This window comes from Podarcis liolepis (assembly GCF_965112155.1).
Source record: "Podarcis liolepis genome assembly, chromosome: 1".
Taxonomy (NCBI): domain Eukaryota; kingdom Metazoa; phylum Chordata; class Lepidosauria; order Squamata; family Lacertidae; genus Podarcis; species Podarcis liolepis.
In genome coordinates this window covers 81,196,567-81,305,899 of record NC_139554.1, presented here as the reverse complement: position 1 = coordinate 81,305,899, position 109,333 = coordinate 81,196,567, and the positions used below count along the sequence as shown (strand labels likewise).

The following is a 109,333-nucleotide window of genomic DNA, read 5'->3' as shown; positions in this document are numbered from 1 at the left end:
GATTTTGCATTGCCATGGAGAAGATCCAAGAATCTTTTCCTTTGGTGCAGGAGGGTCTTCTGACCAATTCCTTGGTACCTCATGTTCCCAGTTTTCCATCTCTGTTTTTGCAGCAAACTCCTGTCACAGGGATTTTCATCAGTGTCGCCTCTCCAGACTAAGCATGTATTTCCCCTGGAATTTGGTAGTATCATGCAAAACACCCACCCACCCACCCCTGGTATTGCCTTTGTGCTTGCTGAGGAAGCAGTTCTGGCAGAAGCAGGATTTACCTATGAGGAGCAGCAGCAGCAGCAGCAGCAGCAGCAGCAGCAGGAAGAGGGAATGAATCCCCCACCACCACCCCATTCTGCCTTTTCTGCAGCATATCCGACTGTGTGTGACATCACCACTGACAGAAGCCAATAAGACCACTCTTTCTCCTTTCCCTCGAAGAGAGAGAGAGTGCTGGAGCTGAGCGCAGCCAGGCCAAGTGAGCTGCCATCCATGCTCAGCCTGCGTGGGGCTGATGCAGCTGAGTGTTCAGTTGCTAGGGACCGAGTAGTCTTGGGAGCAAACGCGCCAGCTAGTTCCCATGCAGGGAATGGGGACCTTCCGGCTGGGGAGAAGGACTGTGATGTACACAGTGGAAAGCATTCCCAAAGGGAAGAATCGAGTGCTGGGGGTGAGTGACAGAACGGTGGGGGAGGCACTTTGGGGAGGGAGGTGAGCTGGGATATTGAGGGAGGAGGATGGAGAGGACTGGGGTGGATTCCCCTGAAATGGTAGCCGATCTCCTAACTTAGGGGGCAGTGGTATTCTAGATCTCTCCTGTTTCTGAATTAAGCATGTGTGAGAGAAAGAGAGAGAAGCAGGACGGGGGATGGTGGAGAAACATCAGGACGGCTAATCATTATGGTCCCTTAAATTAACCTGGGAATTTATTATGCCTCTCAGATGAAAGGGAATAGCTTCTTGAGAGCAGCTCGTCAGGACGTGGTTTTGTGTATGTGTGTGTATTCATATGCTAAATAATCCCAAGGAGCTGTAACTAAATCTGAAGCCAGAAAGGAGAGTGGGAAAAGATCCCGCTGGTCGCTACCTCTAAAATGCCCGGTGCCCTGGTGTGTGCTACGGGGTTGCAGACTTCAGCATCAATGTTAGGCGAGGGGACAGATGAGCATTCGTGCTTCGGTACATGAAGGAAGTGAGCAGCATCGCTCTAGCAACACAGCACAAAAGGCAGAATTAGGCAGTGGAACATGATCAAATCCTAGCACCACTATTTGCGAGAGAGAATTGCTGTGTCCATCACTGTTAGCTACAACAACTAAATGGAGCCTTCATGTTCAAAGGCAGTATACCCCGTAATGCCTGGTGTTGGGGACGGACAAGGGAGGGCCATTGCTTTTATGCCCTGCTTCTGAGTTTTCAAGACACAATGGGCTGACTGCAATTGGAAACAGAATACTGGACTAGATCGACCATGGGTGGGGAACCTGTGGTCCTACAGATCTTGCTAGACAACAGCTCCTTTCATCCCTGACCATTGGCAGCTGGAGTCCATCAACATCGAGGAAGTGGAGGCACAGGTGTCTATCCTTGCATCAGTCTGATGGGGGAAATTGGACTGTTTACAAACCTGACCTGGGGCCCTGAACACTAATTCCAGATATGGTGTGTGTGTGTAGGTGTGAATACTTTGCACATGCCCAGAGGCCTTCTCCTCACTATTAATCCACATACTCCTGCCAGAGCTCAGAACTAGCTTTTAAAATGGGTTCCATGGCTGAGTCTTGGTGAGTGGTGACTCAAAACAAGCCTTGGCACTGATCCTAGAGGCAGAGTGAGTTTTTCAGCCTTGCCTTGTTCTGAATGTTAAGGGCAGAGTCAGAACACTCTTGCAATGGTTTGCAGATAATAAGGAGCAGCAGTACACCCGCCCCCCAGCAGCCTTCTCCCCTCTTTCCTTTCCTGCCTCTTTACAGACTGATGGAAGATAGCAAAACATAGGGCAACGCTTTGGGGAAAGAGAAGGCTTTAGGGCCACATTACTGAGTGGACCTGCTCAGTACAATGACTTTATAAAGCCCAGATTCCATGCCACTCTCTTTATGCATGTGAAAAGGTTTCTTATTCTGCAGTTGTAAGAAGACAAAATGCATGGGGCTGCCTTTAAGACAATAGCTTAAGCACACGGCCATATCCGTTGGAATCTGCATAGAAAGTAACTGCTGTGTCTACTACACACTCACGTGTATTGGTCCTGCACAGGTTCAGAATAAATGAGAGTCCAGCACATTTACAAAGGGAATCTCATGGCTGATTCGATACATTAGTGCTACAGTGAATTATGAAAGCATGGAAACAGACTTTTCCCTACCTTCTAAAAATAGGTATGCCGCTGTGCTGGGATTTCCCAGACCAGCAACACCGACTCCCTTTATGAACACAGCCCAGCTCCCAACCAGAGCGTGTGGGCTTGTGAGGCAACAGATATGCTAGAAGAGTGCTTTGGGTCACCACAAAAATAGCCTCTTGTCAGAGGAACTGATGTCAGCACACTGCTGTGCTAGGCTGCACCATGCTGAAAAGAACCACATTTACAGTGCAATCCTACACATGCCTACTAAGAAGTAAGTCCCACTGCATTCAATGGGGCTTATTCCTAGGAAAGTGGGCACGCGATTACAGCCCTACTCTTCCTGCCCATCTGTTGGCACAAATGCAATTCATACGGTGTGCCTTGTTCTCTCTTACCGAGCCGCACAATCTGCACAATTGCATGGAAGCACAAATGCACTGAGATGAAGATTATGTTCAGATAAAAATGAGAGGCACACAATTCCCCCCCAGCTGACAGACGGACAGACAGACATTAAAAAAGGAAGAAAGGTGGCTAGTAAATATCAGGTTATTTGTAAAGCAAATTCAGAAACCTTGGTCAGGGGTTGTCCCAGTCAATTCTACTGTGTGTGGAGCAGATGCAAGTGGTAATCTCCTGTGGATGGCAAATTCTACTTGGTTTTGAGCCAGTGAAACTGATGCTCTACCAGGTGGGACCTGATTCACCAGCAGTGAAGATGTGGCCCAGCCTGTGATTTCACAGACACCTGCCATTTTCACCAGATGAATCAGTATAGTTCAACAGTGTCCTTTAACTTTGAAAAAGTGATTTAGCGACCCTGAAGGTGTCAGACTTGTCACCTAGTGGCGCCTTTGCTTATGCTCACAGAGTTGTTGTTTCTTACTTGTTACTGTGAGGATATCTAGCAGAAGAAATATTGTCTCTCCACCCCTACAAACACTATTCTCATGTGCACCATTCCCAAAGGTAGCCAAAGTAGTTCTCTCCATATGTTGTGGACTATGATTCCTATCATCCCTGATCATTGGCCACAGCTGGCTAGGGCTGATGGCAATTGTAATCCATCGACATCTAGAGGGAACCACTTTGACTAACTCAGCCCCAACGTGTAATGTTGTCAATTACCTTCTGACGGCTGCTACCTTCTTTTCCTCCTTGCACCTGTCTAAGTTTCCCTGGCCCTCTTCCTCCAGCTGCTTGTCAGCCAATGCCAGGACAGAAGAATGGCCCTAAAACAGACTAGATCTCAGAAGGCAGGCAGACACAAGCTTGGTGGTCCTTAAGAATCATTTTTGCTTCTTCTGCCTTTAAACGGGCTCCAAATTGAAGCATCTTCCACATATTATGAGCCCTGATCAGTGTCTACCCAGCTGACCAAAATGCAAGAGGCTTATGTTACAATATTGCTGCGGTTTCTTTGGCTGTAACATGGTGGCAGTTTATTCTTGCCCAAATTGTTAATATTTGTACAACCAACAGCAATTTGAGTTGAAAACTGGATTTAACCGAGTCCTTTTACACATGCCTCACAAAATCCAGAGCAGTGGCAAACCAGATAAACATGGTCCCCTGTGTACAGGCCAGGGCAGAAGAACACATTTCAGTTGATATTCTCCACTGCCTTGTTTACATTAGCCTTGTGTAATTTATGACCCAGCTAAACACAGCCCATCAGTCATAAATTTCAGCCACCTCCCATTTTTGCTGTGCCAGGCAGGTAGTAAAACCAGGATGTTTGCAGATAGATAGATAGATGTGGCCCTCTCATAAATGGCTGGTGACCTGAATCCAGCTTATTTGAATACATTCTGCATACATCCTCTGTTATCTCCCATAATCTGGCTGATTCTGAGTTAACCAAAAGACCAGGATTCATTGCCTGCTGGGAGTCCAAGGAACAATCCAAACAATCATCCAACAGGATTTGCTGTGGTCACGAACCCCCTCCTCCAAATCTCACTTTCTCTTACTTGCTCATAGGTGCACCTGGATCAGCTCAGCCTGGCTTGGAGTAGATTTTAGTGGGATGTCCTCCTCCTCTGCCAACATCTGAACAATACGGAAGTGTTAATTAGAGCAGATTTTGTAAATGTCAGCTTCCATTTAGTTACCAGATGACATTAACTATACTGTTGAAGAGTCGGGAAGTGCTTAGAACATAAAGATCTCCTGATACACAAAGTCAAGTGAAATAGATGAAAATTGTGAAGCACTTTCTCAGCAGAATGATGCCCTAGAACGTAAGGAAGAGTGATCTTACCATTAAAAAGATCAACTCAGAAGATTCTCTGGCGTCAGTCCTTCGAAGTTGGTGTAATCATTAAGGGGTGTGTGTGTGTGAATGTTAATTTAGTCCATCAAGTGCCGAGTATTATTCCCCTGATTGTTCCCACAGACCATCCAGATCATGACTGGCTTCATACACATTAGCTTTGGGATCATTCTCAGCACCTTGACCAGTGTATATACCTCATACTTTGTGTCTGGAGAGATCCCCTTCTTGGGAGGAGCATCCGTGAGTATCACACATGGGACTGGACAAGCCCCCCTGGGAAGATGGGGAGTGAGGTGGAAGAGCGAGGAAGGAAAGAGTGGAAAGAGAGTTGGCATGCCAAGTGTGAGAAACAGATAGTAGCATCCTGGAAGGGGCATCAGCTGTTGAAGGAAAAGTTTGCAGAGCCATCAGAAAACTCCCGGACTAGAGTGATTTGCAGCGCAATCCTAGTCTTGTCTACTCGGAAGTAAATTCCATTGAGTTCAGTGGAGCTTACTCCCAGGTAAGTGGGTGTAGGATTACAGCCCTAATGGAGATTTCAGGCAATGCTGCGGAGTGAAGCCATCAGATACTCTCTTGGTTTATAATGACAACAGAGGTGATGTTTTTCATCTTTCAAAAGTGTGTAATCCATTTTGAAACTCATTAAGTGTTTTGCCTAAAAATGTCCTTTATGTTCAAAAGATATGTTATAAATTTGGACTTCCTTGCCTCCCTCCCTCTCACCCACCCTCTTCAGTTTTGTTTTGAAGTGTTCAGAATTCTTTTCTTTTCGTTATAATGTATTGTTAGCATAGTGCAACTAAAAATGAAAACATTTTTATTTTGAGGAGATGCCAATTTACATTTTAAAAATCAAAAATGAAAATCAAACCATTTCAGATGCTCTCTTTCTCATTCTAGAGAGCAAAGCCATAAATGATTGTATATGTAAAGTTTGTGTTGTGCTGAAATCCTTGGACTAAATTCCTGGGGATAAATTTAGTATTTTACTTCTGGGAAATTTTATGTTAGAGAAATCTGACACTGTCTAGAATGTGTGTGGTCCCCCCCCCCACAAAATCTGTGCAAAACTTAAGCAAACATGTCAAAAACTCCAAAGACACAATGCCCTTTATGCTGAAAAGTCTGTTTTACATCTTGTCACCCAAAGATGTCTTATTTGGGTCTCTCCATGCAGAATTACAGAGAAATGCATGAACCCTCAGGTGCAAACTACCCGCTATATGAACATGGGTTTAATTAATTTCTGACTAAAATGAAATGAAAAGCACTCTTGGAAGGCTTAAATTTCAAGTTGGGAAGTGGCAGGGGGAAACGGATGCTAAGCAGTGTGTGTGTGTACAAAATCACCTGCCCTCACAGGTTTCCAGCAAGGCTATTATTAGGCAAAGAGAAGAAGCTGCTTCAGGTGGTGGAAGGGTTCAAGGTAGTGCCTTCTGCACCTGCCCTGCTGCCTCCACTACAGGTGAAGAAGTGGTGCTGGACTCAGCGCTGATTTCCAGCAAGATCTTGCGAGATTTTGGCAAGATCTTGAGAGGTCTTGCTGGAACCTACTGTTGCCGCTGCTGCTTCACACTGCCACTGCACAACCTAGGTAAGAGATGCTTGGGCAGGGGCAGTGGGGCACAGGCAGGGTGGCCTTCCCCATTTCTTCTCAAACAGCGAAACAGGATGTGCTACCCTTGGTTTCCAGACATCAAAATGGGATTTTTCTTCCCTAGGGGAATAGGGAGAAAGCAGCTTTGGAAGGAGCAATGTTGCATTGCAACAGAAAATTAGCCAGCAAGGGAAGAGTGAAGCATAACACCACCTTTGCTACTCCCCTCAAAATCACAGCCTCCTGAGGCAACTTTTCATACAAACAAACAAACAAACAAACAAACAAACAAACAAACAAACAAACACTGAGCAGGGCTTCTTTACACACTGTTGTATAATGTGTGGAGTTTTCCTGAGTCATACAGTGGTACCTCAGGTTACAAACGCTTCGGGTTACAGATGCTTCAGGTTACAGACTCTGCTAACCCGGAAGTAGTACCTCAGGTTAAGAACTTTACCTCATGATGAGAACAGAAATCGCGCGGCAGCGGCAGTGGGAGGCCCCATTAGCTAAAGTGGTGCTTCAGGTTAAGAACAGTTTCAGGTTAAGAAGGGACCTCCGGAACAAATTAAGTTCTTAACCAGAGGTACCACTGTAATTTGAAATTATGAACATTGAACTACTCAAAAGAAGATATGCAGCAGTTCTATCAAATGTTATACAGTATAAGCTACTGTGAGTGGCAGCCTTCGAGAGATGGACACCCTGCCCTCGTTCCTTATGTCCCAGTCCGAAAGATTGGAAATTACAAGCACCTTCTGTAAAAGGTTCAGGGGTTCAGGTCTGAGAGCCACATTGGTCTTATTTGGGGTTTGGCCTTATCTGAGGGTATTTTTTTTAGGATATTGTTACATGCCACCTCAATCTCCAAGTGGTGTGAGATTTCAGGGGTTGGGGCCTGGAACATAGAATCAATCACCAGATGACAGGCAGGTATAATTTCCACTGCAGCTGTCTAAATTACCATTTAACAGCCCTGATTGTTGTACCAAAGGGTGGCTACATTATCTTCAATAATGTAGCGACTGTCCACACTAAGTGACGTCAACGTCAACTCATAGTCCTCTGTTCCAACAACATGGAACATGTAAAAGGGCTTTGGGAATGTAAGACTGCAGAACGGTATAGCCTATTAAACTCAGTTGTTGCAGTTCATGCTGAAAAAACAACAGTAATTTCAGATTTTCAGTAACTGAAATAAAGTGAAAACACACAGTCATATAAAACGTTTCCAAGTCTCACAACTAGTTCTTTTTTTTACAGAAAGGATAGAATGTGCCTTCAACCCTAAGTTTTTTTTATATAAAAAAATCTCTTTCTGTCTATGGCAGAATCAAGCATCTGGTTATCTTATGACAAAATGTCACCTCCAGAGCTTTGTAAAAGATTAGCAAGTATTTCACATACATAAACCTTGAAAAACCAAACCAAAGTGAGATGGTTGTTGTGGTATGGTTGGAATTGTGATAACATAAAAAATCCCAGTGAATGTCTGTACATTTGCCACCTATTTTCCAACCAAAATAACTTCAGTATTAGATAGTGAATTCATTCTTTTTGAAGGAGTGACCCTAAGACTTGGGAGGCATTAAAAAGTACGGTAATCTTTGTCTCTGGATAATGGAAGTATTTTTAAAAAGTCAATTGACAGGCTAAAAGTTCATTAGACCTGTGCAGGCCTTCCAGCTAGCATTAAGGAGCCCATCCACAGCTATGGTAAGCCTACAGCAAGAGGTTCTCACCTTTTCTGCTCTCAGGGCTCATATTACTGAGCCCCAACAGTCACAAAATGGTGGCAAATGGAGGAAGAGTTTGGCACAATCAGCTGGCAATTACTGACATCATTTCCTACTAATATCTAATCCATCTTTGGAGATTCCTAAATTCTTTGCTCCAGCATTTTCCTAATGGCAAGGGTTCCGTACCTAAGCTTTCCTCAAGTACAGACCTTTGCTCTGGAGCTATTTGTGACAGCCTCTCTGATCCATTAAGAAGGCCTTTTCTTTTATATTTTTCTCTCCCCATCCCCACATACCTCTCAGTGGTTTTGTTTTTTTAAAAAAAACCCAAAACATCTTCTGTAATTTCTTCTCCCATTCTCCTTTCGCACTAGTACCATATCCCCCAGTTTCCAGTTTCTGTCACCCATTCTCCCTGGTCCTTTTACAGCCACTTCTCATTCCCAGAACAGTTTCTCTCACCTATGTATTCCCTTTTTATTCCCGGTTTCTCTCCTCTGACCCTTTCACCTTGGTGGAGGGAGACCTTCTCCCCCCACCGCCTTCTCTGACTCCTGGCCACCTTTACTCAGCATGCAAGCAGTTGCTAATGGGTCCAACTAAAAGGCTATTGCTAGGAGGGATGGAGCAGGCAAGTGAGGAGGCTGTTTACGAATCACTGGCTTAGAGGAGACAGAGTCCAGTGAGCTAGACAAGAGCTTTCCTGTCTCTCTCCAACAAGACCAGAGCAGCAACTGCAGACTTCATCCAGCCACAACTAAATCCAATGCCACCTAGTGCCAAAACTGTCCAGATGGGATCTTACTGGATTCTCTGTTTACCTAATCTTGTTGGGTTGAAGGGCGCCGTTCACTGGCTGGGCAGAGCTGCCATCTTCAGAGTGGCATGGCAGAACATCAGCAGTTAGATTGGAACACCCTTCTGCTTAAAAATAAACAACAAGAAAAAAACGCTTCGCGGGTATAAAGACTTTGATGCTGTGGAAGGCAGAGCCAGCCCCAAACTTTTCCCTTTCTGAGACAGAACACAAGATGGCGTCTCCACCCATTCTATGTACTGATGCTGATTAGATTGGCAATTGAACCTTACTTCAATGCTGTCGATGCAATAGCATCCTGCAGTGCACCTGAGGGCAGCAGGCTACTTCAGGGGGTATATTGACAGGCCTGTGGCAAATTTAGCTCTGATCACCAACAGTGAACAATGGCTGAGGGGCTCAGGGGTTCTACTGCCTGAGGCGATGACTCCACCCTGCCTGATAGTAGAGCCGGCCCCTCAGGAAGGTGTTTGCAGTAGTGCTCTATCAATAACGTGAATGAATCCTAGCCAGGACTTGGAAAGTTCATTTTAAAAAGGATTGCACCCCTCCCAAAAGGAATCAAGTACATACAGTTCAAGTTGAGATTCCTGCATTTCAGGGGGTTGGAATAGATGACCCTTGAGGTCTCTTGCAACTCCATAGTGCTATGATTTTATGATCCCTTCCATTCATATTTTGTTCACGTCATCCTTGGCATTTCCCCCCAGCCTTCAGAGTTTTACAAGCTGCTCTGCTAAAATGTAAAACATACTCAGAAAGTCTAAGAAAGCACGCACTGTGTAATGTCAGCAATTGCTTTACTTATTACCCCTAACAATTGTGTTTTTTAAGCTTAAATAGCAGCATCGCTTTTCAAATAGGTGAAAATGGTCAATGCATTGGCCATGAACAAACAGAGTTAGGGGTGATGAAACCCTATAAGAATTGAAATTTCATCAAATTAGAAATTGCCCAGAGTTCCACAGCAAAAGGAACTTAATTCGTGTTCACAGCTTCTTTCAGATGTAATTCAGAGATTTTTTAAAATTCAGTGAATTACTTATTCTGAATTAGTTCATTCCTTCCAAGCACTGATTCTAGCCTGCTTTCTGGCCCTGTCTATTCCCACTTAAACATCATAATAGGTGTTTTAAAAGACAAGAGTTCTCTGTGGCTTTTCAACACCTTCTCTTGCTGCATGAGAGAAGGAGCGTTGAAGAAGGACAGCGCAGGATTAGCTAGTGCCAGTTTTAACCTGCATGCAGACAGCAAGCACATACTTTAATCAGGATCCACGTTGGGTTACCATCTGTACAAGCTGATATGCAGTATGGCTTCTCTGTGGTGGTTGTTACGATGTCACCATGCAGCCGCCCCAGAAAAGTGCCACCATGTGGCCCTGCCTCTTTGTGGATCTTCCTCCTCTCTGCCAGCTTGCCACCCTCTAATGGAAGAGGAATGACAGCAAGAATTCTTACTTAACCATTTGCTTATTGTGCAGCCTTAAGCATACTTGTTAAGAAGTCCCATTGGACTTAATTCATTTAAAAAAATGGTTTAGGATCAGGGATAGCAAATGCATTTTGAGACTCTCCTGCTGTTTCCTTAACATGCATAAATTCTATGCTTCAAATCATTTGACAAAGTTTGGGGAAATTCAATCAATATTTTGAATATTCAGTATTCAAATATAGAGAGAATTTTGCTCTTCTGATATATTTACCACTTTCAGGGCCTAATCAGATGTTAATAGGACACAAAGCTGCCGCCAGCTTACATGACTCGCCCTGCCCTGCCATATGCATGTCACCAGTAATGTCAAATAAACATGTCAGATAAACATGTGAAATGACATCATGCTGTCAAGCATTTATTTCCCCATCCTCTGTAACTGCCAGTTAACTGGAGTGGGAAAATACTAATCACAGTGACATCATCAAGGAGATGAAGGGGGCAGATATTGGTCTGCCACAATGCATTCCCTGTGATGTTTAGTTAAGCTCTTATTATCCCAGTCAAAAAGCAACTCCTTTTTATTTCCAGGGGTGTGGCAGCAGCATTTTATCCCCCCCCCCCCCCAGTTCATTTCTGGTTCATTTTTATCTTGTATTGCTTCAGTACAAATTTCCCATATAGGGATGGAAGGATCTGTCAATTTTGGTTCTCTCAGTTTCTCATTTTTCTAATTTTGAACTCATTTGTCTGCTTTTTGCAGTAATAATTTTTAAAATCCTCTTGAAAATTTACCAGTGTTTTAGTGCCAATTTCTCCCATTAAACACATTTTTATATGCAGTTTTGAATAATGTACACATTTTTGTCAAGCAATTCCCCCCCCCCACTCCGATATAATGCATTTTTGTATGTTCTTTTTCAAGAATACCTCCATTCTTATCCCTAATGTATGTGTTCTTGGAAGCATTTTTGGGGTGGAGAACTGCATTGTAAAATTCTGATGTGTGGATTTTGAAGGATAGCGTATGAATTTGATACGTTCAGCTTTAAATGCCTACTGAATCAAATTTCTCCCTCCCTCCCTATGCTCCTGTACACATGTGCCTCCTCCTCCTCCTCCTGGATTTGTGAGCCTAAGCTGTTGTTCCTTATTAATGGCAGACTGCACAAGATTGCACTCCTGCAATTTCAAGGAAGAATTGGGAAGGAACCAGTTTGAGGAGCAGATGGGTTGCTAAGGTGTCTCTGGCGGAAGTTGCATGGATGCAGTGGACACAAACTTTGCAGTACAGTGGTACCTCGGGTTACATACACTTCAGGTTACATATGCTTCAGGTTACATACACTTCAGGTTACAGACTCTGCTAACCCAGAAATAGTACCTCAGGTTAAGAACTTTGCTTCAGGATGAGAACAGAAATCGTGCTCCAGTGGCACAGCAGCAGCGGGAGGCCCCATTAGCTAAAGTGGTGCTTCAGGTTAAGAACAGTTTCAGGTTAAGAACGGACCTCCAGAACAAATTAAGTACTTAACCAGAGGTACCACTGTACAAGGAAACTAAAAATACACCAGCAACTAGGATCAGGGTAGGGGTGGGCAGAGGGCTATGGAAAGGGATGAAATTGCATGAGAATTCTGGCCAGATGATAAGTCTTTGCTTCTGTATTGAAACCCACATGTTTACACTTTTTTGTGTTAAAAAAATAAAAAAGTGTGGAGTGCTAAACAAATGCAGTTCATGAAATGTGATCTGAAAATGCCGCATCAAGTTACCTTCTATAGCAGATCATATAGAAAATAGTGGGTGCATCCTGACCTTACTTTAGGGCAAGTGCATGGGGAAATGAGGTTAGGGTGGGGTGCACTGCCAACGTTCACTCCTACTGTTAACCTGTGACTGTCTTTTCTGAGAAGTTTCATCAACATCTCGTTTTTCACGTTGCAATCTGTTCACACACATCTTCCATTCTCCATCCACTTCATACAACTTACTTGCCCTGGGTGGTCTTATTCTATCGCTCAATTTTCCTTTGCTGTTTATTGGTGTCCTTCTGTGTTGTCTTTTACCTTTTTGTGTGTGAGGCTTAAAGTGATCCTTGCTTTAAATTGTGATGGGATGCGAATAGGAAACCTAAGGCAGAATGCACACTTATATTGTAAAAGCCTCGATTCTGCTTTCTAACAGAGCCATCTCCAAATCTGAAGGGGTCCTTGGCAGAGGGCTTTTTGGTGCCCCTCCTCCTCTTACAGGGTGCCCCTGGCTTCTGGCTTACCTGCTGGTGGCAATGGGCAGCTTCAAGCCCCCACGATAAATTGCCTGCCATTCCCCTGATATCATGTTACTCTGGGGCATTGTGGAGAATTAAAATGCTAGGCTTTTGCATTGCCGGCCTATGCACTGGCACCCTAGGAGCAGTCTGAAAGTGCTGGCATAGCCTGATTAAAATTGGCCATGGTTGAGCAATGGAGAGGTTCAAAGATTATTTAAGCCTCACGTACGAAATCACCCTTAAGTTGTTTCTGCAAAACCACTTCCCCAAGATGCATTTGTTCCTCACGCCTGCCCTGATTAGGGCTCCGACAAACATTCACCTTGAAATTAACACAGCCAGACAAAGGACTGCTAAGGATACTTGTCTCACTAAGTAATCAGATTGTTTTGATACTTTCTGCCCTCACAGTCCTCAGCCGCTGCCACTTTGTCTGAGGTGATCAATGGGTTCTCTTGCTTTCAAGCTTCCTTGACATCATCGCATAAGAGTCGCACCCCTTCTCTGTGTAACCATTGACAAAATAAAATGGTTCACCATTGGAATAAGCGGCAGTGTGGGGGAAAGAGGCTAAAGAAGACTGTGAGGGCAACGGATGAAAAGGGAAATGGCTCAGAGAAGTTCAGCATTGAGACAATAGCCCTCTTCGAATATTCTGTATGTGAGTTAGGTAAACTCACGATGGGTGTGCATAGGGCACTAATTCCACACCCCTGATGCTGTTCGCATCACCTTCCATGAGTTGTAAGCTGAATGTACAAAGTGAGGGGCCTCCTGTGCTCATGGAGTCTTCCTGTGTGTGAAATAGAATCCTAACAGAGCCAAAAAGCAGGCTCTTCAGTTCAGACGTTTACCACCACCACCATCCGACTTGCAGAAGGCTAGGCAACAGGGGTGGGGGTAGTATGCTTGTACCCTCAGCTCCCCCTTTTTGTGGTCACTTAACTCAAATATAAGCCACTTGAAGAGGGCTAATGTCAGATATGTTCACAAGTGTTGAAAACTGCAAAAATAGGAGGCTTCTTTTTTCTCTTTCTTTTTATTTGACTTGACTTTGTTTTATTTTTGACACTCACAAAACCAAACGTTTCATCTCAGCTCTAAAATCAACAGCATCAAATGCACTACACTCTTTCCGTGGCTCTGAAGCAGAGAATCCATAGCATGGCTCCGCATCACCCCAGTCACTTGAGCTATCACTTGATCAACCATCACTCTGGGGGGTGGCTCTGCCTAGGCTCAGAGGTGTCAGGCCTCATTCATCTTGCGCCTCCAACTTCCTTTTGGAGGTATGAGGTGCCTGCCAAGAGTACAGAAATAGTCTTAGTTTTGAGGCCCAGAATGGAACATTGAAGTAGACGATGGGGATGTTAAGTGAGTTGTAAGAAGATCAGCTGTCCCAGACAGTAGAGATCGTTTACTTGTGGGAAATCTGACCTGGCCAGATGATGGGGCAGCCTTGCTACATGTGGTTAAGAGGCTATAATAGGCTTTCTCCCTTGAACAAACCATCCTTAAAAATAAAGAAAAAGCCAGCAAGGATGGTACCAATCTTCCTCTTCATTTCTATCACAGCCTTCTAAGGTGGGTCCAGTGAGTGTGGGAAGGGTAACTGCCTTTAACATGACTATCAATTACACACTTGTTTCCTTCCTCCCAAACAGTTCATTGTCTCCGGATGCCTCACAATTGGTGCTGAGAAGAGCCCTACAGAGTGTGCAGTGAGTTGAAGTCAGCCGTTCTTTTAACTGTAGTCTAACTCTGCTCACCTCAGATGAACAGCTAAGGTTTGGCAGGTTTCTGGGATCAACTGAGCAACAGTGTGTTGTGGCGTAGCGGTTAAGAGCATTGGACTAGAACTGAGGAGACTCTGGTTCAAATCCTTACTCAGCCATGAAGCTCAGGAGGAGAATTTGTGCCAATCACTATTTCTCAGCCTCACTTACTTCATAGGGTTGCTGTGAGGACAGGTTGTGGGAGGGGCGGGGGAGAGAACCATATGTGCTACTTGAGCTTCCTGGAGGAAAGATGGAATATAAATGCAATGAAAAAATAGTGGAGACTTTGTAACAATAATCTGAAGTGAAAGTAGATTCTGAGGTTAAAGAAAGTCCCATTCAGAGCCTAATTTCAGCCCTGATCAGATTGCATCAGGGAAGTGGAACTTGTTGCCCTCCAGATACTGTTGAACTACAACTCCCATCGTGCCTGGCTATTAGCAAGGTTGGCTGGTGCTGATGGGATATAGAGTCCAAAAGCATATTGGGGGCCATAGGTTTGCTACACCTGGCTTTCATGAAATATATGTGGTCCTATTGCAGGGGAATTCTCCGCTTTATATATAGGGTTTTTGCACAGCATTGAAAGGCTCAGTACAATACAGAGGGACATTTACCCAAGTCTGAGGGTAGATGATGCAGCCGCCTTGCTGAAGCTTGGTTTTATAATGGGGAGTAGGGCTAGCAAGAGCTATGCAATATGTGCAAAGGATACTGTGGTAGATATTTATGAAACGGCAGGACAGGGCAGGAATGGGGCTATTTCTTGTGGCATTATTGCGCTCCTTTTTGGGTTGCCATATATTCCATATGGACTAGCCACAAATTGGACAGAGTGAGAGGCTTGTACCACTTAGAGGAGGAGGGTGTGGAGGATAATCTGCCCTCCTGTGGCCCAGTATTTAGTCATCTTCCTTACAGCTTCTCCATATCATGTTTCCTACAAGAGTAAGAAGCACTGTTCTGCTTTCTGGCATGTCCTTCCAAGGCCCTTTCAGTCTATCCCTGTGAATTATTGTAAATACAAAGCTTTAGGTAAGGAGTGGAAAATTGGAAATGGCCCGCCAGCTGCTGTTGGACTACAGCTCCCATTATCCATCACCACTGGCCATGTTGGCTGGGTCTGATGGGAACTGGAGTCCAGTAACAGCTGGAGGGCTGCTGGTTCCCTTAGATCTACTAGATTAGGGCTGCAGTCCTATATCCACTTATATAAGAGTAAGTCCCATTCTTTACCTCCAAGTAAATATGCATAGGATTGCACTTTAAATTCAATATCACAGGACTCACCCTCACTGAATTCAACTGAGCTTATATCTGAGTAAGCATGCAGAGGGTGATGGGGCTGCATCTGAAGTTGTTCTTAGTCTTATGGGAAGAACTTTGAAGAATGCCTTTGTAGTGAAGTTTTGAATCTCCGGGAACCCAGATGAAGCTGCTGCGGAGAGGGTGAGAGTTTCAAGCAGAGGAAAGTTGATATATTCTTCTTGGGTGATCCAGAGCTGGAGGCAGACAATAGCACACAACAGAGGCATTGCTGCTGACGGCGTTCATATACCCCTATTGTCTCTCTTCAGGGATGCACGGAGGGTGAGGAGTGTTTCAGAAAACCTATTTGAGTAGAGATCACAGCAAGACAATAAAGAGTGTACATCACAGGCAGTGATGTCTCTATCATGCCGCCTTCAGCTCCCTCCAAAGCTGCCATTTGTGTCTTTCAGCCTAAGCAGCTTCCGTGGCTGCCAGATCCACTCTCTGGGTGCTTCACATCATGAGTCTCACTTGACATCATGAGACTCACTTGACACTGGAATTGAGAGACTGGAGTTCCTAAGCAAAGACTATAGAAGAGGATGGCAGCTCCTGCACTTTGCTACCACTTTAAATAGCAGAATACCTCCTCGCAAATAGCCTGCATTCAGTGTTTTATGTTTTTCAGGTAAAAGGCTCCCAAGCCATGAATATCATCAGTGCCATCTTTGCATTACTTGGAATATTGACTTTTATAGTAGACCTGAGCAAAAATGGGCCATTTCATTATGATGATAACCATCACTATTCTCTGGTTATGGTAAGTTTCCCTACCTCAGCAACAACATAACTTTTTGAGATTAAAGAGGGGAGGGGAGTTAGAGGGGTTAGTACATGCATATTTTAATATAAATGGACTAGCATTTACAATGTGCTTAAGGTGCCTCCAAATACTGTCAAGAATACAGAGTCAGCATGCCAGCTGCATGGGGACTGTCAGGATCCCAAATGGTAGGTGAGGGTCAAGATGTGGGTAGCGCAGTCTCAAAGAGCAACCATTGCACAGCCCACGCATCCATACTCTCAGGAGCCACATTATTGTCGTGGTGCTTGCCCCACTTCTGTGCTGGCATTGCAATGTGAAATTCACTATGGGAAAAGCTTCCCACATGTTCCCTCACCCAGCTCTCTCTAACATAAATCTCATTCCGCCGCCTTCCCCCTGCTAGCCTTTACCGCTGTTAGGTAGTGCATCAGCACAATGAACCATGGTAAATGCTAGCAACCAGGATTCCATCTGAGCTGGCCCTGCCATTAGTCAAAGTGAGGCAGCCGCCTCAGGCAGCAGATACTGATGGGTTTGGAATGGTGGTGAGCTGCTTGAGATGTTTGTGCAACACAACCTTCTCTTCACCCCTTGAATTTGCTTGCTAGTCACAGGTGTGATGAAGGGCATTGTCCCATTGCCAGTGCTGAAGTAAGATTCGACTGCCAGGTGAGTGGGCTTAAGGGATGTGGGAGGGCACCATCTTGTCCTTCACCTCAGGCAACAAAATGTCTTGGTCTGGCAACCTAAAATCCGATCTTAAAACCTGATCTGATATTCGACTGCCAGGTGAGTGGGCTTAAGGGATGTGGGAGGGCACCATCTTGTCCTTCACCTCAGGCAGCAAAATGTCTTGGTCTGGCAACCTAAAATCTGATCTTAAAACCTGATCTTAAGTAGCATTTGCTACCCAGCTTCAGATCTTGATTCCAGGTCCTGGTTAAGAGGGTGACGGTTATTGTGGTGCTATTTATTAGTCATGAATCTTGAAAGTCTCCAGCTGAGACTGGAGTCAGACTGTGCAGGGAACATCTCTCTCTCCCCATCCCCCTTCCATCTCACATTCTCTCTCTGTCTCTCTCTGTCCGTCTCCCTTACACAGAGAGAGAGAGCCAAAAAGCTTTAAAGAGCTGGCATGAAAGTACAGCGGTGGGTGTTTTCTCAAGCTAAATCATTCAGACCAAGGACACAGGCAACCTGATAATAATCCTATGCATGTTTACTCAGAAGTAAGTCCTACTGTGTTCAATAAGGGTTACTCCTAGGCAAGTATGCAGAGGATTACAGCCAGAGTCTCATTTCCTATTAGCAGCTAGACGCCCATGCCACAGCCAGATCAAAGCAGATTTATACCCTAACTTGAATTCCTTCCTTTACATTTTATTACCTGCAAAAAAACAAGCGTTCACTGACATTTGGTCGACAGCTTCAAATACCGTAATTTCTTCCTGCATTCACACAGAATAGAGGGGGGAAAGGTACAAATCTAGGCAGGTTCACGGGAGAAGATAAATGGATAAAGTTCAGTTTGGTGATCAGCTTTGTAACATTGTGTTTGTTTCCTATTTGGAGAAGACAGGCAACAGGATTGCCATTGTATTGCTGACATTCACCATTGTGGAATTTTGCATCGCATCTGCCACTGCATATTTTTGGTGCCGGGCAACCCGTTCTGATTCCAATGAGGTAAGTGCATAATTCTCACCAGAACTGCAATTGCATCTCTGTTTGGGGACCAGAGTGTCTCAGTTGCACTTCAGTCAGCTGCATAGGTAAATGCTTACGCCAGACATTAGGGTGAGGAAGATGACCCAATTAGGTTGGGCAGATAGTGGGGGAATTGGTTCACGTTTTAATGCAAAGCTCCTTAATTTGCACTTTCTGAAATAATATCCTTCAAAATCCACATCTCCAAATTTTGTGATGCAGTTCTCAAACCAAGTAATGAGCACTAAAACTGCATGTATTAGGGGAAAGCATGCTTACAAATGCATATGTTCTACAAAAAGTGTCTACAAACTGATGCAGAAATGTGGGAAACTGAATTTAAGAATGGAAAAAATGAGAAACTGATGAAAATTGAAATTAATAGTTTCATCTGTCCCTGGGGTATATATTTTAGCTGATAGGAATATAGCTTTGGTTGGATAGGGATAAGAAATGTGATAATACCAGCTAATGAAATCAAGTTTAAATTTCTTCTGTTTTCTAGGCCATATTGATTGAACCGAACACCATCAGGACAGATACTGAGGCCGCATCTGTAGAATCATCAGTAACCCATCCGCCAAATTCCAATGATGTAAGTTACGATTTAAAAGTAGAGACTGTGTAGAAGACTCAAGAGGAGGAATCTGTATGGAGAAATCACACCAGCTGCACCTATTTTGAGGCGTCAACGCTGGCCCTTTCCTGCATGACAGAGTTCCGTCAATTACTGCCAGTATTCCAGCTGCCAGGCCAGTGAGGCCAAAGGGACCATCTCTCTTCTTTCTCCAGTACAGTCTCAGCTTTAGACTGTGGCTAAGAAGCATGTGGCTTGATATGCTCTGCCTTGGACTAGGAGGTAACATTTGGACTCCTCTTTTTTGCATAGGCCGTTTATGGAGCTCACCATGAGTTTGGCACATGGATTATTAACATGTTAAAGTGTGTTTGAAGACGGTGTAGTATTGGGGGGTGGTCACAGGACAGCTGGAGACCCAGAGAAGAACGCGGAAGGGAAGCATGTAGGAGCACGGGCAAGTCATTAATGCGTTTTTTCTGCCTCTGGCTGGCTACATTGGTGACCCTGGTGCAAAATGTAAGAGAAAACAGTATGTGGTGTTGATTTGGATGGCTCACTGCTCAGGGCTGCAGCTGGTTCTTAAAGACTCTCTTCCAAAGTTGAGCCTCCTGAGAAGTAGCCAGCATATGGGACTGACTTGGCCCCAATCTCTACATTTGTCCCCCTCTGCACCTCCAAAGCATGGGTGCATTGTAGAAAGCAGCTCATGGAAATCAATTTGGAAAGCTGATTGGTCATAGGAAGTTTCATCAACAATGCTGAGTTTTATTGAGTGCTGCATACTACTGCATTTATTTCGGTTAAGTGTACATACATATCCATTAAGAATATCCATAGAACAACTCCTGGGAAATTTTCCCCTAGTTTGTTCCCTAAGGGGATACTTCACACTCTCTTTGTATAGCTTGCAGGTATGATGAGCTTAAAGCAGACATTCCGGATTATTGGCTCCTCCCCTAGCATTAGTCATTCTGGAGCTGGAAACTGCCATCTAATACCTGGAGGTAAGATATGATGTCTGTTGTTAGCGGACATCAGAAAACTTTTGGCAACATTCCGCACAGATTGATTTTCAAGGTAGACCTCTAGCATTTCCTCACACTCTTCAAGGTCAGCCATGGCACTTGAGGCAGGCCCAGGAACAAGAGGCGCAAGTGGGACTAATCTCTGCTCCTACATTGGTAACTTGGAGGGGGGTGAGCCCTGTTGGTTTAAAATAAATTAACTTTTTGACCCAAGAGGATCTGCAGCAAGTAGGGAGGCATTTAGGTGGCAGCCCTGAACCTTGTTAGATGTGCTTAGAGTCCCACTGAACTGACTGCAGCATCAGTGTGCCTAATGGAATGAAGGACTGCAACACAGTCAAACATGAAATCCTCCGGCTTGGGCGCTATTGAAATGAATGGGAGCTGCACGAGAAGATGTGCAGTGCTCTTGAGCGGCATCCATTCATTTCAAGAAAGCTTGAGAAAGAGAGATTCCCGGTCGATCGTGCTCTTGGTTTCCAAGAGTGCTGGGCTGGGTGGTTGCTGGTTTTGTTCAGGGTGGGGCGGGTTATTGACTGCATACTGTGTAAGTAGCAAGTAGTGTTTTTTGATATTTTGTATTGTTGTTATAAGGAACTGGGAATGGCTAGGTCGGAATCCATTCCGCTGGCTTCTGAGCATCTTGGTTAATGTTTCTTCAGAGCATGTTTTCATGGGGAATTTCTACTATTTAATGCCTGTCTGTGAAACAGGGATACCTAATACTGAGTGGCCTCACCGAGGTCTGAATCTTGTAGCTGTTTATATGGTCCTAGACAATTTTAGGTTTTAGAGTCTGCAGCTGATTCACTCTTTCTAGGTCTGATCTTGCTTTTCATGGGTATGATTTTTTAAAATGAAAATAAATTATGTACCTGAAACAACATGCACCTGTCTTTTGACTTTTTGTTGTTGTCCCTAACAGGAGATTCATCCTCCTACAGATGCTTGCTCTTATTCCACCCAGAGCAAAATGGTGAACTAACTCACCATCCTGTTGCTCTCTTCATTGCAGCCTGATAGCTGTCTCACAGAAGGAGTTCCAATGAATTGGGGGACAGGGGGCGGGCACGAGATAGTCATCATCTATTTCTGTGAATGCTCAAAGTGGATTAATATTCAAAGATGAAGAGCACCATACTTACAAGACACCTATTAGAATGTAATATAACAAAACACTCAGGGTAATAGTAATAAAACACTCAAATATGCCTCCAGCGTCTAACTTCTTGTCTATGCCCCCCCAAACCCAGGTCTCAGTATCTGAACATTGCATTTTAAAATTCCATGTTCAGACTTAACCCATGCATTTATTCTGCACCTGCCCACAGTGATGCTGAGCGCTTATCCTACTTTTCCACTGTGTAGATAATATCAATGACTGGTTTTAAAGTGGACGAGTATGAACTGTGGTGTAAAGTAGATGAATCCTGAAAGTATTGATTTGACGTAAAACCTTGCCTGAAGCAGCTAGTCAGAGGAGAGTAAAAGGTTGTAAAAAATGCATTGAAAGAGCTTAATCTGAGGTAATAGTAGGTTAGCTGCTTAATACGGCAACAGAGTTTTAGCTGGTCTTACTGTGCACTGCATCGACTTTGTCTCCTGTCTATAACGAAACAAGGCTGATTTTTTAAAAAAAACATCTCACAGCAAGTGTGTGTGTGTGTATGAGAGAGAGTGAAAGAGAGAGAGAGAGAGATCTACTGAACCAATAAGCTAAAGCAATAGGAAACTGCCATTGTACAATTCAGCAGAATAAGCCCACACAGAACTTGCATGAGGCAAGCAGCAAGGCAGTTTCTGAGGCAACATTACATAACAACCTGATGTAGGGCAACACAGCATATGAAATGCAGCATGGATGAGATTCTCTTCGTAATTCCCCTCCCAGTTTTACAGTTTTCTGGACCCTGAGAGAGCACAATGCTTTAGCAATCTGTCTGTGACATGGAATGGAGTGGTATATTTTGCAAACCAGGTGAGGATGGCCGAATATAATATCTAACCTGACCAAAAGGTTTGAGAGGAAATGAAGTACCTTCAGCCTGAGTGAACCACTTTTCAGGAAAAGGGTAACCAGAACTTGTTGGAGATGGACCTTAATATTGTTACATGCACTCTGATCTCCAAGTGGTGAGAGATTTCACAGATGCCAGGGCACACTTTGGTTTTGGTTTGCTTGGAATGAGGGTGACTGGAGATGGTGGCATCTCTGGGATACTGTTAACTTGCAACTTACGCAGTTTTAACTAGCACAATTTCAGCCTTCCTACTGAGTTCTAGGAACTCTCTCTCAAGCTTTGGAGGCCTCCTCAAGATCTCACAAAGGCCACTGGAGCCTGCACAAGAGTTTCCCAGAGCCCAGTAAGCAAGGCAGAGAGCTTAAAGTGCTTTTATGTACCAGGAAAACGCTTTCGTTCTCCTCCCCACCTTTTTGTCCTGCATTTTGTCCCCCTTGCTTCAGTGCAGCATTGACCCTCCCCATTTCATGGTGTTACTGTCCCTTCTTTTCCATACATCTGTCAAATCACTTTGCCACAGAGTCCCACTCATGTTCCAAGCTGCATGTGCAGCTGCCTCCGGACAGGCAGGCTCCTAGCTTTGCAAGACAGCAGCTTCAGTATCCAGCTAGTAAGGCATGGTGCAAAGGCGAGAGAGAGGTTGGTCGGTGGAACAGAAAGAGGAGGCATGGAAAGAGTGGAAAGAGAAAGGATAGAAAGGGATTTGTAAGTGTGAAGAAACTGTCCCGGGTAGAAGATTATGCAGACAGGCAGGAGACAGGGGGGTGGGGTGGGCGCAGAACCCAGACCCAAACGTGCCACTCCTCCCAGAGTGCTGCTTGAGGTGACTGCCTCAAATCAGAAAGGCTCATCGTAGTGCCAGCCCTGGGCTGTGGGCCACCTGTGGCCTTTGGGCTGCAGGTTTTCCACGTCTGCTTTAAGGGAAAAGGAAACTGGACTCAGCACATAGCAGATTTCTGGAAATCAAAGTCTATTATTGTCCTGATGTCAATTGTCCAGATGGTACGAATAAATTTTAACAGGCCCGTTGCCTAGTGATTGAAACATTCTGTTCAGCCTTCTAGTCAAATACAGTGTTTGACTGGAATTTCTGTGCATGCAAAATGTGAAAAGGCAGTATTTAAATAGAGATTAACTGACCTTCTGTCACCCAGGAAAGCACACTTGGGCACCCGAACCAGTCTCAGCAAAGCAAAGGTCCTGTGAGGAGGCATGCTATATGATTTGTGTTTAGTTTATTATTTGTGTTTGGACATATGGTTTGTAGGAGGGAGGTGTTTTGTTGTTGTTATGGAAATTTTTCAACCCATAATTAGATGTGGTCTTCCTAGCAATGCTGTAGAATCAGGCCTGAAAGAAGAAGGGACACAGGTTTGTAGTGTGCTCCTATCGGTTGTTCTTTGCTTTAAAATGCTGGAGGGGAAAACAAACCCTAACTGAATTGTTTGCTGTGTATCGATTTCAGCTTGTATTTTGCTGGAGGCTCCAGCCATATGTTGACAGGTTTTAAAAGAAGATCAGGATATAATGCTATCATTGCTAAAACTATTTAACATCATTTAGTGCTGAGGCTGTGCTGCATCCTATTATAGTAATTGAAAATACATCTTCCAGCTTAGCTGAATGCCAAGATGAGCAAGAAGATCTTGTGTTCCATCTGGCTTGAGATTTTGATGAATGCCCTAGAAAAGGGAATTGCCACACTTTGAACCAGACATTGACGATGCATTTCTACACAGCCTTACGGTTTGAACTTGGTGCAAATATGGTGCTGGAGTTGCACAGGTGGTGCTAAAGTTTCCTAAGGTGGGTGCCTACCATTCTGGGGATAAAAGGAGAAATATGGGGCTGTCAGAGATTCCTCATGGGGGGTCACATTGTCTCTGCCCTGGCCCCTTTCATGTACCTCATTTACTACTTAAGAGCAAAAGTATACATCCTGCTCCATTGTACCTATAAGACTATTTCTCCTTCAGTCCTTGTGATCTCAAATAATTTGCTCTTCCTTCACCTGAACTGAAAAACAGCAGCAACACTAGTTGCTGACTTCGGTTTAAAAATGGCTTAGGTTTTAGGCTCGGGTATTGTTTATTGCTGCTTGTGTTCATACCTTGGCTGCCCTTGTCTCTGGTTATTACAATCAGTAGCAAGAGCCTGTTGTAAATTTACTATTATTGCTTTGTTAATTGCCTTCTAAACCACTGTCTGGAGGCAATGTGCACATAAGATAATTAAAAACAGTTAAGAACACAAAAACCACATTTAAAGCAAGACTAAAATCCTAACTAGTGGACACTTATGCTGAATGCTCATTTATCCAGCTAGAAAAGCCTGTCAGAACAATAACTATCTTCAATTGTTTCTGGAAAGTGCAGCTAGTGGTTGCCTGCTGTATCTTGACAGAAATGCTGCTCCACAGAACAGGGGCAGCCACACAAAAAGCCCTGCTCTGAGTTACAGTGCAGAGGGCTTCTGAGGCCTGTGGCACTCACAGGAGAAACTCTCCTGCAAAACACAGCAATCTGCTGGGTGTATAAGGCACTTCTCAAGCAACCTTGTCCGGAGCTGCATAGGGACTTGGTATCAACACCCTGAACTTGGCCTGGTAGCAAACTTGGCTGCTGGTGCAAATCCTGCAAGTGAAGTGTTGTTGTGATGGTAGTATTTTGCCCACACAAACAACCTAGCTGCTCTGCACCAGTTGCAACCACAGGAGCAATCACAGTGGTGGCCACACATAGAGCACATTGCAGTAATCCAGCCATGAGGTTACCAATGCCTGGACAACTGTGGTCTCAAACAATCCTGGCCATGAATGTATTTACCAGCCATAGCTGCTAAAAGTCTCTCCTAGCCACATCTGACGCTCCAGGGACTCTCCAGCTGAGATTTGACAGGCACCCTCTCTTTTGATGTTCAGCCATCTCTTTTAATGTAGATCTTTTAATGCTGACAGGCCAATGTGGTCGTTTCAGTGATTATTTTTTACCATTTTTCATGGTGTTTTGTGTTTTATTGTATACCTGTTGCTGCACACTGCCCTGATATTTTATGATATGGCCAGATGTAAATATTTTTTTGAATAAATAAACTCAGGTCATCCAGTTGGAGGAAGCCTCGTGGACCATCTGGAGCTCCAACACCCTGCCTGATACAGGAAATCCTTCCTCTGGCCTCAGAACTTGCCCTGGGTTCTTTGCAGGGATCTCTCTTCACCTGAGATCTCATCAGAGCCCAGCTGGTGTTCCATGTGCATGGTCATATTTCTTTCTCAATGGCTGACTTTGCCACCAACACTGGTGAAAGAAGGGAAGCAGATGGAAGCTTAGCTGTGCGGCAGCAGGCCATTGCGGCGCAATCTAATCTTTTTGCAGAGCCGGCAGTCTAGAAGGGGTTGAAATGCGACCTGCAGGGATGACAAGGTGTGAATGGAAGGAAAGACAAACCATGGGATGTGTGGGTTCTAATTTGGGATATGCAGAGAAGTGGCTTCAGACAATAATTTAAACTGAAGGTGGGGGGGGGAGGCCCACCTGTTTCATTATGTTGCACATGTATGCAAACACCTGAGTTCTAGTGGTGTGTTGCACAGTGCTTTCTGTGGATTGTGGTGCTAAACACATGAAACAAACAGAGTGTTTAGCCCAAGTGTCTTGGTCTTCATTCCCCAGTCAGTGCTGTGATACCCTAATGCATAATGCAGAACCCTCTGCTTGTCCCATTCTGCCTTGAAATTGCATCTGGTTTCCAGTGACAAAAACATGGTAAGGCAATACCTTTCATTATGCTAACTTCAGCTGGTAAATATATAGAAGGTTTTCAGACAAGGGAGTGTTCATTATTGGGCTTCTGGGCATTGATGTTTTTACAGATCTTCAAGATTCATTATTGGGCTTTTAGGCATGCAAGTTCTTAATGAAATGTTAAGCTACAGTTGTTTGTATTGTATTTTCACCCACCGTTTAACACAAAATATAGAACATGTCATTGATGTAGTTGAAGACTAAATCCAAATACAGAGTGATAGCAAAATCAAAACAACAAGAGGGTCATGTGGCATCTTAAAGACTAACCAATTTGTTATGACAGAAGCTTTTGTGAATGACAGTCCACTTCATCAGATGCATGAAGTGTTATCCTGAGTTGCAGGTACACACACACACACACACACACACACACACACGGTTTAGGTGTGGGACTGTAAATGGGAGAGTCAGAAAGAAATGAAATGCAGAAAAAAAACTGGGGAGTGATAGCCATGTACAGCCAGCTCTCAAGTTTCACACTTAAAGCCAAAATTGCATATAGTCAAAACACATTGGGTGCAATGGTTGGTGGGATTGCCAAAGTCTACTCCTGGATACTTGCCTCCTTTCTGCCCCAGTTGTTGTTGTTGTTGTTGTTGTCAGGCACATAAAGATGAAAATTTTCGTACTTAAATTTAAAATTTTGTAACTTAACTTTAAAATTTAAAGTAAGTCCATGGCATTCTGAAGAGATTGGCATTTTTAGTTTTGAAATATCTCAATTATGGGCTGAGCTTTTAAGGTGTTTGTGTAGTCCGGCAAGGCCAAAATTGTCATTTTTTTGAAATTTCAAACCCCCATAATTCAAAAATGGGATGAGATTTTAAAAAATCAAAAACTGAGATTTGGGACCTTCTCTTATACTACTTTTAGGAAACTGAAAGCAATATAAAACAGTAAGGTAAAAGTCATTGGATCACATGACATGGAATGACCCCCACACCTTTTCCCCTGATAAGACCCAAGGCAGCTTACAAATGAGAACAAGAACCGCTAAAAACATAGACAAAACAATCATTAAAAACAATTTAATATTGGTAGAATAAAATGATATAAAATATAAAATTTATTAAAACCATATAAATAATTACAGTAGAAACAGATTAACAGATTGTTCAATTCAATTGTGTGATTCATTAAGCTTTTCCCCTCCTCTCATATGGGGATGGCCCTACTCTGTGCCCATCCAGATAGTTCTTTGTCAATGAAACATTGAAATGGATATCCAGTGCCATCTGAAGGATGATTCTCTAACTTGTGACTCTGATGTGTGTAGACTTGCACTGAATGTTAATGCAGAGTGCCCCTGCTGTTAGCCAAAACTGTAACATCTAATCCAAAAGCTCAGTAATTATTCTTCACATTCATGTGATTTCAGATAGGCATGGCTGCTGGGAGGGAACTGCAAACAGTGAGGTCTGAAGGAAATGAAAGGCGGAAAATGCAAAGAGTGAATTCCATTGCTATTTATTGACATTGTTACAAATTAACAAAGCAGTTTTGGAGAAAGCATGAATCCTGGCACTGGTAATCCAGTTAAAGATGCAATGTGATTTTTGAAAACCGCAAAGATTGCCCTATCAGTCCCATTAGCAGGAGGAAAAGAATTATGAAATAAAGTTGGGAGACAGTAAAAGAACTTTTGTATCACAATAAGTAAGGCATTATAAAAACCATAGCCTCCCCCCCCCCTTATTTCTCACGTTCTGTGAATGAGAACCTCTGAGACAAAGAGGTTATTAAAACTTTAGCTTTTAAGCTCTCTATCAAATCTTATCATAAATTATGTTCAAAAGGACAATAATATCTGATCCATCTACTTATTACAGAATTTCTAAAGCCCAAGCCTCTAATTGCCTTCTCCTGAAGAGGCCATTTTCGTTTTCAATCAGACAGTGGGACTTCTTTTTTCAAGTAAACATGCATAAAATGGGTCTGTGTCTGCGCTGCCATGGGCTCTGCAAATACTATGGTCTCTCTCCATGGTCTGTGACCTTTATACAGTAGAAATTCTTCTACATTGGTTGATAAAAGTCTACACTGGTTGATAAAAAGGGTACTTGTTGGCAAACGTGTTTATTAACATCGCACTTCTTATGCAGATACGTAAATAAAGAAAGCGATATTCTGCCCTCTGCTGTTCCAGAGACAGAACTGTGAAACGTTGCATTAAAACCCCAATGAGGTGTTCCTTCCAAGTTTCTGTTTCTGGCACCCATCTCTTATCACTCAGACAAGCTTCGCCATGTAAATGGTGGTAACTCAGCCTCTCCTACTAATGGTGGGAAATTGCTTCATCAGTGAAAGTGGCCTTAGGATACAAGCCAGCTGCAGGAAAGCTGGAGCAAGCAGTGTAAAGAAATAATTTTCTATCATTCTTCAGATATTGAAAAAGCTGCCCCAAAGAATTATAACATGTGACAACGGTAACCTAAGTCTGGAGCAGACAAAAGTTAAGGTGAAGCAGCCTGCAGGTTTTACTATGTGAAGAGCGTTTGGGTGACACACCTACATACTGCAGCCGACACACTAATGTGTGTCACGACACACAGTTTGGAAAGTCCTGCCCTAGAGCATTATTTTTATATTTTTATTTCATTTAAAACATTTCTATACTGCTTTTTTATTCGCTGGATGTTTTCCAGCACCTCCTCAAAACACTGTTGTTCAGGCAAGCTTATCTAGACTTCTCCTTTCGGTTTGTCTTTCTGTCTACTCTTGATGTTTATCACGTCAATGTTTTAAAATGGCCACTCACCCACTCCAGCGGTGGGTGTCGGTTGCAAGCCAGCATGGGGCTTCCTCATCCTCCCACAGCCATGCCATGCGCCCCTGAGCATTGCTCCCACCCCCTGGCCATTGCGGTGCCTGATGGGTTCCTGCTAAACCCAGAATCAAATTCTGGCCTATCTGCGGCAGCCTGGGGGTGGGGCAACAGGAGCATCTGGTGAGGTTTCTCTCTGGTCCACTCCCAGAGCTTCAAGGGAGGGTCTGAAGCAGCCACATTTATTAAGAATTTAAATATTTGAGGTGGGGTGTAAAGCTGCCTAGAGGTTTTGTTACAATCAGAGCTCTCACTCACACACACATACACTAACCGTGCCTTAAGTAGTTTACAGCAGTTCAGAATAGCTGGAATAGGGACAAGGGTGCCAGCTTGAATAAAATATTGGGGGGGGGGAGCCCTGCCCTGCATGACACAGTGCACACGCCCCATTTGAATGGCAATGCCAATCAATTGGGAGGGGGTAAGCCCCTCAAATATTTTATTGGAGAAGCTGAAGGGACCTTGGCTCCTAGGAGTTGGCTCCTATGTGTGGTCACAAGCCCTTGTAGGAAACCTGAGCGTGGCAGTGGCTTGTGGGTCAAGAGGCAGAAGTAAATGCCTCTTGGCTCTCATTTTTATACAGCAGGCTGGCTAGGTTTTTTGCCCTGGGTGAAGAAGAAGAGTTTGGATTTGATATCCCGCTTTATCACTAACCTAAGGCGTCTCAGAGCGGCTCCTTTTCCATTCCTCCCCCACAACAAACACTCTGTGAGGTGAGTGAGGCTGAGAGACTTCAGAGAAGTGTGACTGGCCCGAGGTCACCCAGCAGCTGCATGTGGAGGAGCAGGGACGCCAACCCGGTTCACCAGATTACAAGTCCACCAGATTAAGCACTACACCACACTGGCGAAGCCTCTAGAGGTGTGCCATTGAAACTCCCTTGTGTGTGTATGCAAATGCACGCGGGTGGGTGGGTGCCAAACTAGGTCTTTGACCCAGGTGAAATAAAAGCTAATTTTGCCCCCTGCAGTAAGCCACAAGTCCCATCATGCGGAGGTCAGGTTTCTATACACAAACAACCATGTATTTCTCTCAATTTTCCATCCAAACAAGCAAAGGGCATGGTCACCGCTCAAGGACACATTTCAGCCTGGTAAAACCACTCAAGGAGCAAGGCCAGTGAGGGGTCCTGGTCTGGGGCAGAAGGGTGATCCTAGGAAGAGTCCCAGGGCCTAGACAGAGACACCTAGAGAACATATTCACCGTTCAAGGCTGAGGAGTCCCACCCTTCAAACATATCAATAAAGCCCTACAAATCATAGCGATTACTACTACACTCTTTAGAACACTGTACTGTATATCCCTAGAAATGGGTGGGCCCCAGCTGCAATTTAGAATGGAACTGACACAAATGAGTTAATTTGGGCCAATTATAATTGCCTCACTAATTAACTTACAATTGGGCCTCCTCAATGGGACCCTCTACTACCCCTTCCTTTCCCTAACATACTCAGCGATGAGGGTAGTGAGGTTTGCAGGAAAGCTTTTGCCAGGCCCACATACCACTGGAAGTGTCGTTCCTATGGCTCTTTCTTAACAACTCTGGACACTTGTGGCAGCATTTGGGATCCTCCTGCGAGGGCTTGATGCCACCACGTAAGCTCTGAGTAGGCAGTGGAGCAGTGGTGAGGGCATGACCAGCTGGGTGGACCCAGGCCTCCAATGAGTCTCGGCGGCCTGGCTCAGCAGGGGCTTACAGGAGCCAGAATGCAAAGGTTGGAATTCAATGTCATGCTAAGGTGACAATTCCGTCAGCGCAAGCATTTCTGCTGGCCAAACCGAACAATCTCCCTGCTCTCATGTGCTGTTCCGGGGGTTCTCCTGACCCTCCTGAGCAGATCTGGGGAGGGCATGAGGATCACATGGGGTTTGGGTTCCACAAGGGGCTCCTTGAGTTGGGTTTGGTCTGCCCATTAAGGCCTCCTCGGCACAGGGTCATCATCAGTAAGGAAAATGACCCAAAGAGTCACACTGCTGCCGGGGCTGGAAAGGGGTTAGTTAACCTCTGGTTTGCTAGTAAAACTGGATTACTGTGTTGCAAAATGATGCATGTCTAAAAAATGTGTCGCCAATATGAAAAGTTTGGACAACTCTGCTCTAGGGTATAGAGAAGCTCTTTAATAGAAGGGACCATGGCAACCATAACCCTGATGAAGGTAGAACTGGGACGTACCTGCAGGAGAAGGGCGGGGTGGAGGGATATGACCAAGCAAATAAGATCAAAGGTCCAACAGCAACGAATGACACTCTTTAAAATTCTGAGCAAGCTTCCTGGTTGACTGAGTAGAACTTGAACACCCGAGAGGGAAAGCAGTATCTGCAGGGTCGGGAAATACAGTGAGTCCTATCACCTTTCAGTAGCTTGGGTCATTATTAGGAGGATCATTGGTCACTGATGGTGGCCGAGGCCTCTCGCAGGAAGGAGAGAGGGGTACGGAGAAAGACAGGGAGGGAGAGTCTCCAGGGTAAAGAATTAGATCTTTTTCATGCTGCTAGAAATAGGGCAAATGGGGAAGATGGGTGGGGTGGAGGTGGCAGTGGATGCAAACCCATTTGCCCTTGAAACAGGCAATAGAATACCTAGGGTGAGATTCAATGTAGCACTAAGTGGGGTATAGGGAACAAGCTCAACTCACACAATGAGACTTCCTCCCCCCCTTTCCCTCCCTTGCATCCCCTGAACCAGTTCTGGAGGTTCCTTTAACCCTCCAACGATGATTTAAGGGCAGTGGCGTAGCGTGGGGGGTGCAGGGGGGGCCGGTCGCACCGGGCGCAACATCTGGGGGGGGCGCTCGCACTCGCAGCTCTCTGCCGCTACCTGGCTCACTCAAACTCTCTCACTGCAGTGCTGGCTGTGTGAATCCGATCCGATCCGCTGGGTTGCCGCCCACTGTGGAGGGGGTGGGTACCAGGGTGCGGAGAGAGAGTGAGGGACTATCTGGGGGAGGGACAGTGCAGCGGCCACCCAGCGCTGAGCGCTGAGCGCGGGAGAGAACCACACCAGACCGGACCAGGCAGCAGCAAGAAGAAGCTGGCAGTGGCGGCAGGTTAGGGGTTAGGGGGCGCAAATTACTTGCCTTGCCCCGGGTGCTGACAACCCACGCTACGCCGCTGTTTAAGGGGCATAAGGGTGGATGGGCCAGGGGAAAGGAGGGAACTGCACAAATATACCTCATCTCACCCATACAACAACATAGTTAAATCCCACCCCTATTTCTTACTCTCTTTTAGGGATGGGGGAGAATTTCAATTGTTTGTATTTAAAGGTGAATCTACCTAATCTGCGGGACGCGGGTGGCGCTTTGGGTTAAAACACAGAGCCTAGGACTTGCTGATCAGAAGGTCGGCGGTTCGAATCCCCGCGACGGGGTGAGCTCCCGTTCTCGGTCCCTGCTCCTGCCAACCTAGCAGTTCAAAAGCATGTCAAAGTGCAAGTACATAAATAGGTACCACTTCGGCGGAAAGGTAAACGGCATTTCCGTGCACTGCTCTGGTTCGCTAGAAGCGGCTTAGTCATGCTGGCCACATGACCCGGAAGCTGTATGCCAGCTTCCTCGGCCAATAAAGCGAGATGAGTGCCGCAACCCCAGAGTCGGTCACGACTGGGAGAAGAGACAGTGGAAGAGGACTGGAAAAAGTTCAAGGACTATTTGCAAAAGCATTGTAAATTGTATGAATGTTAAGGTGATGCAGGATAGAAAATAACCTGGCACTAGTAAATTAGTGGAAAGATGCATGAAAATAAGTGAACTATAAGAACAAGGTTGAAATTTTGATTAATAGCAGGTCAAATTTAAATATCCAAATATCTGAAAATAAAGTTCAAAATTGGAGACATAATTTCCGAAAACTACAAAATAAGATTTGAAAGAAGGTGAAGTACTGCTGAATATAATTTTATAAATTGGAACGCAGGAAAGGGAGATGTGAGGAAGTCCGAAAAGAAGGTTTATGGAAGTTTGGTTTAGTGAAAATTAATTATGCTGTACGTTATATGTTTTGTGTTTATTTTTTCTGTTTTTTCCCCCCATGTTGGTGATGGTGTTTTATGTGTTGGGTGATGTACTGTTTAAAACCTTTAATAAATATTTTATATAAAAAAAAAAGAGTCGGTCACGACTGGACCTAATGGTCAGGGGTCCCTTTACCTTTACCTACCTAATCTGCACTTTCGAAAACAATACGCATTATGCAATCAGCCTTCCAAATTCACACTTCTCCAAATTTTGCAGTGTAGTTTTCCAGCCAGGTAACATATATTCGTGAAAATAACGTACAATAATGCATAATATAAGGCGAAAGTGCTTTCCATAACTGTGTGCATTCGGCATAACTGAACCCAAAATGTGCTTACTAGAAGCAATTTTGTAGTACAATGCTGATGAATTTTCATGAGGACTTTTTAAAAAATATGGCAAACTAATGTGGATAACTGAATTTGAAATTTGAAAACGAGAAACTGAGAGAATGAAATTGAGAGAAGCGTCCATCCCTAATCTACTGTATATATGTAATTCTGGCACGAAGTGTATCTGTAAAAATCACTGGAGCTACTACTACTGCACTGGAGAGTGTGGAATTCTGATGTATTTAGAGAACAGTCTATAACCAGTCTGTGTCAGTTGTACATTCGTTCATTCATTTGTTCATAAATCTGTTCTGTCCCAGAACAGCCAGCTTGTTTTTACCAGCAACATAGAACTGTCTCCTGTCATTGCATATGCCCGAGGGAGCCCATATCAAACTCAGAGCAAGGATAAACAATGTGCACTTTTCATGAACGAATTCATGGGTTCTTTTCTCTTTCCCCTCTGTTACAGTAGCTGCATTGCTCAGCATGGACAACCAAGCATTCGTGGTTATTCCTCACCATGGTGTGATGGCCAGCCACCCAAACCAGATTTTGTACCCAACTGGTGCCATGCATTTGGGTGCCCAGCCGCTCGGAACAGGCTATCCAGGGAGCCATCTCTATGGAGGAACTGAGCCAGCTGGTAACTTACGTACAGAACGCAAAGGAGAACCCAGGGTGCTAGGGGTAAGTGACCCATCTCATACTATGGTCTCTGGGGATTATTGTGATCACCAATAAAGAGTTATATAGCAAAAATAATTATGTAAAGAACAGAAGCATTGCCTCTCTGTCACAATTCATCCACCCCAGCTCTGATATTCTGATTCACATCAAGGGATGTGGGGAAATAATTCAGCATTGAAAGGTGAACTAATTCACACTCTTTGGCACACTATGCACACCAAAATGTAGCCATCTTTCAAAATGTACACTTCTCTGAAATATGCTTCACCGTAAAATGTTTTCTATTTGGGTACAATTGCTGTGCTAAATGTGTATGTTTGGCAATGCATGCTGAAATGTGTGTGGTAAGATAAATTCACCCTGAAGGGAAACTTTCTGGGGAGGGAGGGAAATTGTGATTTGTAGGGAAATGTGGAGAACTGAAATTAAGACTGGAAAAGTGAGAAACGGAGAGAAATTTAAAATGGTCCTATCTAAGCTGAACACCTGAAATATCTGCTTTCATGCAGATGCGGGATGCGGGTGGCGCTGTGGGTTAAACCACAGAGCCTAGGACTTGCCAATCAGAAGGTCGGCGGTTCAAATCCCTGCGACGAGGTGAGCTCCCGTTGCTCGGTCCCAGCTCCTGCCAACCTAGCAGTTTGAAAGCACGTCAAAGTGCAAGTAGATAAATAGGTACCGCTCCGGCGGGAAGGTAAACGGTGTTTCCGTGTGCTGCTCTAGTTCGCCCGAAGCGGCTTAGTCATGCTGGCCACATGACCCAGAAGCTGTACGCTGGCTCCCTCAGTCAATAAAGCAAGATGAGTGCCGCAACCCCAAGGTCGGCCACGACTGGACCTAATGGTCAGGGGTCCCTTTACCTTTACCAAGCTTAACACCTGAAACATCTGCTTTGGGGGAAAATCCAGGTTTCCCTCTTCCCCTCACCCCCGCCAGTTTTCAGCAGTACTTAAAAAAACTGAGTTGCAGTGGAATTCCCCCACCCCACAGACACACAAAACAATGTTTTCTGAATGCCACTTCTTCCCAAAGTGTGTTAAAGTTATCTATATCTATATCTACATCTATATAAACACACACCCTTTCGCCGCACTTCCGCAATCCTTATTCTGGCTGCTGTTAGGAAGGGAGGAACTTTATATGAGGCATTGTGTGAGAGTTGCTGCTGCACTAGGTGGGGTGGATGTACCCCAAACCAGGAGCTGGTAGCACCTCTTTGGCCCAGGTCGGGTGAGCTTAGCTTCCCCCTCAAACAACACTTGTAGCTGTTTCAATAGCAAAGCCTAAATGGTGGAAAGGCAGGATATGACACTGTAAAATAAACAAACCAAGCCGTGGCAATTTTCTCACTCCTCTTTGGGCTGCGTACCTTTTCGTTTGTTTTAAATGTCGTTTTTACAACCATACATTTGCATGATATATAGGGCGTGTCTAAAAAATTGATTTTTGAAACTCTGAAATGCTGCTCTTTGGGAATGGGGAGGGTGTTTTATGAAGACACAAAAGTTGGTCAGCGCTCTGGACAGTTCCTTCAGTTTCAAATTGACAGAATTTGTCTCCCCAAACAAGGACTGTCAAGGATACTGGGACTCATCTCACCTATTCTATTCAATTGTATTATTACAGGCTATCCAGATTCTGATTGGCTTGGTTCACATTAGTTTTGGGAGCCTCTTGACCCTTCTCTTGGACAGAAGCCGATCATCCACTGTGCTCTCTGGATACGTGTACTGGGGCGGACTCATTGTAAGTAGCACCAGTTCAATTCAAACAAATTCACACTATGCCAGCCACTTCCCCGTTTGACAAGTGATTGCTGCAGGCAACCTTTCCTCTAAGGGAAAGAGAACCTCACCATTCAAGAAACCCTAAGAATAGGGAATTAAATAGCAGTTAGATGTTTCATGAATTCAATAGCACTTGAATGTGACATTTCGATGACTAATTGCCTAGTCTTTTTACATCCAACAGTTGACCAGCGGGGAGGTACCAACTAGGTGGGAAATTGGCCTTGTCCACATGGTTTCTGGGATCAAATGCTTTCTGTGCATTTTGGAACGGACATGGAAGCAGCTCTTAAGCTGAGCCTACATTTAGCGGTCATTTGTATAAGAAACCCAAATTGCTGGTTTCTCTTAGGAATACCAAACTGAATTCAGATAATTTGCCAGGTTGAGTTCAGACAATTTAATGCAGGTAGGGATACCAACATATAACATGTGTGTGTGTGTGTGTGTGTGTGTGTGTGTGTGTGTTCAATTTATTTGGATGCTCAGACACTACATTGAGGAATCGCAGCTTATTAGCTGAAGGCTGAACTCCAATTTCCTATGCTTTCCAGGAGATGGTGGGTTATGCATCAAAGACAGGAATGGTAACTACAACAGAAAAAAATCACATTCAGGAAATGCACGTGGTGCATTTTTTCCTGTCCTAATTATCTTGCCCCTGGCCCCTTACTTTTGCCTCATAACTCCTGTAGACAGCCTGCCCCATTTGTCAGCATCCCACCTGAATTTGGAGTGAAGTTTTACTCTAATCCTGATTTGTTTTTCTTGTGTGACCCAGTTCATCATTTCCGGATTTGCATTGGCGATAACTGAGCATAACAGATCATCCCTACAGGTGAGTCTGGTTCCTCACATCCTGCCCTGCCTCTCAACCCACCATTTACTGCACATATATTGCACACTTTCTTTGGGAGCTCAGTACAGCTTACACAAGACTTCTAAAAATCCTCCTGTCAGGACTTCAGGGCTACAGAATCTGTAGCATCCTCCTTGTTCTGAATTTCCCCCCAGATAAGAGTAGCCAACTCTTATTGGAGTCCCAAACCTTGTGACTCCTCAGAGAGGTCTTGGAATAGCATGGAAAAGCTGAGACTCTTTTAATCATTGAGCCTTCTCTGCAGTTGCTGTGCAAATATCCTAATAAAATAAAATGGCGTTTTCTTAGAGAGATTCCTGGAAATAATCTGACTTCTATTGGCAGTTGTTTCTAAGGTCTGACCTTGGACTGAAGCAGTATTTCATCCCTGCATAATTGATCTAGGAAGTAGGCTTGTCCAAAATTTATCAGAAAACAATTTTTTGATACTTTTAAAAAAACCACGTTTTCTTTTTCCAAGCTCTTCCTGAAGACTTGGAGAATTTCAGTCCACCCACGGATAATACCTGCAAAACTCCCACTTCTTTTAATGCTCACAAATAACATGGAGAAATTTTGGGGCGCCATTTTCAGACAGCCCTAGTTTTCACATAGTCAAAAGGAGGTTAAAAAAAAGAAAAGAAAGGCCAAACTCTTGCAATTCCATTAATAGAGATGGTGCCAAAAGTTCTAGTCATGCATTTTAAAGCTGCATCTGTGGAAGGGTAGTGGGAAGTGTACAGGAAGATCTGAAGTGGGATATAACCATGTTTGGCTTGCATGCTTGCAGTTCTCTCCACCACAAGGAACCCTAGGTTCTTGCTCACACAGAGGACAGTCACTGCATCCGGTCAAAGCACTTCCTCCTTTAAACCTTCCCACTCAACTCAGGAAGATGCGGGGCAGGTGGTGGGGCTGGGAGCAGTGTGCACAGCCCACCTCCCCCACCATGTTTAAGAATATCTGAATAGGGCTGTGGTAGCCAGCATGGTGCCCTTGAGATGTTGTTGGACTACAACTCCCATCAGCCCCAGCCAGCAGGGCCATCGCTCAGGGATGCTGGGATGGCCAGCAACACTTGGAAGGCACGGTATTGGCTATCCCTAGAATAAGGCTTTTGTCAGGTTGCTATGCAGCATGACCAGAATAGCTTGTGCCCTAAGGGTGTATTTGTTTCTTACAGATGAAAGTCAGCGCATGCCTGAACATTGTGAGCACTCTTGCTGCAACTGTTGGGATAATTGTTCTCCTCATAGATGAAAATATTTTTCCTGTTTATTATACGCCCTCTGACTTAATACACCTGGTAAGCCTGTTTTGGGGAATGTTGAGTTCTGAACTTATTTTAGCAGCAGTTGAATGGGCTGCATCTGAAAGCTCCCTTAACCTGGATGTAGCAAATGGGGTTGGCTGCCAAACTCCTGAATTATTATTTTTTGTTTTCCACTGTAATCCTCATCCTTTATTTGCTCTGCCCTCATTATATCCCTTGCCATTTACCAAGTGGTGTGAAGCGAAACTGCTACTGGGTAGGAGGATCTGGCAGGAGGGTAGGTTAAGCCAGGGAGATAAAATAGACCTTTTTTAGTCACCTGAGCCATAAAGGAATCAGGCGGAGCTTGATTTAATATAACGGCAACCTCACAACTTTTTAAGGCTGTGTCTCCTTCCACTGCCAGCTTGTAGATGTGGCAGGAAAGGAGTTCACAAGATGAACTAGGTCCCAGCACCAACACTGCCGCACAGACCATGCAGAGGTAGAGTTATATCATTGACTGCACTAATAATACTAATAAGGCTAATGCTAATGCTAATAAGTCGTCTAGCAACAATTGAATTTAACATTTCAGCCACATAGGGACTAGTTTGGCTCTTCAATGGCAAATATATTGCAACCAGGGACAGTGAATTAACCGTGTACCCTGCTCTCAGGTACAGCCAAGCCCCTCAGACATCACTTGGACTGCAGAGAAACCCTGCTACAGGCTGGTGTGTTAAAAACACAAGCTCTGCAAATAAACCTGACTTGCTAATACCTGTGTGGAGCCTGAATCAGCCGCGGACGTTTAATAGATGACAGAGGGCTCGTCTGTGCTTCTGCTTGGCCTGTGCTTTCTAGGCATGGGTCCGAGTGGTTTTGTGTTTGCCCCACCCCTTTCCCCCTGGAAAACCCACTCTTTAGTGGTAAATCGGAACAAATGGCAATCCACAGAAAACCTGATTGCCGTGTGCTCTGATTCAGCACTGAACCATGGGGCAAGCTGCAGGGCAAACAGAAGTGTGTATAAGCCCACAGTGGTGATTTCTTAAGATCGGAGCTAATTTTAACTTGTTTCCATTATATATATATATATATATATATATATATATATATATATGCAGGTTTTGGTGTCTTTGGGTGTCTTCCCGTGTAAGAGTTGGGGTGTCTAGGCGACGTTTCGACGAGGTCTCACTCGTCATCTTCAGGCTGGTGCTTTCGGCTTCTTGTTACTGGAACAGAGTTACTGGAACTCTGTTCCAGTAACAAGAAGCCGAAAGCACCAGCCTGAAGATGACGAGTGAGACCTCGTCGAAACGTCGCCTAGACACCCCAACTCTTACACGGGAAGACACCCGAAGACACCAAAACCTGCATTCCTGTACCCGTGAAAATCTACGAAAGCATATATATATATATATATATATATGCTTTCGTAGATTTTCACGGGTACAGGAATGCAGGTTTTGGTGGCTCTGTTCCAGTAACAAGAAGCCGAAAGCACCAGCCTGAAGATGACGAGTGAGACCTCGTCAAAACGTCGCCTAGACACCCCAACTCTTACACGGGAAGACACCCGAAGACACCAAAACCTGCATATATATATATATATATATATATATATATATATATATATACACACACACACACACACACACACACACAGGCAATGATTGTTTAGTGTGGGGGTTATGTTCCTGACTCCCACGCATGTTGGGGGAGCACACATAAGCCCACCGCACCCCGCCTCCTTTCTGGCCACTTCCGGGTTGCTGTGATGCATGTGCTCGCGGTTGCACATCAATTGGACGCATGTAAATTGGCCATTGCCTGTATAAAAAGGCATTCAAGTAAACGAGGAAATTACTTTTCTCCCTTTGGGTGCCGGATTCATCACACATTAGTAAATGCCAAATCTAAACATTGGTGATCCAGATGTTGGTGTTGTCAGAACCTCTTTATGAGCGTGTTTCAGAACCATAGGGCCTGGGAAGCTGAATTACAAGTCGCAACAATGTTTAAGGCAAAATACTGATCAATCTTAAATTAAAATGTTTAAAATATTATTTACTGTTACAATTGAACAGTATTGCTATCTGAAGACAAACACTGGGTCTTTTATTTTATCATCTATTACTTTAGTAGTTTTCTGTGGTGATTCAGTTATCCTTAATTGTGTAACCTTAATATGATCTGACGGCATGGCTTCATGTTTGGCAGAGAGTAGCCCTAGGACTTTTAAATGTCATCTTGATCTTTGCCGTCCTGGAGTTCTTCATTGGAATGGTCTCTCTAAGTTTCGGGTATGAAGCAATATTCCGTCGAGGTGAAGAGGTAAGCATCTCCATGGGACTTCTTCTGGGGTAGGGGGGGTGAAACTTGTAAGATGTTTGCTTTGGGAAAATGGGAACCAGGTGGCTTCTAGAGAATCAAAAGGAGGAGGAGATGCTACTGGGAGAAAATTAAGTCAGTGGTGGCATCTGGAAGGATGTAAAGCGTAATAATAGCACCCGAGACCTTCTAATTGTTCATTGTAATCTACTTTCCAGGCAATATATGATGTGCCAGATGCAGTCATACCACACCAAGGAAATCTTCTGCCAATAGGTCCTCCTCCATCTTATGAAACATATGCCAACCCGTGCTATGAACCCTCAAGCCAGGGAGAATAGAAAAGCCAGGATGAGATTCCTAAGAACAATTACACCCAATTCAGCTCTTCTGGAATGCCAAGTCAATCACAAACTTCAGATGTGTCTCTGCTGTGTTATGTACATAGTCTTGGGAGAAAGGCCTGGGAATAAGAAGGCATGTCTCTTTGAAACTCCACTGTTGCTGGCACAATGTCCTAGCTTCCCCATTGTAAAGCAACCTACCTGTCGCGATTCAAGCATTCTTCAGCCAGAGATAGACTGATCAATCTGATTCTGTCCTCTCTCAGTTTCGCTGGCTTGAAATCATAGGTCTGTTCCATGTGGTTGTTGTATAGATCTTTTTGTTGCTCAAAGGATGGACAAAAAGTTTCTATTTAAATTGTGCACATTTTGTATGCACCTCTTATGTCAAACTGACACTCTTTTCATCAAATATGCATTTCCCAATACTTTTCAATGCATTTGCCTGTAAAATGTGAATTTTGTAAAAAAATTAAATTTTAAACATGCGTGCCCTTTACACGCACCAATAATGTACTGCAGAATCCTTATAAAGCTGTGAGCTGACTGGGAGTTGTATTCTGATCTGCAAGCAAGTCCAGCCTTGTCTAGGGTTGCCATGTTTCAAAAAGTGAAAATCCAGACAGAAAAGTTGTAGAACTATTTTTGGCAAAGTTTTGAGCTATTCCTGAGGGAAATCAGCAAAAATGACCTTGCTGACATGGATTTTCCAGGATATTTAGCCAATTTCCGCACGGACACTGCTTGTGACTGCAGTATTCTGGATATGTCTGGGAAATTATGGACTTATGGCAACCCTAGCCTTGTCAGATTGGTTGAGTTCACTGCAAAACAAATTCTTCCTCTGTTCTTACCATACATGCACTGGAATTTCTTCCTTGTTATTCTCATCTATGAGGACGGGGGGAGAAAATCTCTTCCAGTTCTCATATTTTAGTGAACAAAAACCCCAGGGGGGAAAAAATCAACTATCACAGAAAATAGCTCTAAACTTGCACTGTATTCCCGGAAGTGGCTTTTAGGAAAGTTCAAATATAATGCAGAAGGGAACAGTTATGGAAACAGAATAAACTAGCATATGAATGCAGCCTAATTCAGTATAAGGTAGCATCCTGTGTCCCTTTGAGAAATATAATGAAGTTCAATGCTATTAATAAAAAAAGCTAAAACATAATGAATAAGCCTCTTTAATGCCTTATATGTCAATGAGCAGAGTGGGGCTGCATTTAGTGTGCCTTTGGCTCACCACCAACTTCCATGCATTGAGTGTAGTTGATTGAATAAGAGAAGCCTACACATATATAGTGCTACCTGATCCGGACCCCTGATTCTGCCAAGGTTCCAGATTGCAGGAAAGCCTATGCATGGAAAAATATTCGGATGTAGGTTTCACTTTTTCATATGCTATGGCTAGAACAAGGGAGGCTGCCAGGGGCAGAGCCAGCCACTTGAGCACCTGGAACGGTGCACATGCCATGCACTTGGGGGCGGGGCAATCTGCCCAAAGGGTGAGGCAATCCTCCCAGGGGGCCAATCATGGCGTGGCTATCCTCCTGGGGGGCGGCCAATCGTGGTATGGCAGTGTGATCCTCCCGGTGGGAGTCCGATCGTGGCGCGGTGGCGTGATCGGCCCAGGGGGGATTTTGTCACCCCCCTCTGGGATGACACCCAGGGCAGACTGCCCCCACTGCACCCCCCTTCCTACACCCCTGGGTGCTGCTCCACTTCCCCTTCTAAATGGGGAGTTCTCTTAGCCAGTGTGGTGTAGTGGTTAAGAGTGGTGGACTCGTCATCTGGGGAACCAGGTTCGCGTCTCCGCTCCTCCGCATGCAGCTGCTGGGTGACCTTGGGCCAGTCACACTTCTCTGAAGTCTCTCAGCCTCATTCACCTCACAGAGTGTTTGTTGTGGGGGAGGAAGGGAAAGGAGAATGTTAGCCGCTTTGAGACTCCTTCGGGTAGTGATAAAGCGGGATATCAAATCCAAACTCTTCTGTCAAAATGTCTTGCGGAACCTTCCAGCGTTATGGGAAATTCCAACCGTCACTCTTCATTTGCCTCTTTTCTCTCAATCTCTGTCCTAATTTCTAGGTAGCCTTATGCCAAGTTTCTCATGGACTGTGATACTCTGAACAAAATAATCCTGACAGATTTACCAGTGCATTGACTGGTTTTGCCGTTAAGCAAGAGAAAGGAGTCTTGGTTTCCAAGCTTTTTACTGCCTCAGGAGGGTCACATTTTTTCACCATGACAGCATAGCCGCAAGTCATGCAAAACATCCTTCTTCCCATGTCCATCCATGAGACATGAGCTACTGTGACGATGTCAGCTCAGTTTCTCTTTGAAATTTATACCAAAGAACTGATTTGTAGCCATGATCCTGACCACATCAACTTTTTAACCATGGCTGAACTATTTTGTTTGCTTTCCTGCAAAACCATCACATCACATTTTAATGTAAATATTGTCATGAACTGATTAAAATGAGACTTGTAACTTTTACACATTTTTTAATCTACTGGTTTTATAACTTTAATTTCATAAATGCTTGTAGTTAAGAGATGGGATTTCACTTATATGGATAAATATATGGATAAACCTAAAGTTACAACCAGAATATATGAACCCTACATTACTGCATTAGTTATGAAGTGCACAATGGGTTTCCAAAAGAAAAAACGGATGTGAATAAATGTTAGAAGCAGAAACGATGACTGTTCTCCCTCTCTCTCTCTTTTAATTCGTTAGTAGAAGCTCTTTAAAACATCCACTTTTGTTGCCTTTTTCAGCTATTCTCTCTGAAGCTAGGTCACTGTGTGTTCAGCATGCCCATTTTGTCCTGGGTAGAGTTGTGTACAGCCCTAGAATATTGCACCTCAGGAGAGGAAAAGAACAGTCAGATGACAATATATGAGGTTGCCATATCTCAGGTTACACATTCCACTCCTTTGTAATATGACTGCCATGATCTCTAAGGAAGCTTCATGATTCTAGCCAAGAAAATCATTTGAAAACAAACCTGGTGTGTTCATAACTTTGCCATTAGATGTCCTGTTCATGTAAACTTCTGATCACATAAAAGGAGTGCAAACCTTCCATCATTTCCTGGTTGAAAGTAAGGGCACTCATAAAAATCTTGTGTTCCTGCTCGGGTTCTGCCACGGTTTCCAGACCATTTTAAAGGAAATGTCATGCAACACGCTATAATAGTTTAAGCAGGAAGTGAGAAGTGCATTGGTAATTGTGGCTAAGCTACTGCCACCCAGTTTGAAGCTGATATATCAGCCAAAGCAGATAAAAGGTGCTTCAAGTCACATAACAATTCAAAGTCTTGGTGCTGACCTTTAAAGCCCTAAACGGCCTCAGTCCTATATACCTGAAGGAGCATCTCCACCCCCATTGTTCAGCCCAGACACTGAGATCCAGTGCCAAGGGCCTTCTGGTGGTTCCCTCATTGCGAGAAGTGACGTTACAGGGAACCAGACAGAGGGCCTTCTTGGTAGTGGCGCTCGCCCTGTAGAATGCCCTCCCACCAGATGTGAAGGAAATAAGCAGCTATCTTATCTTTAAAAGACATCTAAAGGCAGCCCTGTTTAGGGAAGTTTTTAATATTTAATGCTGTATTGTTTTTAACACTCAATTGGAAGTCGCCCAGAGTGGCTGGGGAAACTCAGCCAGATGGGCGGGGCATAAATATTATTATTATTATTATTATTAATCATGTGTCAGTGCTGGATCAGTGCTGGACTGCAGATCTGATCCTTTAGGTGTGTGGAGATGGAGTTCAGCAACCTGTTAGATAAAGGTGTAGCAAAAGCAAAGAGTCTCAGATATGCCACAAGTAGGAGAAACAGGAACTCAAAGTGCATGCAGGCATTTGGCTGCTGGAGATGAGGGAAGCAAACCAAAAACCGCACAGCAAGTCAAATACATAAAGCACACAATTAAACACTGCAGGAAGTGATCATGGCTGAGATTTGCATCTGCTTGGCACGATAGCTCGATTGATATAAGTAAACCATAGGCCGATTGATATAAGTAAACCATAGGCCAGGTCAAAAGCAACAGAGTGCAGTTGTGGCCAGCAGCACAATGTTACCCCAATCCCAGAAAAGATATTTAAACCGCAGAGGTAATAGTAAGCCTGAGGAGGGCAGAATGGAGGAGAGGAGCAGCAACAGGGTCAGGAAAGGGGATGAACTTGCCTCATTGTGCTGGGCTGGATGGTGAGCTGGAAAGTTACCCACCTTCACCTCCCTTTGGGGGTTGTTTCTGGACAGGAGAAGGAAATACTGTAAGCTGGTCATTGGAAGATTGCAATAGGCACATCGGAACACTAGAGGGAACTCCAGTGTAACAGACAGTGAGAAAAGGGTCTGGTGATGCAAGCAGAATGGAAAAACAGAAAGCCAAAAAGGTGTTCGTGGTCTCCATGATAAGATAGGTGTCTGCATCCTATCCCTATAGAATGGGATATATTGCAGCCTTACTCCCATTTCTCAATGGCAGAAGAGTCACAAGTTGTGCTTCGAGGGTTTCAGAAAAGTAAACTCTCACATGCACACTATTGCAGTTCTACTTTTTAAAAAAGAGATTGGTTCCATTTTACAGCTGAGGAACAGTGAGACAAAATAATAATAAGTGCATTCATCGAATTCTTCAGCAGAAATAATAGTTAACTAATTGAGTGTTTCTGAGAATCTGCAAAGCAGATTCTCTTTAGCAATGAACAGTTGAGCTTAAGAATAAACTAAAAGTTCCAGCACTACTCTCGTGACAAGTTAAATACTGACTTCACCTCCATTGCTAGCAAATTACAAAGAAGTTATTTGAATCTTCTTAAGCTCTTTCTTGCTATAGGTGAGGGACTGATGTCAGCATCTGTCACTGTTGAGCAGGTGCCAGGTCCTCAACATCTTACGGGGTCTCACTGATTAAGGTACATTGTCTTGGCTCCCCTTCAACACTGCCACCATCCCCAGCCTCTTGTGACTCTTAAGGCATTGTGGGACATCATATGGCTGTCTTCACAAAATGATTTTCCGCACCAAAATACAGGCCTGCACCACAGTGGAGGCTGTAGTGGTTTTGTAGCGATGGCTATATACCACCCCACTCCTTCTGTTAGTGAAATATTAGAGCCATGTGTACTATACATTTAATGCAGTATTATAGCACTGTAACAGTCTTGGCTTACCCCCAAGGGTACAGTGGTACCTCGGTTTCCGAACGCAATCCTTTCCATAAGACAGTTTGACTTCCGAAACGTTCGAAAACCGAGGAGCAAATGGCCGCCTGCAATTTCCATTCAGAAAATTGAAAAAAACTCAGCGGAAGCCGTTTGACTTCCGAGGCATGTTCGAAAATGGAAGCAATTACTTCTGGGTTTTCGGCGTTCAAAAACTGAAACGTTCGGCTTCTGAGACACTCAAAAACCGAGGTACCACTGGAACAGGAAGTTTTGTTTGTTAAAGGTGCTGAGAGTTGTTAGGAGATCCCTATTTCTACAATTTCCCTGGCTACAATTTCCAGAGTGGTTTAACAGTCCATCACTTTTTGCAGGGAACTCTGGAATCTCATACCCTCCAACATTTCTCTGATGAAAATAGGGACATCCTAAGGAAAAGCGGGACATTCCAGGACATCCTATTTCATAATAATTTTACAATTTCTACACTACCCATCTGACTGGGTTACCCCAGTCACTCTGGGCAACTTCAAACATACTGTATTTAAAAACATAATAAAACATTAAACATTAAAAAAAAACTTCCCTATACAGAACTGCCTTCAGATGGCTTAGGGGTCTGATAACTCCATACCCTCCAACATTTCTCCAATGAAAATAGGGACATCCTAAGGAAAAGTGGGGCATTTTGGGATCAAATCAGAAACTGTGACAGCTTCTGTAAATCTGGGACTGTCCCTGGAAAATAGGGACACTTGGAGGGTCTGGAATCTAGCTCTGTGGGGGGAAATGAGGGTACTGAGAGTTGTTCGGAGACCCCTATTTCCCACACAGAGCTACTATAAGGGAAGTAGGGGTCTCCGCATAACTCTCAGCAAACTACAGTCCTCGGGATTCTTTAGAAGCCATGACTGCTAAGTGGTACAGTAATCCTTTAAGCGCATGGTGTGGAAGTGTCCTAGGACTAAAAGACAGGATTTAAGAGATTCACTTAGATCCACGGTAGTCCAAAATGAGCATTTTGTACAAGTTTGGAAGATCTCTATGGTGGGAGGTGAAAAGGAACATCTGAGATTAAACAAATCACACACACAGTCTCAATGCAGAATACAAGGCAAGACGGAAGACAGAAAGTTATTTTGGAGTTCCTTGGCAGGAGCGAGGAGAATATCTGAAATGGAAAAAGTCCAGAGTACCGTAATCAACAGTGAAATGAGACAAAAGGAAGGAAAGGGGACGAGTCAGAGTCTGGTGCTGTGTAAACACCCCTTTTACACACGATTGCTTTCACTTCTCACTGCTTCCTGGTGATACCTGAGACACACACTGTGAGGCTGAGGACGATCAGATCAAGGAGTGTAACGTAAGTACTTTTGGACAAAATTAATTAAATTGATTTGGGGACAGTATTTTATTTGATCCAAGCCTCAACTGGGAAAGGCCTGAAAGAATAAAATGGTTCTGCTGAACATGAGTAGAGAGTTTCCCCCTCATGAACCCCAACAAGGAACAGAAGGCAATTTTTTTATCGCTGCCACAGTGTGTGGAAGTCTTTTCTTTGGAAAATTAAGGCCTGGGAACTGTAATTTCTTCAGGGTGCTGGGAATTCTAGCTTTGTGAGGGGTTTCCTAACAAGTCTCAGCATCCTTAACAGCTCCAAATTTAGGGTGGTATGGGTGGTTCCCCTGCACAGGGTGCCCAGCTAAGGAGAAATAATAATAATAATAATAATAATAATAATAATAATAATAATAATAATAATAATATCTTTATTTATATGGATACCAGCTGAGAATATCCATAAAAAACAACTGTACCAAAACTGATAATTGTGAAAATAAGATATATTGGGGGGGGGGGGCAATTTTTGTCCTCATTCAGGGCTCCATATTACCAAAGTCCACCCCTGCCTTCAACAAATTATACTTTCCAGGACTCTTTGGAGGAAACCATGATTATTAAAGTGATACAAGCAGTGTTTTTTTTCAAGAAAAATAGGTGCCAGGACTCATCATGAAGTTCTTACAATAAGTCACCGCAGAAGTACCAGAACTGTGCTCTAGGGTGCCCTGGCTGAAAAAAGCACTGGATAGAAGAGTGCTTTAAATATATGAAGTGGATGTTGCATCAGAAAAAGCCTTGAGCTAGATTGTTCGAGACCATTTCTGATGTCACTTGTTCATTCCATAATCTAACTAAGAGATACTTACTAAGAGAAAGGTTCTTTCTGAGGGTTAGCTAGGGGTTAAAAGCATTCCCTTTCGAAAGGAATACAAAACTGTAGGGCTGAATCTCAGGGCTAAGATCCAACTCCCCTAAGGCCCAAAGGCCCCTCAAATGATCACCTGGAGAGTAGCAGATTATGGAGGCAGAGGCACAGAGACCCAGCACCATGACTGTCATGGGCATGCCAGCAGATACTGCGTTTACTCTTTCTTCATTTTAAAACAACATTTATTATCCGGGCATGTCTATGGTTACAGAAGTTCATTTTACTATTTTTACTTTTAAAACAAACAATCCTTTCCTACAAAGCGTCTTCTACCTCATAAATATTTATTAAATTTTCACAAATTTTAAAAACACATACAATACACACAATACAAAGATATACATACAATAACAAACAAACACGTATAATTTCCACTCCTTTTTTTCTTAAACTTACTTCGTCGACTTCCCCATACCTCCCCTTTCTGCATTCCAATTCCCAAAATTATTTCAGCAAATCCTTCCCCTTAATTTTATCCAATTTTTCCTTTCCTTTTCTTTTCTTTTCTTTTACTTAATCTTTAACAGCTGTAATCCCTTACTTTATATAACCACAACATTTTAACACTCATTAATTTTACAATTCTTTTTAAGGTAAATTTTAAATTTTTTCCAATCTTCTTCCGCCGTCTCTCTTCCCTGGTCTCGGATTCTGCCAGTCATTTCGGCCAGTCCCATATAGTCTATCACCTTCATCTGCCATTCTTCCAAGGTGGGTAGATCCTGTGTCTTCCAATACTTTGCGATTAGTATTCTTGCTGCTGTTGTAGCATACATAAAGAATGTTCTATCCTTCTTTGGCACCAATTGGCCGACAATGCCCAAGAAGCGTCTTCTCCCTCATGGAGAGCACGTGCTGCGGTCGGGTCTGCCGAGCCACCCCTCTGTTGCCAGGCAGGGTCTCTAAAGATGGCCTGGAGCAACGATTGGTTCGCTGGGTTGCTGGGGTAAAAGTTATGTTGCAATTTTGGTGGGAGGGGTAAGATGTTTAAATACTCTGCACGCAGCCTGGAGCTTTCTCTTTGCTGCGTGCAATGGATCACCCGCCCTAAAGTAAGGGGTTGTTGCATTGACCTTGCTATGCCTGTCATGGGGTCGTCTGACATTGGGGCAGGGGCCTGGTAGGAATTTTGTCCATCTGGCTGATTGCCTGGGCCATTTGGTTTTTGCCTACTGCGTAGCAAATCGTCACAACTTGTAAGGCTGCAGTTAGGCATTGGTTATAAATTGGTGGAGGAGGGGTTAGGATAGGCTATGCCTGCCCCTCCATGGTTGCTGCGGAAAGGGAATTCTATTAAAGGAATCCTGGGGCTTGCCATCTTTTCATCCAATCCCTGGAATGGGACTAGGGCCGGCAAGCCTTGGGGAGCACGCAGGTGAGAATTGAGGGCCTGTGACTCAGCTCCATTTCTCCCTGACTTGTTTTCCCTTATTGGCTTTCAGTGGTGCCCGGATGTCAGTTCTGTCCCCAGGCGGGGGGACAGATAGTCTTAACCAGTGCCTAAACAACCACTCACGGTTTTGTATTTAAATAAAGTTGTGGCCAAAATTATGCCAAAAACCTTAAACAAAAATTAAGTGTGCGTTGTGAGTTATTTGGGGCGTGGCTTGGGGACCTCGACACGCAACAACATGGTTTGCATATTCCCAAATAAGCATATGCAGCAGCAGGGCAGCAGAATCAAATGCCATTTTACTTGTGTTGCCTTTCTGGTACTATGTGGTTTTTAAAAAATTATACAGCTGCACATGTTCAGAGAATTTCTTCTTTAACAGGGTTGGTTAAATGTATTTGTGTGGAGGGGGGTTGGGTTAACTTTTCAGGCATGTGGAAGCAGTTGTAAAGCATGGGATGGATGTTGGGGAGGGGGACATGTTAATTGTGTCATTCCCCTCCCAAAATATTCTGAATTTACAAGGGAAACAAGTGGCAGAGCCTGGTTTTTCATTCCCCCCCCCACTAGTTCCACCTCTCAAAGTACAACTGGGTAAGTATCCTTAGGCCATGTGGTTTACATGTTACAATTATTCTATTTAGAATTATTGTTCTACAATTTAGAATGCTTCTATCCCGGTTTATAGCACAGAGGCTTTCAGAGCAGCTTATGGATGAATCTCAGAAGAAAACCACACTCAAATCTACTACAGGAACAGAAATCACATAGTGTACCCGCCTTTTTCCTTGGTGCCATACCAGGCAGCAGCTCCCACCAAAATATTCTGAGATAAAGGCGTAGGATTGAGCAGCTGGAACTTGCTCACCCCCTGATGAGGGCTCTTCCCTTCCTTTCCTAACAATTCATAAGAGCTGCATTATAAACTAAATAATCCAGTTAACAAACAAATTCAGTCTCTTCCTGTTCAAACTCGTCCTGTTAGAAACTTTCAGGATGTCAATTCTGCCATCAACCTCAACACAGTCATCAAGACTAAGATCAAAGTTCACAGTGGCAATGCAAATTCTGGTATGAACCATGTTTTAAAAGCATTATTTCCTTCCCTGCCCATGCCACCGGAAGGAGCAAGAAACACTTTACTGATAAGATACATAAAGCTATTGCATGCCCCTGTCTCATGCTTAGAGGTCTGTGTGGGCACCAGCATGCCTAATAAAAGTTTAAATGAGTCAAGAGGGAGCTAGATTAGGTCAAGAATAATGCTGATCTCTCCTTCCCTTCCGTGTCTCTGAAGCCCCAAATAGAATCTAGTATAGTTGGTGCACAGCACTATTTTTCTAGAAAAAGAGGTGCCGGAACTCACGATGAACGCCCCCTCCCCCTGTTCTCTTATAATGGCAATGGCACCCACCTGAGAGGTGACAGAACTGTTGAGTTCTGGCTGGAAAAAAAAGCCGTGTTGATACACAACCCAAAAGGAACCTAGCAGAAACTGTTCTCTGCTCTTTATGTTTGTCTGGCAGAGTCTGTGGTCCCAAAATTATCTAGAGTACTGCAAATTACAGGTTTAGTGTATGTCCTGTGTTACCATATCCTGAATCAAGCTCTGCCCCCTGCAATTCACCCTGATCCTTCACTTGGATTCACATCACCTGTTGGGCAAGGCAGGTGTTCCCAGGCAACCTGCCATTGGGCTGAGCAGCAGGATCAGGGCCCCTCCTCTACCTGCTCCACCAGATAGTACACCAATGGTAATGGCCGGCTTGGGTACCTCTGGGTCCCTCAACCAAGCAGAGGCATGAGATAGAATAGTCCAGGAGGAGGACATCTGGTCCAGTGGTAGGTGCCCCCTGGTATTCCTGCCTGCTCTGATTTGTGAGGAAAAGTGAAGAGTTTAAGCTGCTCTTAATCCCACAGTGATTAGGGAGCTGGGGCTCCAAGGGCCCAGATCACAATCCTAACCCGAGGTTCCACTGTATTTGCCCAAATCTGAGCGGTTCTTTTTTAAAAATTGTATCTTTGGTTTGTTTGTTTGTTTGTCTTTTTGCAGATAATGGCTAATAGAACTGTGGTGCTGATTCCCCAAACTAATGCCAGTGTTATCCAAGCAGGCCAGGGAATCCTTGGTACGGTTACCCTACCACCAGGGACGGTACAATACATACAATATGCAGGCCAGCAGGTTGGAATCCCCAACAACCAACCTCAAACAGGGTGGATGGATAAACTTGTCAAAGTGGAGGCCAAGACTCTGGGGGTAAGTGTATTTGAGATCTGCCAACATGGAGATCCAATGAATTAAATAAATATTGCATATGTTTGCACTGTTGCTCCCTGGCAGGGGGTGGGGTCAGGAAGAAAACCAGTTTGGCTTGCGTTTTCCCTGGAAACCAACCAAATTTGCACTTCCCAGAACAATAGGCAGACTAAAATGCAGTTCTCTGAATTTTGTGATACAGTTCTCCAACCAAAGAAATGTACATGTTAGGGGAACAGGTTCTACAGATGCATATATTAATTAAAATGTCATACAGAAATGTGTTATAGTAAAGGAAATGGCTTGTAAAATGTGGAGGGGGGTATGCTATGCCTACTACTTGCATGGAGAGGGAGCAAGGTCCAATTTACTAGCAGGCTCAAGGGGGGCGGGGTGCCCTAGGTGAGCATCATGAGGTGGGGAGAATGTGTTTCAGTTCTGAATTTACCAAAGGGAAATTGATGTGCTGTTTTGTGCATTTTGTTCCTACAGGCCATCCAGATCTTAATTGGTTTGATACACATTGGCTTTGGGAGTGTCTCAGCTGTTCTTTGTACCTGGCTGTTGACTCTTGCTACTCTTGGAGGTTACCCATTCTGGGGTGGACTATTTGTAAGAAGAATATTATTTGCCTTTTGAGTGACAGTGTGTATCAGTGCCTATGATTTTGAATTTAGACTTTGCAGATCTGCATCCAAATCCCTGTTCAGATGGTGACTCCTTGTGTGTGGAGAATAGGCGACTGGTAACAGAATAGTTGTGTCATTAAGAAGGCTTTCCCTGAAGTACACTCTATTCATTTTAAGGATTTGTAATTGTAGAAAAGGGCTTCATTTCTTGAGTATATAGTTTTTGGTTATCAGGTTTAAATGCATCTTTTCTAAATAGCATTTGGATTAAGTAAGTCAGTGTCCATGTTCTCTCCAGTTGTTCCTGGACTACAACTCCCATCATCCCTGGCTATTGGCTATGCTGGCTAGGGCTACTGGGAGTTGTAGAGCTCTTGCCAGCTATGCCCTCTTCCAGCACTCTCCATTCCATCCCTCTCCTCCGTGGGAATTCCACTTCAGCCGGCACTCTGCAGTTGCCAACCAGACTCAGTCCTCACTAGGCTGTTCTGAGTTTTTTCCTTCCTCTTTTCAGTTCCTACCACCCCACCCCAAATATTTTTTGCATTTTTGAAACTGGGTTTTCCCAAGCTTGCTGATACCGTCCCCTCATTCGCCTTTTGTGTGGATGATGTTACTCTGGCTACACAAGGGACAGCACTTAGAGAATTGAGGCCGCTATTTGAATACAGTGGTACCTTGGGTTACATACGCTTCAGGTTACAGACGCTTCAGGTTACAGACTCTGCTAACCCAGAAAAAGTGCTTCAGGTTAAGTACTCTGCTTCAGGATGAGAACAGAAATCGTGCTCCGGCGGCGCGGCAGCAGCAGGAGGCCCTATTAGCTAAAGTGGTGCTTCAGGTTAAGAACAGTTACAAGTTAAGAACGGACCTCTGGAACGAATTAAGTACTTAACCCAAGGTACCACTGTATTTGTAATTATGCATGTATGTGATTCTAATATGATAAAAATAATGCTCCTCTTCCTAGAAGGATAAACTAGTGAACTTCAAGAAGGAAAAAGGTTCTGTTATCTGATATAACCCAGTTTTTTACAGTAGAGAGCATGTTTTTGAAATTTCTAAATGAACTTCAGTCAAATGTGTCTTTTTCCTTGTTTTGTGCAGTTCATTATTTCTGGAACCATGTCGGTGTTAGCTGAGAAATATGCAACTCCCTGTCAGGTGAGAGAGAAAGAAATGTGAGTTTTAATCTCTTCTGTGATCCAGGAAATGCCAGTTAATATGTTTCCTTCTTATTACAAATCCAAGGCCATATTGGCAGCTTCCTCTGTAGATCTTCATTTATTATAAGCCCAAATTCTGGAACAAGGAGCCTCCATCAAGTCCCACCCTCTGTTCCCATAAACATCCATCTTGACCAGACCAGCCTTTGTCTGAAATGAGGACCCTCTTTGACCAATGGAGAATGCAGAGGCAGCCTTGAGTCTGCCAGCTGGACCTGTTGCCCTTCTTTCAGGACTCTAGCAAGGAACTGTGCATTCACTGTGCCCCTTCTGATATTCCTCACTGGCATATGCAAATTCTATCCATTTATGTGAAAAGCAAAAGAAATTACAACCATTTTTAGAGTCCTCACTATAGGCCATAGGGGCAAAACAGGTTTGGATTTCACTAATCGGATGCTAACCCAAATAATAAATCAAATCGGAATGACCCGCAGCAGACCTGAAACAGTTACTTCCAAACACAACAGAACTTGCCATAGTTGCTGAGGCTGATGGGAATTGGAGTCTGAAAACATTAGGAGGGTGCCAGGTTTGTGAAGGTTGATTGCTCAACAAACGAAAAATTATTTTTCTGTAAGGGAAATACTGCCCCCCCCCCGATTCAACACAGGAATTGTGTTGACATTTAATTTACATTAAGAACTCAATAGATGAACATTCCTGAACAACTACTTTCCTTTCCTTTAAACATCAAAACAGGTAGAACAATACATAGTACAATGACACAATTTGAAGGAGCTCAGTAACTAACATGGAATTGTTTTATGGAGGTTACCTTAATTCAAAATATTGCCAAAACTGCTAGAAACTCTCCCACAGAAGAGTCAAGACAGGTAGACAGGCCAGTAACAAAGCGGAAATTCTGTACCAGCAGGCAAATAGGGAAAGCCCCTCCCCGAGCTGGGTGAGTAAAAAGACAAAGCCTTGGGAGAGCAGTTTTTGGGAGGATTGCATTTTTCCTGTTGTAAGCGGGAGGAAAAATAGTTGTATTTTGCAAACACAGCAAGCTGAAGAGACAGGGAGTCAGAGCACTATGTCAGTGTAAATCCAAGGTGGTAGTCATGGGAGAAATGGGACTGATTTGGAGTGTAATCCTAGAAGCTTCTCCATTGCAAGCTCAGGTTGTATATATGTACATGTAATTAAACTATATATCATAAAGACATCACAATCTCCGATGTGCCTCATTTCTAAATGAAACACGAAACCAGGTGTTTCAGGTAAGTGCCTGGACGCCTGGAATCTCACACTGCTTGGAGACTGGGGTGGCGTGTAACACTATACTTGCTTTGTATTTTTTGAAGCCTGAAAATGACATTCTTTGTTTCTTTCAGGTGCGAGGCAGCGTAGGAATGAATATCACAAGTGCTGTAATGGCATTAGTTGGCATCATTCTGTATTTGGTAGAGCTGTCTGTAGGTCCTTTTGGTTATCATCCACATGATTATGAGACTGGGCAAATATATTATTGGGCAAAGGTAAGTGAAAAGAACGCTATGCAGAACTTTGGCCTTTGGACTAATCAGTGTATGTGAGAAACAACTTCTGTGAACCCGATGGAACTTCCCCTTCCTCTCCTCTCCCCGTGTGCCCCCCTCCAAATCTGCAGGTGAGGAGTGTGAGGAAGAAGAAGAAGGAGGTGTTCTGTTGTACTCACAGAAGTCCTCCCATGACTGCAATGGTTCAATTTAATGTCTTTATGGGCAGCATCCAGAAAGAGGGAGAAATCCCAATCACCATCAGTTTTGCTTTCTGTTTTCAACACATCACTTCTCACTGCTAAAGAGACTAGCCACTGTTTAGTTTAAAAGGTAGCTTGCCTCTTCAGCAGTGAAAATAGCAAGCATAGCTGAAGCTCTCCACATGGTTCTCCTACCCACCCAGGTCCCTTCTTTGCATTTTGGTTTGTAGCTTTGGAAACCCAGCATTCTGGCAGGCTCTGAAGCCTGGACAGAAATGCCTGACCATTTGGTCTTAAGCTGTTCTTTCTCCATAGCTTACTACAGTTTGTTCTCTTTCAAAAACAGATGAATACCCACTAGGCATCAGTTCTGCCACTTTAAAGCCTCCTGCATCATGTAGATGGAGCTACACGACTCAGCCTGTGGATAATGTGGCCCTTGGTCACAGGTTCTGATTTTGCCTGCCATTTGGAATGATACGCCATATTTAAAGTTTTTATTGGTGCTGTTTTACTGGACTTTTAAAAACATTTTTTACCTTCAAAGTTTTGGGATGGCAGATTTTCTAGAATTCTTGTTCAAGGCAGCTTTTGGAACTGGTAGTCAGTGTGGCCTTTTACAGCAGTTGTTAGTGCTGTGTTGAAAACTATCCTCCAACTGCTGGAAGAAATTCTGCCCACACAACAGAGGCTTCTTTCATTCTACCTCATTCGCACAGCACTTTAGAATTATTGTGGTTCTGGGGAGGCAGGCTACCAGACTCTTGAGATCAGCACACTCAGTGATTTTGCTTTTAAATTAAGTTCTTCATTTTAGCCTCGGAATCACAGAGTTGGAAGGGATCCTGAGAATCATCTAGTCCAACCCCCTGCAATGTGGGAATCTCAACTAAAGCATCCATCACCTCTGCTTAAAAACCTCCTGTGAAGGTTTATTAGTGCTACTGTTATTACTGCTCCATGCTTGCTACTTAGCTGTGCAAACATCTTTCCACTAAGCAGTCATTCTGTTACTGGAAAGATTACATACCCCCAATACTAGCACTGTAATATTTTGTCCCTGAGAAAATGCTATTTATCCTTATAGCTGGTGCATCCATTCTGTCATGCTCCTTCTGGGGTAGTTTGTCCACCTTTGGTCTCCACCCTGCACTCAGCTCTCACCTGTGGCTCCTAGAAGCTTTCAGCATGCGACAGCAGCCACATGCCAGAAAATGGCTTCGGTTGGCCAGTTAAACCAGGTGATGCCAGCCGATGGGTCTTAAACCCTTGGTGAGTTAAGGACTTCCCCTGCAAGCGAAGACAGGCTCTGGTGAATTGAGCGGATGAGACCAGTAGCAGATCCAACAGTCAAGAAGGTGGTTTCTGCACATGCTGTAGAGGGAAGTGAGCTCATCAGCCTGGGAAGGTAGCCCATCTAGGAGAAGAGAAACTCTGATCCTAAACCTCTGCTGCCTTGCAGGATATATTCGGGAGAAGACAATGCTAAGGAGCAAATGCTACATAAATCCAGAGTGGAGTCTAAGGTGGCTGGGTGGTGCTTTATATGCTTCTTCCCAGCAACTCCTGCAGCCCAACTGGGGCCAAACGTATTGCTCTGCTTTCCTTTGGACCACATCAGCGAGGCCAACAGGGGGCGGGGTCATGTCATCTGGGCAGCCCAGGACCTCAATACACACTGCCCAGGCTTGCACCTTGGGGAGGTCACTTTGGTGCTGATAACGCAGTGGTCTGACTTCACCCCCAGAGGCACACTCCATTGTCTCTTGATGCCAACAACAACTTGCAGTTGGGAAATGCCATTTGGAATATGGCTATGCAGTTGCCATGGGCTCCCATTAGATAATGTGGCATCGTTGTACATGAAAGGCAGAATGTCTCACTCTGCCTCTTCCTTGAGCTGGGGAGTGAAGAGAAGGTGTCTTGTTTCAAAAAGGGAAGGGATGCAGCAACAACAAAACCAGACATGGGATTTTTCCAGCTCCAGTTTCTTGCATGTTCTGAATGTTCACCCTGGGTGCTGAGTTCTGATGTTGTTTGAAATCAGAAACACCAGCATAATGACTTGAGTCACTACATTATAAACAAAAGAAATTCCCTTTTGAGGAGGCAAGATTAATTTGTCATGAAAGCTGACAAAGCAAATAAGACCAAGGGGTGGTGTTCATTTCAGGGCAGACTTTGGAGTGCCAAAATACCTTAAATTCATGCATAAATGCACTGACATTTCTGCTCCTTAGGATTCTTCCCAGCTGCTGCTTTTCCTTCGCAAGGATGTGTTGCGAATGACATAGGAGGGTTAACAAAGAGGGTATTTTTGGATGTGAGACTCAAATTGGCTCTTCCTTTGTCTGGTCTCATACAAATGTAAACCCAACTAACGAGAATGTGCACAGGGTTGTTCTTTTGCAGATATCCCATAATAGAGCCTTTAAATGAGGCTCAAATGACCATGTTTAGAGTTGTGTGAGGGCATTCCAGGTTCCACTGCCTACCAAACAGTGTCGGTCCTGGGTTGGTAGCCCTGCTTTGGGATGCTGCAAAACACAAACATGCTATGAGGGTCTCTGCCCAGGTTCAAATTCACCAAGGGTGAAACTAGGTTTTATTTCACCCAGGTCAAAGACCCAGCACATTTGCATAAACACACACAGAGGCTGGGAGCCTCAATGGTGCCCTTTTGGAGGCTTCATCCCAAGGGGGGGGGGAGGCAGACAACTAACCCCCCCCCAACCCCAGTAGCTACGGCACTGTACTCTCTATCCTTGGTTTTACAATTGTACGTTTCAAGAGGTATTTGTATGTGAAGCAAACGCTTTAATCAAATTATTCAAAATCATCACCATTACCAGCAGATTTTCCTAGGCTGATTCCCAGAAGGTTACATAGAAGATGGAGACTAGGACACTTTTTAATGTTGCAACTAAACTTAATTGGCAGTACTTTGAACTGTATATGATAAATGACCTTCTACCCGCTTCTGTGCTCCACAGGCTGTAAGTACTGGGCTTGCAGTTATTCTCCTCTTGTTCAGCTTTCTGGAGTTCTTCATCGCTGTCTCATTAGCACATTTTGGGTGCCAGTTAGCCTGCTGTTCCAATGACCCGGTAAGCAATTGATACCTTGCTTAAAGTTTAAGCAGATCTTGTTGAGAGGTTTGGAGAGGATTATTCCTTTAAAGATTATGTTTCCACCCCACCCTGTGTCCAAAGGGCCACCCACCACTTCCACATATATCCTCACAACAACCCTGGAAGGTAGTTCAAGGTGAAAGTGAGTGACAGGCGAGCTTCATAACCAAGGAAGCTTCATAACCAACAACTTTACCAGCCATTTTTTGCCCAGAGAACCTACAGGTCTTTGCCACTACTTTATCACTGTTATAAAAAGTGTTAAAGTGTGTGGAATATTTTCCCTGAACACATGAAACAATACAACGAAGAAAAATCACACCCCATTACCGAGGACTTCTCTCATGAGTAAACTTGCACAGATAGATGTTCATACCTGGAGTCTAGTGCTGTGAATCCAGTGTTGATCATAAACACTCCTTTAAGAGGAAAGACGAACCCCAAACAAATAACCCAGTTTATCTCTAAACTCGACTGAGAGGGCAGGAATCTTTTTAAAGAAGGAAGTCCCAGACATTTTTGTGTTCATTTACCCCCTTGCCCCTGCCACCCCACCAGCACCATCCCCCTCTTGCCTGCATGGCATGGGGGTGGCCACAAAGCACCAGCTGTGGCACCTGCAGAACGCTTGTGTCAGCGCTGACTTCTGGTAAGATCTTGCCGAAGTCTGGCACCCTTATCTCAGAACATCCAGACGTGGGGGATGTGCTCCTCAAGACATGAGCCCAAGCACTGTGTGATTAAACCCATTGTTCACATTACACCAACATGTAGCGGTACACTATGCAGTAGTAGAATATGGGGACAAAGGCTTTATTCCTTGTCCCAGTTTGCCTAGGCAGGATTTACCTGTCATGCAACTTTTAGAGCAAAACAGAAGGATTTGGAGAAGTGCAGAGCAGGAAGTGCAGTTGCAAATTGATAATCTGCCAGCTCCAGCCCTTTTCCGATATTTTAACACTGATCCTCACACAATCAGAATTGCTCGCTGGCCCTGCCCCTTCTGTGATGTTCTCGCCCTCATTCATGATGATGACCAGAGTGGTGGCAGCCCCTGAATGCTGCCAGGATGGCGATTATGACAATGGTGATGACATGGCATGTGTCTTCTTCTGATGAATTACTCTTCTGTTATACAGGCAATGGTTTATATTCCCTACACTGTTGATACGGCTCCCACTGAAGGCAATTGTGTTCCTCCTCCTCCAGCTTCTGCTCCTCCTCCAGCTTACAGTACTGTGGATTCTTTCCCCAAGAATGAGTGAAGAATCTAAAGGAGAAGTTATATACGGGAGATGCTGCTAAAGGAGTGAAATTAATACTCATTTGCTTTTCTGTCTTTTTTGGCACATATATCCATTTTTAATAAAATGTTATTAGAATTTAGAAAGAGGAATGCAAAGATTATTATCAAATATCTTTTTAAAATAAATCAAAACTAAAATGTTAATCTTGATGAAAACACAAACCCAAAGAAAAAGAAGAGGAAAGGGGGGGGGGGAGAGAAGAGACGGGTGGAAAAAGAATTGAAAGAGAAAAAATAGAGTTAAAAAAATAAAGAACTTCTGATTCTTCGTCTATCAGCTCTATATGAACTTTATTCAACTCATCCACTCCAATATAACACCTGTCAAAACTACTTTCTATAAACCAACGTTATCTTCAGTTCTCAAACCCAAATGTCATTTATTCATTTTCTTTTTCACGCAAAAATTCTATAAGAGTTTTCCAGTCTTTAGTATATGTTAACAATGACTTTTCTCTGATTAAACATGTCAATTTTGCGCTCCCAGCTAAGTTCAATAATTTTAATAACTATTCCTCTGTTGTTGGTAATTATGAGTTTTTCCATCTTTGTTCTTATAAAAGTCTTGCCACCGCAATCATATATTGAAATAAAGGTTCTAGGGGTCTTAGTAGATCAAAACTTTGTCAACAGTGTGATACAGCAACAAAAAAAGGCTAATGCAATTATAGGCTGCATCAACAGAAGTATAGTGTCCACATCAAGGGGATTAATAGTACCACTCCAATCTGGACTTTTTTAAACAATTGCAAACTAATGTGGGGAACTGAATTTTAAGATTGGAGAAATTAACAACTGAGAGGACCCAAAATTGATATTCTCCCATCCCTAGTAGCAAGGACAAACCCCCTTTTAGCCACTAGTCACAGGTATATGCAGCCTTCATATCTGGGTCTCAACCACAGGCTAGCATTTTTGCCAAGAGTTCTGCTATGTATATCTGTCATCTTAGAGCTTTTGCAATCCTTATCAGATTCTGTGCATCCTAATTCTATCAGGTAGCTGCTTAAAAATATCCTTCTAAAATGGCAAATTTAGGGACTGAGGTCTCTAGACCTGCTTTTACAAAAGGCATTGCTAAAAGCATCCTGAATATTAAAAAATAATAATGGGAAAGCAGCATATTCCTCGCATGAGCCTCCCAAGAACAGCTATTGAATTGAAGGCCAGACTTATTTAGGAGGAAGAACAGTTACATAAGAGAAAGAGCTGCTGAGCTGCTGCTCCCCACCCCACACTGAACAATCACAGCCTCCCTCCTCTGACACAGTTAACACGCAGAAGCAGGGCTTAATATTATTATTTATTTCATTTATTAACTGCTTTCTATTAAGTGAAATTTTGAAGTGGTTTCACAACAGGATGTATAAAAAACAGCCAAAATGATTCCCTGCATAAAAACAAGCGTAGCACAAGGACTTTGGGTGAGAGTTACATTAATTAATTGCATATACAAAAATAATGCCTAATCCAATCAAGATACCAACTGATACTTCCACATAGATCAAGGGCCCAGCCCCTCTCTGGTTAGTGGAGTTAAGTGCTGCCTCTAACTCAGTTGACTGCAAATTGTAAAGAACACAAGCATGCTTTTGTGCAGTGTCGGATTTATGTATATGTTAAACAAGCTATAGCTTAGGGCCCCACTCTCTTGGGGCCCCCAAAAAGCATTTAAAGGAAACAAACTGGATGTACATCTTTAAAATACAAGATAAAAAACAAATAAAATAAAACCTGCATACAGCAACAGTATTTTGTGTTGTGTAGGCTCCTATGATGTAAGTAATAGGCCCCGCCTACTAGCCTGCTCCCTAAAATATCACTGCTTTGCTCATTACTATATATAAGGTGCCTACATTCTACATGTGCAAATGGCTTTAGATACCTATTAGGTCCATGCATTACCATATAGCATATATTCAACACAAAAAACAGCGACAATTTGTTGTTGACAAAGGACAGCTGGACATATAAAGGACCCCGTTACCTTCAGTAGCTTAGGGCCTCATCAAACCTTGTGGTGCAGGACATCTCCCCACCCTTGTCCCCCAACCACCCCATTTTCAGTGGGACATCTGAGCAATAAAACTGCTGGCACATTTGCAAAGCTATGTGGGGCCTGACAAGTTAAACAAGAGGCCCCTGTGCAGCTTCACAGCTCCTCAAGGCTGTCTCTGGTCCGGATTCAGAATCTCCCTGGCAGGAATGGAATGGAAAGACTCTCCGGGGTGGGGAAAGAGGCTGCAGCCAGATGCGCGTCACAACAAAAGGAGCGAATTTCCCCGAAAGGGGAATGGGGAGGACGAGACGAGGCTGGCCAAATTCTTCGTGTTGTGCCTTTCACTCCCTGCTGAAGGAACACGGGGCCGCCGGTGTAACGTGAGTACATCTGTAGAGCGTTATCTTAATTTGGGGAACAGTGCTTCCTTTTGATCCGCAGCTCTCCTCCTCTGAAAGGCATGAAGGAGCTCCTGAACATGAGCTAAGAGCTTCTGCCTTCACTCCTGAATAAGCAGAAGGGCAGAAACAGGTACTGTAAAAATATTTAGGTGTGTGTTGCAGCTATGGGTGTTACTAAGGGAGAGGCAAGGGCAGTGGCGTAGCGTGGGTTGTCAGCACCTGGGGCAAGGCAAGTAATTTGCGCCCCCTAACCCGTGGATTTGTGCCCCCTAACCCTAACCCCCAGATGCTGCGCCCGGTGCGGCCGGCCCCCTCTGCACCCCCCATGCTACGCCACTGCGCAAGGGAGGGATAATTTGCTGGGGAGGAACTGTGGGCAGAGAGGGGTGCTTCACCCTTTCTAAAATGCCTACCAATTCTTTCCTGAAATGCAGGTAGGGGGCATTTAGAGGTGAGAGGCAGTGAGCTGGGACAGGTTTAAGTGCCCTTTCCTGCCAGTTCTTACCAGCAATTGTACGGCACACAAGATGCATTGTTAGTTTTGCTTTGTTAGTGGCAGAGAGAGCTGGCCAAACTCTTCCGATAAGAATCTTTACAGTCAGGATTTAAAGCTATACAGTGACTGATTGAACCACTGAAGTTCCTTCTCCCCCATGGGAAATCCTCGTAAAGATAACGGCTAAAGCTGTGATCTGTGGCCACCTCGGGCATGGAGGCCTGTGTGGCGAAAAGTTTCAACGGATCGGAAGAAAAGAAAGCCAACATGGATGCAGAATAATGTGGACGCCTCCCCAATGGGTCCCTGCGACAGAGTAACTGATTTTTAAAATGACACCTGTGCCCTTACCGACATCTGCTGAAATCGCTAGGAGCTTTCCACAACATGGGGCATAGGCACATGGTGCCCTTGCATGGGCAGGATCCCCTCCTAATCACTTTAGGTGAAGCTGCCATGAAAGGCACAAGAGCACAGTCACAGTAAAATGTTGGCAACCCTCTGCTGAAATCAGGAACTCTGTTTAGGGAGTGTTTGAGGGTAGCTGCATTCATCACAGCGTACCAAATATATACAGATAATTTCCTCAGGAATGCCAATTACACACCCAGAAAGAGAGAGAAGTACAGTATTACAAAATAACCTCAAACACCTCTTAAAATACACCCCTTTTTTTGCAGGTGGATCTTGAATATAGCCAAGAATTTGCCTTTGATTCCTTGCTGTGAATCTCCCCTAACCGCAAAATGCATTTTACTGCTACACTCGCTCTCCCACTGTTCTGAAACTTAAACTTACTATGCAGCATTATGGTTGTGAAATGCAATCCTGACTAAAGAGGAGACAATACCTCATATGGTATGGTATGAAAACTGAAACTCCCACTGTAGGGAGGGCTGAATAACAAGGAAGTTCTGCGTTAGTAGTTTGGGCTACTCTGTTTTAGACAAAGAAGAAATTACTAGTAATTGATTGCAATTCCTGGCATTAATTAAACAGTTTTTGGGACTGGTGTTTATTTCCTTCTGTCCCTTATCTGCCCTTGACCAAGAATTTTCCTGTGTGTGCTGCCTTAGGCAAAAAGCAGGATAGCAATTGCTCACAAATAATGCACCATTGACTCATGAGTCAACCCACTGCTAGGAAGCACAATTTCATGGGTTCAGTTTTAGTATATATCACATCATGTATGAATATGTGGCTGTGCATGTTGGGGGTACGTTAGTAACTTGTCCCCAAATTTGAGAGTCCCCCCCTTTTCTTTTGTTTATATCTTTGGTTTATTAGTTTGCTTGAAGATATCTAAACAATGGCAACGCATCAAGGGAGAATGGCTAGCGGAACGGTGGTGTACATTCCTGCAATTGCTGCGAATGTAATCCAGGCAGGCGAGGGGATCCCTGGTGCTGTTATCCAACCAGCAGGGGCAGCACAATACATGCCATATGTTGGCCAGCAGGTTGGAAGCCCCAGCAACCAACCTCAGCATGTGAAGACATGGGAAAAACTCCTCAAAATGGAGACCAAGACTCTGGGGGTAAGTGTGTCAGATCTGCTCACATTTAGGTGCATCGTGAGCAGTCTGTTTTTCTAGAAAAAGAGGTGCTGGAACTTACCATGAACACCTCCCTTTTTCTCTTATACAGTTGTACCTTGGAAGTCAAACGGAATCCGTTCCGGAAATCCTTTCGACTACCAAAACATTCAGAAACCAAAGCATGGTCCTGCAGCCAATCGGAAGCCACACCAGACATTTGGCTTCCAAAAATTGTTCGAAAACCGGAACACTCACATCCAGGTTTCAATTGTCCTAGAGCCGATTTGTTCGGGAGCCAAGGCGTTTGAGATCCAAGGTATGACGGTAATGGCAATGGCACTCACCTGAGAGGTGCCGGAACTGAGTTCTGGTGAGTTCCAGCTGAAAAAAATTACAATAGTGCCTTTCCTTCAAGAGTGAGGTCAGTGCAGGAAGGACCAAACACCAAATATTATTACACTGATCAACAGGGATTAATGTAAAAGGGGGGTGGTGCCAAAAAATATAATAGGAAGGATAATCAGACTTTTTTACACTGAACAACAGAAGTTGGTTGAGAAAGGTGGTGCCAAAAGAGATAATCCAGATCAGCCTTCCCAGACAGCCCCGGACAGCATGGTCAGTGATCAGGGGTGATGTGAGTTCTAACCCAAAATATCCAGAGGGCAAGAATTTGAGGGCAATCCAGAGGGCAAGACTCATACAGATTATTCTCAGATTTTCTATGAATTCAAGATGCTTGCCCCTATTGGCTGACTCAGTGACTGATCGACTGGGGCATGGGGACATTGAAATGGACATTACAGGAGTTCTTAACAAGCCAGCTAGTAGTCTAAGGGAGAAGATTTCTTCTTCACCCCCAAACAGAGGGAAAATAGTGTATCCCCAAAAGTGATTGAATTACTCCCACATTAATTCAAAATAGGAATTCTGAGACACTTATTTTTAAACGATTGCTAGAAAACCCTTCTGAAGGGGGGCTCCTTCAAAATATGAGTCCCTCTATCAGTTGAGGTAATGTCAAGTCATCCATAAAGTTTAGCACACATTTACATAGGTTTATGGCACTGATTATTATAGAAGTCTGGAACTGAGATAGTTGAAAATATATTCCTGGATATGGGCAGCAAAAACTGTAGACAAAATGTTTAAGGTTCATAGAAGTCAATGGGTGACTAAGGTAGCATTTTCAGGGAACTTTTCTGGGACCAGGATAAATTTTTAAAAGTTCTGGTTTTGCACTAAAGGAAACTTCAGGTTTGCAAATGAGCATCACTCAGTTTTAAAGATCTAATCAGTTCATTTCAAACATAGCCAATCTGTAGCAATGCCAATCCTATGCATGCTTATACTGATTTCCTCCCTTCTCTTTCTGGCTTGTGTTTGTTACCTCACGATGAGGCAGATACTAGTCCCAATATCAGTCTGTCTGGCTATAATCTAATGTCTTTCTCTGAATTTCTCTCACCCCACCTTTATGCAGCCTATATATCTATATGCGCATGGTGTTCTCTCTAGCCTCTTGAGAAGTTATCCTGTTTTAAAATTTTTATTTACCCAAAGGAATAGACAGACCAATCTTTCTGGGTGTTTTTCAGATTGTGTTAATGAGTAAAAATTCATGTTTTTTGAAGAACGAGCAGAATTTTTTTACCTTGTTTGCACATTTTCTTCCAATAGACTGTCCAGATCTTAATTGGATTAATGCAAATCGGCTTTGGAGCGCTCCTACTTTTTCTTATTGGTCACTCCTATATATCTTTTGCTGCTGTTGGAGGTTATCCATTTTGGGGTGGAGCATTTGTAAGTAGTATTTCATTTACCTTTGAGAGCCATTGTTTTTCTGTGTTTCTGGTTATGAATCCGGAGTTTTGAAAGGGTATCTATTTTCTAACTCTTATCAAGCTGTTGACCTTTCGTATGTAGAGAATGAGTAATTGGTGTGACCAATCTACACAATAAAATAAAGAGAGAAGAGGTACTATTGTCTCAATATAACTCAGTTTTTTTCCTCAATAGAGAGTATGTTTTTTATTTTTTGAAGTGAGCTGCAGTTAAACACATATTTCCCCCCTTTTTTTGTACAGTTCATTGTTTCAGGAAGCATGTCAATGTCAGCAGAGAAACATCAAACACGCTGTCTGGTGAGAGAGAAAGTTCTATAACAGTCAATCTTAATGGCTGGGAAGCGCTATTGTTCATGCTACTGATATAGTAAAGGAGAAATATTAATTTGTTTAGCAGTAATGATAAATGCAGCTTCATTTATGTGTGACCCTAAAATTCTGCATCCCCCCAAACCAATGCCAAAGTTTTGTGCTAGCTTTGTGCTGTTTTCTGCTGTGAACCCCACATTTTGTTCTGCCCCCCAAACCAAGTAACTGACAAAGCAAACTGGGCTCACAAGTTAATGCCAAAAAGTACAACCTTGTTGCATTGACTCCAAACAGGTGCCAACATTTTGTGCTATTTTTGTGCCATTTTGTGCTGCAAGCCCACGTTTTGTGCCACCCCCTAAACTGAGTAATAGACACTCAAACTGGGGTCACAAGTAAAGAGCTAACAAACCCAACCTCGTCCTATTTGACTCCAAAGTGCCAAACCAGTGCCAAAGTGTTGTGCTGGTTTTGTGCCACAAACCCAAATGGCCTGGCCAAATTTGCCTCACTTTTTTGTCTTGCATGTTGATTGCTGCACCTGGGCTTGACCCTCAACTTCTCCTCAAGCTAGCAAGCCCCACCTGGGCTGTGGGTCCTGGCCTGCCTTAGCCTCCTGGGGCATACCTCCCACTGCCCCCTATGCCTCAGACCCCACCTTGTTCTGGCCTGAGACCTGTGGCTGTGAGTCTCGCCTGATCTGTCCCCTGCCTGGCAGGCAGACCATGTCCATCTGGCCTAGGAGGGCAGCTGAGACCCAGACTGACTGATGAAATACAACTGGGGTTGGGGTATGCTTCCATGGCTCCAACTATCTGAAACATTTAAACTGTTTTTAATTGTTTTGATAGTTTTAAGTTAGTGTTTAACGGGGGTGGGTGTCTTTTTAATTGGGGTAGGGTGGGGTTGTCTTAAATTGCTTTTAAATTGTGATATGCTTTTATGTTAATTTGTATTTGTGTTTTTAGTTCACTGCCACCACAGTGCCCTCAGCCACTTCAGTTTTTCTCTGGGTTTAAATGACCGTTGAGGAAAACTCCAATACAGCTTGAAATTCAGGCTACTTGCAGAACAGGTGCTTTGCTTCTCATGGACTGAGCATGACTCTATTTGTTGGATAAATTGATTTATGTTGCTTTGCGTTGCCCTAGGCAACATAAAGCAACTAAGAAAGTCAGTCAGTAAGTAATAAATGATTTGTCTTTCAGGAGACCTGCATTCTGTCTCTGTAATTTTTAGTAGACTGGCTCTTTGACTGTCTGTTTCAGGCGAAATGCAGTGTGGGAATGCACATCACAAGCTCTGTGATGTCAGCAGCTGGCACCATTCTATATATAAGTGATTTGGCTTTCAATCGAGGCAATCCTTATTACTGGTCACAGGTAAGTGAATGCAGCATTCCATGCAGAACTTCTTTTCTGGGTAACATCCAAGAAGGGCTCAACTCAAAGTGGTTGTTTCGACCTTATGCAGCTCAGGTCCCCAGTTCCTCAAGGACCACACCTTCCCATACGAATCCAGACCCTGTGATCATCATCTGAGGTCCTGCTCAGTGCACCCCCTCCCTGCCAGAGTAGTCTTTTATTTGTATAGATGTGTTTGTTTTTTAGGTTTTCATTTATTCTGTTTGTTGTAATTGATTTTCACATATCAATTGTGTTTGTAGGTTGTTCTGAGTCACTTTTATGAGTAAAACAATGAATATATAATAGAATAAGAACAAGAACGCTAACAGTAATATGCAGTGCTTTTTCGGGGGGGATGCAGGGGTACACATACCCCTAAACATTTTGTGAATCTAGCTTTGGCATCATTGAGGGGCAGTATTTCAATATGGGTATGAAAATGAGAGTACCCCTAAACATTTTTTTAGAAAAAAAGCACTGGTAATACGTATAAAGAGATGGAAAATCCCATACACAGAGTTATGCTTGCAGTTCCCACTGCCAAAGAGACCAGCTACTATTTAATCTGAAAGCCAACTAATCTCTTCAGCAGTGGTAACCAAATCACTTAAATAATGCAGATGGAATCCAGAAAGAAAAGAAAGCCTGGTTACACATTACTGAGGAAACTCAGCAGCAACAATAATTTGAGGAGAAATAAACAGGGTTTTCCTCTTTGTTACTTCAGGCCTCATTCATAGCAGAGACATTCAAACAAACATGCAGAGGAAAAGCTCCCTCAGAACTACACAGCCAATCAGGGCATATACTACCTCAGCAAATATCATACCACTCTGCCTGGTTGCTAAGCAACATCTCTACCGCCCCTTCTTGTCTAGTTGAGTTTAACACTAACTGAATTAATCCTTGAGTTGCACATGGAATGATTTCTGCCGTTGTCCTTCCAACAAGTTCTAAGTGAAAATAGCAAGCAAAGTTCAAGCTGCACTTTTGAGTCTTCTATCCATGCACCCCCCCCCTTTTTTTTTTGCATTTTAGGCTGCAGCTTTAGAAACTAGGCATTCTGGCAAGCTGGACAGAACCATCTTGCTCCCAGAGTGGCTTATAGGTCAGTGAAGGCAACACCTCCTCTGCCGTCAGGCTTAGAATATCAAAAGACATAATACAAATTTTAAAAGGCTAGGGAGGGGAGAGGGATACACCAACTGAGGCGCCAAATCCTTAATGTTAACAAGGTTATTATAATAATCAACTAGAATGGAAATACACTGCCTGCTGTTTCAGGCAGGCACCTATTTTCTCATGGCTGCACATCTAAGGAATCCAACAACAGGTCTACTGGCAGTTTTGTTGTGCAAGAGCTTGTGCTAGTTAGCACAGTGTTAGATGCAGCCAGGGCTTCTTTCAGCAGGAACTCACTGGAACTGAGTTCTGGCACCTCTCTGGAGGACGCCATTGGCATTCTAAGAGAACAAGGGAGAAGTTCATGGCGAGTTCCAGCACCTCTTTTTCTAGAAAAATAGCACTGTGTGCAGCATTATAATTCTCCACCCCAATACAGTAGGTTTTTCCATCTATGTCAGGCATAACTCATGACCAGACAATTGTCATCGGTGCCCAAGCCCTTTCCAAGGCAAATTTTTCACTTACATCTTCAGCGCAGTAGGGTCCAGAAGATGGTTACTTGCACACTTTCTAATGTTGTGGCTGAATTAGTTAGAAGGGCTGAGAGAGAGAGATTAAAGGTACTTCTTTTATTTTGCAGAACATAGGCTTTGGTCTCTCTTTCTTGCTGCTCTTGTTCAGCTTGCTGGAGTTCTGCATCACCGTTCTGATGTCACACATTGGGTGCCAGGAGAACTTCTATAATCTTGAGACGGTAAGCGCTTGATAACTTGCTTGGAGTTTAAGCAGATCTTACTGAGGATCCCAAGGAAAAGTTGACTTTTCATTTCCCATGTTTATATATTCTAGCCTTTAAGGAGTGGCATGGGTCTCTCTCTCTCTCTCTCTCTCTCTCTCTCTCTCTCTCTCACACACACACACACACACACACACACACACACACTTGGAGGCTTCATTATATATATTTAGGCACCAGGCAAAAACATTTCTCTATGACCAGGCGTCTGGCTGATTAACATTCTATGGCCTTTTAAATGTGTTTGTGGGTTATTGGTTTGTTTTTGTGCCATTTGTATTCTCATTTTGTTTTTAATAAAAATATAATAAAAATAAATCAAGTAAATAAATATTAACATGGCGGTGTAGACATTAACGGAAAATGCAGTGAGGTCATTCCCCCCCCCCAATTGCATTATGCACTAGAAATGGGGTGAGGATATATTCATTCAATGCATATTACCTGCTCGGTTCCCCCACACCTGCAACCCCCCCGCCGCAATTCCTATTCACTAAAAGCTGTCACCTGCACATGTACTGTCATCTGTGCATGCACATTGGCTATTACAAATGTATACACCTTAACTTAATTGTGACTTACATTTTCCAGTCAGATGGATTTGAGGGGAAACATGCTAAACACCAGCATTTCTCAAGAAACTACACAGGGTAGATATGGATTGTGGTTAATGTCATGTGACCGTGGCTTCAAACACCAGCAGTGTGAGCACTCTGGAGCCATAGTAAATGGTAATACATACACAGCTGATAGGTATGCCACTACACCTAAATTACTTTGTACAGAACTGTGATAGAGCGAACTTACAGGCAAACTCACACAAAACAGAAACCAAAATGTATTGAGGTAATCCATCATGATGACAACGCTAAGTAAATGATGACAAGAAAAGTACAGTGGTACCCCTGGTTGCGCACGGGATCTGTTCCGGAGCCCCGTTCGCAACCTGAGCAGAACGCAATCTGCGCGTGTGTGGGTCGTGATTCACCGCTTCTGCGCATGCATGTGATGTCATTTTGAGCGTCTGCGCATGCACGAGTGGCATTCCATTACTTCTGGGTCGCCATGGGACACAACCTGAAAACGCTCAACCTGGAGCGTCTTTAACCTGAGGTATGACTGTTTTTCTTATACTGAATTTCTGAATTTCAATGTTGCAGGCAATGGTTTTTGTGCCAAACTCTGTCAGCAGTGATGCCTTGATTCCCACAGAAAACAATCTTGCTCCTCCACGCTATGATCCTATGGATTTTTCTCCATAGACAGAATAAAGAACCCAAGTGTGAAGTTTTGGGAAGTGCAACTGCAGCAAAGCAACAGCAGCAAATCAACAATAATCAATATTATCAATTGCTTTTTCTTTCTGGTGCATATATTCATCTAGTCTGGATATGTGCTAGGACTGCGATTGTTAGTGATTACCACAGGGGTGAAGCAGGTGCCTCTAGTTTCAGATTCTCCTAAACCCTCCTCACCACTTTTCCTTTTCCCAAATTTATTGACGGCAAGGAGTGGCACCACAGAGGTCAACCACCACTAGGCCCTATGATCCTCGGATGAAGGGTGGTATAGAAATTTAATTGATTGATTGATTGATTGATTGATTGGTTAATAATCAGGCACCCAGCATGGTTCGGCAGATGGCAGGACTGACACCAGTTCCTGACATCCTTTTGTTTGTTTCCAGAAATATTTTTTACTATTCAGCAGTCTGATAAACTAGCAGCTGTCAGATTTCAGATAAGGAGACAACTGTCCCTTCCCTGTAAACTAGGGCAGCCATATGTCCGGATCTTACCAGGTTTCAAAGGCGGAATTGATGTCCCCGGGGGAATTTCCAAAAGGCTGCGCTTTGTCCTGGATCTTAGGCAAGTCAATCCAAAAATTGGGTGTCCTGGTTTGTACTTGAGAAGTTCATCTCACAGTGTTTGTTGTGGGGGAGGAAGGGAAAGGAGAATGTTAGCCGCTTTGAGACTCCTTCGGGTAGTGATAAAGCAGGATATCAAATCCAAACTCTTCTTGTGCGCAGGATGCTGAGGTCCAGCGCCGAGGGCCTTCTGGCGGTTCCCTCATTGTGAGAAGCAAAGCTACAGGGAACCAGGCAGAGGGCCTTCTCGGTAGTGGCGCCCGCCCTGTGGAACGCCCTCCCACGAGATGTCAAAGCGATAAACAACTACCTGACATTCAGAAGACATCTTAAGGCAGCCCTGTTCAGGGAAGTTTTTAACATGTGATATTTTAGTGTATTTTTGGTTTCTATGGAAGCCGCCCAGAGTGGCTGGGGAGGCCCAGCCAGATGGGCGGGGTATAAATAATAAATTATTATTATTATTATTATTATTATTATTATTATTATTATTAATAATAATGAATGAATCTTTACTCCTTACCATGCACTGGGCCATAGCTGTCAACTGTCCCTTATCTGGCGGGAAACTCCATTATCCCAGCTCCGTGTCCCACTGCTGTCCCTTATTAATGATGTCCCTTAAATTTCCTGGGTTTCATGCTCGCCTGGCTCGGGAGGGAAGCAGCGGCTCGGGGTCCTCCGCCTTGAGAGAGCGTGTGCACGAGCTGCCGCGTCTCTGTCTCTCCCTTTTCCCCCTCAGGGGCGCATCGTGAGGAGACGGGTGGTTGTGGGTGGGCAGGCAGCCCCTCTCTTGCAAGACTTCCACCGCGCTGCCAGGGGAGCCAGAGGCGGCAGTGGTGGCGGAGCCGAGGAGGCAGCCTGAGGGAGGAGGAAGAGGAGGGGATGGGGAGGGACGCAGAAGGGCGGAGCTTCAGCGGCTGTGGCCCCGCCACAACCACCTCATGCCGGGCTCGCGGGTGGCGTGGGCAAGAGTCTCTCTCCCTCCCTCTCTCTCGGGCAGGGAAGGGCCGATGGAACTCCTCGCGCCAGGACGACAGCAGCCCCGACGTGCTGCTTAGCATACCCTCCAACCAGTGCAGCATCTTAATGTAGTGATTTCCCCGTCTGCATCCCTTTCATAACTCTGTTTTTATAAATCATTTGTCCATCCATAGTTCAAATTTTTACTACAAGTTTTCTGTCAATCCTACCAATGTATGTAACTCTTTACAATAGCTTTTCAAATAAATGATAAACTTTCCCCATTCTTTATTAAAGAGGTCCTCTTCCTGGTTTCTAATTCTGCCTGTAAGCTTTGCCATCTCGACGTCGTTCATCAGTTTTGTCTGCCACTTCTTTGGTCGGAGTTGTAGACCCTTAGGATCATCTAGTCCAACCCCCTGCAAAACACAGTCAGTTGCAGCCAAAGCAGCATGGCTGCATGAGTGCCGGATTTCTGTATAAGTTAAGCAAAATCCCTTATTTTGGCTGCTGATCCCTTATTTTTGAGGCTGCTGGTCCCTTATTTTCAAGTCTGTAAGTTGACAGTTATGCACTGGGCCCCCACAAAGTCAATGGGCAAAACTGAAGCCCTTCGTTGTGGGCACCCACAATCTTCAGTGCAAGATGGCACCTATGTTACCATGCAGATCTCTATAAACTGTAACCAGTAAATGTGTGGCAATTTTAAACCCCACCTTGTGTCTGTGTGTAGTTATTTGCTCCCACATACCACACTGTGTTTGGTGCTGAACATAGACATTAAAGAAGTTAATGACAGTGATCACATGGATAAATCAAGTATCTGTATAGAGTTAACCATATATTTTTATTTTAAAAATAATAATTATATTTATTACATTTAGAAATACAACATGCAACAGTTACATAAATTGAGAATTAAAATAAAACAACAGTATATGTGCAAATAAACATGTCTGAATTTCTTGACAGTGTTTTGTTAAATATATATAGCATAATTATTACAGATATGAAATGATGTATAATAATGTGTGTGCTTAGATTGTTAACAGTAAAAGGTATTTTGTATCAATAACAATTTTAATTTACAGTGGTACCTTGGTTTTCAAACGTAATCCTTTCCGGAAGACCGTTCGAGTTCTGAAACTTTCGAAAACTGAGGCACTAAGGGCAGTCCGCAGAAAATTAAGAAAAATAACATGTACACGCAACAGAAGGTGTGTTTGAAAAAGGAAGCATTTACTTCTGGGTTTTCAGTATTCAAAACCCAAAATGTTCAACTTCCAAGACGTTCAAAAACCAAGGTACCACTGTACAGGGATTTATAGGAATTCATAGGGAGTAATTAAAATATATGCTTCATGCATTCCAAACTGTGCTGTTAACTATGGGTACTGTTCTTCCATATGTCTCATTATTCATATAATCAATAGCATCACACCAAATTGCATAAAAATTGCCATGTTTCTTTGGGCCTTTTGCTCCTTTTAATTTTTGTGTCAGTTTTTCCAATACTGCTGTTTACCAAATTGCATTGATCCAAAGTCAATAGTTGTAATTATTTCCATGACCTGGCAATGGTTGTTCTTGCAGTACTTAATAGCTGTATTGTGCGTTCTTTATTTCTAATTTACAAGATATCCTGGAGTCATGGTATCTGTTTGCATTGTAATTAAATATATCTACAAATACATTTCCCCAAAACCTTTCAAAACTGTGTATGATCTATCAAGACCGCAGGTTCTTCATAAGCATGTTTATGAGAATAGTTATTTGCATTTCTCAAATCAAAGGAAATGACACAGGCAGACAGTAAAAAACACACCCAGTTTTTCATAATAATCCCATTAATCATTGACAAGCTGAGGCAGCCATTTTGGAGGTTAACGTGGAGGGGATCTCACCAGAGTGGCAGTGAAAGAGATGGTTTCTTTTACTCTATTTCCTTTCTCATTCTCCCCTTCGCATGTTTATAATTAGAGCTGTGGAGACTCCTGCCGCCACAGCTTTAATTTTAAATGCTGAAGCGGAAACGATGACCCTCCACTGTCCTCACATGTAGCAGCTGTTTTTTAAAAATATTTTAAAAGGAAAAAACACAACTTGCTGCCTCACTCTACCCAAGGCATGGCTCCCCTATTTGAGGAGTGAGGGAATCAAGCCCATTTTTAATGGCTGTTGCCAGTCAGGGATGCTGTTCTTAACAGAATGCCACAAAATGTTATGAAGAGGTGTCGTTTTGAAGGGATGTTGAAATGGTAGCCAGCTACATGATGAGTCACCACCACCACCAAATATTGCCCTTCTCATCAGAAAAAGTCATATATGGGGTGGGGATGTAATGGCCATAGCATTAGTTGGTAGGTTTCTAGGATGGGTTTCCCGTATTGTTCAACAAAAGCACATAACACACAATCGGGGGAATGTATAGTGAACTAGTGCATTGCAAGAAGATTTTTGATACAACACATTTAAGTACAAAAAAAAACAAAACCAAAGCAGGCCTGAACGTTGTCTAAAGCATTAAACATCGGTAGATAAATCAGTACAAGACTTTGGAGAGTATGTGGTAAGTGTTGACTGACAATTAACCGAAGAGCCTTCAAATGCTTAATACACTTCTAATATTTTGAGCATATCAGTGGTAGAATATGAGCATGCATTCATGTCTCATATGAGGAACTTGGTATTCCTATAATCATCTAGTGTGAGTTTTCGTTGGCCCTCCACTACAGGTTGAGCAAGAAGATTTTGTCAGATGGGTGATTGAGGAACGGACAGTGCCATGCTGACAACACTTCCCGTTTCTGCCTGTGGTGATGATTTACACACATCCACTGAGGAATTGCACACAATAAGACCCTCCCTTTTCCTGTGACAGTCAATTTATTTTCACTGTTTTTAATACTGATTTTTAAATTGTTGGAACCTACCCTGGACCTGCTGCTGAACAGCAGATGAAAAGCTTAATAAGAACATAAACAAAACAAGGAGAATAGTTTTAAAAAGCATTTTTGAAGATATGTCATGTGTAATATTAAATCTGAATGTTCTTTGACTATCGTAACTCTTAACTGTACGTACAAATGTAATTGAGAACTACAGTGATTTCAACACGTTTATGAGGAAAGGACATTGCCATGCTGACAGCACTTCCTGTTTCTTCCTGTACCTGAGGAATTATACACAATAACCCTCCCTTTTCTTGTGACAGTGAATTATTTTATCTGTTTTTAATACTGATTTGAAAAGCTGCTGAAAAGTCAGTAAACACTCCAAATAAACATCTGCACTTGAGTTTTACATATTTATGTACCAGATGGGAAAGTACAAAGCAGTGAGCAGTAGTTGAGTGACTACAATATAACCCCTCCTCTTCTTCTGCTATCATCTCACTAGACTCAAGCCAATAATGTGATTTATTTAACAAGTATTTGTTATATATTTTCAATGAGATGTGCAACAAACTAATAGGGCAATAATTGGCTGATTTGCTAGGATCATCTTTCTTAAATATAGAAATGACTATATGAATATTCCATTGAGGGGGAAAGTGACTGCTAATATTAATTTCTGTAAATAGAGCTGCTGGGATAGAGGTCTATCAATAGACAGCTGCTTTATACAGTGGTGGACCTACATTTTGGGGGCCCTGAAGCTTGAACTGTTATGGGGACCCCTTTGCAACTAGCAACAAGGTCTGGGTAACCCCTGTTATCTTCTTCAATGGGGCTGTTGCATGACAGATCACCACACCTTTACAACATATGTGCTACTGACTCTCAAATTTTAGGATAGTTGAAATATATACAACAACAAAAAAATAATAAATTTGAGTCGTGCAACTCAAATTGGGTCAACTAGACCTCAAACTTTTAAGCAATGTGGACTAAAGTCGCTTCTGGTGCCCCTCTGGAATTAGGGGCTCTGAAACTAAGATTCATTAGTTTTATAGAAGATCTGCCCCTGGCTTTATACACTTCTCCAATTATTCCCTCTTCCCCAGGTGCCTTCCCATTTTTTAGAGTATAAATTATTACACAGATTTCACTCTCTATCAAGGTTTTATTGGAGCAAAGGAGGTAGACACATTCCCCCAGCCCTCAAAATTTTTGAAGCCAAAGACTTCTCACAAATCTGTTATGGTGCACAAATATGGGAAACTCTTCAAAAAACAAATCTGGAAATTCTCCAGAATAAATATCTTCCTGCTATTTTTGAGCTCTCCAAGGGAACTGAGTCTTCCATGCTTTGTTTGGAAGGTGGTCTTTGTTCCGTGAAGGCTGGAGTATGTATCCTTGCCCTTCGGTATTGCATAGTCTCCAACTGCCCTGAAAATGCTGGAGCTCTAACAAAAACCCTTAAGCCATTATTGTTTCTCATTTTGTCACACAGAGGTCTGAATTCCCAAGGGGTCTTCACTTCAGTACAGCATTTCAACGTGTTACTGGAAGTTTTGATCTGTGCTTTACTCTAACACATTCTACCCCATTCAATATGGTAGCACTTCCTGTTGTTATGAAAACAAGATCTGGGTCACTTGAATGCCCCTAAGAAAGTCTTCCACCATTCCCCCATACCTCATTTGGTGGGTCCCCTATAAATAAAGCAGTGGGTGAGAGAGTGAAGGGGGCGGGGCCTTTCACAAGACTGCTGTCTGGCTGCGAGGGGCGCTGAGGGGCTGTGCGTACTGACTAGCAGTCATTATGGTTGCTTGGTTCTGGCTTGCTTTGTTCAGCCACTGCATCTGCAGTAAAAGCTGAAGGATGTCCGAAGTTCCATCGTTGAGTGCCGAGGTGGTGACCCTGTGGGAGAAAGTGGCTGTGCTGGAGGCAGAGCTAGGCACCTGCCAAAGCCATCTGAACTGGGAGAAGAAGCTATGCCTCAAAGGTCATGGGGATAAGGCCCATTTTAGTAATTTCTGCTCTCAAGGAGATGCTGAATCTTAACATTAGAGCGGTCCCATCTTGGAATCAAGAAATGCTACAAGTTATTGAGCAAATACGGCCACTCTTTGGACATTCTGAATTCGTTAGGCTTTGAGATGGCATCTCACCACATGAAATCTCACATTTCAAAGCATGGTTTTTGTGCTGATCACACTTCTGCCTGGCTGTCTAAATGTGCCACTTTGTATGCCAAGCTTCCCATTTAGACTCCGTGCCCGCACTATGTAACCAGCATCACAAATATCAAATGAAGAAAAGACTTTGCAGCTCTGCGGCTTCAGTCAATCCACTCTGCCATAGTTGAAGGACACTGTTGCTATGAAGAGAGAGTTTGCTCATATGGAGGGAATGTGCCTGAAGACTTACCCAAAGACTTAGTGGTTTGCCTTAATCTACATAAATTTAAGAGCAGTCTTGTTTAAAGATTTAAATCTCCAAATAGAGAGATCAATTGGATACTTAATTAACTTTTTATTCGGGGATGAGTCCCCTATACCTCTAAAAAAAGTGACCTGTTTTGCTTTTAGAGCAGCAATTTTAAGGAGAAACATTTGTGGAGATGATAAGTTCTTCAGAGGAGCAAACTCTTTTCTGAGCAAATGTTTGGTTTAAATAATTATTTTAACTGTGTAATGTATTCTTTTCTATGTTCATTCTGTTTTATGTATTTTTCTTTTTTTATAATGGCTTCAGCTAGACAAAATAAAGTAATAATAATAGTGATGATGATTTTTAAATTGTTGCAACTCATCCTGGACCTTGCTGCTGAAGGGCAGGTAAAAAATATAATAAGAATCATAGAATCATAGAGTTGGAATAGACCACAAGGGCCATCGAGTCCAACCCCCTGCCAAGCAGGAAACACCATCAGAGCACTCCTGACATATGGTTGTCAAGCCTCTGCTTAAAGACCTCCAAAGTAGGAGACTCCACCACACTCCTTGGCAGCAAATTCCACTGTCAAACAGCTCTTACTGTCAGGAAGTTCTTCCTAATGTTTAGGTGGAATCTTCTTTCTTGTAGTTTGGATCCATTGCTCCGTGTCCGCTTCTCTGGAGCAGCAGAAAACAACCTTTCTCCCTCCTCTATATGACATCCTTTTATATATTTGAACATGGCTATCATATCACCCCTTAACCTCCTCTTCTCCAGGCTAAACATGCCCAGCTCCCTTAGCCGTTCCTCATAAGGCATCGTTTCCAGGCCTTTGACCATTTTGGTTGCCCTCCTCTGGACACGTTCCAGTTTGTCAGTGTCCTTCTTGAACTGTGGTGCCCAGAACTGGACACAGTACTCCAGGTGAGGTCTGACCAGAGCAGAATACAGTGGCACTATTACTTCCCTTGATCTACATGCTATACTCCTATTGATGCAGCCCAGAATTGCATTGGCTTTTTTAGCTGCCGCGTCACACTGTTGGCTCATGTCAAGTTTGTGGTCAACCAAGACTCCTAGATCCTTTTCACACGTACTGCTCTCAAGCCAGGTGTCACCCATCTTGTATTTGTGCCTCTCGTTTTTTTTGCCCAAGTGCAATACTTTACATTTCTCCCTGTTAAAGTTCATCTTGTTTGTTTTGACCCAGTTCTCTAATCTGTCAAGGTCGTTTTGAAGTGTGATCCTGTCCTCTGGGGTGTTAGCCACCCCTCCCAGTTTGGTGTCATCTGCAAATTTGATGAGGATGCCCTTGAGTCCATCATCCAAGTCGTTGATAAAGATGTTGAATAAGACCGGGCCCAAGACAGAACCCTGTGGCACCCCACTAGTCACTCTTCTCCAGGATGAAGAGGAACCATTGATGAGCACACTTTGGGTTCGGTCAGTCAGCCAGTTACAAATCCACTGAGTGGTAGCATAGTCAAGACCGCATTTTATCAGCTTCTTTACAAGAATATCATGGGGCACCTTGTTGAATGCCTTGCTGAAATCAAGGTAGGCTACATCCACTGCGTTCCCTTCATCTACCAGGCTTGTAATTCTGTCAAAAAACGAGATCAGGTTAGTCTGACATGACTTATTTTTCAGAAATCCATGCTGACTATTGGTGATCACAGTATTCCTTTCTAGGTGTTCACAGACTGTTTGCTTAATGATCTGCTCCAGAATCTTCCCTGGTTTTGATGTCAGACTGACTGGGCGATAATTATTTGGGTCCTCTCTTTCCCCCTTTTTGAAAATAGGGACAACATTTGCCCTCCTCCAGTCTGCCGGGACTTCGCCTGTTCTCCAGGAATTCTCAAAGATGACTGCCAGTGGTTCTGAGATCACATCTGTCAGTTCTTTTAATACTCTTGGATGCAGTTCATCTGGCCCTGGAGACTTGAATACATCTAAACTAGCCAATTATTCTTGTACTATCTCCTTAGTTATTCTGGGCTGTGTTTCCTCTGCTGAATCATTTGCTCCAAATTCTTCAGGTCGGGCATTGTTTTCTTTATCGGAGAAGACTGGGGCAAAGAAGGCATTGAGGAGAACATCAGCAAAATGAGGGAAATATATTTAAAAAGCATTTTTGAAGGTATGTCATGTGTAACATTAGATCTGAATAATAGCTGACTTCGTTTATTATAACTATCTGTAGTTACAAATTGAAGATTACAGCAATATCAGGCTTATTGCGATATTAGGCTTATTGCACTAATGCAAGTTTGCAAATACTTGGTTGGTTGGATAAACCACATCCTAAAAAGAATAACTTGAAACAATGCCATCCTACTTCCTATTTTCCAACAATAAGCACTGTTTTCATTATCGCTTTGTAGAGAGATTATCAGGCTGAGAACAAGCACATCAGGGAGTGTGATGTGCTTAGATGTGAGTTAAGGTATTTGGGGAGAGTAGTTAATCTGATCCAAGGCTCAGCTCTGAAAGACTTGAAGGAATAACCAAGTGCTTCTGAGCACGTGCAGAGGGATTTCCCTTCACTGCTGAATAACCAGAACCTTTTCAAAGAACTGAAGGTACATCTGACCTTACTGGAGTTTGTGGAAGGTTTGAATTTTACACTACTTTTGTGTGTTTACTAGAGTTGGTCCTAACAGTGCTGGATAAGTAATTAATGGTCTGCTTCCAGCAGCAAAACCTTTTGGGCTGACCCTGATTCTCATATTATGGAAAGGTGTTGGGCCAGCTTTGTTAACAGTCAAGAGTTTTGCTGTGGGTTTCAGATTTCAAGAGCAGACTCTCTCACTGAAGTCAGAACTGTGTACTGCACTAGAGATTATGGTGAAAACACCTCTCATCTTGACTCCAGCTCTACACAGCTAGAAGACTAGAAGCTAAGGTTGGTGTCTTAACAGACTCCATGATCAGTAATGATGTGCAATGTCACAAATTGTGCTTTCTTATGACTCCGTGTACCCACAAATTTCCTTGGTCCATCTGCCTAAATCCAGATGTGGAGGGTGAAATGTCTGTGACCGGTATAGATACCCTATGGTTTTTTTGATCCTGCATTGACTTATGACATGTTGATGGTCCTAATGAAAGATTATCTCTATCCAAAAAATTTAAGTCATTGGCTCTCCAGGCATCACTTTTATAAGCTATAGGATTGTGAGGCTTATCATGGCAAGGGTGTTATTTTTGTTTGCCAATTGCCTTAACTAAAGGGTACTGCCGTGTCCCTTTAATATTTTAGGAAATTGAGGCTGAAATTTTCATCCCCCACCCCAAATGGGTTGCATTTTGCAGACATCTCAGCTATGGCAACAGATCCAGTGATCAAGTCTAATGGAACAGTAGTGTTGATTCCCTCTGATGGTGCTATCCAAGCAGGTCAGGATTTCCCTGGACTTCAACCAGCAGGGACAGTGCAATGCATAGAAAATGTAGGCCAACAGCCTGGAGGGTCCAACAACGAACAGCTTCAAGAAGATTTGTTGAAGAAACTCCATAAAATAGAGATCAAGACTCTGGGGGTAAGTTTCTTTGATATGTTCAGGTCCATGGAATGGTGGTACTTTCCTGCCAAGAGTGTAGAAAGGACTAAATTGATTCACGAGGGTATCTTACCAGGGTACGACCAAACAAAGATTCAACCAGATTATCCTCTGGTCCAATGTGACTTTGTTAGTGATATTTCAACACTTTCGGCCCTCACTGACTGACTGGCCAACTGACTCACACATGCAGAGGAACAGTGAAATTTTCAGGGTAATTCCTGATGAGATTGGGTTCTGAAAACTGATAGTTCAAGGCACCCATTATATTCACCATGTGAAAGTTGTATCTGTCGAGTTTTCTAGGCCAAGAGAGAGCTGGAGTTGATAGAAAGAACATCTGGAGGTTTCTCGTATCTCTCTTGTTATCTGTCTTTATTCCTCTTCTTAGCAGGAGTGGGGAGGGAGAAGAGCAGAGCAAATCTTCAATCCCATGGTAGAGTTGCCATATGTCAAAAAGTGAAAATCCAAAGCTTTTTTTGGCAAAGTTGTTGAGCTTTTTGAGGGCCGAATCTGGACGTATGGCAGCCCTGACCCATGGACACTTACTTACTCAGCAGTAGGGATTTCCAGTGGTGGCCCCAGGCTTTAGAAACTTCTTACATGTTGGCATCCAGAAGACCACCACAATCACACCTTTTTGGAAAGCTGTTTTAAGCAGTTTTTGGAGGGGATTTCTTACTTCTCCTTTTTATTATTAATAAAACTTGCTTCAGAGCAAGTGTGGTTAAATTGTGGTTCTTGAGAGGCTGTTGGACCCCAATTCCTACCATACTTGACCATTGACCATGGGGGCTGATGGGCGATGAGGACCAGCAAGAGTTTCAAGGATGTTGTTTTGTTCTCTCACAGTTGATGTACTCTTGTTTTAATATGTAAGCCACCTTGGAGGGGAATGTTTGATATTGTCTGTACTTTTTTCTCACAGGCCATCCAGGTCATGCTGGGACTGATCTACATTAGCTTGGGGACAATTGTAATTGTTCATTTTCGTCGATACTACAAACTTTTCACTTCTATTACAGGGTATCCATTCTGGAGTGGAATATTTGTAAGTATTACGCACCTTTGAGAATGAAGTTTGTTTCAGTGCCCATGGTTCTGTGACTTTAAACCTTGAGGAAGAGATCTACATCAGAATGGCTATTCAGCATTTGGCTTTTTGGGTGCAGATGCCTAACAGCAGGGAAAATAAGCCACTGTCACCCTTTGCTTTATTTCTGCAAAATGGAATTGTCATAGAATTATTATGAAGCGAAAGGAAAGGAAATAATGTGTCATGCCCTGAGTTCTAAAAAAAATATGACAGAAATGCATGTATATGTTATATACAAGTTCTCATCTGTCTTCAGAGGTGATTCAGTTAACGATTTGCCCATAAGGGAAAAGAATGACCGCTCCCCACATCAAATGGGAAGCACATTTTGTGTGGTCGTGTGCAGACCTCCCCACCCCATCCCATGCGGCTCCCGGCAGTACAGCCTCGATTCACACCCCCCCAGCTGGACACCTGGAGGTAGCCACCTACCTCTGCCAGTTAACCAGTCCCAGCTGGGGAGGCGTTGCCAGGAGAGAGTTGGCCAGGTAAGGGGAGAGACCGCCCTGCCCACACCCACTATTGTGGGTAGAACTTACCTGGGAGTTTTCAGTCGGCTCCAGAGCTTCTCCCACCCTGCCCTCCCTCAGTTAAGGCTTCTTTTGCAGGTTAACCTCTTCTTCACAGGTACACAGGCACTGCTAAGTTATGGTCGGTGTTGAAGGGCCGGAAAGGAATTTTCCTGCATTGGCAGGTTTTGCCTTCCCCATATCAAAATGTCACAACTTTGGCGGTTTCAGGACTTGGGCGGAATCCTTTAGTCTATCTTCCCTAAATGAGGGGGGGCATGAAATGGTGACCCACGCCCCCCCTGTGGTGGCGATCCCAGGGTTCCCCATTAAAGGGGTTGTTTTGAGGGGAGGCATAGGCCATACGCCAATAGGTTGTCATTGCTCTCCCCTGCTATGGCGGTGAAATGGAGGTCAGGCTCTCTGCTTGAACAGACGTTCTCCAGAGCCAGCCCAATCCCCACACATTCTGGATAATGCTGATGTTCCCCAGATCCCTGGCCAGGGGAGGGGTAAACACCCAATGCCTAAGCCAAGGTCTCCCTACATTTGAAGCTTTAAGAAAGTTGTGGCCAAATTTACCGGTAAATCCCATAGCATGTTGTCTTGAGTCATTATTCCACTTGGGTGTCGCCTGGGGTTGGGGGGGTCTCCGCCTGTCCGCACAATATGCTATCACTTGACATCACTCCCATTATGCCATAGTACTATGTAGTTGGAAGTAGATTGGTTTTCCTGGAATTTTTTTTTAAATTTCTTTTTATTGAATTTCACTTAGATAACCAAAAGAAAAAATAAAACAACAGTTACAGAAAAAATAAAAATAAAAAATAAAAAATATCCATACACAACATAAAAATAGCATCAATTTCCTTTACAGTTCCTTGTCTTATTCCTTGAATCTTTATATCTTTACCTATTTAGATCTTTTCTCTACACACCTATTGACCTCCTTCCCTCCTGATTTCGGGCTTCTTGATCAAAAATTCTTTCTTTTTTCTGCAGCTAAGAGCTGTTATGGTTTGCGCGTCATAAGATTTATATCAAACTGGCAGTAGTTTTTAAGTTTCTATAGTTTCCTTCAATATATGCCATAAATGTATTCCAATCGCTAATAAACTTTGTATTTTTTTGGTTTCTAATTTTTTGAGTCATTTTTGCTAATTCAAGATATTCAAATAATTTTGTTTGCCAATCTCTGACCGTTGGGGTATTTGGACTTTTCCAGTTCTGTGCAATTAATATTCTGGCCGCTACTGTCGAGTATTGGAATAGTATTGGAATAGAATTTTCCTGGAATTTTAAGTGAACTGCAGCAAAATGCATTTTCTTCTTTTTCTTTTGAATAGTTCATTTTTTCTGGATCACTGTCTGTGGCAGCTGAGAAATACCCAAACAAAGCCTTGGTGAGATGTAGAATGTTTTCTCTTTCTTCTTCCCTTCTTCTCCATCCTAACTCTTGATTCCATGAACCTTTATCCCAAGGGGGTGGGGGTGGGGTAGGGTATTGGGAATCTGGCAACATGGGACAGACACTTTATTCCCTGGACACCAGGTTACTTATGAGACAGAAGGGTCTATTGGCTTGGCCTTTGCTGCTCTGCAGTGTGAACTAGATAATGTCCACAGAGGAATAGTACAGCTCACCAGCAAATCAGATTAGGAATCAAGGGTAGAGGGGGTGGTAAATTTAAGGCAGTTAAGTTTTTTGTTGGTAAACTCATTCTCTCTCTCTCTCTCTCTCTCTCTCTCTCTCTCTCTCAGGTTATGTCCAGTGTGAGAATGAACATCACAAGTGCTATAATGGCCACAATTGGCATCATTCTATATGCATTGGAGATAGATATAAATAATAAAAGAGATTATAGTGATTCTGAAGGCTTTTTTCTGCAGGTAAGTTAACAAGCAAATACATGTATGAAAAACATTGACTTTACAGGCAACATCCAGTAATGAGAGCATGTGTCAATGGGAAAGACTCATGCACCTACCTTGAGCTTCACTTCCTGTTTTCAAAGCACAGGTTCCTACAGCAAAGGAGACTAGCCACTGCTTAGTTTGAAAGACAGCTTGTCTCTGAGGCAGTGGGGAGTACTGTGGAGAAAACAGCAAGTAAAGTTGAAACTGCCTGTGTGGTTCTTTTGACCATGCATGTCCTTTCTTTGCATTTTGGGTTGTGCCTTTAGAAATGTGGAATTCTGGCAAACTTGTGAGTCTGGGAGAAATTTCTGCACTTTCAGCACATCTGAAATTTGTTCTATTTCAGCTAAGAGTCAATGGATTAACCTATAGGTAAAGGTACCCCTGACGGTTAGGTTCAGTCATGACCGACTCTGGGGTTGCGGCGCTCATCTCACTTTATTGGCCGAGGGTGCTGGCGTACAGCTTCCGGGTCATGTGGCCAGCATGACTAAGCTGCTTCTGGTGAACCAGAGCAGCGCACGGAAACGCCGTTTACCTTCCTGCTGGAGCCATACCTATTTATCTTATTGTACTTTGACGTACTTTTGAACTGCTAGGTTGGCAGGAGCAGGGACCGAGCAACGGGAGCTTACCCTGTCATGGGGATTCAAACCGCCGACCTTCTGATCGGCAAACCCTAGGCTCTGTGGTTCAACCCACAGCGCTAGCCACATTATTTGGCACTTCAATGCCTCCTTCATTGAGTGCAACTCCAGTTCTCAGAACCATCCTAACATCACATGGTTGAATGCCATTGTTGGGTGCCTTGGTATATTAAAGCCATGTTTTCTTGCATTTATTAGTCTATAACACCTGATACTTTTCAGCGTAACCCCAACTGTGTTTGGTGGAGCATAGATCTCCAAACCAACTATTGTAATGGGATTCAAAGGCACCTCTTGAATGGGCCATTGCTCAGGCATTTGTCACCTTTGTGCAAGGGATGTGGGACAGGTTTGGCCAAGGTGTGGCCTTCCAGATGTCCTTGGACTCCAATTCCCATCAGCCCCACTCTGCATGCCCAACAGTAAAGCTGCGAGGGGAGGTGTCATCCAGCAACATCCAGTAGACCAAAGGTTAGCCAACCCAATACAACTGTAGGATGGCAAAGATGTACGCAATGAAGAGTACTACTGACATTGTTAGTAGGGGGTGAAGGAAAGAATCGTGTACACTGGTGTTCACATGCCATTTCAACAGAGAATGCAATTGTGCTTGTCCTTCAAAGCTATGATGGACTCCATTTAATCTGGTTCTGAAATAATGGTGTGACGTGTGTAGTTCGCTACACTGTTCTGCAGGATGCTAGTCATCAGCAGGTCCTTGGGTTTTAAAAGCATTTGAGGCAAATGCTAAGGAAGGGTTGCTATGTGAGGGTACTCTCACATGGGCTCCTTAGATTGCTCTTGCCTTTAGTGGATCCATAATACAGTCAAACCTCAGTTGTCAAATCTGAGGTTTGACTGTACAGCTGATTTAGCAATGTAGTACAATGTAATACAACGCTATGCGGTGTAAAATGAATTAACAAGAATGTGTCATATTCCAGATTAAGAGCCTTCACATGTTTTCAGCTTCATGTGTGTGTTCCAAGTAGAGCAGACTATCAAATCTTGTCAGGTGTGCGTTTGCCGCTTTAATCAAACAGATCACAGTGGTCACCACCTCACTGTCCCCAACCGTTCCCAAACTGCTTTTTAAGAGTAGGTTGTAGGGCAGGACGTAATTCAATGCTACAGCTGGACAAATTTGTAGGAGGGACAAGTGCATAATGCAATTCATGGTTCTCTGCTGCGTAGTCTGCAGGTACTGCTCTCGCTGTCCTTCTCCTCCTGCTCACCATGCTGGAGTTAGCCATCACTGTTTCCTTAGCACATCTTGGGATGAAGGCAGCCAGCAGCGACATGGTAAGCATTTCAATATCTTTTTTCAAGTTTTAAGAGGAACATTCTTAAAGGTCCAAGGAGAAGATGGTACGGAGAATTTATTTATTTGTGGATATGAATAGCCTCCTTCAATCTATAGGGGTATTCCGTCATAGATGCTGGGTCTGGATCCTGAGTCTATTGCAGCCTAGAACAGCTTTCTTCAACATTGGGCCCCCAGATGTTGTTGAATTTGACTCTCATCATCCATGGCCACAGGCTATTTTGAGGACATTTTGTGCCTTGTTCAAGCAACTCATTTATTCTGCACTTATTTCTCATTTCCCAAGAGTAGACGGCAAGTCTTCTCTCAAGGTTATCCTTCTTGTTCATAAGATTATAGTTTCTCCTCAGCCGAAATCAACAATTTTGTACATGGGGAAGTGTGATTCTCTATGAGAAGATGCGTTCATTTCAGTTTTGATTTCTGAATCAGTCCCCATTAGGTGTGGGAGAGAAGTTTGGTTTGGTTCATATTTTAATATGAACCTTCCTAACTCACACTTCATGAAAGCCCTGGGCTGCAGTGCTATTTTTCTAGAAAAAGAGGTGCCGGAACTCACCATGAACGGCAACCTTGTCCTTTTATAATGACAATGGTGCCCACCTGAGAGGTGCTATTCTTCAAAATTTGTAGATCTCTAAGTGTTATGTAGTTCTCCTACCAAAATAATGTGAATATTAATGGGATGTGCATATGAAAAGGCATATGAAAATTTTATATAAACATGCATTATATGAGCGCTAATTGCTTGCAAAAATGTTCTTATCATGGTAAATGCACAATAAAATGCTGAGGGCCTTTTTAAAACAAATTGGTACCTTGTTTGGAAATGTGCAGGGACAGCCAACATGGTGCCTCAGATATTTTTGGACTCCGCATCAACCTGACAATTGGTCATGTTTGCTGGGACTGGTGGGAGTTCGAGCTCCTGGTCCAGTGTGACCAGAATTGGTTCTCCAGTTTTTTTAGCACTGCTACCTGTAATATTTCTAACTGGATTGAATCTCTAGATTCAAAATTCAGTGGTGCCTTGCAAGACGAAATTAATCCGTTCCGCGAGTCTCTTCGTCTAGCGGTTTTTTCATCTTGCGAAGCAACCCTATTAGCGGCTTAGCAGATTAGCGCTATTAGCGGTTTAGCGGCTATTAAAGGCTTAGCGGCTATTAAAGGCTTAGCGGATTAGCGGCTAAAAGGCTATTAGCGGCTTAGAAAACGGGGGGGGAGTGGAAAAAAATCGGAACATTCGCAAGACGTTTTCGTCTTGCAAAGCTAGCCCATAGGGAAAATCGTCTTGCGAAGCAGCTCAAAAACGGAAAACCCTTTCGTCTAGCGGGTTTTCTGTCTTGCGAGGCATTCGTCTTGCGGGGCACCACTGTATGTGTGGTACCACTGACCCCCTCTTCTTAGCTAATAGGAACTATGTTGTAACCTCAGTTAGATGCTGTAAAAATGATGCATAACTTAATTGTTAGGACACAAAGCACCACTTAATTATTAGGACACATATCATCACAATTGCCTTCCAATCATGCCGTAACATAGTTTTAAAAATTGTTCAGCATAATCAAGCAGGCTCAGGCCCTTAGCAGTAAGAATCCTTTTGATTATTCCAACATGTTTGGTCATTCAGTCATAAAAGAAGGGAGACCAGTAAGAGTTCTAATACACTGGAAGAAATAAGGGAAATTGTTTCAATAAATATTGCTGTGGTGAATATTGCAGGAAATGATGCTAGGATGAAAACAAAGATGATAACAATGAATAAATTTCATATGTATTATTTTACTGTTGTTAGCCACTCTGAGCCCGGCTTTGGCTGGGGAGGGAGGGATATAAATAAAAATTTATTTATTTATTTATTTATTTATTTATTTATTTTATTATTATTATTATTATTATTATTATTTAGTAAATTAATTTTGTGTGTCTCTCAGGCCACAACTGTATCTCCATCTCCTGTCTTCAAACAAGATGTAAGTCCCACTGAAGGCAATCCTGATCCTCCAGCCAATAACAACAATGCGTAGTCTTCCCTCAAACCCTTGTGAAGAGGCTAAGATAGAGGTTTTCATTGCTATCTCACTAACAACCCAGCAATCTCAAAAATACAACATTTCCTAACATTCTTTGTCATCTGCCCATCTAGGCTATGTGCTGTGGCTGCAACTTTGGTATAGGATATTGACAGGGAGAGTAGAACTCCCCAATGGAAGGCACAGACCCCTGAACTCCGACTTGGGTTCTGCTTACTTCAGGACAGGCATATCCTTCCCTTCTCTCTTTCACTTTTCTTTTAGTGCACGGCTGTGGCAAATGGCTGCACCTGCCCTTCAGGCTTTCGGATTGTTTGGGATCCTTTTATTCTCCTAATTAAGGTCTGTGTGCTGTTTGATTTGCTGCATGCTTAAATTTGTAACCTTGCTATCTGAAATAGCACCCATATACTAATGTCACTTTCATTTCATGTAATAAACCAATCTTCCTTTATTCCTCTGATGTGTGAACGCCTTATTGGGCATAAGATCAAGGGCAGAAATACATGTTCATAATGCACACACGTTTTAACTCCAGCAAAAGATTCTAAGCCGCTTGGAAATATGGTGGACACATATGTGGGTTCAGATGTATACCTCATAAAGGTAAAGGTAAAGGGACCCCTGACTGTTAGGTCCAGTCGCAGACGACTCTGGGGTTGCGGCGCTCATCTTGCTTTATTGGCTGAGGGAGCCGGCGTACAGCTTCCAGGTTATGTGGCCAGCAGGACTAAGCCGCTTCTGGTGAACCAGAGCAGCACACGGAAACGCTGTTTACCTTCCCGCCGGAGTGGTACCTATTTATCTACTGCACTTCGTGCTTTCAAACTACTGGGTTGGCAGGAGCAGGGACCGAGCAACAGGAACTCACCCTGTCGCGGGGTTTCGAACCGCCGACCTTCTGATTGGCAAGCCCTAGGCTCAGTGGTTTAACCCACAGTACCACCCGTGTCCCATAGTGACATGTAAAACCTTCTTTTCTGTGTTTAGGGAACAATCCCTTCCAGAACATGTGAAGTGCAAAATAGTAAAAGAGGATATGCTATTGAAGACAGCAGCTATTACTGTTTAGAGTTGTTTACTAAAAGCTACGATAATTATTTTTAGTCATTCCGTTTCTAATCTGCTTTATATTTTTAAGGGAGGGGGAATCTCAAAGTGGTTTACAACCTGTATTAAAACATCAAATAAAACAATCCAGAACAAAACATGACAGAAAAAGTCAAATTTGAGTATACATTTGAAGTAACATAATTAACAGGAACCTAAAATGTTGTCATAAAGACTTCAAAGTAAAACATTACAAAGGTCAACTACAGAAGGCACATATAACACCAGAAGAAACATTACTAGATATGATATGCATAGCAGCAGATGTCTAGAAACAGTAAAAGAACTTCCTTATGTTACAATATTGTACAAAGTATATCTACTGCATAGCTTATCTCTCCCTCATCCCCATCCCTTGATAAACATGAAGGAACACCTTGGGTCAAAATCTAAACTCCAAGTCCTACCCTTGGACTGGGGGTTTTCCACAGGAAATTGGTGTGTTTCCTGAATTGTTTGTTTTCACTCTTCAGCTTTCTCCAGTCAGTGAATAATAAAGTGTCTGTGTACTGTCTTCCTGTACAGGGCTGAAAACACGTATAAGCAGCAGGATGTTCTCTTATTTGTGGGTTATCTGTGAAACTGAGAAACAAACACAAATGTTCAAATTAGCAGGCAAGCACATTACACAATCTGCTTTTTTTCAAAGGTATCCTAGGAACTGTTTCTGTTTCTACGACTGAATGAACAATTAACCAATGCAATACAATCACATGGGTTATGTTCTGGGGATGGCTTGTAAAGGCAGAAAGGTCAACCCAGCACAAGCAGCCTTACCTTTTTGGAGCCATGCACCAAACAGGCCTTGTCCCCCCCCACCCCCAAGCTTATCAGGTTCTGGGGTGCTCTTTGAGATTTTGTGGGGTCATTTAAGTTCCTGTGAGAACTTGCGAGAGCATCCCAGAGCCTGGTAACCAAGGCAGAGAGTTTAAAAGCTCTTACCATGCCAGGAAAAACCTGTGCAAAATAGCTTTAATTTGTGTGATTGATTTAATTTAACCTGTATGATTAATTTAATATAATAATATAATATTTGTTATTATGCCTTTAATTTGTGTGATTTCAACCGGACAGCCTTCAATTGCATAAAGTTGAAATTGCAGATGTTAAATGCACATAAGTTGTGATTTTAATGTACAAGTTATACAAAACAGTCAACTGAGGCATTTTCCATCAGAGAGCAACTCTGAACACAGAACATTGAGTAATAGGCATGTTCAAGTTTTTATCCAAGCACACAAATACTCCAAGCGAAGACAGGGGCGATTCCCCCCCCCCCCCCGCAAGTCCTTAAGAAAATTCAGCAGCATTTAGCATGAATTTCTGGGTATTCAGTTTTGCCCAATTTACACAAATTTGCAAAGCACAACTTTCCCAAATACAAGGCATTTGTGCGTGCTTTCACTAATTTGTGGGGGGTTTTCCACACCTTACACCAGTACATGCATTTTGTACACATTACGTGACTGGAGAACTGCATTACAAAATTCAGAGATGCACACATTTCAAAGGCTTGCATGTTTCAGATTGCATGGTGTTTTGGAAAAGGCAGATTAAGTAGATTTGCCTATACATGCAAAGTGAACCACATTTCTACCTCATCACTTCCAATCATACTTTGCAACAATGACACTATAGCCGAGGCAGCTTCAGCTTTTTTCCAGATTTTGTTTAGGGCAGCAACGGGTTACCTGTCTTTTGGCTATGCTATAAAATAGTCTCAGAAATAAACTATGCTGTCCCCTTGGCAAAGTGTGATGTCTCCTCCTACCTACAAATATATTACCCTCCATTCATTCTGTCTATCTAAAGTAGTTCAGTAACCTAGGACATCTGCTGGTTAAGTCTGATGCTGATTACTTACTTCCTGGTGAGATTTCTGGCACACTGAGAGACTGAGAAAGAGTGAAGGAAGCAGGGCAACGTAAGTACATTTAGAGGTATTTAACGTTATTTGGGGCTGGTGCTTAATTGATCCAAGACACATCTTTGTAAAGGATACTGGTGTCCTCTCAAAGAGTCGCAGAGGGCTTTCCCCTTACTTTTGAATAACCGGAACCCATTTTAAGGGCAGGTGGCATGGGAATCCTGAGTCTTTTACATAAGGAAGTGCCATCTGGCATAGGATTCCCTTTCTCTCCAATCTGGAGGCTTACTTGGACTTCCTAGACTGGGAATCAACCTCCTGATGATCGCTATTATCCTGATAATCAGGACACCCTGATTGTTGGGACCGATGTGGGTGAGCTTCTCATCAGTGGCACCTGGACAGTCCACCCAGAATCAACAACCACCTTACCACTCGTGGTAGGCCCAAGAGCCCCTTCTCCACCAGGGCCCACTACCAGAGGACCCCTTCTGTCATGGCATCTGGCTGAGATGGCTTTGCAACAGGCATTATGTGTATTTTGTGTGTATTTTATGGAACTGAAGAGAGCGAAGAACTATGAATCACAGGGAGAGTGTGTGTATGAACTTAAGAGTGCTTAGTTAATTTTTTTAGTTGTTATTTTGTTAATGTTGTTCATATTGCTTACAATATTAGATTAAAAATGCTGCCTTGCTTTGTGAATCATATAATAGTACTTGTGATATTTAGCTTTTATTAGTTGTTGCTTTGTAAACAGTGTTTTATAAATTGTACAGTCATACCTCAGGTTGAAGTCACTTCAGGTTGAGCGCTTTCAGGTTACGCTCCTCGGTGACCTGGAAGTAACAGAACGCGTTACTTCCGGGTTTTGCCGCTCTTGCATGCGAAGGCACTCAAAATGACGTCACGCACATGCGCAGAAGCGGCAAATCGCAACCCACGCACACGCAGATGTGCAGTCGCGGGGTGCATTCACTTCAGGATGCGAACAGGGCTCTGGAATGGATCCTGTTCACCTCCAGAGGTACCACTGTAATTGTTTCACTGATTATTTGTTAATTATTCTATATGATTTATGTTGTATTTGTATGTTGGATTACTTTATGTCATGTTATTTTTATTCATTACTGGAGCCCATGAGCAGCTGGAGGCTGCCATAAGCAACATTATTATACCAATGCTTTATGCATTCCTTGAGGAATGGGGCCAGATCTGGATGCAAGCAGAGGAATGGGTCCCTGCAATGGTGATGTGCAAAAGAACTAAGCCATGTTCCTACAATGCAAAGCCTATGGAAGGAACTACCTACTGAAGGAACCTTAGGCACCTGAGGAGAACTCATGCTTCAGCTGTGCTGCAGCCTGACTACTCTTCATGAGAGCCTTCAGTGGAACATCACCATGACAATGTCAGCAGGAGGGACCTCTGCCTGAACTAGAGGAAAAGCAAAGGACCACACGGACTCTGAGTACATATGCCAGCAAAGTATCATGACTTCATTATGGGTTGGTGGTAAAGGCTTCACTCCCCATCAGTGAGTTGAGCACTTGTAATATCTGACTTCACAATATTCAGAGCCTGGGCCCATTGACTTGTTGGTTTATGTCTGGGAAATGTTTGGGTTGAGAAGGGGGATGTGGTACATAGCATGTAAAAGGAGATTAATCTTCAGAGCTTGGGCCCATTGACTTGTTGGTTTATGTCTGGGAAATGTGTGGGTTGAGAAAGGGGATGTGGTACATAGCGTGTAAAAGGAGATTAATCTTCAGAGCTTGGGTCTAGTGACACGTTGGTTTATTTCTGGGAATTGTTTGGGTTGAGAAAGGGAATCTTGTACACAGCATGTAGAAGAAGACTGATTGCAACTGTGGCTCCTTCTATGACTCAGTGCGTGGGATTTATGGTGTATGTGTTTCATCTGGCCTCAGATCTTGTCCTGTTTATCATCTGCTTAAGGAAGCAACTATTTGGTAGTTCTCTTGGTGCAGGGGGAACGGGGAGGTGTGACACTGCTTGAGTCAATGTACAAGGGACTCTCTTAAAACTATTACACTCTCCACTGGCTCTACTGAAAGACCAGCAACGACGGGCCCCTCTATAATTTTTTCCATTCCTGCTGTTATCGGTAAGACCTCTATGACAAAGAATTGGTGCTTTCTCAGCCCTTTTCTTTTTTGGGTTGTGTCTTTCAGATTGTTGGCCTGAGGGGAGGGCTTGTCTTCTCAGAAGCCAAACAGGCCATTTGTGCTATTCCCACATGGTTTTATCAAACATGTGACGGATTCATAGAAAGAGATGGACGGGCCATAGCTCAGTGGAACTTCCTCTTTCTGTGTGTAGGGGAAAGTTTGTTATATTTGTCCAAATCTGAGAGAAGGTTGTTTGCTATTTTGATTTGTTTTTGTTGGTTGGTTTTTGCAGACATTTCAGCTATGACAACAGATCCAGTGAGAAGACAAAATGGAATAATAGCGTTCATTCTTCCAAATGCAGCCGACATAATTCAGGCAGGCCAGGGGATCCATGCTACCATTGGGCAACAACCAGGAGTGGCACAAGATATAGACGAGCAGCTTGGAAGCAACCAACCTGAGCGGAAGCGTTGGGTGAGGGAACTGGAGAAGAAAGTAAAAGTAGAGGCTAAGACTTTAGGGGTAAGTGCAGATGTCATCTGCTCTTGTTTCTGTCCCTGGTGATTTCAGTGGTCACCAGGAGCAATTGTCAGTTCAACACTTCAAATATACAACAGGCAGAGCTCTCATATCATGAGCCAGTGTGGTGTAGTGGTTAGAGCATTGGACTAAAGCTAGGGAGCCCCAGATTGAACCCCCTCACTTGGCCATAGAGTTCAGTCACCATTTCTCAGCCTAAACTACTTGACAGGGTTGCTGTGGGGAGAAGATGGAGGGGCAGGGAAAGTCAGGGAGAGCCTAGAGAGAAGCACTTTTCTGGTGCTGAATGCCCATGTACAGGGAATGAATGAGGGAGAGCCTACCCTTAACAATATGTTTTTAGGGAAACTCCAAGGATTTTCCTCCTGAGAGCCCCAGGTATACAATGTACCTGCATACCTACTAGTTTGGAGGCAAAACAAGACACCCCTCTATTAAGGAAGTGCTTTCTGCATTCTCAATTTTGTCTCCAGGAATGAGGAAGGACATTAAGTTTGTAAATTAAAAGAAAAAACAGGTGTGTGTTTTTAAGCACTAAGAAAGTATGGCAAGGTCCTGTGAACTTCTAGGACCCATGGAGCACTGAGGGAAGTGGAGCCAGAGAATGTTGAGATTATCAACTGAAAAAATGGAGGAAATGGCTGGCTTGAGCCAATAGCAGAGTCAGGGAGGATTAAGATCTCTTGTGCCCACCTTCCGAACTACTGCAGTTGGTGGGCTTTTAAGCAGGTCCTCTGTAGTTGTGCCGTCCCACCTCCAGCCCAAGGAACCTTCAGAAGGGAATTGCTGCCATGGGCATTATGTGCAAGTGCATTTTAATGAGCAGAACAGAGTGAAAGATTATGACTCATGGGGGTGTGGAAAGTGTGTGTATGAACTTAACAGTGCTTAGTTTATTTTTTAGTTGCTAAAAGAAGCTTCAACCCATCTTCAAAGCCAGACTCACACAAAGCTCATTAGAGCAGCCCATTCTGGGGGTAATCAGGGCATAAGGAACTGAGGGAAGATCTACAGACCTATAAAGGCTTACTGCTGGCACACCAATCTAAGCACTGTCTTTTGTAAAGCCAGGTTGTAGAAAGTTATGTGTTGTTTCTCTTTGGTGACTGGGTTGAACTCATTTGTCACTTTTTGTATTTCATCTGTATCAGGATTAGGAATGATCTGTCTCTCAATTTTTGTTCTCTCGGTTTCTTCTTTTCCAGACTTAAATTCTGTTCTCACTATTTCTGAAGCAATTTGTGATTTTTTTAATCTTAAAAAATCCATGAAAATTGTGAATTGTATGCTGTTTTGACTAATACACATATTTTGACTGATGTACACATTTTTGCAAGTCTCGCCATGTATAATACATTTGTGTGTGTTGTTTTCACTGATATGTTCATTTTATACACACCCCTGCTTCCAATATATGCATTTTTGTAAACATTATTTGATTGGAGGACTGCATTGCAAAATTCAGAGAAGTGTTTCGATGCCCATGTTGTTTCAGAAAGTGCATTTAAAGCAGTTTCACCTTTAAATATGAACTTAATCAAATTTCCCAATCCCTCAGATTGAAAATTGGGTGTTCACATTTCTTGGCTCAAATCTGGTTAAGGAGAGATCCTCTTTTACTTTTGCAGTGATCAAAATACCTCATCTAGCTTTTGTTCAGGTGATATTTCTGTTCAGGTGATATTTCTGGACTGTGCTAAAGAGTAAGCGCATATCAGATTTATTGGTTTCCTTTAAATATTAATGCACAGTATTGTCAGGATTCATGCCCAAGGCAGCTAGTAATGATAAGAAATGAAAAAATAAAAATAAAACAGTGAAATGAAAATAGTAGCAAAAACTATCATTCTATATTTCCAGGTCTCTAGGAACAGTTTAAAAATAATATTGTTTGTGTATTTTCTTCCTACAGGCCATCCAGATCATGATTGGATTGGTACAAATTGGCTTTGGGATAGTCTCATTTTTTCTTTTGGACTCATTCTATGCCCCTTTGGTCAATATATCATATTTTCCAATCTGGGGTGGAGTATTTGTAAGTATCGTGTTCTTTGCCTCGCATTTAAGAATCCAGCATGCTAAACTCTGGGACTTGGCAATTTTCAAAAACATTTCCTCATGTGTTCAAGTAAGGAGGCAGGTGGTGAAAGTTAACATAAAAGAATAGGAGCCCTTTGGATTATTTTGAAATGCCAGAACATTATTAGGGGTAATCTCTTTCCTTTGCTGTAATGCATTTGAGAGGTTTTTCTCTATTTAAGGTGTTTATATGCTACTTAATATTCAACATTTCTGAGAGGTGTACTTAACATTTTTTAAATAAAATCATTGAAAGAATAAGAATTGAATAGTAACAAAAAACTTTCTTCTTTTTATCCTTGTTCTCTTTCTTGTCTTGTTAAGGCTACATGTTTCTAGTGGATTTTATTATGTGTTTTTTTTAGTGAAGGTTTTGGTCATGGTCGTATATACTAACAGCAACCTCAATTCTACAAGTCAGTGATGCAGATCTAGAAATTTTTGAATTGGTTCTGGAAAATGTTCTGAGGCAAACTGGGGTAATCTGCATTGGAAAATTTCCAGTTCCGAACAGATGCTTGAGATCTAATTTAGCATGCTGATTTTACAGTTGCTTAATAAACAAAACTGAACACTGTATTCTCTTGCATGTATAAGGAAGGGCCACATCTCAGTGTCAGAGCATCTGCTTTGCTTGCAGAAGATGCCAGATTTCAGTCTCAGCATCTCTAAGTATGGCTGGAGATGTCCCCTGCCTGAAATTCTGGAGAACTTCACCCAGTAGATAATTCTGAACTAAATGAACCAAGGGTCTTACTTAGTATATAGCAGATTCCTATGTTCCTGCTGTGTGTAGGGAAATGGAACCGTCCATTCACAAGGTGGCGTTATCAGGCTTACTGAAACCCCAAGGTTTTCAGCCGAGCAGACTAAGCATGCTGAGTAATCGCAGAATGTTGACTGGCTGTTGGGGGGGGGGGAACAGGAAACCACATGGAGGATCAGCGTGACTGCCTGGGGCTGTGTACACATGGCAGTTTAAAGTAGATTTGATGCATCCCATGCGTGCATGTTTTTGGGTGTCATCCGCACTCCCCCCCCCCATTTGTTTCAATTTTTTCCAGTCCATGGACAAAACGGGATACAGGGGGGAAATCCAACAAAAAACCACATCGCGTGGCTGGGTTTTTTGTTTTTTATGTGTGTATTGACAGCTTGCTGGATGACATCTGTCACCACACCCCCTACACTAATGAGGCATTGTGGCGATCACACAGGGTCCCCGGACGTTTGACGGTCTATTGATCCCTGTGCCACCACTGTGATTGCCTCCTCGCTGCCACCAACCCGTTTCTCTCGGGTACACACGGAGTCCAGACAGTTGTTAACATTAACAAATAATCAAGTTTATTTTTATAAGCATGAACAAGTTTAAGGTTTCAGTTAATTTTTCTTGTCAGTTTCTTAATCTTAGTTTCTTTACTGATCTATACGTTCCTAACAACTTCAAACTGATTATCCCAACTATCTATCTGACTCCACCTAACAGTTCCTCTCACTCTCTCACAACACAACTCGACCAACCCACAGACTTATCCTCCCTCTTCCTTCTCCAACTCCCAACTGACTTCCACACAACTCTAACTCTAACTCCTCCCCTTGGGTTCCCACTGGCCAATCACTTCACACTCATTTAACCCTTTCCTTATGACCCACCTAGGAGGGCAAACGCCACAGGCATGTGAGGCAAATGCCTCAGGCAGCAGAATCCATGTGGGCAGCAGATCCTGATCTAGAACTTTGCTCCTGATCTAGATCTTCACTTGCTCCTTCTTCCTTGGCAGGGAGGGGAGGCATCGTTTTGTGGTTTGCCTCAGGTGCCAAAATGTTTTGCTGACAAGACTCCCACAGTACCAGGTTTTTCTAAGTAGAGAGTATTTTACAGTAAATTTGAAGTGAATTGATATGCATCTCTCTCCCCCCCCCCTTTTAACAGTTCATTGTTTCTGGATCCACCTCTGTGTCAACTACAAAATATAGGAACCGCAGTTTGGTGAGCTATATATCTTTTTCTCTTCTTCTGTAATATTGGATGTAGCCAGTATTGCTTATAAATTTTGTTTTTCTTATACCTCTAGATCAGTCTTCCCCAACTTGGTGCCCTCCATATGTTAGTAGACTATTCTGCACCAGTACTGCACCCTTGACCTTTGACCATGCTAGCTGGGGCTGATAAAAAATTCAATTCCAACATCATCTGGAGAGTATCAGGGCTGGATCTATACTCACTCTTTAAACGTTCTTAGAATGATGTTTTTGATATTCTAAAACAAAGAAGTATTTGGTTCCTCCGCTTCTGTTTCTGCACAGTCTACCCCAGTTGGCAAGGCTTACCAGGCATGGGCCGGATCACTCCCACAGAGATCCTCCATGGGCCGGACAGGTGCAACGTGATGCTGGAAATTGCGTCTGCACATGTCCGCTGCACCGAAAATCGCTTCTGTCCATGCCCAGATGCTGAAAATTGTGCCTGCGCAGATGCAATTTCCGGCGTCTGGACATGCACAGAAGTGATTTCCAGAGCTGAGGAAGAGAGTCCCCTGGTTTAGCACAGCACGTGGGGACTCGCTGAGTGGGTGGCTCGGTTCGGGGGTGGCTCAGGGGGCAGTTAAATGGCCTTCGTGGGCCACTTCAGGCCCATGGGTCTTAGGTTGCCAACCCCTGGTCTACCCACTTACTTGACAGGGCGAACTCAGCAGTGTCACCTGGTGTCACATTTTAATAACACATTGTTGATGTTTTAAAAGAATGTCATATGGCTATATGATTATCATAACCCTTTTAAAACCCATTTTTATCATTAAGAAACCACGAGTGTAGATGAGGGGAGGGGGGAGGGAGTAGCACTGAAAAATGTAGGGAACCGTAAATTACCCAACGTGTTTCATTGACAACCTTTCTTAGAGACAATGAAACAATAACAAACCATAATTCAAACAAAAATAGAACACAATTAGTACAGCTTAAGGGCTAATTGTATATAAGACATCTTCCATGTTTTGTAAGTTTTTTAAATGGTCTGATTATGGTTAGTGACTAAGGCAGCTTCCTGTCAGGCCCAGTAGCCACACCTGACATGAGCATTGGCTGGCCTCCACACACACACACACACACACACACACACACACACACACACACACACCCTGTGTGTACTTTTTGGTATCCTGATCCTTCATATCACTCTTTCAGGTGAAATGCAATGTGGGAATGCATGTCACAAGTGCTACATTGGCAACAATTGGCATAATTATGTACACAGCACAGTTGTGTATAAATCAACCCTATTTTTTCTATGGCTGTCCCGGTGCTTATCCAGAGAGAACATTGGTAAGTGAGCAAGTCCCACAATAACTTTGATCATATAATATTATCATAATTTAATGTTGTAAGTTTGGGAGGTTTAGTTTGGATGTCATTTGAAGTGTCTCTTACAGCCCTGTGCCTCTTGATTCTAAGACTGAGATTTGGCCAGGAGAGGATTAATAGAACAAGCAGGACTGCTGGATATTATCTTCATGGCCCTGGCAAGAGTGGTCAGTGCCCCTGTCTCTCAATCCATTGGCTCTATTGAAAGAAGAAAGCCATTTGGGGATCAGGACTTATTTCCTTCTCTGTTACCGTGTGTGTGTGTGTGTAAAAGGAAGCAGTAGCCTGTCATTCTTGGAACTGGGCTATAAAGGCACAGAGGCCTGATCTTCTTTCTGTGAGAATCCAGTGTTATCACTGTAAACCAAACAAAGCAGCGGGACCTTGGTTTGTATATGTGTGTGAAGAGATAAATCCTGTCCACTTCCACTGACCATCATTTCAAAGAAACCAAACCCAAGGTCTGCCCAGGGACTAGGGATGGAGAAATCTGTCTGTTTCAGTTTCTCATTTTTCCAGTTCACGACATTTCCTTACCAAAAGAGGACCCACCTCGATATTAAAAGGCCAGAGAGAATCACGTAATTGTCTGGTTAGGTCCTTTCCAGGTTCACACCGGGAATATATTAATAAATGTTGGGATGGAATTAAGAACCGTCCTATGGAAATCAATTGAGAAATCAATATTTTAATCCATAGTTGAGCACCCATCCCATTCCCAGTATTCAAACTTGATGGTGTTATGAGCTAGTGGTTGGGCTTTCTGATGTCTGTATACTTGCCCTTTGCCTCCTCAAACTTTGGTAAGTGTGTATACGATTGTAGCTATAGTCTCATAGCCACACTGGGTCTTTTACATGAAAGTGGAGTGTTTTCTCAGACCCTCTTTCCACACCTTCTCCCTACTATAAGGCAAGTAGAAACTGAACAGAGATGTCTCCAGATAGGCAACCTCCTGGGTTGGTGTTTCAGAGATAATTTTCAGGTGGCTGCCTCTCATCTTACGCCATCATATGTCACCTCAAAGTTATTTCTGAAACACCAACCCAGAAGGATGCCTATCTGGAGACATCCTTGTTCAAAAACAGCTGAGTCCCTTTGTTGGCTGAAAGTTAGAAACTGGGGAGAAGAGAGGAGGTTCTGTTGATGAGAAAAGACACAGAGATATGTAGCGTAGGATAATCTCCCATTTTTATTCTCATAACGCCAGGTACTGCACAGTCTCAATAGTGGACTTACTTCCTGATGTCTTACTATCCAGGCTAGTGCATTCATTTTAGAACATTTCTGTCCTACCCTTTCACAGAGGCATTTTAAAAAATTCATTAATTTTTACATTTATATCCCACCTTTCCTCCAAGAAGCTCTCCTCAGACCCATTTTATCCTCACAACTGATTTACTGATATAAGAGTTGTCGTTTCCCCTGCTTCTCTGTTCTGCAGCTTTTCAACAAAGTAGGTAATGGGTTTTGTACTGTGCATCTCCTGTTCTGCTTGCTGGAGTTCTGCATCACCCTTCCAACAGCACATTTCGGGTGTCAGGCAACCTGCTGTAACAAGATGGTAAGCATTTGTTTCAGAAAGCTGGCAAGATGAAAATGCTTGGGCTAGACAATATGATGCTGTTGATCTACAAATCTCATGATTCCTGACAACTGGCCATGCTGGCTGGGGTTGGTGGGAACTTCTTCTTCTTCTTCTTTGGCAATCACTCGTAGCTGAGTAAGATTGCCTTCCATAAACACGGTTTTAACAATGAATCCGTAAGTGACTGTGGAGGCCAGTTCTGGATCCGCACGTCCTTCCACAGTGGGGACATTGGTTTCCGGGCGGGAGTTGATCATGGTGTGGATTTGCCAAGCATACCTGATGTTGGAGATTCATTCCCCGTGTCTGAAGTCATGGGATTGTTGTCTTTCACATGACGATGTATGTTTTCATCCCACAGTGTGGGTAGTGACAAAGATAGGATGTTTTGGTATTACTGTGTTCCGTGAAGTGGGACTATTGTCCTTTGTTTTCTCTCTCTTTGCTGTCTGATGAGAAAGAGCCAGGAGCTAAGTCAAAATGCTCTGAGTGTATTATATGTAAATAAAGTAGATTAGCCAAAATGCTGCGCTATGGGTTCTGTTACACAAACAGCGAATACTCTGTGGATCCCTAAGTGTGCCAATGTCTTTTGGCATAGTCGCTGTGATGTTTGGGCAAAAGAAAGCTTTTGAAGCTCTCGAACGATCGACCAGGAGGGCATGTGTCTCTGACAAGGGCCTACACGAGAGTAGGACACTCCTAACACCTTCCTCTTAGCACGTTTCTCCCTTGCATCCTGAGTTCAAGTGAGTTCAAGTGTCTTCAAAGCCCATGACACCTTTGGTAAAGGCTGTTCTCCAACTGGAGCTCTCGCAGGCCAGTGTTTCCCAGTTGTCAGTGTTTATACTACAATTTTTTTAGATTTGCCTTGACACAGTCTTTAAACCTCTTTTATTGACCACCAGCATTACCCTTTCCATTTTTAAGTTTGGAATAGAGTAGTTACTTTGGAAGACTGTAGCCCAACAGTGTCTAGAGGAAACCACACCTGAGCTATGCAAACAAATGAACCTGAATGAAAAATGCCGCTATGCTAGCATCAGGCATTTGTAGCTTCCTCAGAAACTTCAGCTGGTATCTGTGGTGTGATACTAGCTTAAAGGGGGAATGGGAAAGAGGGTATATATCCACCAGGAGAGGCACTTCCACTTCTACATCTGTGGCTCCTGGTGTTTCATACTTACTGAATCAGACATGGGGAACCTGATCTGGCCAGTACACCAGATCCTTATCTCTCATACTTCTTGTGGGCCAAATCTGACAGGTAGATGGGAGTGCCAACCTGTCAATCACCTGATGTCACATTGATGTCAGGTGATGATCGCCTGGACTTCAAAGCAAGATGTAGAGCTTGCAAAGGGCCCTTCACCATGCTTTGAAGTGCCACTGATAAGCAGGCTTGAAGTCATCACCTATCAGCTGGTGGGCAGTGACTTCAAACCTGCTTTCCTTGAGGGTCAGTTACTGTATATGATTGAAGTCATACACACACCATCAGCTCTGGGCTCATCAAGCCTGCTTTCTGCACAGATTGAGGTTTTTTCCCCAACCCCCAACCCCCATTTTCCAAATTATTACAAATCAAACCAAATTAATCTAATTTAATGCAATTTCTTAAAATCAGGTTTCCCACTCCTGTTCCAAACATATGATCATCATCATTTCCTCACATAGCCACATAATTTCTTATTTAGAGTCCAGTTAACATCCTTCACTTGCTGTTAAACCATTCTTCCAGCCGGTCACTTATTTCACCTTACAAACAGCATCTCTGTTACATCTTATGAATAAATAATCCATTTCACGTGTCCTTCATATACATTGTTGTTCCAGACCTGGGAGAGTTAATGACTATCTTCCATTGTTCAGTTCCATTGTTCTTTGCAGTGTTTTTTCTGGATCGTACAGGGTCACATTACATTCCTTCCACTGTTTACCAACTAGCATATGAGCTGCAGTCATAAATAATGCATGGAGTGCATATCCAAACTCCGACATTAAAATTCCACTCCGGAGTTCTTCCTCGGCACACAGTTAAAAACAAGATCTCTTCTCAAATTCAGCCTAGTCCAATCAAGGAATAATTTTAAATAAAGTCCATTCAGCCTCTGTTGAGGGGAAAGGGCATAGTAAAACCTTGTTAAATTCCCTGTTGAGCATAAATCAAAAGCCTCCCCCCTCTTTTCTGAAGTAACAAACAGAATAACAAAGCAGTGGCTACACACATCCTTTTCATTATGTAGCGGAGGACAGGAAAAAAGGAGACCATTTGAAAAACCATAAGAAAGCTTAAGAAAGCACAAAGCACCTTGTCCTCCCCCTTCCTTTTCTGGCTGTTGTAAGGATTCTCAAGCTTCAAATAAAATGTTCAGGTACCTTCAAAGAGCCACACCCTGTCCTTTCAGCAGCTCATTAGCATATGTTGGTCCAGGAGCGCCTCTTGATTAATGCCAGTTGTCTGAATTATGGAGAAACGACCACAAATCATGCCAGAGACAGAGGCTCATCCATGGCAGGGACACACTCCCAGGTCACACCCACTCTGCCTTTCGAGTTGGTAGATATGGGCTTGAGAGGCACAGGGGAATGCAGTGAGCTCCCCAGACCCCACTGGAGAACATTGCCAAGATTTTTGCCTCATAAATCCTGGCTTCCCTCTGCCTGAACCTCCTTGCTGCCTGCAGAGGGCAGCGAGGAGCAACCACCATTGTTTGGTGACGTAGCCAGAAAACCTCTGCATGGATTGTTTTTATCTGCTGTATGCTTTTTACATTTTTATGTACACTGCTTAGAAAAACCGGCAATCACTTAAATGCATAATAAGAACCATGTGCATTTTTGAGAATGTCTGGTGTGGAGGGAGATACCTACAAATGAAGATGTGTGGTATCAGCTATGCAGTTAGAGTTCTGCTTTGTAATAATTTGGGATAATTACTTTAATGAAGATAAAGGTCTTGGCACTGAAGACAGTCACCATGATGATGTCAGTGATGAAAATAAATTCTTGGAATGATCTACCTCCCCTGTGTTTCAGGACATGGACCTTGTGCCCATTGTTATCATTGGAGATGATGTGGCCCCTGCTGAAAACAATCCAGCTCCACCAACTTATTCTGATGTAGTGCTTTCTCCAAGTGTTGATGGTTAGTAAAGAGAGACAGGTTATGGGAAGTGCTTCACCAGAAATCAAGCTGAAGTAAAATTCCAGAAATAAAATAATATTGATTCTGCTCAATACCTGCAATTATGTCTATATCTGTCTTCCAAATCTAACAGGGATGGGCCAAGGCTGGATAATTTGGGGGTGGGGGATCCATTTAAACTCAAACCCAGATTCCTCCAGACACCAGAACAATCTCTAATGGCTCCGTTTTGGGTTCCTCTACTGTAGCTTCTTTCTCATTCCCTGACTTCTCATGTTCTATGGATGCTGTTGCCTTTCGTAGTCCCTAATTTGGGGCGGATTCTACAGTATGTTCAAGGCCACCAGGCATCATGGGAAATGTAGTCCCACATCTACCATCCCTAGACTCTGCTGCACTTGCTCAGAAAGGATCTAACGAAAGCTCTACTACCTACATAACTCCCCACCATGTAGCAGCATCAAGGGTTGCAATGAAAGCTTGAAAGTGTGGTTCCCATGTTCCCTTGTTTCCCTATATGCTACTGTTCATGCACATGACTGCAGCCAGTGATGTGGAATTTTGTGTATGGGCAAAAGTTCAACAATGTGAAATCTCATATGCCATTTTATGGTACAGATTTTCTACCCCTGTCTTCTGCTTGTGAGAATCGGATAAAAATGACTGAAACCATAGGCTGGGGGGGGGCTGAGGCACCCACAAAACTTTCGCGGTGGGTGCCTGGCTGGGTGAACCAACGTGTCATGCGCTGCAGTGGGGCACTCCATCAGGCACCCACAATGTTGGGCAGAACTCAGTGCACCTGACCAAAACACATACATCCTTTGAAATTCTCACTTATATGAAATTTGTGATGCAGTTCTCCAACTAATGAATGCTTACAAAACCTTATATTTTAGGAGAAAGTGCATTTTAATTTGTGCTTTTCCCTAGAAAAACAGGTTCTGATACTCACAATGAAGTTGTTACAGTAAGTGCCACACTTTTTAACAACAAAAATAGGTGTTGGTACTGTTGGGGGGGAACATTGATTATAATGGATATATTTGTGAAAATAAAATAAAAATGCATTATATTCGGAGCAATTGCTTGCAAAAATGTAGGCACTAGTCAAAACTCTATACAATAAACATGTTTATTAGAAGAAATTCACACTAGAATACTGAAGAATGTTCCTGAGGATTTTCTTAAAGCCACTTCCGAGCTGGGGAGGAGGTGGGGTTGTGGGCTTCACGCCCACCCCATGTGTGCGGGGGCTGGTTCTAGCCCCCACGAGACCAGGGGGAATCCCAGCCGCGTCGTCTACCCAGCCAGCCAATCGGGTCGCTGGGGGGACGTGGCCTGCCCTATTTAGGGCCGGTGCGGCCGGGGCTCACCCTCTTTTCGCTGCGCCAGCCGTCATGTGGAGAAATGAATTTCAGATTGGGATAAAGAGAAACTGAGGGAACAGAAATTGTCAGATCCTTCTATCCTTCCCCATTAGTTTATTTATCTCATCTAAGTCTACAAGTAGAAAGGGGGAAAGTGAGCAGTTAATTGGAAAATAAATACAGTGGTACCTCAGTTTACGAAGAGCCTCTCCCTCTTTCCTCCCGTGTGCTAAACAGCCACCGGGGGGTCCGGGGGGGTGAGAAATTTCGCTCTGCAGGAACCCTTGGGTCCCCACACTCCTGTGGGTTTTTTGGGGGGGTGCGCTGAGCTCTGGCGCTGCCCTCAAAAGCCTTTCTGCCAGCTCCGTGTCACAGCCGACACTTAGCACACCGACATTCCTTTCCGCAGCAGCCGGAAGTCCATTCTTAAACCGAAACCATTCTTAAACCAAGGCGCGCTTTCCCTAATGAGGCCTCCCACCACCGGTGCTCTTCCACCATTCGGTTTCCGTTCTTAGACTGAGGTAAAATTCGCAAACCAGGATACTACTTCCGGTTTTGCAGAGTTTGTAAACCAGACGAAACAGGACTGTTCTGAAACCAAAGTACCACTGTATGGTGAGATGAAGAAAGAACATCTCTGAATAAGCAAAGAATCAGTGCTCAAATAGAGCTGGGATAGAGTAAGATGTCCTCCTTCATTAAGGAGGATCTAAAACTATCCCATTTTCAGTAAACCACCTTACTTGGTTACACAGAGCATAGTGCCACCAGTATCACAAAAAGCCGCTAAACGTGCTTAGATGCCTGCACCTCCCTGGACAAGTTCTGATGGACACAGACTCTCCTGCATTTGGGGCCTTAATTGCTTGTGGGAAATGAAGCTGCCTCTCCAATGCTTGCCTCTTTCACAGCTCCACAACTGGCTATAGGCAAGGCTGATGTAAATACTGCAGGCTCTTGCCCAGACTGTTCCAGAGCTGTGAGGTAGGCATGTGGAAAGACAGCTTCATCTTCTTCCAAGGACCACAAATCCAGCAAAGTGTTTAATAGGCTCCCCTGTGCATGGCACTTCAGCTGAAGGACTCGGAAGTTGTGTTTCCAAGTGTCTGCCTATCCTATCTCCACTAGGTAGGATAGACTCGTAGAAGCTCGTAGAAGCAAGAACAAGGACAACAAAACCAGTCAAGAGAACCACAACTCCTAAAAGATGTCAAAGAAGCTGGATCTCAGCCGATTATAAGCATGGAGCAAACATGAGTACAGTGGTACCTCAGGTTACAGAAGCTTCAGGTTACAGACTCCACTAACCCAGAAATAGTAGCTCGGGTTAAGAACTTTGCTTCAGGATGAGAACAGAAATTGCGCAGCGGCGGCGGCAGCAGCAGCGGGAGGCCCCATTAGCTAAAGTGGTACCTCAGGTTAAAAACAGTTTCAGGTTAAGAACGAACCTCCAGAACGAATTAAGTTCTTAAGCTGAGGTACCACTGTATACAGCTGAGGTGAGGAGTGAACATGTTGAAGAGGAGTGTGATTCCACCTCCTGGCTCCACCCCTGACCACCACACATATTGGAGCGAAAATGGGACTAGGACTTTTCACATCTGTTACTACACATGCGTAAACTCGAAGGGCAAGAAGTTTTCTTTTAAGCAAGGTTGAATTAGACAACACAGCAGCACTCAGTTGCTGGCTTGAGCACAGATTGGGGATGAAAGGGTACTTGACATCCCAAGAGACACACTGAGGCTCTTAGTTTCTAAGACTCACTGCCCTGGGAGGCTGGCGAATCAGAGCACCTGGCAGACACACATCAGGGGCCAAGCCCCCCAAACCACAGTTCAAATACATGTTGCATCCAAAAGTGTCAAAGAAAACTGAACCATCCGTTTCAAGAAATGGTTTGGCGTTGGAGTCTGGGAGCTAAGAGTGGCTGTTTAAACATTTCCTAGCCCAACACATGATTTGTATAATTAGCAAATAATTTGCATATCATGCAAATTAGTCTGCCCAGATTTGGGGAACTAGTATATGGCAAATTTTGTTAAAGTGTACTTGGTTCCCCACCCCCACCCTTCAGTCTAAGGGTGCTTCTAGATGGGTGTTTATGTTGAGATCGGTGCCCCTCATGCAAGTTTTTCACAGCACTCACATAACATCATCAGTTAGCCTGTACCGAGCGAGGTAGGAGTCCCATGATTCAGAGGCTGGCGCAAACGGCGGTAGAGGCACAAGTGAAGCCATGATTCCGATGCCGGCATGAAGGGCGATGGATGGAACACAGTGCTCTAGCCAGAAGAGTTAGCTCTGAATTGGTTCTGTTCAGTGATTTCGCTCAGTGATTCAGCTCAGTTCAGAGGTGGCCACATCTGGCTGTGCTCTGATGTCCATCGATCCCATCCTCGTTGCCAGTGTTAAGTTGTGAGTGAACATATCAGACGACACAGCGATTCTTCCAAAGCAGCTCTTTATTTGTAAGCTGGAACAGAACTGAACTGAAGAGCTCAGTCAGCCTGCTTATATAGAACTCCAGAACCTCGTTACTGTAACAACTTTCTAAAACTATCCAATCACCGAACGTCACTTTCGATCCTTCATTTGCATAACTATCTACAGTATCTCCCTGCTGGCCCAGGGTGAGAACTTCAGTACATAACACGAGGTACTGCTGTATGGTAAGATGAAAAAAGAGTATCTCTGAATAAGCAAAGAATCAGTGCTCAAATTCAGTCTAAGGGTGCTTCTAGATGGGTGTTTATGTTGAGATCAGTGCCCCTCATGCAAGTTTTTCACAGCACTCACATAACATCATCAGTTAGCCTGTATTTTTAACCCACCTAATCCAGATTTACCCTTTGGGGAGGGGAACCCTGTTGCCAACAACACATTTATGATATTTAAATAACCTGCTTGTGATCTTAAGCCTTCACCTGGCTGAGCCTACTGGAAGTTTCTTGTGTTTTTCCTGTAGGTCATTTTCTAGAAAATGTCAGGTGTGGTAACTGTGGTTCCTGCATATATTTTTAAAAGCCATCCTGCTTCCACTTTAGTACCACCTGAAGCACTGCTTTCACTTCTTATTATTTCTTGGTGAGATTGTACATATGCCTGGAGGCTGAGAACAAAAACACCAAGAAATGTACTAAATGTACAAGAAATGTACATCAGTACTTTCAGAGGAAGTCAAATTAATTTTCATCTTGAGCACAGTTCTGCAAGGTTTGAATAACAGGGTGTTTTGGCCACATTTAGAAGCCTCTACCTTCTACAGAACAGAAGCTGCCTGCTCCTGTTTGAGTGTGTGGAAAATTCAATTCAACATATTAACTAATGGGTGAGGATGATCTCACTTCCACCTGCCCTACTCTCAATTATTACACGATAAGAAAATAACCAATAAAAATGCACAATAGCATACAGTGGAACCTCTAGTCATGACCACAATCCATTCCAGAGGCCCATCTGGAAGTCGAAATGGGTTGCTGGGAGAGGCGCCATTGTGCCCAGGCATGGGCGGCGATTGCCCACTTCTGTGCTTTCCCAAATGGCGGAAAACACGCCGGTTATTTCCGGGTTTGCCGTGGACGTTGGGCGAAATGGACGCAAGCGGAGGCAGACGTAAGAAGAGGTTTGACTGTACTGTCATAACATAGACAGTAAATAACGTTTGAAATTATTTAATTCCAACAAAGGGAAAAGAAAGAAGTAGAACAGATAACAGGCTTCCTGATTATCTACTTTTGCAAGATGTTGCATAAACTATATTGTTACAAGAGATTCCAGAAGTCTTGGCACTTTAGAGCTTGTGTTCCTTTGGAATGAGGCACAGTGGAGATGATAAGAAATATGGTTTATTTTACACATATTTACATCTGAAGCCTTCGATGGAAGAAGGGCAGAACATTACATTCCTCTATATGTGAAGGACAATTAACCTTTGTATGTTTTCAAGA

General features: G+C 43.4%; 6 protein-coding genes across 18 annotated transcripts; all 6 read left to right on the top strand.

The window, feature by feature from the left end:
* The first annotated feature begins 301 nt into the window (after nucleotides 1–301).
* LOC310711251 (membrane-spanning 4-domains subfamily A member 15-like) lies at nucleotides 302–20,540 on the top strand. 2 transcript variants are annotated; one of them, XM_083512967.1, is made up of 6 exons: nucleotides 302–664; nucleotides 4,743–4,862; nucleotides 14,152–14,208; nucleotides 16,205–16,336; nucleotides 17,918–18,028; nucleotides 18,555–20,540. In XM_083512967.1, exons 1-6 carry the CDS (start codon nucleotides 575–577, stop codon nucleotides 18,675–18,677), a joined length of 633 nt encoding a protein of 210 aa, XP_083369093.1. In that variant the 5' UTR covers nucleotides 302–574; the 3' UTR covers nucleotides 18,678–20,540. The 2 variants fall into 2 exon arrangements, with proteins under 2 accessions (XP_083369093.1, XP_083369092.1); XM_083512966.1 differs by having other exon boundaries at nucleotides 17,915–18,028.
* Nucleotides 20,541–23,026: 2,486 nt separating this feature from the next.
* On the top strand, nucleotides 23,027–40,879 carry LOC310705585 (membrane-spanning 4-domains subfamily A member 15-like). 2 transcript variants are annotated; one of them, XM_083500249.1, is made up of 7 exons: nucleotides 23,027–23,046; nucleotides 33,129–33,346; nucleotides 34,973–35,092; nucleotides 35,915–35,971; nucleotides 37,176–37,298; nucleotides 39,471–39,584; nucleotides 39,800–40,042. In XM_083500249.1, exons 2-7 carry the CDS (start codon nucleotides 33,146–33,148, stop codon nucleotides 39,920–39,922), a joined length of 738 nt encoding a protein of 245 aa, XP_083356375.1. In that variant the 5' UTR covers nucleotides 23,027–23,046; nucleotides 33,129–33,145; the 3' UTR covers nucleotides 39,923–40,042. The 2 variants fall into 2 exon arrangements, with proteins under 2 accessions (XP_083356375.1, XP_083356374.1); XM_083500248.1 differs by lacking the exon at nucleotides 23,027–23,046 and adding an exon at nucleotides 30,569–30,645 and having other exon boundaries at nucleotides 39,800–40,879.
* A 5,018-nt stretch (nucleotides 40,880–45,897) lies between these two features.
* Nucleotides 45,898–59,284, top strand: LOC310711259 (membrane-spanning 4-domains subfamily A member 8-like). The gene is made up of 7 exons (XM_083512992.1): nucleotides 45,898–46,474; nucleotides 50,830–51,036; nucleotides 51,529–51,648; nucleotides 52,773–52,829; nucleotides 54,229–54,372; nucleotides 57,569–57,682; nucleotides 58,846–59,284. The coding sequence occupies exons 2-7, from the start codon at nucleotides 50,833–50,835 to the stop codon at nucleotides 58,969–58,971; spliced, it is 765 nt and encodes a 254-aa protein (XP_083369118.1). The 5' UTR covers nucleotides 45,898–46,474; nucleotides 50,830–50,832; the 3' UTR covers nucleotides 58,972–59,284.
* Nucleotides 59,285–61,116: 1,832 nt separating this feature from the next.
* On the top strand, nucleotides 61,117–70,942 carry LOC310704734 (membrane-spanning 4-domains subfamily A member 15-like). Of its 3 annotated transcripts, none has more exons than XM_083498655.1 (7): nucleotides 61,117–61,391; nucleotides 63,196–63,445; nucleotides 65,126–65,248; nucleotides 65,533–65,589; nucleotides 66,870–66,983; nucleotides 68,773–68,886; nucleotides 70,089–70,885. In XM_083498655.1, exons 2-7 carry the CDS (start codon nucleotides 63,218–63,220, stop codon nucleotides 70,188–70,190), a joined length of 738 nt encoding a protein of 245 aa, XP_083354781.1. In that variant the 5' UTR covers nucleotides 61,117–61,391; nucleotides 63,196–63,217; the 3' UTR covers nucleotides 70,191–70,885. The 3 variants fall into 3 exon arrangements, 2 of the variants coding, with proteins under 2 accessions (XP_083354781.1, XP_083354782.1); XR_014524975.1 differs by having other exon boundaries at nucleotides 61,135–61,542; nucleotides 66,870–67,982; nucleotides 68,079–68,886; nucleotides 70,089–70,942; XM_083498656.1 differs by having other exon boundaries at nucleotides 61,156–61,542.
* Nucleotides 70,943–76,472: 5,530 nt separating this feature from the next.
* LOC310704639 (membrane-spanning 4-domains subfamily A member 12-like) lies at nucleotides 76,473–88,631 on the top strand. Of its 4 annotated transcripts, none has more exons than XM_083498337.1 (7): nucleotides 76,473–76,648; nucleotides 80,401–80,627; nucleotides 81,577–81,699; nucleotides 83,603–83,659; nucleotides 84,018–84,146; nucleotides 86,015–86,122; nucleotides 88,079–88,631. In XM_083498337.1, the coding sequence occupies exons 1-7, from the start codon at nucleotides 76,525–76,527 to the stop codon at nucleotides 88,169–88,171; spliced, it is 861 nt and encodes a 286-aa protein (XP_083354463.1). In that variant the 5' UTR covers nucleotides 76,473–76,524; the 3' UTR covers nucleotides 88,172–88,631. The 4 variants fall into 4 exon arrangements, with proteins under 4 accessions (XP_083354463.1, XP_083354466.1, XP_083354464.1 ...); XM_083498340.1 differs by lacking the exon at nucleotides 76,473–76,648 and adding an exon at nucleotides 79,475–79,667; XM_083498338.1 differs by lacking the exon at nucleotides 76,473–76,648 and adding an exon at nucleotides 79,475–79,667 and having other exon boundaries at nucleotides 80,348–80,627.
* A 1,492-nt stretch (nucleotides 88,632–90,123) lies between these two features.
* On the top strand, nucleotides 90,124–104,086 carry LOC310704689 (membrane-spanning 4-domains subfamily A member 8-like). 6 transcript variants are annotated; one of them, XM_083498479.1, is made up of 8 exons: nucleotides 90,182–90,197; nucleotides 91,100–91,227; nucleotides 93,579–93,811; nucleotides 95,742–95,864; nucleotides 97,845–97,901; nucleotides 99,098–99,235; nucleotides 100,719–100,838; nucleotides 103,902–104,086. In XM_083498479.1, the coding sequence occupies exons 3-8, from the start codon at nucleotides 93,590–93,592 to the stop codon at nucleotides 104,013–104,015; spliced, it is 774 nt and encodes a 257-aa protein (XP_083354605.1). In that variant the 5' UTR covers nucleotides 90,182–90,197; nucleotides 91,100–91,227; nucleotides 93,579–93,589; the 3' UTR covers nucleotides 104,016–104,086. The 6 variants fall into 6 exon arrangements, with proteins under 6 accessions (XP_083354607.1, XP_083354605.1, XP_083354602.1 ...); XM_083498476.1 differs by having other exon boundaries at nucleotides 90,183–90,197; nucleotides 91,100–91,211; XM_083498481.1 differs by lacking the exon at nucleotides 99,098–99,235 and having other exon boundaries at nucleotides 90,124–90,197; nucleotides 91,100–91,211.
* The last annotated feature ends 5,247 nt before the right edge of the window (nucleotides 104,087–109,333 follow it).

Coding starts and splice junctions, on each gene's coding strand:
- LOC310711251 (XM_083512966.1), top strand. CDS start 575: ATGCAGGGAATGGGGACCTTCCGGCTGGGGAGAAGGACTGTGATGTAC. Junction 16,337..17,914: donor ATCACTATTCTCTGGTTATG/GTAAGTTTCCCT, acceptor TCCTATTTGGAG/AAGACAGGCAACAGGATTGC. Junction 18,029..18,554: donor CCCGTTCTGATTCCAATGAG/GTAAGTGCATAA, acceptor TCTGTTTTCTAG/GCCATATTGATTGAACCGAA.
- LOC310705585 (XM_083500248.1), top strand. CDS start 33,146: ATGGACAACCAAGCATTCGTGGTTATTCCTCACCATGGTGTGATGGCC. Junction 35,093..35,914: donor TGTACTGGGGCGGACTCATT/GTAAGTAGCACC, acceptor TGTGTGACCCAG/TTCATCATTTCCGGATTTGC. Junction 39,585..39,799: donor TATTCCGTCGAGGTGAAGAG/GTAAGCATCTCC, acceptor TCTACTTTCCAG/GCAATATATGATGTGCCAGA.
- LOC310711259 (XM_083512992.1), top strand. CDS start 50,833: ATGGCTAATAGAACTGTGGTGCTGATTCCCCAAACTAATGCCAGTGTT. Junction 51,037..51,528: donor TGGAGGCCAAGACTCTGGGG/GTAAGTGTATTT, acceptor TTGTTCCTACAG/GCCATCCAGATCTTAATTGG. Junction 54,373..57,568: donor AAATATATTATTGGGCAAAG/GTAAGTGAAAAG, acceptor TGTGCTCCACAG/GCTGTAAGTACTGGGCTTGC.
- LOC310704734 (XM_083498655.1), top strand. CDS start 63,218: ATGGCAACGCATCAAGGGAGAATGGCTAGCGGAACGGTGGTGTACATT. Junction 65,590..66,869: donor AACATCAAACACGCTGTCTG/GTGAGAGAGAAA, acceptor TGTCTGTTTCAG/GCGAAATGCAGTGTGGGAAT. Junction 66,984..68,772: donor ATCCTTATTACTGGTCACAG/GTAAGTGAATGC, acceptor TTTATTTTGCAG/AACATAGGCTTTGGTCTCTC.
- LOC310704639 (XM_083498337.1), top strand. CDS start 76,525: ATGTCCGAAGTTCCATCGTTGAGTGCCGAGGTGGTGACCCTGTGGGAG. Junction 76,649..80,400: donor GAAGAAGCTATGCCTCAAAG/GTCATGGGGATA, acceptor TGCATTTTGCAG/ACATCTCAGCTATGGCAACA. Junction 84,147..86,014: donor CTGAAGGCTTTTTTCTGCAG/GTAAGTTAACAA, acceptor TCTGCTGCGTAG/TCTGCAGGTACTGCTCTCGC.
- LOC310704689 (XM_083498479.1), top strand. CDS start 93,590: ATGACAACAGATCCAGTGAGAAGACAAAATGGAATAATAGCGTTCATT. Junction 93,812..95,741: donor TAGAGGCTAAGACTTTAGGG/GTAAGTGCAGAT, acceptor TTCTTCCTACAG/GCCATCCAGATCATGATTGG. Junction 95,865..97,844: donor CAATCTGGGGTGGAGTATTT/GTAAGTATCGTG, acceptor CCCTTTTAACAG/TTCATTGTTTCTGGATCCAC.